Source organism: Dermacentor andersoni, chromosome 1 (assembly GCF_023375885.2).
Source record: "Dermacentor andersoni chromosome 1, qqDerAnde1_hic_scaffold, whole genome shotgun sequence".
NCBI classification, from domain to species: domain Eukaryota; kingdom Metazoa; phylum Arthropoda; class Arachnida; order Ixodida; family Ixodidae; genus Dermacentor; species Dermacentor andersoni.
In genome coordinates, this window is record NC_092814.1 from 305,406,811 (window position 1) to 305,550,989 (window position 144,179).

A 144,179-nucleotide genomic window follows, 5' to 3' on the forward strand; every position below is an offset into this window, starting at 1 on the left:
CCAAAACCTATACATGGGGGAAAAACACGAACTAAGCTCACAACAAAAGAAACCAGACACCCAACATGTGTTACATGTTACTCAAGTATGCACATTCAGCCTGAGATAGACGGTTGACTCCCGCACTCATGTGCATGCATCTGGGTACGTTAAGGCTCAGCTACTCTTTATGTATAATAACTATCCCCGTGTTTGTGAAATATGGTGCGCAACCGCAAGAATGACGATGGCTTGACAGGTGGTTTCCCTTTGCAGGAGTTATGTTTTATAAGGAAGACGCATCAATTCTTCCGGCCAATGTACACATTACCATGTGAAAGTAGCAGCTTATAAACAAGACCACACAACACAAATTATATATTTGCACGTGTTATTAAAGCTACATCATTGAAGTACATCAGAATTGGTGCTAAGGCTGGTGCACAATATATTCATTTACTTTAAACAATCATAAATATTGCAGGAGCTTGGAGTATGATTGAATATTCTTTGACCTGCTTTGATAATACAAAAGTCAAGGCTTTCTTTTTGGCATCACCGTCTCCAATTCGTTTTCTTTTTTTCCAAGTGATGCATCGGCAGGGTCCGTGCCATGCGCTTCGACCGTGATTCCTCCTTGTTCGCGCCTTTTATAAGCGCACGGCCATGACCATAAAACAAGAAAATTGCCACAGTAACGCAGTAGCTCCTATCCACTTTTTATATACTTCACCGCAATACATTATGTGTGCTTCACTGCTTAACAGCACTGTATTGCGGCAAAGCTGAATGTATGAAACTGACATTATGTAACGGATCTTTTGTCATTCTGCTGCTCGCACGAGCATAAGCTCGCACAACCACAAAACGCAGGCTTGACTTGCTGCTGGTTAATTTCCTAGCTAACATTTCGAGACCTCCAGGTTGTTTACACAAAAACGGATGAAATTTCTCGCACTCGTACGCGCTTCTAAAGGCGGCGTGACCACTTATAATTAAGGCACTTTCGTAAGCGGCGGCGAGATCCATACAAGGTACATCAACTTCCACAAATCTACTGGGCAACGCTATCAATCACTGGCACAGTCGCCACCCAGGAACTGGCAAATGCTGCAACGACATCCACACAAACCACGCTACTTGCACAAAGCTATTGGGCAACACGATCAGCCACGAGCACAGATGAAGTCCGCTAAACAATATACATGGGCAGAACTACTACGGCAACACTCGATCACTTAGCCACAAGCTCTCACATTTAACCATATCAAACAGCCACAATTACTTCACCACAGTCACGGGCGTAAGCGAAGTCCGCACGGGCAGAACGGAAGCACAGATTCAGACCTCTCATCGCGTTCATCACTTTAGCGCCACCTATTTAAAAATGGCTGAATAAACGTACACTCGCCAACTGAAAAAATTCAAAACACGGATTGACGTTTCGGCGCCCAATACGGGTGCCTTGTTCACAATGAGCGAATGCATGGTGGTCTTTATTATATATGCGTCGGAAGACGTAATGCGCTTGCGTATAACTCAGGGAGGGGTCCCCGTGTCCGGTTTATCGTGTTAGTAGTAGATTGTATGCAGAATGATTCAAGGAGCAATCGGGATGATAATTTTTTCTCTCTTTCGATGATAGAAGCCGAATTCCAGTTAATACTGTGTCCAGTTTTTTCGTGGTGCTCTGCCAGGGCGCTGGAGACCGTGTGTCCTTTGGCTACATCATTGCGATGCTGCTGTAGCCTTCTTTTAAAGTTCCCCGTCTCGCCTACGTAGCACGCATGGCAGTCCTGGCAAGGAATTTTGTAGATGACGCCCGGAAATTTTTCTTTTTCGAGGCGGTCTTTCACTCGGACGAGTTGTTGTTTTAGCTTGCTTGAAGGGACGTGGCAGATTTGTACATCATAATCTCTGAAAATTCTTGATAATGACTCGCTCACGCCTCGTGCATAGGGGAGAGACGCCCGTTTTCCTGTTCTCATCGGCCTTACAGGGGGTTCAGCTGCACGCTTTTTTTCAGTCTTTATAATCTGGCCGGGGTAGCCATTGCTGACCAAATCCTGCGTCACTCTCTTCAACTCAGCTCTGCGTGCGTCAGTAGTCGAGCATAATCGGAATGCACGGGTGAACAATGTGGAGGCAACAGATCGTTTTTGTCCAAGGGGGTGGGCCGAATCAAAGTGGAGATATTTCCCTGTGTGTGTAGGCTTTCGGTAAACACTCGTGGAAAGGCCGGATGCAGTGCGCATGACTTCAACGTCAAGGAAGGCCAAGCGACCATTAACTTCTTCTTCAACGGTGAATTCTATTGTGCTTTGGAAAGAGTTCAGGTGCTGCAGAAAAGGTACGACGTCTTGGCGGCGGATAATAGAAAAACAGTCGTCGACATACCGCAGGAACAATTTTGGGGTGGGCTGAAACGTCGTGAGGGCTTTATCTTCGAGGGCTTCCAAAGCAATGTTGGCACATGACACTGACACCGATGCTCCCATTGCCGTTCCAAAGACCTGCCTGTAGAATGATCCATTAAATGAAAAATATGTGTTGCGCAAGCAAAAATCCAAGAGGCTGCACACGTCGTCGACTTCGAATGGAGTGCGCAAAGGCAGAGATGTGTCGTTTTGTAATGCTGTTCGGCAGCAGTCAACAGCATAATCCACAGGTATGCGTGTGAACATAGACTTGACGTCAAAGGAAACCATGACGTCTTCGCTCCCTAAAGTCACGTTCCTGACCTTGTCGACAAAATCAGCGGAGTCCTTTACGTATGTCGGCGTTCGTCCAACGAGGGGTCGGAGCACACCATGAAGATAGGTAGAGAGACGGTGCAACGGAGAGCGAGTGTAGTCTACTATAGGCCGCAGCGGGACATTAGGTTTGTGAACCTTAGGCAGGCCGTATATTGCAGGAGCTGAGCCGTTGTGGCACAGCAGCTGGTTATACAGATGCTTCTTTTCGGGAGGCACAAACTTGAAAACGTCAGTCAGTAGCTGCTGAAGTTCTGACTCGGTCTTTTTTGTGGGGTCCCGGTTGACCTTTGAATACGTGGTCAGGTCCTGGAGATGTTCCGTCATCTTTGAAACGTAGTCATCCCGATTCATGACAACCGCGGCATTCCCCTTGTCCGCAGGCAAGATGACAATGACTTTGTTATTTTGCAGTCGTTTCATGGCTACTTTATCGAGGTGGCTGATACTTGAGGTCCTAGCATTACGAAGCTTCGTAAGAGCGCCAACAGCGCGGGTACGTGCTTCGTTTTGCAGAGACGGCTCGACATGGCGTACTGCCTCCTCAACTGCACAAGCCATTTTTCGCATACTTGGCGTGGTACCAATGTTGAAATTCAGGCCGCGGTTTAGTAGATGAAGCTCTGCGGTATCAAGGTCGTGCGACGACAAGTTGCAAACACCAGCTTGGTTGTCAGGGGCCGGACGTTTGTCCAGCAGAGACGAAAACTTCTTTTCCTGGCACCTTTCTCTTTTCTGTCGAGTCGCCATAGCTGCCCCGTTAGAGTAGAGTAAAATCTCGTGGAATTCCGTGGGAACGGTGCGCTCAAGCGTGCGTTGGCTAAAGAAAACATCGTTCTCCAAGCGCTTTATGGTAGCCTTCGTTTCAAGGATACGTGCTTGTAAAAGGAGCTTCTCGCACCGTGAGATAGCATGCTTTCCAAACGGCGTACGAACCAAGACGGGTAGGTGAAGCGACTTCGGGATGATGCTGTGGGCTTTACAGCGCAGGTTGAATTGCAGGTGGCATTGAAAAGATGCCAACTTCGACTTGAGGGACGCAAACTGTCGAATCTTCGTTACGGCGGACCGTCCATGCTTTTCGCGAAGGGCAATGAAGTCTAGGGTTTGACGAAAACTCGTCTGGCGAGGAAATAACATGGCTGAATAAACGTACACTCGCCAACTGAAAAAATTCAAAACACGGATTGACGTTTCGGCGCCCAATACGGGTGCCTTGTTCACAATGAGCGAATGCATGGTGGTCTTTATTATATATGCGTCGGAAGACGTAATGCGCTTGCGTATAACTCAGGGAGGGGTCCCCGTGTCCGGTTTATCGTGTTAGTAGTAGATTGTATGCAGAATGATTCAAGGAGCAATCGGGATGATAATTTTTTCTCTCTTTCGATGATAGAAGCCGAATTCCAGTTAATACTGTGTCCAGTTTTTTCGTGGTGCTCTGCCAGGGCGCTGGAGACCGTGTGTCCTTTGGCTACATCATTGCGATGCTGCTGTAGCCTTCTTTTAAAGTTCCCCGTCTCGCCTACGTAGCACGCATGGCAGTCCTGGCAAGGAATTTTGTAGATGACGCCCGGAAATTTTTCTTTTTCGAGGCGGTCTTTCACTCGGACGAGTTGTTGTTTTAGCTTGCTTGAAGGGACGTGGCAGATTTGTACATCATAATCTCTGAAAATTCTTGATAATGACTCGCTCACGCCTCGTGCATAGGGGAGAGACGCCCGTTTTCCTGTTCTCATCGGCCTTACAGGGGGTTCAGCTGCACGCTTTTTTTCAGTCTTTATAATCTGGCCGGGGTAGCCATTGCTGACCAAATCCTGCGTCACTCTCTTCAACTCAGCTCTGCGTGCGTCAGTAGTCGAGCATAATCGGAATGCACGGGTGAACAATGTGGAGGCAACAGATCGTTTTTGTCCAAGGGGGTGGGCCGAATCAAAGTGGAGATATTTCCCTGTGTGTGTAGGCTTTCGGTAAACACTCGTGGAAAGGCCGGATGCAGTGCGCATGACTTCAACGTCAAGGAAGGCCAAGCGACCATTAACTTCTTCTTCAACGGTGAATTCTATTGTGCTTTGGAAAGAGTTCAGGTGCTGCAGAAAAGGTACGACGTCTTGGCGGCGGATAATAGAAAAACAGTCGTCGACATACCGCAGGAACAATTTTGGGGTGGGCTGAAACGTCGTGAGGGCTTTATCTTCGAGGGCTTCCAAAGCAATGTTGGCACATGACACTGACACCGATGCTCCCATTGCCGTTCCAAAGACCTGCCTGTAGAATGATCCATTAAATGAAAAATATGTGTTGCGCAAGCAAAAATCCAAGAGGCTGCACACGTCGTCGACTTCGAATGGAGTGCGCAAAGGCAGAGATGTGTCGTTTTGTAATGCTGTTCGGCAGCAGTCAACAGCATAATCCACAGGTATGCGTGTGAACATAGACTTGACGTCAAAGGAAACCATGACGTCTTCGCTCCCTAAAGTCACGTTCCTGACCTTGTCGACAAAATCAGCGGAGTCCTTTACGTATGTCGGCGTTCGTCCAACGAGGGGTCGGAGCACACCATGAAGATAGGTAGAGAGACGGTGCAACGGAGAGCGAGTGTAGTCTACTATAGGCCGCAGCGGGACATTAGGTTTGTGAACCTTAGGCAGGCCGTATATTGCAGGAGCTGAGCCGTTGTGGCACAGCAGCTGGTTATACAGATGCTTCTTTTCGGGAGGCACAAACTTGAAAACGTCAGTCAGTAGCTGCTGAAGTTCTGACTCGGTCTTTTTTGTGGGGTCCCGGTTGACCTTTGAATACGTGGTCAGGTCCTGGAGATGTTCCGTCATCTTTGAAACGTAGTCATCCCGATTCATGACAACCGCGGCATTCCCCTTGTCCGCAGGCAAGATGACAATGACTTTGTTATTTTGCAGTCGTTTCATGGCTACTTTATCGAGGTGGCTGATACTTGAGGTCCTAGCATCATGTCAATCCGTGTTTTGAATTTTTTCAGTTGGCGAGTGTACGTTTATTCAGCCATGTTATTTCCTCGCCAGACGAGTTTTCGTCAAACCCTAGACTTCTATTTAAAAATAATATACGAAGGCAAATCAAATCATTATTTAGCGTCTATTTGGGTGAACGTAGCGCTTTCGGGCCCTAAGCGCTAGAACGACCCGAGCAAAATAACGCTTACCCCCCCTCCCTTTCCACTCCGTCGACCGGGTCGCAGCATTGGCGGCCATTGACAGTGCTTCGAAATGCTTCGATATCTATAAAAGTAGTTGTTATAGTTCTGGAGCTCTTAGATCAGCACAAAAAGGAAAGATTAAGCACTTTCTTGCATGATGTAAATCTGCTTCGCTAAGAGTTGAATGTACCGCCACAGAACACCTACCGCGCCATAGTTGCGTAGCCCGGCGCGCCGACGCGGGTCAGCCCAAGCGCGCGATGACAGCTGGTATCGAGCGGAACGCGCAGGTAAAACGTCTTCGGTCATCGCGCTTTTACCGCACTTATCGTGCCGTAAGTATGTATAGGTGTTCTGTGGGAACACCTGACAAACGCGGCGCAGCCGTCACGCCCGCCGTGCTCATGCGGGTGCTGACGAGGGGCGTTCTCCGGGCGTCGCGTTTTCGCGAGCGGAAAACGCACCGTGAGGTTTCAGCTCTTGCACGTTCCCGCGTTGAGTGTCTCGGCGTCCCTCGTCCTATCGGGCTCCCACCCTTTCTCTCGCCGCCCACTTCCCCTGTGGCGCCTGTGGGTGTGCATAGGGCAGTCTCCACGCGCACGCGCTCACGCGCAGAGACCACAAACACACATGAATAATCGCAAGGATGGCTTGGTGGGCTTGGTAAAACATGTTAAAGGATTAACAGCCCGCACAGACGGAGACAGAGTCAGGAACAACAGGACAGGTGTAGAATTATCTTCTCTGGTCCCAACAAACATTCAAAAATTTCTTCGATGGTCAGCCCTGATGCCAGAAAGAAGGTAGGGTGCCCAATAAATCACAGGAAGCAGTTTGTTCATTGCGAGGAAGGTGTAATTTACTCTGTCTCTTTGGACTGTCGTAAAAGGTATATCGGCCAGTCGGGTAGGTAGGTATGTGAAGGACAGGCTTAGGGAGCACAAGAATATGGTTGGAAAGGCTGTCGTATCGGGCCACCTGTCACTACACAGCAGAAGTTGTACTTGTAAACCGGTCTATGGGGATTGTACAGTGATTAAGAAAGAGAAGGATAAGCTGACACGTGAAGTGATCGAAGCTTATGAAATCCATCATGATAAACATAATTGCGTAAGCAGGCCTTCAGTGACGCTGTCAAAAACGAAACTGAATATTCGGATGGCGCTTTGTAAAGGGCACAGAGCGATATGATGAGTCCGAATTCTTTTTCATTTGGTTCTTGGCTTTGCTAGCTTTCCCAGTGGCTGTTTCAGCCTACATATATGTTGCTTCTTCCAATAAAGTAACAGTCGATAGTTCAGCGCTGTGTCCTGTTGTTCCTCACTCTGTCCCCGCCTGTGTGCGCTCTTAACCCTTTAAGATGAATAATCGACTTACTGCCATTACAAATGTGCTGCTTAAAGGCTATGTCACTGGAAAAACGCTACCTATCCTCGCTGCATCAAATATATGCCATTATAAACGCATAACATTCCTTTAATAAATGAACAGCTTTCTTGAAGCGTTCAGCTGTGCACTTACATTTGCAATCATAATCGATGGTTTGCGCAATATTTTTTCTTTTACTTAGGTCTGTTCTAATTCTTGTAGCAAAGTAGTCTTCGTAATCACCGACCACGCACATGGGCAACTTTCCATACTGTATACCTCTTGCTACAAGTCCCACTGGATTTTTTTAGTGGGTTCCCAGCGAAAATACTTCGTCCGTAGGACACCCGTATCATGTCCTAATTTCCATGCTTTCGAGACCAATAGAACATTGTAACGTATCCGTTACTATGGACGTCTTAAATATATTGCACATACATATACGTTTTTTTTTTTTTGGTTTAGACGTAGATGAATAGTCTTGACTTTCATCGTAATAGAATTATGTTTGCTTATATGTTCGAATTATAATCCTAAGTTATCATGTATGCGGCTCGTATGTTCATCGCACTTGGCGCATTTTTCTGACGCAATTCACTTTGAAAACTTTAGTTCAATATACTACTTGTGCCTGGTGGAATGCCTAGAAGAATGGGAAGCATACTATATAGACTTCAGCACGCGTGCATGCGAGCATAACGTGTACACATGGACACAACAAAGGCAAATATTTGAGGTGAAGTGTCATTGAAATGTGCAAACGCAGAATGAATGTTTCAGCTATAGGACGCAGCAAACTTTAAGAAAGGTTTGCATCTGGATTAAACAAAATCCAAGTGTTCTTTTGCGTGCGTTTGCGTGCCGTTGCCTGCTGCGTGCCGCAGTCTCAAAGCTGGATGTAGCGAAAATTTGCGTGTGATTATTTTACGCAATTGTTTACTCGATTATAAGTATACGTAGTTACCGGCCAAGCAGACATTACTATAATTATAAACAGTAATGATTAGAATATTAATTACACCGAACACAAAAATACTAGTCGCTTTTTCGCGTGTCTGTTCAGGACATACTTATATATATATATATATATATATATATATATATATATATATATATATATATATATATATATATATATATATATATATATATATAAAGCATTATTCAACAAGGCACGAGAAAAAAAAAATCCACGTAACAAATGCGTTATTTGCGCAACGCAACAGCACACAATATCGATACGGCCAATACAAGAAGTACAATTGAAATGAAAACTAAAAGCAGGAAAAATACGCATGGGAAGGTATTAGTAAATAGTCGCAGTTTCTCCCGAAAGGCGAAGCATCGATTGCGATAGCAATTTAGGAGACAGCTGTTAATTAAATTATGGGTTTTCTCGTGCCGAAACGATGATTTGATTATGAGGCAGGCCGTAGTGGGGGGCTCCGGAATAATTTATGTCACCTAGGGTTCTTTACCGTGCATCTAAATACACAGATGTTTTCGCATTTCACCCCCATGGAAGTGCGGCCGCCGTGGCCGCGATTCGATCCTGCGACCTCGTGTATAGTAGCCCAACACCATAGCCACTAAGCAACCACGGTGGGTAGGAGACAGCTATACGAAGGATAGTAGTTTTTTCGGCCGTATAAACTTGTAAATATTCGCTTACTAACTAAATTAACAAGCATGGTGTCACGCGTGCACAAGCAACAATGAACACCTCTCACTCGATGACCGCGTACGATCGCTGTCAAAACGCTGTAGTGAGCAAGCGCGGCTGCATCAGCGAGCCAATTGACCTTCGTGCTGCCTCTCGCTTCAACTAGCTTCAACGCGAACTAAGCCGCAAAAACAGCGCTCACGAAGCTATCAGCATCGACGCAATGTGTCCCCATCGAAGATCGCTTTCAAGATAGGACCCGCGTGGCCGCGCCATACGCAGTTGCCGCCGGAGTAGAACGCCCCACTCCTCCCCTCCCATCGGTACCTTGCGCGCCACGGAAGACGGCGCGCTTCCTACCCACTTCCTTGCGCGCGCGAGATTGAGCAGCCATTGTCGGCTCACCCCCGCAAGTTTTCATCACACATACGGCGAACGGCGCACGGCGACGATTTTATCGCCCTTGGACTTTATGTGGAACATCACGGCGACGGCGACGACAGAAGTGCTCTTGGAGTGTCGATATGATTGCCACTGCAATAGCAAATATAGTCATCAATTCAACTGAATCAACATCTTGCAACTTCAGTCAATAAGTCGCCCTCGAGGAAAATAAAAGAAGCCATTTTGATTTCTTCCTACTGTAGAGGTTTCCATACTTCCAAATGCAATCGATGCGCAGGTTCCCCGGGCGCGGGTGCACGAAGTAGGCGACACCAGCGCGAGACCCGTTTCATTTGTGACGGCCACCACCAGATGGCAACTCAAACGCTACCGCCAGAACCTTAATAAACAGGAATCAGAGTAAAGCTTTTTTTCTGTTTTTATATCCTTCACTATAAAATAGCAATGTTTTTCTTTTTCTTAGCAGCCTTATCAGTAATTACCGTGGTCGTAGTATATCAGTACTTTTTATAATGAACCGAAACTGCTGCTACTGGGCTCTTTAGTGGACGGAATGACGCCCTCCGGAGACGCCTGATGGGTGGATGGACGGATGCTATGAGCGTCCCCTTCGAAACGGGGCGATCGGTTGCCCCACCAAGCTCTTATTATTATATTACCTAATGTCCTACCTATGCTACAAAGAAAACAAAACAAAAGAAAAGAAACCCACGACGAATTCCCATACCGAACTTTCTGAAAACACGGGGAATGCGGGAGATGGAAATTCGAGAGGATGAGCGAAACGAGAACAAGGTAAAAGCGGGAGCTAATGTTTCGACAAGTGGACTTGTCTGGACATTGCTTTGAAAACGGCATGTCCACTTGTCGAAACGTTGGCTCTCGCTTTTACCTTGTTCTCGTTTCGCTCGTCGTCTTAATCAATTCTTGCAGTTCGGCGGAAGCTACTGCCAGAGTCAGACAAACAGCTGCTTCCCTACGCGAATGGAGACGCTGCAGGGCTTGCCCATTGTGGGCTACGAGTGCTTACGTACGTCACCCCTGCGTTTCATCCCGCGTTTCACTCGACGGGAGAGCGGACACAGTGACGCCGCTCTTCTTGCTTGTCCTTCCTGATTATTGGGACGTGAGCCGTGCAGACTTCGCACCACTGCACTGGCTTAGGCTCCGTGGCACACGGACGTACGTACGCGGGGGCTAGGAAATGTACGGGATCATCCTCACACCTTACGGAATTCTTAAAGATCACCTATTAAAAAAAGATGCTGGTCCTTGAGCATGATTATTCGCGGAGGTGGACATTATCTGCCCGAGAAAGCGAAACCCATATTCAACGAATTAACAAAAATTCATCGATTAACTTCTTAATTAATTGCATTATGGCACATACGGCAAATTAAGAATTGTAGCCGGTGAGTTTGCAAGGCGAATCCACTTGGAACGAATTTCCGGAATGACAGCAGTTTGGAAATGTGCGCCATCAAACTCGCCGTACAAATGCACTGTTGTTCCACTTACCTTTTTTTTTTAATTAAACGCTGTTTTATGCATTGAAGCACAAGATTAACTGGAACGCTCACGTATCTCGTCTCACACTTTGGGAAATAATATCTCGAAACTGGTGCCATCCTGCAAATTCAATTCAAGTGGATACGTCTTGAGAACTCACCGGCTATACAAATCGTAAATTGCAATATATTCGCCGTAAAGTAACTTATTAATAAGTTAAGTGCATTTTTGTTGCTTTTGTGAATATGTGTTCCGTTTTCTCGCGCAAATAATGTCCGCCTCTTCGAATAATCCAACTCCATTAAGGACAAGAATTATGCTATGTGTCATGGGCGATGTTTAAAAATTCGGTAAAGCTTAAAAATGATCACCCCGTACCCTGCATGCCGCGGGATGCAGACTGCGACACATCTCGTTTTCATCTTGGTGTAATCAGCAATTGTAGCTGTAAATAGGCTGGAACAGAGTTGTGTAATTCCCTTTTGTCAAGCATTACTCGTTCATTTTCCTTGTCTATTAATTTATTTAAGCTTGTTTATTTATTATTTTTTTTACGTTTCGATCGTTAATGTGACATCGAGGAACACTTTCATCAAACTCGTCGCGCGGTCGAAGTCACATGAAAACTGCGTATACAGTACGCTTGTCTTGACCGCTTACTTTGTTTTCATCGAGCTATATGATGCAAAATCTTGTTGCGAATTTGCGAGTCTCCATAGACGCGCACGTTTCTTTCCGCTTCGCTGTTTCCGTTGCTGTTGATAAAGCCGTGCCTATAAATAAATGGCCTAGATAAGCAACTGTAAGTAGGCCCTTGCCTCGAGTGCTCCGGCTGGCACTGAGTAACGAGGAGAGCGGCGCTAGAAGACGAGGGCTGACAACACGGAGACAGATCGGGGTACGGCCTCTCACAGAGCGCAACTCAATGCGTCGCAGTTACGGGAAAACCACACGCGACAAACACAGGTGCACGCTGGATTCTGCAACACATTGATTTTAAAGCGTGACGATATTTGTACGACAAATTACCATTAGAAGAATAGCGTCATTATCGAATATATACCGCATGTTTCAGCGACGAAAAGCTGTCGCCGATAATGAAACATACGTGCTTTGCATTCAAAGGTTTCTTTCTTCTTTTTTTTCTGACCAAGCTTTATATTGGTGGCAGACAGAAATTTGCGTGCCACTCGACAATACGATTAACCGCCAACGAACTTTCAGTAATGGACTTTTAAATTATGTGACTTTAAGGGGCATGGCGTAATCGTACAATGAAGTCAGCCAGTACTCAAAGCATTTTTTTTTTGCTAGGAGCGTTCTGTCTATATATATATATATATATATATATCATCATCAGCCTAGTTACGCCCACTGCAGGGCAAAGGCCTCTCCCATACTTCTCCAACTACCCCGGTCATGTACTAATTGTGGCCATGTTGTCCCTGCAAACGTCTTAATGTCATCCGCCCACCTAACTTTCTGCCGCCCCCTACTACGCTTTCCTTCCCTTAGAATCCAGTCCGTAACCCTTAATGACCATCGGTTATCTTCCCTCCTCATTACATGTCCGGCCCATGCCCATTTCTTTTTCTTGATTTCAACTAAGATGTCATTTACCCGCGTTTGTTCCCTCACCCAATCTGCTCTTTTCTTATCCCTTAACGTTACACCTATCATTCTTCTTTCCATGGCTCGTTGCGTCGTCCTCAATTTCAGCAGAACCCTTTTCGTAAGCCTCCAGGTTTCTGCCCCGTAGGTGAGTACTGGTAAGACACAGCTGTTATACACTTTCCTCTTGAGGGATAGTGGCAACCTGCTGTTCATGATTTGAGAATGCCTGCCAAACGCACCCCAGCCCATTCTTATTCTTCTGGTTATTTCAGTCTCATGATCCGGATCCGTGGTCACTACCTGCCCTAAGGAGATGTATTCCCTTACCACTTCCAGTGCCTCGCTACCTATCGTAAACTGCTGTTCTCTTCCGAGACTGTTAAACATTACTTTAGTTTTCTGTAGATTAATTTTCAGACCCACCCTTCTGCTTTGCCTCTCCAGGTCAGTGAGCATGCATTGCAATTGGTCTCCTGAGTTACTAAGCAAGGCAATATCATCAGCGAATCGCAAGTTGCTAAGGTATTCTCCATCAACCTTTATCCCCAATTCTTCCCACTCCAGGTCTCTGAATACCTCCTGTAAACACGCTGTGAATAGCATTGGGGATATCGTATCTCCCCGTCTGACGCCTTTCTTTATTGCGATTTTGTTGCTTTCTTTGTGGAGGATTACGGTGGCTGTGGAACCGCTATAGATAGCTTCCAGTATCTTTACATATGGCTCATCTACACCCTGATTCCGTAGTGCCTCCATGACTGCTGAGGTTTCGACTGAATCAAATGCTTTTTCGTAATCAATGAAGGCTATATATAAGGGCTGCTTATATTCCGCACATTTCTCTATCACCTGATTGATAGTGTGAATATGGTCTATTGTTGAGTAGCCTTTACGGAATCCTGCCTGGTCCTTTGGTTGACAGAAGTCTAAGGTATTCCTGATTCTATTTGCGATTACCTTAGTAAATACTTTGTAGGCAACGGACAGTAAGCTGATCGGTCTATAATTTTTCAAGTCTTTGGCGTCCCCTTTCTTATGGATTAGGATTATGTTAGCGTTCTTCCAAGATTCCGGTACGTTCGAGGTCATGAGGCATTGTGTATATAGAGCGGCCAACCTTTCTAGGACAGTGTTCCCACCATCCTTCAACAAATCTGCTGTTACCTGATCCTCCTCAGCTGCCTTCCCCCTTTGCATAGCTCCCAAGGCGTTCTTTACCTCTTCCGGTGTTACTTGTGGGATTTCAAGTTCCTCAAGACTATTCTCTCTCACCTTATCGTCGTGGGTGTTACTGGTACTGTATAAATCTCTATAAAACTCTTCAGCCACTTGAACTATCTCATCCATATTAGTAACGATATTGCCGGCTTTGTCTCTTAACGCACACATCTGATTCTTGCCTATTCCTAGTTTCTTCTTTACTGCTTTTAGGCTTCCTCCGTTCCTGAGAGCCTGTTCAATTCTATCCATATTATAGTTCCTTATGTCCGCTGTCTTACGCTTGTTGATTAACTTGTAAAGTTCTGCCAGTTCTATTCTAGCTGTAGGGTTAGAGGCTTTCATACATTGGCGTTTCTTGATCAGATCTTTCGTCTCCTGCGATAGCTTACTGGTTTCCTGTTTAACGGCGTTACCACCGACTTCTATTGCGCACTCCTTAATGATGCCCATAAGATTGTCGTTCATTGCTTCAACACTATGGTCCTCTTCATGGGTTAAAGCCGAATACCTGTTGTGTAGCTTTATCCGGAATTCCTCTAGTTTCCCTCTTACCGCTAACTCATTGATTGGTTTCTTATGTACCAGTTTCTTCCGTTCCCTCCTCAAGTCAAGGCTAATTCGAGTTCTTACCATCCTATGGTCACTGCAGCGCACCTTGCCGAGCACGTCTACATCTTGTATGATGCCAGGGTTCGCGCAGAGTATAAAGTCGATTTCATTTCTAGTCTCACCATTCGGGCTCCTCCACGTCCACTTTCGGCTAACCCGCTTGCGGAAAAAGGTATTCATTATCCGCATATTATTCTGTTCTGCAAACTCTACTAATAACTCTCCTCTGCTATTCCTAGAGCCTATGCCATATTCCCCCACTGACTTGTCTCCGGCCTGCTTCTTGGCTACCCTGGCATTGAAATCGCCCATCAGTATACTGTATTTTGTTTTGACTTTACCCATCGCCGATTCCGCGTCTTCATAGAAGCTTTCGACTTCCTGGTCATCATGACTAGATGTAGGGGCGTAGACCTGTACAACCTTCATTTTGTACCTCTTATTAAGTTTCACAACAAGACATGCCACCCTCTCGTTAATGTTATAGAATTCGTGTATGTTACCAGTTATGTTCTTATTAATCAGGAATCCGACGCCTAGTTCTCGTCTCTCTGCTAAGCCCCGGTAGCACAAGACGTGCCCGCTTTTTAGCACTGTATATGCTTCTTTTGGCCTCCTAACTTCACTGAGCCCTATTATATCCCATTTACTGCCCTCTAATTCCTCCAATAGCACTGCTAGACTCGCCTCACTAGATAACGTTCTAGCGTTAAACGTTGCCAGGTTCATATTCCAATGGCGGCCTGTCCGGAGCCAGGCATTCTTAGCACCCACTGCAGCGTCGCAGGTCTGACCGCCGCCGTGGTCAGTTGCTTCGCAGCTGCTGGGGACTGAGGGCCGGGGTTTGATTGTTGTGTTCATATTGGAGGTTGTGGCCAAGTACTGCACCAGGGTGGCCAATCCTGCTCTGGTGAGAGAGTGCGTTACCGGTTCTGGTCACCGGGATCAGGCCGCACTCCAGGCCTGTTTGCGCAATTTTCTCAACACACGGTTGTTGTTTTTTTTCTGGTATTTTCCGGTGGAGAATTGTGCGGCCCGGGATTTGAATCATGGTCCTCTTGCACGGGAGGCGGATACTGTACCGTCCCCGCAGGAGTTAAATTTAAAAATAAATTGTGGGATTTTACGTGACAAAACCACTTTCTGATTATGAGGCACGCCGTAGTGGAGGACTCCGGAAATTTCGACCACCTGGGGTTCTTTAACGTGCACCTAAATCTAAGTACACGGGTGTTTTCGCATTTCGCCCCCATCGAAATGCGGCTGCTGTGGCCGGGATCCGATCCCGCGACCTCGTGCTCAGCAGTCTAACACCATAGCCACTGAGTAACCACGGCGGGTCCCGCAGGAGTTGTACGCCTCATTTAATATACCGTGGTGCCCTATTTGATCAGTCAAGGTGGACCAATCTGAGCTCGGTTATACCGCACGGATGGCACTCGGCTAGAGAACCTGGTATTTATGACCTGCACATGTGAGGCCATACATATTTGAAGATATATATCTTTCTTTTTTTTAATTTAGGAGGGTTCCCGTACAGTGATAAAATAAAGGAAAAGACATTAAAAGAAAGAAAAAAAAAAGAAAGAAAAAGGGGCGAAAAAAAGGAACATAACAGGTGATTTGAACTCGTGACCCTTCGATGTTGCCCGGAAAGATAGTTCAGTCGGTTGGTTCGTCAGGCCCCAGGCTACTTTCAAGCGCCACAGCTCCTGCTCCGAGTGGTTGGAAGGCATACTTTCTTAGAAAAATGGCTGCCCGAGGAGAAGAGCGAACTCGAGCGGCTTTAGAGACAAGGAAAGCTGCCTTAAAATATTTAGAGTTGAGGGAAAGCTTCGTTAACAAACTATAACACGGCAATCAGAACGCGAATACGACGAGAGAAATTATTGAGACGTGGAAATTTTCCTTGAAATAAATATGGTTTGCGAGACAAATGCTTGTAAGTATTGAACCTCTTAAAAGATGAGGGGAAATTTGCGCTCACCGAGAGGGCATCGTCCGTACGAGACCACCACCAGGCACCTTACTGAGACGTGGAGAGCTTTGCGGCCGCAACAAAGCCTCCCGTCCCCGCCGGCCAAGAGGGGGAAACGCGCTTTGCGATCGCTCAAGGTTGCGCGGACATAGTACTAACTCTAGCGTCTAGGAGAAGCTTAACCAGGTGCGATGGCGGCACGCATAGCGTGGGAAGCTAGCCGCCAGAATAACAATCTCAAGGACTGCAGCTGACGAGGGCGAAATACCTTCGTGTAATTATAATAACCCTAATAGGACTATATATATATATATATATATATATATATATATATATATATATATAGCATTAGTTTCGAGACTTGCGGACTGAAAAATGTGCCTGTGAAATGACATCTGCTGTCCCACTTAAAATTCTTTTTTTTCCGTACTGGAGTTTTCTTATAGCGCGGAAACTTGAGAAAGCACAGACGCCGAAGTGGAAAGGGAGCGCTCCGAACTATTAACGCGCACGCGAAACCACGCCCCTCCCGCGCTTTTTCTTTTTTTGCATTCGGCCCTCATCGGAATACGTACGAAGATCAAACCTCGATCTCTTGCTCGAAGCAGGAAGCTGTAGCCGTGGACTGAACTATACGTCTGCCGCTGCGAGAGGTCATTCAATAAAGAGAAAAAAAAAAACAATAGCGTCTCAACTGCAACAGCTGTATGATATAGTATGTCTAGTCGGCTAATGCCACGCGCAAGCACTCGTAAGGGCACCCATGGGGCACCTGCCACGCAAAGGAGTGGCGCGACAGACGCCCATGCAGTCGATAAGATACAATGTATGATCTAACACGTGACAAACACAAGCCGCAAGTGCACACTGCTGCCTATTTGGAAGTATAAGAACAGGTTGGTGAGCTATAACGGTAGTGAATTGGATGAACAGTCCACATCCGAGCAGGACTGGTCGCGTTTGAAAGAGCTCAGTGTGCCATAATATTGGTATAATTTATCAAGCTAATACTGCGCTCGGCAGGTATAGGGCCCAGGAATGGCGTGAAGAGAATCGGGCAACAAGACAGAGAGATATCCGACCCCCCTTTGGCGTCGGCGGATTTGGTCCGTCGCAGGAGATTGAGACTGAGCCCCAACCGTCGTAGAGTGCGGCGAGCTCGGAGCAGTCTCGGGCGCCCACCAGCAGGGGGGGGGGGGGGAGGGTCACTTCTGTGCCTAACACCATCTGCAAAACAAACGGGCACCCTTTTCAACAGTGAGCGAGTACGATTGCGAAAGTACACCTAACGCCTACTTGCTGTAATATATGCAAGTTAGGCTTGTATGCTTTTTAATGCGCTAATAAATGTGACTTGTATATTCGGTTACGTCATTTCTGTACCTTAGTGCGCATACACGGTCTGCAGCACGCACAAAACGTATCACGTACACCATGTACTGCGGCTGCGTTCCAGATACAGCCTACCCGGGCTTTTTTTTTTGTCATAAGGCGGAGAAAGCCAGCGAGATAATACTCGATCACACACACACACACATACTATATATATATATATATATATATAAACGTCAGAAACAAAAATAACAGAAGAAATGAGGAGACAAGATATGTCGCTATAATTGGCATTATTTTCATTTCTTTGTTGCTGTTGCTCCGCACACAAGAGAGAGAGAGAGAGCGCGAATGATAAATGAAAGGGTAGGGAGGTTAACCAGGACTGAGCCCGGTTGGCTACCCTACACTGGGGAATGGGAAAGGGGGGACAACAGAAAGATTAAAAGAAGAAGAGAAATTCCACTGGGGATATCATTCGATCACTCAGTCCGGATCACAGACGCTGACTCAATCCGGTAACTTTCCAATATAGCAGCAGCGCTTTTGTGGCCTTTTGTAGCTGCGATATGCGAGGCCATGGTCCCAAGATCTTGTCCAAGGTGAACGGCTTTCTATCTATAGCTGATTGAGAGCTGTGCAGCGGTCATGTTTTTCATTTCCAAAAGATGGTCCGCACACAAGAAATTACAGTAGAAGAGCCACCTGCCATCTCCAGATAAGTACGTATATATATGCTGAACTGTCACCCGCAAAGCCAGGTCATTTCAAGGGCACTGTCATATGGACCATGTAAAGATCATTCTTTAGCTACATGTGCTGAAGGCACGCCGAGTTAAAGAAGACGACGTTCGGTAAGTTACAGATTCCAATACAAAAGCGTGCAATGCAATACCGTAACGACACTCGAAAAGGGAATAGCTCTACAGTCGAACGCCGCTACAACGAAGCAACGACGTGACCTGTAGAACGAAGGGTTCCCGCGCATGTCCCGCCGAAATTCCTATTATTCATAATTATTTTGAAATCGCCTAACAGCGAAGACCGCTTCAACGAATTGGTCTGTACAACGAAGGAATTCACGCATTCCCCAACGGCTGATCTGGTGTTTCAAAGCGAACACACAGCTGCCGCTGTCCCGCAGCCGCTACCTGAGCGGCGGCGCTCACAAGGAGAAACGGTCGACGCAACAAAGACGCGGGAGCATGCCGTGAGCCTCGGTGCCATATAAGGTAGGCTGCGGTCGCACATTTCGTCGAGCGAAGTGTGAAGAAGAGAATTATCCACCTCTTTCACTAAGTATCTCTTGAATTCGTGTTAACTATAGATGCATTCTTTTGCTTACCATAATGCGCTTCTCCTGCACTATTGCGAGGGGTACGGTATATACGCGATCTTTACCACGAAGAGGCCTGTATTAACGAAGGAGCTTCCAAGCGCTTCACCATAAAGGTGTCTGACTATGTTGTGAATATTAGCGTTTGACTGCAATGACGCGAGCAAACCTGAGACGAAAGAATGACGATAATGTTTGCATGCGCGCCAGCGCAAGGGCCGCAGGTGAAACGCTCAAATGATAGCGCTTTATTTAGTTGCAAATTATACACCAACGTGTGCTGCCCACTTCGCGGGGCAAAGCGTACAGACGCGAGTCAGTTGGCTGTGGTTAGAGCCGCATTGTCGCTTTCTTTGCTAGTGTATATACTAAAAGACATTGGCAATTTATAGGCACACCCGCTCAGTGATAGAATGAAGAGAATCCGCTGAATGATATCGAGCAGTATTTACAGCATGAGGGTGGCGGCACGTGCGTTTGTTATAGAATGCGGCATCCATTATGACTGGTCGCATGCAGCCATACGATAGCTCACGACGTCAGCCTGAGAACGCACAAGTGCGAAAGGTCAGCTGACCGGGAAAAGGGATCGACACGGCTGCGAACTTTAGGCACTCAGAGTAGCAAAACCAATACAACAGGTGTTTTTGTTAACTCTAAAAAAAATATTGCCGCTGGTAGTTACGCGGCATAATTTTGCTTTTTGAGCTGGATTACTCTTTCAATAAGCTAGTTCACTAAAAGCTTTAGGGCGTATATATTGCAGTTTGCTCATTGAAGCTGATGGATTTTCTAGACGCGTCCATTTGAAACGAATATCTAAACTGTGTCAGCTTCACAATTCCTTCTAAGTATTGCGAAGTCCAATTCGTTAATTGCAACATGTGCCCTAAAGTGATTAGTGAAATGTTAATTAAGAAACAGTACATTTAGATTTCTCAAGCGAGTAATATGTCGCCTATTTAGAGCAATCCAGTCAAAGATAGTAATAATAACGCTGCATGGCACAGTGAAAGCAGTATCCAACAGTATCCTTTTGTTTTTGCTGCCAAGTCTCGACAATCGCTGCGTCCCAGTCGTACCATAAAGGCCAAACTACACGTTGTTACGTTTCGCCTCCGACGTGCGGTATAGCCGGCGCGGATGCAACGGACGCCGGGGCTTCGTTCACAGCGGCGGACATTTTGGCCAGTTCAGCGCTGCCGCAACGCCTCCTGCCAAGCGCGTCCAGGCATGTTTCAATGCCTCGTGTCTTCGTGTGTGCGTGTGTGTGTGTGTGCATGTTGGTGCCCACGCTTGTCAAAGCGCGGCAGCCGGGGAGAGGAGCTCCCCAATGGTGAAGCGAGTAGGTCTGACCGGCGCCGGCCCGGCGGATACGTCACTTCTTGTCACAACGTGTCCGTGCGCCGCCGTCACGTGCGCCTCATCCGAGCCGTTCCTTCTTGCCCTCGACTCCGAGAGTATAAAAGTAGCTGCCCCCAGACGCCAAAAAAAGAAGCTTCGATTTATTCAGTCGAGTAACGTGGTCTCCCGTTTCTCCACTTCGGTCGACCTGACCGGCCGCTCTTTTGCGATGCTAGAATAAACAAGTTGTTCGGTTAGCAGTCGACTCATCCTTTGCCAGGACCTACGGATGCTTCCAGCTGTGCCCCAGGCCGCCAGGCCAACGCTACCCTTGGGGCTTGCGACCCATTTGCAACAACTGGTTGCCAGCGGTGAGATCGCGACAACGGAGGCCAGCAGCGAAGATATGCGGTCGACTGTATGCTGAGCAGCACAACGACCATCCGGGAGCAGTGCAACGAGCCCTGTGTGATGACTGGTTGCCTGCAGCGGAACGACTACGCTGAATTCTTGGCTGCGAGGTTTGGTGAGTGCGGGACTTTCTTCTTCTGAGTTTTGCCAGGCTTTTGTTAGTGTCAGAAACAGAGCTGGTAATTGTGGTTGTCGTTGCTGCCGGGTTAGTTTGTGGCAAGACAATAGTAGGCAGTAGAGAAAGCAGCATTCAGAGCAGCCATGGATTGGAAGTCGTTGCGCAAACCGAAATTGCTGGAGCTTGCAAGCGAGTTGGGTCTGGATGCCTCAGACAAACTCAGAAAACCAGAACTGCTAAGGGCTATTCTTGAGTTAGAAGCTGAGGATGACGAGCTGTCGGAATGCCTTGAGACAGTTGAGGAGAGGGACACGGCAAAAAGACAGGAGCGCGAACGTAAAGAGCAAAAAGAGAAAGACGAGCGCGAACGTAAAGAGCAAAAAGAGAAAGACGAGCGTGAACGTAAAGAGCAAAAAGAGAAAGAGAGAGAGCAACAAGAGAAAGAGGAGCGCGACCGTCAACACGCTTTGGAAATGAAGCGTCTCGAGGTAGAGATGGAACGCGCTCGTAATGGAAGTCAGGCACACGGTGCAGGAGAACGAGTATCGTTCAAAATGACTGACCTGATGCGGCCGTTTAAGCTTGGAGAGGACATTGGTTTGTTCCTGGTTAACTTTGAGCGAACGTGCGAGAAGCAGGGGTTCTCTCGGGAAACGTGGCCACAGCGCTTGCTCACTTTGTTACCCGGCGAGGCGGCCGACGTAGTCGCTCGCTTGAAGAGAGAGGAGGCAGAGGATTTCGACCAAGTGAAATCGAGTCTGCTAAAAAAGTACAGGCTGTCAGCGGAGGCGTTCCGTCGGAAGTTTCGGGAAATGAGAAAGGCAGAAGTGAGTCATATACAGAGTTTGCCTACAGGCTAATTTCAAACATGCAGGAGTGGCTCAAAGAAGAGAAAGCGTTTGGTGACCACGAGAAAGTTCTGCAGTGTTTCGGGCTGGAACAGTTTTATAGTCGGTTACCTGAGAAGGTGCGGTACTGGGTCTTGGATAGGCCAGACGTTAGTACGGTGGCTAGAGCCGCTGAGCTAGCCGAGGAGTGTGTGACGCGTCGGGCTCGCGGAGCTAAGGACGGTCAAAAGGGTGAATTTGGCTCCAAGTTTGAGAGGCCGAAGTTCACGCCCATGAGAGCAAGGGGGGACACACATAGTGCGGATGCGAGTGAAAGCAGTCCGACCGAACGTAAGGACACGGCGGCAGCCGAAGCCGAACGCAGAAAGCGGTTCGAGACGAGGTAAGCGCGGGTGTGTTATACGTGCCAGAAGCCGGGTCACTTTTCGGCGCAGTGTCCAGAAACAAAAACAAAAGTCGTGTTTTTGTCATTATGCAGCACTGACGAGAACATGAAGCTTCTCGAGCCTTACATGCGAGGCCTCCTCGTGAACGCGAAAGAGTGCCGAGTGCTTCGTGATTCCGCAGCTACAATGGATGTAGTTCACCCCTCTTACGTAAAACCCGATATGTTCACGGGCGAGTGGGCATGGATCAAGCAAGCCGTGGAAGCTTATAGCCTGTGTCTGCCCGTAGCAAAAGTGCTTATTGAAGGACCTTTCGGAGCACTTGAGACGGAGGCCGCAGTGTTATCTATGCTGCCCCCCCCTCCCCAGTACCCGTACCTATTTTCGTACAGGTCCGATCACCTCCTGCGCGAGAAGGGGCTTTTGTTTGGTGAGGCTAGCGTTCAGGCCTTAACCAGACCGAGAGTTCGGGAGCTCGCTGCAAAGGTGGTAGTTGCGGGACCGACGCTGTCGAACAATGAGAAAGGGTCGGAGGCGCAGCAAGCTGATATTCAGAGCACGTCCGAACTGAATAAAATTGAGCCTGTAGCGTTGAAGGAACCAGGTACTGGAGAGGAAATGCCCGACACGGGAAAGTTAGAAGAGCTATCTGCAGATTTGCTCATCGCGCCTACGTCAGATGGACTTAATAGGTTGCTAAAAGTCAGCCGGTCGGCTTTGATAGCCGAGCAAAAAAAGGATGGCAGCCTAGAAAACATGCGCTGGAATGTCAAGGAAGGTATCGCCAAGAAAAATGCTCGTTTTGTGGAAAGAAGTGGGGTCCTGTACAGGAAGTATCTAGACCGCAGGGGAGTGGAGTCCGATCAGCAGATCGTGCCTGAGTGCTACTGTCAGGATCTGTTGCGCTTGTCGCATGGAGGTTCGTGGTCCGGACACCTAGGAGTTAAGAAGACTAAGGACCGTCTCTTGCAAGAGTACTATTGGCCAGGGTGTTTTCGTGACGCAGAACACTTTGTGAGGACATGTGACACCTGTCAGCGGGTGGGCAAACCAGGGGACAAATCGAGGGCGCCGTTGAAGTTGGTACCTATCATTATGGAGCCTTTTAGACGGCTCGTTATTGATACAGTGGGACCTCTGCCGGTAACAACCACGGGGTACAGACACATTTTGACTGTGATCTGCCCAGCGACAAAGTTCCCTGAAGCAGTGCCGCTTAAAGAACTCAGCTCAGTTGAGATAGTCAATGCACTACTGTCCATATTTGCGCAAGTTGGTTTTCCTGCGGAAATCCAGTCAGATCAGGGCATAGTGTTTACTAGCGCTTTGACGACAGCCTTTCTCGAAAGGTGCGGGGTAAAGCGGTTACACAGCTCAGTGTACCACCCACAGTCGAATTCCGTTGAGAAGCTCCACTCCGTCATGAAGCGCGTGTTGAGAGCATTGTGTTTTGAACAACCAACCGACTGGGAGCTGTGTCTGCCTGGGGTGATGTTTGCATTAAGGACCGCGCCGCATGCGGCTACAGGGTTTTCGCCAGCTGAGCTGGTGTACGGTCGCTCACTGCGGTCTCCGCTGCGGTCTCCGAGGTGGGCTCGGTGGCTGTGCCATGACACAGCCTTCTCATCCACTGACTTTCGCAATGCAGGTACTCGTGCCTACCTTCGCCTACGTCTTGCCAGCACTCTTCAACGTTTCCTCGGTCGTCCTACCACAGCTGGAAATGCCGTTCTACAACGGGAACTACGGAGCCCTTGTTTTGAGCGCCTCGGAAGCGTCGACGAAAGCCGCGCTCCCTCACTGGATCGTCGACATCGGATAGAAAGCGCAATCGGCAGCGACAACATCGTTCCTGCCAGCGTATAAAGAGCACCGCCTCCCGCCTGCGCTTTGTGGGCTCGGTGGCTGTGCCATGACACCCCCTTCTCATCCACTGACTTTCGCAATGCAGGTCAGTAAACCATGCTGCCTTTTCGCTAAAAAAACTAATAACTATTGTCTGGTACAGCTGCCGAGCCTGCAGTGTTGCATTTGTGTCGCTGGTGAATGTTTTGGTGTTATGAAATCCCTCCTGCTCTTGTCGGGCGATATAGAGATGAACCCTGGTCCTGACAGATTGGACCGTGTTCTTGCTAAGCTGGAGACGTTGTCAACCGGTCAGGACCAAATAATCACCGATGTGCAGGACCTAAAACATCAGATGCGTTCTATTGACACAACCATTTCTGACTTGAGCAAGCGCGTAGCACATGTAGAAAGTGTTTTCCAGGGTGTCTCAACTCTCAATACCGATCTGCAGTCTGCCCAATCTGTATCCGCTAAGACTGCTGCTCTTGTTACTAACCTTGAAGCTCGGTTAGATGACGCCGAAAATAGGTCACGCCGCAACAATTTGATATTTTATGGCCTTTCGGATTCTAATTCACGCGAAACGTTCGTTGAATCGGAAGAATTGCTAATCCGCCATTGTCGTGACAAATTACGGATAACCTTGGACCCATGTCAAATTGAGCGTGCACATCGTTTGGGCCGCTACGAAGATGGCCGTCAGCGGCCGATTATAGTTAAATTTTTGTCCTCTAAAACAAAAGAAACTGCCCTCTGAAACGGGCCCAAGTTAAAGGGCACCAATTTTAGCATTGGAGAAGACTTTTCCCTTCCTGTTCGTACAGCACGCAAACACCTTGTCGCATTTGCAAAAGCAAAAACCGGACCGTTCTCCCTGCGGTACAAGACTGTTTCTCGGAAAGAAACGCTACACCTTCGATGCTGCCACAGAAACGGTTACGGAAATAGCATAGCGCTTACCTCGCCATCGTCGCAAACCTAATCTTTGCGATACCGCCCCTCGAGAGAATATTTGCCTCTCGGTTATCTACACCAACATACGCAGCCTGCTTCCAAAGAGCGATCTTGTGTCCAGCCTCGTGTCTTCAACGGGCAGCAACCTGCTCATCTTGACAGAGACCTGGCTGACTGATAATATAAGCGACGCTGAAGTTCTTTGTAACCTACCTAACTTTAATATTTTCCGCACTGATCGCACAAACTCTCGAGGGGGTGGCGTCCTTATTGCTACAAGCAATAAGCTACAGTGTTCCCACATCAATATCTCATCAGACCTTGAAATATTATGGCTCCTTTGTCGCGCCACACCAGTATCTATATTAATTGGCGTTTGTTATAGACCCCCTCACAATAGCCCCGAATTACCCCGTAAACTGCACAACATTTTAAACGAACTTAAAACTAGACACCCTAAGGCACACATTCTTCTTTTGGGGGATTTTAACTATCCTGGCATAGATTGGTGTGCCCTTAATTATCGTATTTTTAGACAGGATGAATCCCGTGAATTTATGGATGTCTGCTTAACTTTTAACCTAGCCCAACTAGTAACCCAGCCTACACGCATCGCCGGAGATACTGCTGACATTCTTGACCTCATACTATCTAGCCACCCCGACAGCCTGAACGCTATTACTTATCTCCGTGAAATCAGCGATCATAAAGTCATCCATGCATGCTTTAACTTCACTCCAATAACAAAAGCAACTTGCCAAAAAACAATTTCTCTCTACAACAAAGGAAACTATGAGGCCTTCAACGCGGAAATGGAGGCCTTTTTTCCATCATATCAGGGGCCATTTGACGAACAAGACATCCACACAAACTGGTCAATGTTTAAACATAAATTGAATGAATTGACTAATAAATATATTCCCAAATGCAACTTCCGCGCTAACCACCACAAGCCATGGTTCACCAAGACTCTGGGAAGATTAGAAAATAAAAAGAAACGCCTTTTCCGAAGTGCTAAACTGAGCAGAACAGACTGCGCATGGGAAAAGTATTACGCTGCTGAAGAGGCGTATTTGATCGCAGTAAAAAACTCTAAACGTTCCTTTTACCACATCGATTTGCCAAACACACTTACAGATAACCCGACTAAATTCTGGCAGCTTTTAAACCCCCAATCTTCGCGCGTTGTTACCCTGACTGACGATTCTGGACGTGTTACTTCAGACGTTGAGTGCGCTAACATATTTAATTCTGCCTTCGCATCTGTATTCACTAAAGAACAAAAACCACCACCCCTCATGACAGCCAGTGACCCCACAATTGCAATGCCAGCCGTTACGTTCTCAGAAACCGGCATATCCCTTCTTATAGATAAGTTAAAACTTTCTTCATCTACCGGCATTGATGAAATCAACACAAAGGTCTTGAAAAACACTCGCCACACGTCTCCCAAGTTTTTATGCTTACTATTCTCGCAGTCCATTTCTACAAGTATCATACCCCACGACTGGAAAGTGGGGAAGGTCGTCCCAGTCCACAAGTCGGGTAAAAAAGATTCACCACTTAACTACCGCCCCATATCACTTACCAGCATACCCTGCAAGCTCATGGAACGTCATTTACTCTTTAACAATGCAGTTTCTGGACTCAAATAATTTCTTTCATTCAGCACAGCATGGATTTCGTAAAGGTTACTCCTGTGAGACTCAACTAGCCATTTTCGTTCACGACCTGCATGCCAACTTTGACGCCAGGCACGTACCCAAGGAGGGGCCCGGGGGTGCCCCCCGGCCCTTCCCCGCCCACGCCGCCACTTCTCACACACATTCCTAAAGCGCCGCCAAATCAATGTTGAAACTTAACAGCTAGTCGGCGGTCAACATTTTGCTTCCTTTTTCACTTCTTTCGGATGGCGGTAGTTATCGGCATCTTTTTGGGTGTGAAGGCCAGTTTCCTCATCGATTCGGTGCCCACGCGATTAACTCAAGATGCATTCAGTTGTCCCCATCTTTCCGACGGTCACGCGCTTCGCTGTTGCTTCGTTAGCGCAACCTTCTTCATTTAGACTGATCCAGGGACCAAAAAAGGGATTCAGTTCGTGGTCAGCTGGTCTGCATGCACGTGGAATGAGTTGCGGCGAGAGAAAACGCCAATTGCGTCTAACTTTTCCTTTTGCTTCATTATTTCCTCGAGTAACGGCTCGCCGCGACGCTGACAGATTCTCGGAACCATATACCCGCGATATGGGTTAGATAAGGTGAAAAACAAAATAATGCGAAACAGCGTCCATCATGAAACCCTGCAATAACCGTTAAAAACAAGCTACATGAATGTCATCCGTTAGCTCGTCTGGCTTTTGCCTAATCTTAGAGCACTTTTCGTGCAAAATTGCCTACTGGAAACAAGAGTCGCAAGGCGTTGAGAAATTAAGCGATCTACTAAGAAATCCATTGTCGGAAACCGAGGCCACAGCCAAGCAGGAAGAAAAAGCGAGAGTTAACAAATTTAACCGCTGTTTATGAAAATATTTATGGATCAACATCTTCATATTTAAAGAGGAAGTAGAAAAAACTCCGCCGGAAGTGGAGTACAATTCCGTGTGTTTTGAATGACGCTTCTACAGTTATCAGTCGAGCCGCCTGATGTAGCCACTGCTCTGCTGTACTTATGCAAGTGTATTTCTAAGCTTCAGCAGTGGGCGTAATACGTCTAGAATCACAGCGTCCTGCGCCTTACGATGTTGTACTGGACTGGCAGCCACGCATCGTTACGTAATTTCCCAAATAATAATACGAGTCGTTTGCGGCACTTCACTTGGTAGAGCATAAACGAGGGATCCAAAACAACTGTGACGGTTCCGCAAATATATATTTATCTACCATTTTTCCAGAACTAATTGAAAAAACGCTACTATAGTCGGATACAAATTAAGTCTGCAGTGAATCCCCGCCCACGCCCTCATAACCGCCAGCCACTGTTCCTCCGGGAGGCTGCAAATAATTCGTACTTCAACCTTTTCTGTTACCCAAATAAGGCGGCAACCACACAAATAAAATTATGAGGGCGTAATTTTATACCTTTTGCCTCGCCTATTATAGTGGAATGGCCAAACCCTAATTCTTTATTGAACTGAAATAACATGCTTGCTTTGCTGCAACTATTTATTGTCAAGTTTCACTTTAGTTGGCAGTGAAGTTTCTTGAGTAAAACGGGTTCAGCAGTGAAATGAAAGGCACCGCAGACTTTTGAAGAGTGAAATATACTCAGGCTCCATACCCTTTGTCCATGTCTGTTGCACACATCATTGCTTCCGCCGATGAAAAGACTCTTCAAGAACAGCAGACGCTTCGGAGGTATCAAGTACGACGCCATGTTGAAAAGGCCGCATGACGACGATTTTGTTTGCTTCTGTGATTGGCTGGAGGAGTAACACAACCCCGCGCGGTTTGTGTGCCTTGGTCGCCAACTGCTGCTTTTTTTAAATTGTATTCTATAAAGTAATCTTTATTTTACACTTTGGCTTCTTTACTTGTCCTTGCCAGTGTTCTTCATGCGCTTCTTTCCTGCGCAAGTCCATTTGACGCAATTCCTTGTTTGCCAAGTAAAGGAGAGGTGTATCGCACAGGGCGTACCTGTAATATACACCTTGGGCGCTATAACGTAAAACCATTCCAAACTTTTCTATTCCAATTCTGAAATCAGCCCACCGCGATTGGTCAAAAAAAATTTTGGACCACCCCCACTTCACCTGTCTGTCGCACGACGTCACGAAAACCGCGATAGCTCCCCATCTGATATGACTTGTGCACACTGATTATACATAATTTGACCGAACAATACACAACAGGGTATTTCTGATTCGACGCCTTTTCTCCATTAGCCCTGGGCTATTGGTCAAAAGTTTTCGGGCTGCACCCACTTCACCTGCCTCTCACGCGACGTCACAAAAACGCAAAAACTTACCGCGTCAAAGTGACGTGTACGTGTTAAAGATGTATTAATATGTCGAACAAAAGTAAATTTTCTTCTGAATAGCCGCAGGCTGCCCCGTTCCGAAAGGAATAAAATATCGCTGCCGTCGATCGCTCCGGCACTGGCTATAGTTCACCCGTGCCGGCGAGCAAGGGTTTATTTGCGTGTAATAAACTTTTTGCGTGGCCGTGTAACGTATTCGAGAACTTTCAGCCGGTTTACGACCTCTTTCTGCCAACTCTTTACTGAGGATCCGTTTTAGCCTCATTCTTAAGCTTCCGTTGCATGCCACCCCGATTGTCGACGAGCCACCACAAGCGAAGTAAGAGAAAGCGGACCAATCGCAGACGCCGGCACCACCCTCTTCATCCGGTTATCGATATTTATTTTTATTTATTTATTTCGGATACTTTCCTGGCCCGAAGGCATTACAGAAAGGAGTGGTAAGTGAGAAAAAAAAAGTACATAATTATACAATAATAGGTATTACAAAACGGCAGAAAATACAGCAGTCTTGAAATTGCCAATGTCAGAAATGGCAGCGATGGAGGGAGGAAGGTCGTTCCAGTCGGCGCTGGTTTTAGGAATAAAAGAACTATGACACATCTTTGTTCTAAAATATGGAACACCAACTTTAAACATGTGATCGAAACGGGATGAAATGTATGAAGGGCGAGTAATAAGATGATCCTTTAATACTGGGTTGTGGTGATACAGCCTGTGGAAAAGACACAGTCTAAAACATTTACGGCGCAATGAAAGCTCCGGTAATGTAAGTGTGTTTTTCATGGAAGTAATGCTGGCGTAACGGGAATAGTTAGATAAGATGAAACGTGCTGCGCGATTCTGGATGGATTCTAGAGTGTTTATCAGTGTGATTTGATGGGGATCCCATACGGTGGATGCATATTCTAGCTTTGGTCGCACTAATGTTTTGTAGAGGGTAAGCTTTATCGGCATAGACGCAGCAGAGAAATATCGACGCAAGTATGCAAGAACCCGGTTAGCGTTATTAGTGACGTGTTTGATGTGCGTATGCCATGATAAGTTACGTGAAATATGGACACCTAGGTACTTGTACGAGTTGACGGATTCAAGAGAAGTATCGTGAAGTAAGTAAACACGCGTAATGTCAGTGTTAGTGCGGCTCGATACATGCATTGTTTTACATTTATTAACGTTTAGTCGCATGAGCCATTTATGGCACCAGTTGGATATGCTTCTAAGATCGTCTTGAAGTTTATCAGAATCAGTGGGGTTAGTTATTTTGCGATAAATGACGCAGTCATTTGCGAAAAGCCTGATAGATGAATGGGAAATGCATTTAGGAAGGTCGTTTATGTAAATCAGGAAAAGCAGGGGTCCCAGTACCGATCCCTGTGGTACACCCGATGTTACGGAAGTGCGAGAGGATGAACATTCATTAGCTGAAACGTACTGAGTTCGATTAGACAGAAAGCTTTTAATCCAGTTTAGTACATTAGGGTCAATGTTAAGCATGCTAAGTTTAAGAATGAGAAGATCATGTGAAACAGTGTCGAAAGCCTTTGCAAAGTCCAAAAACACGCAGTCTACATCGAAGCCCATATCACTATGGGTAAATAGGTCATTATTAAAACATATGAGTTGCGTTTCACATGAAAATGTTTTCCTGAAACCGTGTTGTTCAGTCGAAAAGAAGAAATTAGACTCAAGGAAATCAATAAGATGAGAATGTATAATATGCTCCAATATTTTGCATGGTATACTTGTCAGTGATATAGGACGATAGTTATCGCGGGAATGAGTGTTACCTGATTTAGGGACCGGAACAACCTTGCCAACCTTCCAATCGCTTGGAAGAACTGAGGAACCTAGAGACTGGGAAAAGAGCATCGAAAGCATAATGGAAGAATATGGTTCAGTAATTTTACGCATTTTACAGTTAATTGAGTCTTCACCTGATGAAGAAGATATTTTCAGGTTTTCAATCAACTTTTGTATGCCGACCCAATCTATATAAATGGAGTTCATTGGTAAATAGGAGCATTTAGTTACCGACGGTAGAATGGCAGGAGCACATTTGTGAAAGACGGAAGCAAATACATCATTCAAAACGGAACAGCACTGGTTCGGAGGGATCGCGACATTGTCAGAACGGGCTAGTTTGATTGTTTTGCTTTCTTTGCCACCAACAATATTCCAGAATTTACGTGGATTAGACTGTAAAAGTGATGGGAGGGTGTTATCGAAAAAAATCTTTTTTGCATTTGTAATAGTGATAATATATTCTGCGTGAATGCAATGATATGCTGCCCAGCGTTCGGGAAGGTTAGTTGCTTTGGCGCGACGAAAAATACGTTTCGTTTTGTTGCGCAGACGGCGCAGAATTCCAGTAAACCATGGCGAGGAAGGACTCTTAATCTTTCTTTTAGGTACATAGCGATCCATTAGTGTTAGCAGTTTGTTCTTGTACAATGACCAGTTCTCTTCAACGGTACGTTCAAAAAATTTGTCTGTGTAGTCAGTAATGAATGATTCTAGTTCATTTAAAATTGATGTGGTATCGGCGGCATTGTAATCACATATAGTTTTAACGGTGTTCTTCAAGCGAACTTTCTTCTTAAGTGTTAAGTGGAGAAGCGAGTGGTCACTTATTCCTTTAAGGTATGTTGGAGGAGAAACCGAATCTGGAGCTGTTGTAAAAAAAGAGGTCTAAAGTATTAGACGAAGTGCTGGTAGTGCGTGTGGGTTCATGAATCAGCTGAGTTAGATTAAAATCAGCGCAGATGTCTAAAAAACGGGTGCACTCGGAAGATGACTGCTTAAGGGAGGGAACACCGTTTTGCCACACTATGTTTGGAAAATTGAAATCACCTAGTAAGAACAAATGTGATTTTGGGTATCGAACAACTAATTTGTTAAGGACATCATGAAGGTCAGTGCAGAAATTGGTAGTGGAGGATGGAGACCTATAACACGCGCAAAAGATGAGGTCGCCAGTGGGAAAAGCAACACGAGTGCAAACTATTTCTAATGGTGAGTCAATGGAGATAGTGAAGGAATGGATAGCAGAGCTCACGGCAATCAGTACACCTCCGCCCGTACGGAAATCGCGATCGTACCTGTAAAAGTTATATGTTTTTTGACAGTCTAGTATTTCACTATCTTTAATTTTTGCTGAAAGCCATGTTTCGGTGAGCACAACTATATCAGCTGAGCATGCGTCGATATGCGATGACAGTGATGTGCGTTTGTTGGCGATACTTCGGACATTTGTAAAAAGAAGTGATAAGGAGTTTGCTTGCTTTGGAACACGAGATAGCTATGCTGCACCCAAATGTGAAGATTGTGGACCCGATGGTTTGTTGTTTGTTAGGGTAATCGCGCTCCTAGCTGGTCCGATCTCGCATACTTCATCTGTAGCTGCGCAATAAACGTAACATTTTTTACCTATGATTAGTTTGTTATGTCGCAAAGAAAAAGACTGGCCGCTGGCCTTGCCAAAGTCATTTAGTGCTTTCCGCGATTGACGAGTGGCTTTGCAAAAGTCTTCGCCGACTGAAATACCATCGGCTTTAAACTTCGCTTTTTGCGAGAGTATATGGTTTGTCATCTTGGAAGACACAAACTTAGCTATAACAGGCAGTGTCTTGCCGACAACGTATGTGCCTAGCCTATGAGCCCTATGGATTGCGGCTTCCGAGGGAGTCATGTTGAGACAATTTCTAAGAAAGTGATGGATCTGGACTTCTGATTGGGCCCACGTTTCTGATACGTTGTCCGAGATACCATAGAAGATCAAGTTGTCGCGTCTTGAATGGTCCTCCAGAACGTATAGTCATGACGCGAGCGCAGCGCTTTCATTTGAAACTGCTTCATGGACTGCGGTAGTAATATCACTTCCTGAAGGCATATTTTCAAAAGACTCAACCGCAGCTTCCATGGCAGTCACTCTATTGGAAAGGTCTGAAACGGTCTATGTAAGGTTTTCTTGGTTAGCCTTTAGTTCAGCTATGACATTCATCATCTCGGCATGTCGCGTGTCAAATTTTAACGACAAAGCAGCTATGGCGGCCATAACTTCATTGTGCTTATGTTGAGCTTCAGTATGGGGACCAGGGTTTAATTCAACATCCCCGGAAAGTAAGAGCAACATAGCAACAGAGACACAATCACTCAGAGTGGCAGCCAGCACTTGTGGGCAAGGGAAGAGCAGCAAACCGACATTGTTTGTACGTTTACAAAAAAGCGATTCGGACTGACTAACCTGCACAAGAAAGCAGAAAGGAGAGCTTAGCAGCGACCGCATGGTAGCTGCTCTCCCGTGCCCACTGGAAGCGCCTTGCTGATGCCAGTTGCTTAAATCTGAGCGGTGCAGTGCTGCCGCTGGCGGCAGTGTTCGTGTCCCACTTGATACCGGCGTGAAGATGATGACGTCTTCCATGCTCAGATAATCAAGGCTGTTGTCAGCTGCTTGTGGCGGTGGATCCAGCAGGAAATTTGATAGAGATGTAGACGTAGCACACGTGCTAGACGGTGACAACGATGAGCCGAAAACAGCAATCTGCACAAGAAAGCAGAAAGGAGAGCTTAGCAGCGACCGCATGGTAGCTGCTCTCCCGTGCCCATATGCCTGATATGCCTGCTTTACCTCATCGAATCCCTCTCCACTTGAGCGTGATCGTCGCCTCTTGTGAGCCAATTAGAAAAGAGAAGCCGCACAGTGCAGGCAATGTTATTCGTTTTTCAAGCAAACAAAATTGACCTCCTATGAACGAGGGGAGCATTTGATTGGTTTGTTCAGACAACTCTGCGGGTGACCCTTCGATGCTTGCGTCGGCGGTTAAGCAAATTTGACGTCAGGAGATTGTAATAAAAACATATTGGAATAGTTTTACGTTATACGGCCCCTTATTTAATTTCTCTTTTGTGGGTTTACACGTTTTTATGTCGAATGGTGGACGTTATTCACATTTGTACTAGTAAAGTACACCCCCCCTCATTTGCATAGAACTTACCTTGGGTTGCCCTCCCCCCCCCCCCCCCCCCCCGAAAAGAAATCCTGCGTACGTGCCTGCTTTACGCTAACCTCCAAACCGACGCAATCTTCCTCGACTTTGTTAAGGCATTTGACAAGGTACCCCATAACCGCCTATTTCTGAAACTTTCCAGCCTAAACTTGCATTGTGACATACTAGCATGGATAAAAGAATTCTTGACTCACCGCTCCCAATCAGTCGTCATTAATAAACAAATGTCTAACTTACTACCAGTTTTCTCAGGGGTACCCCAAGGATCCGTCCTAGGGCCTCTTTTGTTTTTAATTTATATTAACGACCTACCTCAGAAATTAGATTGCCATATTCGGATGTTTGCCGACGATTGCGTTATTTACAAAACAGTTACTGACACCTTTAACCAACAATCCCTACAAAATAACCTAAATCTGGTACAAAACTGGTGCAACGACTGGCTAATGACACTTAATATAAACAAATGCAAATATATATCTTTCCACCGTCACAGTAATCCTTTCCTGTTTCCCTACACTATCTCTAACGTTCCTATCGACCCTGTCCAATCATATAAATATCTCGGTGTTCATCTTAGTCATGATCTTACGTGGAATAGCCATATCGCGAATATTATTTCATCTGCTAACAAAACGCTTGGCTTCTTAAAGCGTCATCTCCACTCTGCCCCCCTGCATGTTTAGCTACTCGCATACAAATCACTAGTTCGACCAAAATTAGAATACGCATCGCCCATCTGGTCCCCGAAACAAGTATACCTTGCTAATTCACTTGAATCAGTTCAAAACAGGGCAACTCGATTCATTCATTCCTCGTACTCTTTTGATATCAGCATATCATGTTTGAAATCGCAGTCCAACTTACCTACTCTTGCACTTCGTCGCCACATTTCTAGTTTGGACTTATTTCATAAATTCTTTTATTCCGAGCTATCACAGGAACCCTACATCTGCCCTCCCCCACCACGTTTCTCTCTTCGCACCGGACATCAGCAGCAGGTGTCTCGACCACGAGCACACACAAAAACTTTTGCTTCGTCATTCTTCCCCCGGACTGCTTGCGACTGGAACGGCCTTCACCAAGAACTTGCTGCCATCACATGCCCATCTATGTTCCTTAACCAAATTACGCGTGCGCTTGCATCACAATAATCATTTTTGTTTGTATAACTCGTTCAAAATTCTTCTGTATACTGTTGTTAACCTATATGTGTCCCACCCCTTATGTAATACCCTCACATGAGGGTCTTTAAGGAAATAAAGTGAAGCATGCTTCGAGACTCGTGGGAAGGCAGGGGCGACGACCCAGTCGTGGTGGAGTACGTGCTTAGGTTCCTCGAACGCTTAAGAAGGGCACAGGAGTTGTCAGGTGAAGCAATGGCAAAGGCCCAGCAGAGGGCCAAGGTTTATTATGATCGGACAGCCAGGGCCCGTCGTTTTGAGGTGGGCAATGAGGTAATGATATTGCGCACATCGCTAAAAAACAAACTTGACGAGCAGTGAGAGGGCCCAGCACGGTTTGTTCAAAAACTGTCGGACGTTAACTACGTGGTGAGTCTGCGAGGAAAACGGAAAGCACAGCAAGTTTACCACTGTAATCTGCTCAAACCCTATAGACAACGGGAAGCAGTGGTGTGTATGATGGTAAACGTTCCCGAAGAGCTTCCGGTCGAGCTTCCGGGACTAGGCTCAGTGACGAACAGGGAAGACACCGATCAAGTCATTAGTGACTTAATCAGTAAAGCACCGCTGTCGCCTGAGCAGAAAACCGAACTACACCAGCTCTTACAAGAGTTTCAAGGTCAGTTCTCTGAGAGGCCTGGTAGGACTTCTATCCTTACTCATGAAATAGAACTTACCTCCCCAGAGCCAGTGCGATCCAAGGCGTACCGGGTGTTACCCCGCCAGCGCGATATTATGGAGGCTGAGGTAAAGAAAATGCTACAGCTCGGTGTTATTGAGGCGGGTGAGAGTGATTATACCTCCCCTTTGATTTTAGTTGAGGTACCGGGCAAAGAACCTCGTCCTTGCGTCGACTACCGCAGGCTTAATTCCATCACTAAGGATCAAATTTATCCGATCCCTAACATCGAGGAGCGCCTTGAGAAAGTTAGTAGCGCTCAGTTTATTTCCACCCTAGATCTTGTCAGGGGTTATTGGCAGGTTCCACTTACAGAAGAGGCTAGTAGGTATGCGGCGTTCATTTCACCAATGGGAACATTCTGTCTTAAAGTTTTGAGTTTTGGTTTGAAGAACGCGCCATACTGCTTTTCAAGCCTCATGGACAAAGTGTTGCGGGGACAGGGAGAATTCGCTTTACCGTATTTAGACGACGTGGCGATATTCTCCGCATCCTGGTCTGAGCATATGGCACACTTGCGGGCAGTGCTAACCCGCCTGCGCGAAGCGGGCTTGACAGTCAAGGCTCCCAAGTGCCAGTTAGCACAGGCCGAGGTTGTCTACCTCGGTCACGTGATTGGACGGGGTCGTCGCCGCCCCTCTGAAATAAAGGTGGCCGCTGTGCGAGACTTCCCGCAACCGCGCACGAAGACCAATATTCGGTCGTTCTTAGGTGTCGCCGGCTACTATCAGAGGTACATCCCCAGGTACTCTGATATCGCGGCTCCCCTGACGGATGCTCTAAGAAAAACAGAGCCCCAAACAGTCGTCTGGGACGAGACAAGGGAAAGAGCTTTTAGCGCCCTAAAGAGCGCCCTAACAAGCCAGCCTGTGCTACGATCGCCAGACTACACAAAAGGGTTCGTTGTTCAGTGCGATGCTAGTGAGCGAGGCATGGGCGTTGTACTGTGCCGACGGGAAAATGGAGAAGTGGAACACCCCGTCCTGTATGCTAGTCGTAAGCTGACCAGTCGTGAGCAGGCGTACAGCGCCACCGAGAAAGAGTGTGCGTGTCTCGTGTGGGCCGTTCAGAAATTGTCTTGCTACCTAGCCGGCTCGAGGTTTATCATTGAGATGGATCACTGCCCTCTCCAACGGCTGCAGACCATCTCTTCCAAAAATGGCCGCCTCCTGCGCTGGAGCCTCGCTTTGCAACAATATTCCTTTGAGGTGCGTTACAAAAAGGGGAGTCTCAACGGTAACGCCGATGGCTTAAGTCGAGGCCCCTAACGTAGGAATCAGCCTCAAAGTTGTTTGTTACTGATGTTTTTCTTCCTGAGGCAGGATTTTAACATATTGCTTTTGTTTAGTGTTTCAAAGTCATGACGTGCTTTCTAGTGCAATTTTCCAATTTGTGGACGCGTTCTGAGTGCTGCTAAACTACTGTAAGGAACTAGGCAGTAGTATAACAGGGGAAAGAGCCTGGCATGACTTAGTGAGGGTTGTGTCGTGCTTGCCTGACTGAGCGGTTGAGTTTCGGCGTAGTTCTAACGCTTGCTGGGAACGAGAACAAAAAAAAAAGGCAACTCTCCCGAAGTCACTTTGCAGTGTCCTGTGTGAACCTGAACGTGAGAACGAGGCCTTCTCGGTGCGCTGCGCTCAAGAAACGCCGAGGGACGACCGACTACGGTTATGAGCATCATCGAGCGACATCCCTCCGGACAGCGGATGCAGTCCCCTGACCATCGGGATGTCCTTCTCCCGGCGGGGCGGTCTGTTACGTTTCGCCTCCGACGTGCGGTATAGCCGGCGCGGATGCAACGGACGCCGGGGCTTCGTTCAAAGCGGCGGACATTTTGGCCAGTTCAGCGCTGCCGCAACGCCTCCTGCCAAGCGCGTCGAGGCATGTTTCAATGTCACGTGTCTTCGTGTGTGCGTGTGTGTGTGTGTGCATGTTGGTGCCCACGCTTGTCAAAGCGCTGCAGCCGGGGAGAGGAGCTCCCCAACGGTGAAGCGAGGAGGTCTGACCGGCGCCGGCCCGGCGGATACGTCACTTCTTGTCACAACGTGTCTGTGCGCCGCCGTCACGTGCGCCTCATCCGAGCCGTTCCTTCTTGCCCTCGACTCCGAGAGTATAAAAGCAGCTGCCCCCGGACGCCAAAAAAAAGAAGCTTCGATTTATTCAGTCGAGTAACGTGGTCTCTCATTTCTCCACTTCGGTCGACCTGACCGGCCGCTCTTTTGCGATGCTAGAATAAACAAGTTGTTTTGTTAGCAGTCGACTCATCCTTTGCCAGGACCTTCGGATGCTTCCAGCTGTGCCCCAGGCCGCCAGGCCAACGCTACCCTTGAGGCTTGCGACCCATTTGCAACAACGTACACGTGCCGGCGCGCGACAGCTCGCGCCCACGCGCCTTGCGTTGGCCCCTCGTCGCGAGTAATGGCGGTTTGAACCGACAAGGTGCGCGCCAGCGCGCGCCCAGCACTTGGTTCACTATTTTCGCCTTAGTAGACATCGTTTCGTTTTACAGCGACGCTGTTTATACGGACCCTGTGCCGTCGTTGTTGGACTTCGCTAAAAAGGGGCCACGTGACCTTGAGGGAGAGGAAAAGAAGGGCTCAACAGGGGGAAAGGGGTTGGAGTGATGCCTTTCCCTCTGTGAGAATGCTATCTTATACGCGAATCTTATGCGGTTATCACACGGTACATTTTCAGCGATCGAGCCAGATCGGCATCGAATTTATCGGCGATTGATTCCACCCTGCTGCGAAAGAAACAAATGTTATGCTGGCGGTTTGCGGCCAACGAATAGTGTCCAGTGCCGGCAGCCACGTCTATAGACCTCTCCTGGGCTACGTCACACCGCGCTGGCGACGTGACGTCTCCGGAGCACGTGCAGTGAGCCTGGTTGGCAAAACATCGCCTCCGCCAGCGCTTGGTGCGGTTTGAGCCTCGTGGACGCTTTTTCTTTATTATTATTATTTTCGTGAAACCCCACTCTTGTCAGTCAGATTAGCCGTATTGTGTGCCGGATAGCCTCGATGTGTGGTAAACGGCGTGATGTAAAACTGTCGACGCTGGCTTTTTTACTTGCAGCAGTTAACAACATGATGGTTTATGGTGGTAAGCAACATCGGCTTTTCTTCGGAAATGCACCACGTTTGTTTTGTAGTGATAAAGTGTGCGGCAAAAAAAAAAAAAAGCGACAGTATGGGCTCATCTTTGCATAGGGAAACGGAGCACATTGCTGTGTGGATGCGTGTGTCGTGTAATGCGCGATTAGCAAGCGTCATGTTTGCGAAAATGTGGACGTGATGACTTGTAATAGGGGGAATCTTAGTGACCAGGCATCGGCAGAACTTCAGGACCCATCATTTTTGTACAGGTGGGAGTGAACGAGACGCGATGACCAGTAAGCGCGTTTACCTCAGTGTCGTCTGCGCTGTATGGAGAAAAAAAATGTTTCAGCATAATCTATCGGCCCCTAAACGTATGACTGTAAATGAGCTTCTCCTATTCTCGGGACGTGCATGCGCTGTAAGCATGTTTTTACCATTGCCGAAGATGCTGTGTGCGCTTCGCCACGGGTTGTGCACAAAAGGCGACCCACTAACTTAATCACGCTTTACAGCGGATATCATTGGTTTTAGCTAGAACAGTCAACTTTCTTGTTTCATTTTTTGTTTCTATACTTCTCTTTGTGACAGAAAAGTTATGCTGTGATGATGCGCATAAACACGTAATACTGGATCTTTTAAAATTAAAACCAGCAAAGAGAGGCCGCAGGCACAGCGAAGTTAATGCGCAAGGAATTCAGCATGATTTAATTATATACGCTTCGTGCATTCGCATTCTTTGACGAATAGCTAACTTAATTAAAGTATGGTGTTTGACATTCCTATTCAGCAGAGTACGTGGCTTATGAAGAACGCTGTAAGCGAGAGCTCCTGACTAATTTGGAACACCTGGGGTTTTTCATCGTCCACCTAAAGCACGGCAATGACTATTTTTGCCTTCCGCCCCCATCGGAATTCAGGCGCCACTACCGGGTATGGCTGATGGCTGTATACCAAATTAATCTTGTATATCGTTTAAGATTACGTTGTAAATGGACGCGAGTAAGTAGACTCATGTCAACGCAATGCATTTTTTTTTTCCGACGACCACGCATGTAAGCGAAGTGTCGTTTCGGCACGAGGAAAATGTTCAGCTTCGTGGTAATATATTCGCTTTCGAAGAGTAATGTAATTTTTGTGGCTGTTTGATCTACGGAAGAGGCATTCTTACGAAATCACCATATGCTGACTTAAAAGCGCCATGCACTTGGCCACAATGCTACGTTGCTGTACCAGTAAAATGAAGATGGGTGCTTTCTGAGCACAGTTCGTAGATGCTGCCACTTCAGAAAATAGCAATATGCAAAATTTCTGATCGTAGCCGCTTAGATACAGGCAGCGCTCCTATGCAGAGAACCGGTCGGCTGAACGTTTTTTGCCAACCAGCGCCCTCTTCGGAGGTGGGTCAGATGAGAGGACAACTCCCAGTGATGTCATGCTGATTGCAAACAGGCAGAGGTCTATCGTCAAACCAATACAACCAATTGTCCAAACGATTGCAGTGCCCGCCTCTCCAGTGGCAAAACACAGACAAAAACCTCACGCGCAAAAAAAAAAAAGAAATCCACTGGGAGAAACGCAAAAAAAAAAAAGCCCTCCTAAGGCATGCTCACCACGCAAAGCACGCAAAAGCGAAAATGAGGTGAAAGAATGGTGGCACAAAAGATCTACAATATAGACTGCTTGCGAAATTTGACTTGCATGGTGTAACACTCGGTGTAACTAACACACTTCGCTGTTCGACCATCTTCACGGATTGGAAAGGGCAGTGATTATTTCTGTGAGGCAGCCAGAGTATCGATATTTGTCTGGAGAAGATATACTCGCGGCGCGCTTCTACGCGTACGATCTCTCCTGCACCATCTGCGCATGCGTGATGCGTGTGGGCCCGAGTTTTCATGCGCCGGCAAGCGTACGTGTAGTTTAGCCTTAAGAACATGAACTAATAGCGTACCCTCCGGTTTGGTTCTGAAAAATAGCTATGTTTTCAAAGTGATGACCGTGGCCACCTTGATCGCGCAAGGCGGCTGAGTAGGCCGCAGCACCACTGTGATTAAAGGTGCCCTCGGAAATGGCATACGTAACGCATCTTTTTCATTGTTCCCGCAATGCCAAGTTGTGACCGTCAAGGTAACTATATATATTCCAATTCTCTATTGCATACTTTGTTTCCGCGAAGCTAGGAAAAAAGGGAAACACATCGTCACGTGTCAGTGCTAATTTGCTGAAAGTGCAGTTTTTAAGACGAAGACAACAGGGAGAGTACAAGTACATATATTTTGCTTCTGTCACGTGTTCCTTTCTTCTCTGTGCCGTTAGCCTTCTAAAAGCTTGAACGGTTGTGACAGCAAGTTATCACTTAACGATATTGCCTAAGCTGACGTATATGTAATTACTGTATGCTCTGTTTAATACCATTTGTGTTCTATGGACCTTTTACAGCATCATGCTGCAGTGGACTGTAACCATATCTATAGGCGCCGTCATATTTGTTCACGTGATCGCGCCCGCCATTGAGCGCCTTCTGACCGCGGCGTCTGTACGCTTGTTTACAATGGCCATGGCGGCCGCAGGCACTGCTGAGACAGTCACTATCTCGGCCACTACGATCAGTAGTGAGTGGATAGGCGGCACAAAGCTTTGGCCAAAGCTGTATGAACCCGCCGTGTGGGCTTAGCGGCTATGGTGTTGCGCTGCTACGAACGAGGTCGCGGGATGAAATCCCGGCCGCGGCGGCCGCATTTCGATGGGGACGAAATGCAAAAATACCCATGTCCCGTGAATGGGCACGTTAAAGATCTTCAGGTGGTCAAAATTAATCTGGAGTCCTCCACTAGGCGTTTCTCATAATCAGTTAGCGTAAACCTCAGAATTTTAAAGGGCCCCTCGCCAGGTCTGGCCATTTTGAGCTGCAAGCTTTCGTGATCTCTCGGATAATGTACGGGATGGTATTCCTTAACCTCTCCAGGTCGGAAATTCAAAAGTTGGAGACACTGATCAGGAAAGCCAACAAGACGGCACTGGGGCTACCAAAATCCACGCCAACGGCAAAGCTCATGGCTCTAGGAGTACATAATACCCTCAAAGAGATGTGGGAAGCACAATGCCTCTCACAACTCAATAGGCTCGCACTCACAAAACCAGGTAGAGATCTGCTCGAAAGGATCCATATTAATCTGCCCTATACGATAGACCAAAGGGAAGAGGTACCACGTGATGTTAGGAGACGCATGAACGTGCACCCCCTTCCGCGGAACATGCATCCCGCATATAACATCGAAAGGAGAAAAGCAAGAGGGGAAGCCCTGCAGAAGAAATGGGACGAGCAACCTAACATCCTTTACGTGGACGCCGCGGGACCAAAGAATGGAGTGATGACTATTGTGATCTCAACGCCTTCAAGATCGATGGTGAACTGCGCCTCGATGAAAATATCCAACCCCACTCACGCAGAGGAAGCAGCTATTGTATTAGCTATAGCATCTAACCCCAACGCCGATGTGCTCACTGATTCCCAGAACGCCTGTCGCAACTTCAATAATGGATTAATTCACAGGTCAGGGTTGTCATTACTGATTAAGCATCCACTCAGAGCCAAGCCTCAGTCATCTGGTTTCCCAGCCACCTGGAACTACCAGGAGGAAACGAAGTCGCTCACAGGCATGCCCGAGCTCTTCTATACCGGGCGTCTCCCCCTGATGACCTTGAAGGGTGCTGCGACCTAACTGCTTAAGCAGTGTATGCTGACAACCTCGCACCATACAGAACAGCCAGGAAGGAGTACCCAACACCACATAAATCCGTCAATAAGTTAGAATACCCTTAGGAGACTACAAACCGATACATACCCAACGCCAGCTAAGTTACACCAGTGGTACCCTACATTATACTCCCCGCAATGCCCACACTGTGGAGAGATAGCTAACCTCTACCACATGGTCTGGGCATGCCAATTTAATCCCATAGTTCAGTCCATTCCAAATCCCTCAAAAGAGCAGTGGGAGGCTATTCTGTTCAGCGATGATCCTGACCGTCAGCACTGGCTGGTGGGGAGGGCCAGCGCAGCAGCAATAACCAGTATACTACCGGACTAGGCGGCCCATCCACGAGCTCTACGAATATTCTGCAAATAAAGATGTTTTCAATTAATCAATGAGCTGACAAGCGTAGAGCATAGAATGCGCGATAACGATCGTGTCTGCAAAGTATTACGTCGCTACGCGTCGCGGAAAGATCTGCAATTTCAAACCGAACTCCGTTTTCCATTCTCGCGGGCCGCGCGCTCCAAGCCGAAGGATGACGTACACGTGTCCGTGCTGTGACGTCGCTCGTGGTGACACGTGACTTCGAGAATTATCCAAGGCAGCATCTCTTATTTGTGTAATATATTACTTGAATAGACAGAATAGACGGGAATAGCAAGAGAGGTGTACTTCCGTTTCGTCTGTTTGTTCCCACGTCGTGCAGTCGCGCACGCAGAGAGCGAAACTATGTCATTTTCTACCGTGTTCCAGCGCGGGAGCATGCTCTGTGGCCCTCTTGTGTCTGCCTCAGTATTCGTGTAGCACTGATTTATACCGCTAGTCAGGTGTCCTCGTGCACAGCGCGCAAAATCGTGCGCTGCGAGAAACGAGACAACCGTTCTCACGCGACGCCGTCAGCGCAAGTGCGCCGAGCCGCAAAAAAGCGAAGAGAAAAAAAATGAAGGCGGTGCCCGTGACGTATGCGTCACGCGATCCTCGAGGTCTGGTATGGGAAAACGCAGGGAAGGAATTTCGCTTGTGGATTCTAGACGGGACAAGTGGAGAGAGTCTCTCGTTGGGCAGTGGAGCCCGCCTCCTGAAATCCTGGGTTCGCGGCAATGAAATATTTCTATCTCGGCTATTAATGAGCCGATTTGCAAATTTTTTTTTTGCGGCAGAACGCTCCCTAGAGGACACGTAACAACTTCCAGCGTATAGCCGAAGTTTGCTGTGTGGCTTGGTGAGGGGCCCTTTCAAGCTGCAGACGCAGTGTAAGTATATTTCTCGTTCATCCGTTTCGTCTGCACTGCAACCTTAATATGCAAGCTTGCCGGTTGAAGGCGACGGATCTAGCAGCCTGTTTGCTTTTATCCTTTATATTCTATACTTTACAGCTGTATATCTATAAGGCTGTTACGGTACGCCTTGCGCCTGTTGTCGTTAACTGTATACAGAAGACCAGCGCTCGGGAATAAGCGTGTGCGTGCACGCTCAGAAAATATCAGTTTACAACCTGCTCCGATGGCGCTGGTTGGTTCCGACCGCGTAATTCTTGTCGCCGGAGCTGATCAGGTAAATTGGGAATGGTTTTCTGATTATCTACAGTGCAGATTAAAATGTACGCGTGAACAAAAAAGCGTCGCAAGTGACCGAGCGATTGCTCGCCAGTCTGTTTGATTTAAAGCGCAGAAAGAAAACTCGCAATGCGCCCGCCTATTATTCCACGTTTGACTTCTCTGTGATATAAAGTAGAAGTTGTTCGAGTATATCAGTCGTGCTTGCGGTGGGGTGGACATAGCGCTGACTTGCATGCTTATCGAAGTTCAACATTGCGTGATTTTTTTTTCATGCCAGCGGTGACGATGACATTGTATGTTGATGCAAGTGGCGACCCTGGCAGTCACTGCCGGCACTTTGCAATCCAGCGCTGGCGGCAGGGCTTGTTGTGCTCGCCTTGTGCAAAGGTGTGCATGACGAAAGGCCGTAAATACGGCCACTTCGATCGTTGTGCATCTGAGGCGGATGAAGCTCGCACGCAGTATCATCTCCCACATGCAAGTCTGTGTCGCAGTTCTTGCAACTCACGCGCAAGAGACACGTCCATGGCCAGGGCATATATATCCTATGGGGATGTGTGGAATATGTCTCGCGGACGTCCCTCACATCTCCATTTGGCCGCACTTACCGTGCCCTGCGGGCATCTTTTGCATGTCCACGAAGGACATTACGGGGACTCGCTGCGTACATATGCGGGGGCCTTTTGCACAGTACTTGACATGATCAGTGTCAATTACGATCGAAGCACATGCTGCGTAGCAGGTGCAACGTGCAGCCCGCCCACACATCAAGAATAGGTGCATACGCGCACACGTTTTGCGCACTCGCACAAGTGCGGAAGTGCAGTGTATATACTCCTCATTCTTCTAGGCCTTCCAGCAAGCGCTAGTGACCTATTGAAATAACTGAAGTTTGCAAAGTAAACTGCGTCAGAAACTTCGTAAAGTACGACGCACACCAGCTGCAGACACAATATCTGCGGATTGTAATTCGTACACGCACAAAACATAATTCTGTTTACGAGGAAACTTCAAGAAAAAGCCTCAATTTAAGGACAAATATTCACGTGTATGCCGAAAAATTACCATGTGCGACAACTTTGGGACATCCGTGGTAGAATATCTGAAGCAGGTTCATGTGCGATATGCTTAATTGGGACATGCGTAATAGGATACCCAAAATGGAACGTCCCGTGGATGTCCCATTTGTATCCGAAATGGTGCATGAACATTGGGACATGGTTCGGATGTCCTGTGGACGAAGCGTTTTCATTGGGCGACAGAGCACGCCTTCCCTCTGCTCTTCCACATAAGAAAAAAGTACTGAGCGATTTCCGGCCTCTCGGTAAAACGTTTCTGGAGCGACGGACGGTGACTGGTGCCTGCTGGCTCTCGATTCCTAAGGCGTTCAATTGAGACGGGCTTGAGGCTGCCCCTGGTGCGCACACTGCTTGCTGTAAAAGGTTGCAAAAAAAAAAAAACTCTGGGATTTTACGTGCCAAAACAACGATATGATAATGAGGCACGCCGTAATGAGGGCCTCCGGATAAATCTCGACCACCTGGGGTTCCTTAACGTGCGCCAAATGCACGGTACACGGGCATTCTTGTATTTCACCCCCGAAGTCAACACGTTCTGCGCTAAACAACGCGCAGTTTTTTTAGCTTGAATTAAAGCGGAATATGCAGCCATACTTCTTTTCATTCCTTTTCTCGCAGAGAGGAGCTAGACGATGCGTTGTAATTGTTGGGGCGCATTGTGCAATGGTGACACGCAACCTTTCGTTCCTGACAAGCTGTGGATCGTACGTGACCTTTCGGACATGATCACGCGCGATACTACTTCGTCATGTAGTTCTTATACAGAGCGATAACAAGCAGACGAGCCCCGGTTCGTGCTGTGGTCTCTATCTCGCGCGGTGCTCCACCGGGAGTCACCCGTAGCACCTGCTTGGGTCCGAGGATCCGCGCCCTCAGGGGGACAACACGCTCAGCCGCGTGTGTTTTGTGTGCCCGAGGCGAACGCTCGTTCGGTCTTCACGGGGATCGAGACAGAGCGCCGCAAGAAGGCCCAGAGTACAAGGAAGGTGTTTATTGGACGATTACATTGGCGTTGTCTAACTGTTACACAGGCGCGGTGCGGTGCGGTGCAACTGAGCCGGAGCTGCCGCAATTCAAGGGTGGCACAACAGTATCAGAAAACGCTGTAACACGCCGCTATACGCGAGGATGACTTCCAACGACCGCGTTACCAGGGTAGGGTTCCTTCAGCTCAGTATATCTCCTCCGAGGGTGACCCGGCGCATTAAGACCATGCGCGTGAAGTGAGCCCTGTCTCTTTGACGTAGCCCCCACAACAGGAGCAGCGAATTTATGTGTACCCGCCTCGGCTTGAGCACTCGGTAGTGCCGGCCAACAAATAGGGTTGGCCGGGAGAATGATGTAGCCGTTCGAGAGCTTCTCGCCGCTCCCCCGGTCGACTCGAGCAGCCAGGAAAGAGGGGACGTGAGTTCCCGCCCAAACAGACCAATCGGATGAGCCCGTGGTCCGTTTGGGGACGGGCAGCAGCAAGTGCTTTACGGTCCCGCTGCTGTACGGTGCCCTTGGAGACAAGAGCTAGGAAAAACGCTGGCCCGCGCGCGCGAACTTCGAAAGCTACTTCGCCGAGATGCGGCCCCTATGGCTAAATCGTGCTGGGCTATGGCGCAGCAACGAAATGGGAGAACGCAATCCCCACAATGCGTAAAATGAAATTGGCCATATACCTTTATCCAGCAATTTCTGTATTTCCCAAATGGTTGGTCACGGTGTCGCAAGCTTAAAACTTGAAAAAAAAAAGAAAGAAAAAAGAGAAGTAGAAAGGAGGCCGCAAGTAATTTCCTCACATAACGCTCCGCATACTCTAGAGCAGAAAATGATAACAGGCCCCAGCTTTGGAAGCGCTGGGGACAGTGGCGTAGCAACAGGGGGGGCCGTGGGCCCCGGGTGCGAGAGGCCAGTGGGGGGGGGGGGGGTGTCATATACGTCTGAAGACACCCCTCTTTCCACCGGCTTGACTGGGCGCAAATGGCAAAGAATGCTCCGGTATCCAGTAGCCCGAGCTCATGTACCCGATGCGTTGCGCCGCAGAATTGCCGGTTGCGGCTCTATCAACACCCCACGAAATAATTGCACGAATGTGCGGGCTAAAAAATTTACTTCGAAAAATGGTCGCTGAACTACTCGCCTTAGCGGAACGTTTCATGTGGGGTGCGCTCGTGCCGTCCGTTCATGCTGGGAGCAGGCGTCGCTAAACGTAGAGTCAGGCGTTATAAGGCGTTGAAGCTCTTGGGTCCCTCTTCCGTTCCGAACGCGCAGCGAAAACGAACAAAGACAGCAGCTAGAGGGCGTTCAACGAGCGCGCCCGGCGCTCGCGTTTACGGCGAAGCGTTCGTTGAGAGCGACATTGCATAAGTGCGGCCGTGAAAAGTCGCGAATGGGATTCTCTGGGTCGTCTTCAGACTCGGTGCCTGGAGTTCCTGGAATTTATCCCCAAATGGAACTTCTTACTTACTTACTGTTATCTTTCGCTTGTTCCTCACGATCTGCGTGTCAGTTGCATCATGCGAAAGGAACTTTTCCAAGTTAAAGCTGATCAAGACATCTCTGCACTCCACCATGAGTGATTAAATGCTATCAAACTTGGTGATACTGACCATAGAAAAAGAACACGTAAAAATATGTAATCTTTAGTACTGTAATTAATGAGTTTGCAGAATCGAAGTGTCGGAAACAGAACTTCTAAAGGAAATGTGTCCTTACCGGTCATTACTTCAGTGCAAAAGGCTCGATGTCCCACCATGGTTTGTGCATCGGCAATATCTATACAATGTTCTATTTATCAATTTTGAATCGTTCTATTTGTTCCTTATCAGTTTCGCGGTGTTCAATAAAAGATATTTCTCCTAGTCGTAGTTAACCGTTTCTTTATCATTTTGTTGTTGTATGACTTCATGTCACAAGTACAGTGTCTGTGTCAGCTACACGGAATTTTATAAAAAAAAGATTAATTTTGTAATAATATTTCCCGATATTCTATGACGTTATGTGTCTTTGTGATTACTAGGAACTCGGTAGCGTGAAAAATATGGCAGATAAGTTATAACCATATCCTGAATAATCCTTTAATTAGTACTTATAGAGGAAGCATTTCAATTCGAGAATCGAGGACTCAAAGTCATATTATTAACTCAAGAAAAACTTCGTAAACAAAATCATTTTGGGTGCTACAGCCTACAGTACTTTGGCACTGCGGGTGGCGCCCAGTATGGCAGCAGCGACAGAAATATCAAATAGTGGACCAGTGACGTTGATCCCTCAATCATCTCCATTGCGAGTGCAGACCAACAGTAGTGCAAGCTTTCGCTGGCACGGGCTTCATCACGGCCTTTTTTTTTTATGGTGACGCCAAGAATCGACGCGAAGCGTGCTCTATTCTGTTCCAATCTTGTGGTGGTACCGCAGCTCGGATAATCACGTTTGTCCGTATAGCAGCAAATAAAAACAAGTCTTTATTGATCAGAATAAAGAGTACTCACAATTGTCATAGCATTGGTGCCCGCGCCGCAGGGAGGCAGGTGGCATTTTCTAATAGGGTGGGGAGATCGGCGTCACTGACACACAATTTATTTTCGTTTTCGTTCAGGGCTGCCCACAGCCGAAATACTGCTCGCCATAGTACCTACGACGATTTTTGTGAAGTTGTTGTAGGGCAAGATATGAATGTCGGGCTTCAATTTTGCAAATGCAATATTGCCGCTAAAATTGGTAATTAAAACTTTATAAAGATATCTTTTGTTACCTGTGACGTGAGCCATATTTTCCACGATGCCGCATTTGTATTGGCTGCCAAGTCTTACAGTCTGACAGAAATGTACACATGCGCTTATCACAAGTTATCAGTGCAGCACCCTGCGTGATTTGGCGCAGAAAAAACAGCGAGTATACCTGCTGCATTCGCGATCTCTGGGAAAGAAAGCGAAGGAGAGGAGGACCGGGGGACGTGCGCGGTATCCAAGGTGGCTGTAGTGGTGCTGAAACCCGGAAATTGTCGACATCCTCGCCTTCCTCGACTACACACGAGGGGGGGGGGGAGGGGGGTGACAGAAGACCTATGGGCCCCGGGTGCAAGACCACCTAGCTACGCCACTGGCTGGGGAACATATTTCTGAAGGACGGCACAGTCGTGACACACAGATGCACACACACTTGCGCCGTAGCGGCAACAGCTCGCATCCCCATAAGCGCGGGCAAATTGACATTTTTTTCTCTTAAAAACCAGGAAATAACTGTTCCAAGTGTTATACTAAACGAAGTCGGCGCAAAAATGCGATCGTTTTGCCAAATTTGAGCAAGGACTGTGCAGCGCTGAAGGCGAAATCTTTTTTTTCGACCACGCGCAGCGAAATATTCAGGACCATATATTTATATCATCACTGTAAAATAATTTACACCCTAAAAAGTGAAAAAGGGTGTAAATGTGTCTATAACTCACACCCTTAGGGTGTCCGTTTATAGATAACACCCTAAATGTGTGAGTTATAGACACATCTACACCTTTTTTCACTTTTAGGGTGTAAATTATTTATATAACACCCTAAAGGTGTGAGTTATAGACACATCTACACCTTTTTTCAATTTTTAGGGTGTAAATTATTTTACAGTGCACCATATGTAGCCGCAGTACACCATGTACTGCGGCTGCGTCCCTGATACAGCCTACGCGGGCTTTTGTTTTTTTGTCATAAGGCGGAGAAAGCCAGCGAGATAATACTCCTCACACGCACACACATACTATATATATATATATATATACACGTACGCGAGGGGAAGCCAAAAGTAAAGGGACTTTTGAAAAAAGGTACATTTATTCTAATGATAGAAAACTGAAACATACGTTATTTTTCTACATAACCTCCCTGCACTTCAACGCACTTTGCCCAACGTTTGCAAAGCTTTTTTGTTTCCGTCGCAAAAAAAGTTATTTGGTTGCACCTCTAACCAATTGACGATTTGCAGAAGTCGGAGCGCCACCTAGCGCGGATAACAGGAAGCTTGCGCCTCGCCGCTTGGTTGGAAAACATCCCGGCTCCAGCCTTGTTTGGTACGGCGGCATCGAGTGGCGACGTTGTGTTTGCAGAGCTTCTTTCACGTTTCGTGAAAGCGTCGACGTTCTTTGATAGTTGCATATGACCTGCCTTAAATTTGATTGAAGAGGACTTCATTCCCTTGCCGTTTTTTCAAATCAGACGGACAACTGACTTCTCAGAGTGCCGGATAACGAGCGACAAATGCGTGGGGTTGTCCTCCCCCCCATGCCAACACTTCGTCCGTTTATCAGGCACACCGCCGATGGGCTTTAAAAAAGAAGGTTAAGAACATAAAACTTAACGTAAACACCGTCGACCCTCCACTTGGCTTCATACGAGCTACGTACACGCCATCCATGAAGTCGGGCATCTACGTGGTTACAGTACGGTTCACAAAAGCCATTGGCGACATTGCCGGAGAGCACTGTGAATGCGTGGCCGGATGAGTACTTTATGCCTGTCGCATTCCCCGAACTCTTATTTGTTGCATGGAACAGCAGATGTACACGTTCTAGCTTGCAAATTTGGTATTCGTCTCGTGCTGTTTCGCCAAACTACTGTGTTACATGCTTATGGTGTACGAAGCCGTATCCGAAATTTCGCATGCGCTATATGTACGCGGTAGGTTATTCAGTGTGTTTTTGCGAGCGCTAAGACCGCAAAGCTTACGCCAACCTATTTTATTATACGTTAGATTAGCTTAAATATGGGCAGCGCATGCGTCCGCAGGCCAGTACGCTCCCGCTCACTCGCGAATACTCATCAAGGCAGATAGTTTGGCGAATTGGTTCGAAGTTATGGTGGAAGAGAGCGCAACTTAACTGACATGTACGGAAGAAAAGAAGACGAGCGCAGACTCACAAATGACACGAAGTACATAGACTGGCCGCATCTGTTTGCGCCGCTTTTCACAAATCACTTAATCGTACTCGCACATACTTAGAGTCACTCAGTGACGAGCGCGAAGGAAAACTACATTCTTGATATTTTACAGCCTCGGCGAGACCTGCCAGCACGTCTCTGGCCTTCTTCTCAGCGTTGCAGAACTGGCAGGAGATGACAAGGGAATGGAAGTCGCCTGCACAGGCCACAGATCCTAGAATGCACTGTAAGCTGCCACGGCGTGCCGTCCGGGTTAAACCGCTTCACCGCTGCCGTCCACAAACTTCTCCTCTCCACATTAACCTTCGCGCGCGGAAATGTGAAGAAATTACTATTTCCGTTTCCATAATAATAGCTCGTGCAGCCGAAAGCGACGCAGTTGGCCGGCATGTCACGCCGGAGCTGCGCAGTTTGCTTTCCAACCACGGAGACGGCGCTCACGAAGCGCCGCCCCGCGGCCGGTTTTGGCGCATGCGCAGTCGTACTTCTGCAAGTGGTCAATTTTGCACCGCATCAATGACTTCTGCATCGGTTGCAAGTCTTCTTCCCCTGAGCGCTTCCTTCAATGGTCCAAACATATGAAAATCGCTTGGAGCCAGGTCTGGACTGTATGGCGGGTGTTCCAGCAATTTGAATCCCGACTCCTTTATTGTTTCGGACGTCCGTTTGGCAGAATGTGGCCGAGCGTTATCTTGCTGCAGGATTACACCTTTAGCAGTTTTCCACGACGCTTGGATCTGATTGCAGGTTTCAGTTTAGTTCCCAACACATCACAATAGTTTTCACTGTTCACAATTTCGCCTCATGGGGTGAAATGAACGGCTACCACACCTTCCATCTCCCAGTATAGAGTTAGCATAATGTTACCAGCTTATGATTGACGTTTCAATTTCTTCTGGTTATGATCAGTGTTTCCAAAGCATGCTCACAGCCTTACTTTCCGGTTTGTAATGATTTACCCAAGTTTCATCTACAATAACAAGTTGCTGTAAAAATTCATCTCCCTCGCGACGATAATGGGCCAAACGCTTACGACAGATGTCCAAGCCTTCTGCCTTATGCTGCTCTGACAATTCTTTCGGGACCCACTTAGCACACACTTTCCGAAAATTTAACCTGTCGTGTAAGATGGAATACGCTGAACCATGGATGATATGTAAAGTATTGGCGATTTAGTCCACTGTGATTCGTCTGTTTTCCATCACCATGATCTCAACGACTTTCAAATCGTTCTCAGTCATTGACGTCGATGGCCTGCCCGATCTTTCCTCGTCATATAAAGTTCTTCCCTGTTTGAAACACTCTATCCATTCGCAGATCTTGCTTCGCGATAAACAACTGTCACCGTACTGCCCTTGCATTCGACGAATAATTTCCGCAGGTTTAACACCTCCGCAAACAAGAAGCGAATCGCTGCTCTAATTTCTTCCTTGGTGCAGATCGACAATGGAGCTGTCATGTTTAACGGTCTGCGACACTCTAACGACTAATGCGGGAATAAGAGTGACACGTTCTATAGAAGTGTTGCAGGCGACACTAATTCAGCGCTGGATACTAGCAGTGTGACGAAATCCTAGTGCGAGAAATTGCAAAATTCCGTTTACTTTATGACTTCCCCTCATATATATATATATATATATATATATATATATATATATATATATATATATATATATATATATATATATATATATATATATATATATATACTTTATTTCCTTGGACACGCAGTTTTTTTCTTTCAGATTGATGCCAAATGACGTATTCAAATACGAGCGAAAGCATCGCATTGACTTCGATGCTTTCTCTGGTAGTTGCTACCAGAAGCGCGCGCCCGCTCTCCAACAGAGAGAGCTCTTCCGTATGCTCGATCCGGCTTGACGTGGAAATAACACGGGGAGAGGCTATATCTCTCTAATGTTGCGTTTATATCACTTGAACGCGGCAGCGAGGTGTTTCTGTTACGCTGCAAAATAGGAACGTATAGTTCGAAGAGCTCGTAGATGCTTCTGATACGTTTGTTGCACGCACCTAGCTCGCGCCAAATTCGCAAAGTTCGCCTGATAAGTGATGCATTGCTGCAAGATTTACTTAGCCAGAATTTTTCGCAAGAAGTACAGTGGCCAGAAATAGTTACAGGCGATTTGATTTGAACAGTTTTCTTTTTGTTGTTGTTGAGGGTATTAAATTTTCCCAGCTGCCTGAATAAGGGGATGCTTGGCTCCTTGCGACCACTTAGTTGCTGGAATCTTCGTAAGCGAACTCCTTAGAGGAGTCGACTACATGAATGGGGTGAGCGGCAGCTTATCAAAGAAATAAAGAAACTGATGTTTCCAAGAAATAACTGAAGTATGCGGAAGAACGCATGCAGCAAATTTCATTGATATCCGCTGACCTTGAAAAATCGCCGGGGTTGCGATGCCGTCAATTAGGTGCGGGAATTACTCAAATATTCGAAACTTGCCGCAAGTCAAAAGTTCAAAGATGATAGCATGCTTTGCGCCCAGAGCAAGTCCTATTTCTCTAACTTCAAAGCAAAGAAAAAATATCCTGTTTGGTTGGTGATTTTGTTACAGCTCTGATATAACGGGAAGGCCAGTTAGAAAACGAAAGCGGAACTGATAAGTAGAGCATTTGACAGAAGCGCCACTGTACCGCGGGGCTGCGGCAGCAGCGGCGACAGGGGCGGGATCTGTTGGGTGCTAACTGACTTATCGTTTACGCGCGCTTTCGTATTGTCATTCTGCTGCGAAACTCGAAGCGCCGGAACGTTTGAAGTGACAGGTTATTTAGAGCATGAGCCGAGACGTGCACTCCAGAAGATCCCATGCTTATCACAGAGGTCTCACTCCTGTTGTAAGGTCTTCGAGCTATCGTCCACTCGCTCTGAGCTGCACCCTGGCGCGCGAAGGAACGACAGCGTTTTTTATCCCTGTATCTCAAGGACAACTTGTTTACGCGAGTGGTGTTGAAGGATTGCGGTGAGTTCAGATTCCTCCTTGTGTCACTCCTGCGCCTTTACTTGCCGTAACGTGCTACATGTGGCCAAGTGTACGCGATTGTGTCAGCTTGCTTCCTTCGCCTCTTAGCATACTACGTAACCGTCGCCAACTCTTTCCCTGTCCAGTACCTTGTAATTTATTACGACTTTCCTCACTTCAGGTTTCCATTAGTTGTAACTGGTCGCAGGTAGCTGTAGGGGAGCGGTAATGAGGTCAGTTGCGCGGTTTAAAGTGGCCCTGACCAAGGAGGCACGCAGCTAGCTTGTAGACGTCTACCTTCCAGCTTAATTTAGTTTAGGTCACAGCGAGTAGCCGTCATTAGTAACCTGTGCTCTAGATCTAGACCTCTACAAGCCAGCTGGTAGCTCAGCTAATGCTCCCTCCCTTTGCGGCTTGTAGCCACCTTGGGAAGCACTGCTGTAGCTGCGGTGTAGACATTCAATGTCTAGGCTTGTTTTAGCTTCGCAGGCGCTACAGTTAGCTCTACTTACCATGTTTACGATCCTGTAAGGTTGAATTCATATTTTACATGTCACTACAAACGCACAAGAAAGGCAACTGCAGTAAAATTTTCACTTTGATTGTGGTCAGTGTCTTTTTTGTGCCAAGTTAATTTCCAACAAGATGAGCTGTTGTCAAGCCCTTGATTTCATGCCACTAATATTGCACAAATACCAAACTGATAATCATTTAATAAAGTAATAAATACAGTGCAACAAAATGCTGAAATAGTTATTCCAACATTCACAAAGAAGCGTATTTGTGCTCTATGTATTGTTCTCCCTCACCTTGTAAACTGCTCCTTGTGAGCTGCAATACTACAGTTTTTGCCTAAGCTCGACCAAGTATAAGCACTTCTAGTCGTCAAATGGTGCCGGCACTAACCAACTTTAATGTGTACCAAAGTTGGTAATGAAACATTATTGGAGGTTTTCATACAATGTATGACATCTGCCACCATGAATGTGCTGTAGAGAAAGGGGGATTTCATTATGCCCCTTTATTTTTAAGAACTTGAGATACAGCTTAAATAAATTTAGCAGTTCAGTCTAAGCACACGCTGAGTGTACATAGTACATTGCAGTCCACTCATTTTGTTCAGCCATTCTCAACATTTGAGCACCATGCTTGTAAACAGTTCTACATTTTGAGAGTGTGAAAGGACCATCGTTTTCTGATAGTAGGGGGTCAGTATTACCCGAGATTACACCATACCATGCCTGTCGACTATAGAAATGCACTTAATAAGCATGTCTGTCTGAAATAGTGCAACAAATGTGGGATTCTGTTTCCCTTGTTCCACAGGCCATGAGTAGATTCCACTGTGTGTGCATCTTGTGTACCAGTGGACTTTCACTGGTACGAAAATACGTGGATCCATATGCAGAAGCCGCATATGACATTTCTACGACCGAATACAGCCAATAAATACCACTATCATTTCAGGTAAACTGTACTCTAAACAAATGGTGGCATGCAGTATTAATGGCAGATGAACATATTGAATGAACATTTTTTAGAGAGGGTATAATAGGGAGGCATTAAAACAGCCTGCATAAAGGCTGTTTCCTGTCTCTACATAAGACACAGCCTTGCACAATGGCTTACATATGCTTAAGGGAGCAGTAAACACTGCAGTTTATTTCATAAATACAAATGTGATTCAGTATGGCTACTATGCATGTGACTAAATAGAGTGAGTCCTTAGTAAGTGCAGCTTCTTTACAGAGAACTTAGAAATCTTAATTATCATTGCAACAAAAAAGGAAATTGTTTTAGTTAAAATGGTAATTGAAATGTTTATAATACAGGTAAAGGACCAATTACGTTTTTTGCGAGCATCACTAAATGTAGTAGACCTTATTTTATTTTCAAATAAAGGGGGGGGGGGGGCAAACAGTGCAGAGAAAGAACAGGCTAAGACTTGGACGGAATTGTAAGCTTAAAAGGCAGTAAAGGCACATTCACAATTCTCTCTTGAATATATCTATCCAGTAACCAATGTTATAAAAGACTTGGCTTAAATCATGGCTACGAAAACTATGCTATTGTCTCACACACACACACACACGCATGCACACACACGTACGTATACAAACACAAAAATAAACAAACAAATAAAACGGATTTGTGGTGCTTTAAAAAATTACCAATTAGAGTGGCATCTGAACTGTGTCTGGCCTAAGCTCATTGTGGGCCCTGGAACCATATTTTGATTAGGAGGCCCACCATTTACGCTAACCAGAAAGACTTGATTTGCACGCTGGAATACTTTGTTGCACTCTTCTGTGGACAACTGGGACTGCCACGGAGAAAGTTGATTGATGAGATCACAGCTACAAACTTCCTTCTTTGTGCCACCTCAGGGAAAGATGCAGCTGCTTACACAGGGATTGGCAGGCTCAGTGGTTTCTAGTATTCTGCACGACTTAGAACAAGACATCAACAGTGCAAAACAAATTGTGCATTGAAATTATTACTCTTTTAAAATCAGTTAATGCACCTAGAGAAATTCATTAAGAGTGTACCGACACAAGAACTTTGTGCCCCGGCTCTACATTTATGACATGCAGCCTCAATTCCTTGAGCAACACAAATAATTATTACTTCGCATTTTCTACAGCTAGTTTAAAATGTGCTCCAAGTGCAGCACTATTTTATCAGGAGACTATTCACAACACCGAAACCATAGTTGCAATTCATGTGGTGTCACAGATAACTCAAGCATGTAACAGTCGACTCAGTGCAATAGTTGACAGTGATATACACTAAATTCTTCGTTGTACTAACATCAGTTCAACGAATATTTCAGAATAACAAACCTTTCGAAAACCCCCGGTGGTTTTCTCATGCAATCTATGCAAAGATCTTTCAATTAAATGAATACTGAATAACGCAAATTGCAGTTAAACAAACTTGAGGCTCCTGGGGGACAGTAACACCAAGTGCAAACAGAAACTGCTGGCATAAATCCAGCCTTTCGTTCTCGTGCAAGTGCAAGCGGAACAGCACGATGAGGTGATCGACCCCGGGATGTGGACAGAGGTCTGTCACCAGTTATATGGTGACAGCAACACTTCGTTTGAAGAATATGGACAGTGACAGTGAGCTCATTACCTGTGCTGAACTGTGCTGTTTCCAATCTTCGTGCACTTTCTGTGCCAGCACATCTGCGTCAGCATCAGCCACTTCAATATTTTTCAGAATTCTTTAGCTTGTATCACCGGACAATATTGCTCTGTGACTAATGCGGGCTACCGTGTCTTCAAGAAGATCCCATGACTGTGGTATTGGCCTTCGCAGGCTTATATTCTGCTTTCTGTCATGCGCAGCAAAAATGACTGGAGGGGTCTGTTCCATCATCTCGCTTTCTGAAAAAGAAGTTCAAGCTAATTCTTCCTCATTGTTTATTGTTGCACAAAAGCTTGCACAGGCTGGCTTACATACTACATGCTGGGGGTAAATAGTGCATGCGCATTTGCCAACTGCCATTCCATGCATCTGCTCTAAAACATTTAGTTTTGCTGCATAGTAGCTTTAAGATGTGCGCAGGTTTATGACCATAGCTTGAAACGATTTAAAGCGCAAAGAATACTTCGCTTGATGCATTTATATTGCGAGGCTCAAATACGACTTATAAAAAAACATCCCCAGTCACATTTCTCTCACTATGATCATTATTCCCACCATGTGTATGGTTGTTATGCCTCTCAAATGCATGGTTGCCACATGCAGATTCATTGTTATGGGTAGCGCAAGAGATGGAGACGAAGAAAGGGAGAACAACAAACACTGCATTGCCACCTCGATGCTTCGAGTCAGTTGCAGTCCTAGTGGTTCTATAGATAGCTTGCATGTCACATCATGGACACAGCTTCTCACCATGCTGGTACTCCAACGTGGCAGCTAGGATGATGTCAGCCATCAGTGTATTGTATTCACTGCCAGAAATAGCCTGCTTCAATGTCATAGAGACCTGCTTAGAATGCTGACGGCATCTGTGCCAGAACCATGGCAAAACTGGCAGAACCATGACATGAGATGCCAACAGATGCAGCTTCTCACAGTTGTGGTGCTCCATCGTGGTGGCTAGGATGACATCAGTACAAGCTCATATAGATGCAAGCTTATTTATCTTCTCAAGCAAAGTGAAAGTGAAGCGTCTTCCTACCACTGCTGCACTTAGTGATACTGTATTGATTGTGCTTTTAGACAGTGGTGCAAATGGAAATTGCTAGAAGGGTCTGAAGGAGATAAAAGCATGCGGTAGCAGCAAGGTCACTCCCTACAGAAAGCTTCAAGACTTCACTCTCCTGAGTGGAGCCTTGAGCTCTTGCACTGATTTGACTGTTGGATTTCAAATCCCTTCTTACCTACTGCTTTTGAAGCCAACTATTTTTGATGGGTAAGAGTGTTTCATAGTGCAGCACCAAAGCTGCCCTGATACCATAGTGTGCTTTATGTTGAGAGCCATGGTTGCAGTATTTTGCATGTAGTATTTTGCATGAACCTGGCAACGTTTGACGTTAGAACGTTATCTAGTGAGGCGAGTCTAGCAGTGTTATTGGAGGAATTAGAGGGTAGTAAATGGGATATAATAGGGCTCAGTGAGGTTAGGAGGACAAAAGAAGCATATACAGTGCTAAAAAGCGGGCACGTCTTGTGCTACCGGGCCTTAGTGGAGAGACGAGAACTAGGGGTTGGATTCCTGATTAATAAGGATATAGCTGGTAACATACAGGGATTCTATAGCATTAACGAGAGGGTTGCCGGCCTTGTTGTGAAACTTAATAAGACGTACAAATTGACGGTCGTACAGGTCTACGCCCCTACATCCAGTCATGATGACCAGGAAGTCGAAAGCTTTGATGAAGACGGGGAATCAGCTATGGGTAAAGTCAAAACAAAATACACTATACTGATGGGCGACTTCAATGCCAGGGTAGGCAAGAAGCAGGCTGGAGACAAGTCAGTGGGGGAATATAGCATAGGGTCTAGGAATAGCAGGGGAGAGTTATTAGTAGAGTTTGCAGAACGGAATAATATGCGGATAAAGAATACCTTCTTCCGCAAGCGGGATAGCCGAAAGTGGACGTGGAGGAGCCCGAATGGCGAGACTAGGAATGAAATAGACTTCATACTCTGCGCAAACCCTGGCATCATACAAGATGTGGACGTGCTCGGCAAGGTGCGCTGCAGTGACCATAGGATTAAGAACTCGAATTAGCCTAGACTTGAGGAGGGAATGGAAGAAACTGGTACTTAAGAATCCGATCAATGAGTTAGCGGTAAGAGGGAAACTAGAGGAATTCCGGATCAAGCTACAGAACAGGTATTCGGCTTTAACTCAGGAAGAGGACCTTAGTGTTGAAGCAATGAACGACAATCTTATGGGCATTATTAAGGAGTGCGCAATAGAAGTCGGTGGTAACTCCGTTAGACAGGATACCAGTAAGCTATCGCAGGAGACGAAAGATCTGATCAAGAAACGCCAATGTATGAAAGCCTCTAACCCTACAGCTAGAATAGAACTGGCAGAACTTTCGAAGTTAATCAACAAGCGTAAGGCAGCTGACATAACGAAGTATAATATGGGTAGAATTGAACATGCTCGCAGGAACGGAGGCAGCCTAAAAGCAGTGAAGAAGAAGCTTCCTAGGAATAGACAAGAATCAGATGTATGCGTTAAGAGACAAAGCCGGCTATATCATTACTAATATGTATGAGGTAGTTCAAGTGGCTGAGGAGTTCTATAGAGATTGCTACAGTACCAGTAGCACCCACGATGATAATATTAGAGAGAATAGTCTAGAGGAATTTGAAATCCCACAAGTAATGCCGGAAGAAGTAAAGAACGCCTTGGGAGCTATGCAAAGGGGGAAGGCAGTGGGGGAGGATCAGGTAACAGCAGATGTGTTGAAGGATGGTGGGCACATTGTTCCAGAAAGACCGGCCACCCTATATACACAATGCCTTATAACCTCGAGCGTGCCGGAATCTTGGAAGAATGCCAACATAATCTTAATACATAAGAAAGGGGACGTCAAAGTTTTGAAAAATTATAGACCAATCAGCTTACTGTCCGTTGTCTACAAAGTATTTACTAAGGTAATCGCAAATAGAATCAGGAACACCTTAGACTTCTGTCAACCAAAGGACCAGGCAGGATTCCGTAAAGGCTACTCAACAATAGACCATAGTCACACTATCAATCAGGTGATAGAAAAATATGCAGAATATAACCAACCCTTATATATAGCTTTCATTGATTACGAAAAAGTGTTTGATTCAGTCGAAACCTCAGCAGTCATGGAGGCATTACGGAATCAGGGTGTAGACGAGCCATATGTCCACAGCCACTGTAGTCCTCCATAAAGAAAGCAACAAAATCCCAATAAAGAAAGGCATCAGGCAGGGAGATACGATCTCTCCAATGCTATTCACAACCTGTTTACAGGAGGTATTCAGAGACCTGGAGTGGGAAGAATTGGGGATAAAAGTTAATGGAGAATACCTTAGTAACTTGCGATTCGCTGATGATATTGCTTTACTTAGTAACTCGGGAGACCAATTGCAATGCATGCTCACTGACCTGGAGAGGCAAAGCAGAAGGGTGGGTCTGAAAATTAATCTGCAGAAAACTAAAGTAATGTTTAACAGTCTCGGAAGAGAACAGCAGTTTACGATAGGTAGCGAGGCACTGGAAGTGGTAAGGGAATACATCTATTTAGGACAGGTAGTGACCACAGATCCGGATCATGAGACTGAAATAATCAGAAGAATAAGAACGGGCTGGGGTGCGTTTGGCAGGCATTCTCAAATCATGAACAGCAGGTTGCCACTATCCCTCAAGAGAAAAGTATTTAACAGCTGTGTCTTACCAGTACTCGCGTATGGGGAAGAAACCTGAAGGCTTACGAAAAGGGTTCTGCTTAAATTGAGGACGACGCAACGAGCTATGGAAAGAAGAATGATGGGTGTAACATTAAGGGATAAGAAAAGAGCAGAATGGGTGAGGGAACAAACGCGGGTTAATGATATCTTAGTTGAAATCAAGAAAAAGAAATGGGCATGGGCAGGACATGTAATGAGGAGGGAAGATTACCGATGGTCATTAAGGGTTACGGACTGGATTCCAAGGGAAGGGAAGCGTAGCAGGGGGCGGCGGAAAGTTAGGTGGGCGGATGACATTAAGAAGCTTGCAGGGACAACGTGGCCACAATTAGTACATGACTGGGGTAGTTGAAGAAGTATGGGAGAGGCCTTTGCCCTGCAGTGGGCGTAACCACGCTGATGATGATGATGATGAAAGTATGAAGACATGCCCCAGTGAGATTTCACACAGCCATTTGTGCTGACATGAAGGTGTATGCAGGTTCTGCTTTTGAAGAAACTTGGTCATGGCATCTTCAATCCTGAGAGCACCCCATCTTGGCACCATTGCCTTCACAGCCACAGTTGTGGGCGGGGCGGTCGCAGCGGCATCTTACATTTGGCTCAAGCGCAAGGCTGCCGCCAGCAACTTTGTGCCCGTGGCTCGTTTGGTCAACATCACCATCTACCCTATCAAGTCCCTTGCTGGCATAGAGGTGCCATATGCTGACTGCACTGTGGCTGGGCCAGTCTACAAGGGGCTCAAGGACAGGTGATTATTCCATGCATTGAAGCTCTGTTGCTGAGCTGTTGCCGATCTGTTTTCGGTTGGCGGCTGTACTCGGCAAAAGCAACTTCAAGTGACACATGACACACTTCAGTGACATACAACCGGCAAACAAACATGCTGATCTTGGGTGATAACACCAGTCACCTTATTGTATATTAGTGATGACTCCAAGCCAGTGCATATAAATTTTTTTTTTTTTTGTGCTGGTGCCACATATTGACATGGCAAGTCGCTGATGAGCCATCAAAATCTGCAGGAGACCGTTGCTTGCCTATCGGAGCCATAATACACTTGCGTTTACTTTGGAAAGACCTGATAGTAAATTTTATTAAAGCCGATCTAAGTGCATGAGCTTATAGGGAATATTGGATACAACAAAAATATTTTTGTGTCGAATGTGACTTTGTTTTAACGAGGTTCGACAGTAACCTGCTTCATTTTGTTTATAAGTATTGTGAGGTCTCATAAATAGCATGTGGGCATGATTTTCAATGTGCACTGACAACAGTATCTTAATGTGTCGGTGTGTACATGGTAAAGTATGAACATCCATCTATTGTGGAGAAGTTTGAATGGTGGCGAGGTATGTAGATTAAAGTGCATGACATAGTGTTGCTTGGAAGTTGCCTGGCCTTGGAAGTACCCAGCTGCAAACTGAATCCTGTATCTTTCTCAGGGTCTTAGTCATTTGTTTAGTTGTGTGTGTGTAAACCTGTGTGTGTAGTTTGGGTATAGCTTTTCAATTTATTGCAAAAGCAGTTTCTTTTAGAGTGGTATTGCTCGATGCAGAAATTTTACAAGTGTAATCCAGCGGCTAAAAACATTTCAGTTGATGGTTGAACGGTGACATTATTTTGTGTATTCGTAGGTTCCTAAAAAATATTTTAATGGAACTACTCATTCATGGAGGAAGAAAGGGAAAGAGCCATTATAATAAATTATTTAGGGTACTCTGAGGTTTTCTGGTGCTTCTTCTAGCGTATTGAGGTCTAGGGTCCTTATTTCAAGGAAAGAAAAATGGAGAGTCGAAAATGTCATGTCAGTACTCCTTTGATGTCTTAATGTTTTCATACAAAGTTTGTTAAAAAAATATGAAGTGCAGCCTAGGTTTTCACTGTCTTGTATTTTTTGTCTTTGTGAATGTACTGCTTATGTGTTGCCTATTGCTTGCAGTGTTTAATTCTGTGCAATTTTTGTGCAAGCGCTGAAACAGCCAGGAGGCACAGCTTTTGTGTTTTGTGGAATGTGTATATTAGCACATGATGACCGCGTGAACTGTCCAGTGTGTGTTGCTCCATTGTCTACAGTGGACATTCACTGCCTGTTCAGATTCTGCCCGAGACTGAGAGCTTCTCGAGAGGGGATTTTTATGGCTGCTGAGCTGTCAGCTCATCCTGCACACATTTATAGGCCTTTGTTCATGGACGATAAGTTTGTTAAGCTGCTATTGCAATTTATACATGAAAAGGGTCTCCATGCTTTTATTTAAATACAGATCTATGCTGCAGGGTAGGCTGCTAGAGAAAGCATTAAAAGCATAATAAATAGGACAGAGTGGAATAATGTGCAGTGCAATAAATTTTGGTCATATTGGCATTATATTTTATATAGTCATATTGCCAATTCATTTTACATTACTTTGGTCTATTTATTTTTCTTTACTATACTATACATTTTTTATGGGTGCTTATTCTTAACTTATGTGCCTGAATACTGCTCTTTTCATTTACTGCTTGTGTACATCTTTCAGAAAAAATAATTACTCGTTTGTTATGATAATTTGGTTGTTAAGCAATTTGGCTAGAGTGTACCTTGAAAAGAAAGTGCAGCATTTTATTTGCACATATTCCTGTTTTCTGCTATTAGAGGTTTTCTTTACAAGTGTCTTACCAGAAACTGTGTTGGGGTGGGCATAATTAAACGGTTATTGTCTGAACTCATTTAAGTTGTAAACATGGTTGTATGCAAGTTACCGTGACTAAATTTTTTTGTGTTGCTCATCAGTAGTAGTTTAAGGCCAAGGTAACATACTCTTTTTTTGTTTTGACAATCTGTTTGACATCTGCTGCAAGCTGCGGCATTTGTCGAGGAAACAACACCATGCAGTGGTAAGCTGAATGTAGGAAGAGTTAACCACACCCACACTACTGTAAATGCCACTGTTTCTGTTCATTAAACAAGTCCTTCGTGACAGTGACTGAAAGATAAGTGCAGAGCGGTTGGGAAAAGTGGAGTAAGCGTTCCTTTTTATTTTAATAGGAGGTTTGATATTTGGGTGTATCAATGTTGCACATACATACCTGTTGTGGTGGGCAGCTTCTGTTGAATAGCGTTCTTGTAATAGAGAGACAGGGCCACATGTTTGAGCATTGTATGTCAGTAAAAGGATTATGGCCACTTTCCTCGTTAGTGTGGATATGACCTTAAAAAAAGAAAATTATGCAGTTTCATATGGGCCTCGAGTAAAACAACTCTGATGAGGCCAACAAGGCCAACAAGTTTGAAGGCAGATCCACTTGGAACAAATTCTCGGGATGACACCAGTTTTGAGATATTAATACCTGAACTTTGTGGAGAAATGCATTGGCATTGCAGTTAATTTTGTGCTTCAGTGCATAAAACATTTTGTTAAAGGGCCCTTGAAACTGTTTGGACAAATTTTGTAGATGTGTAGGGTACAGCTAATGTTAATCATTTGCACCACAATTTGTGTGAAGTGTCTCATATTAAGAGAGCTACAGACGATTACAAGTTATCCTCCTCCATAGCCACGCATTTTCTCAACTCTTTCTCCGAATGATCGGGGCTAAGCTCCGCCTTCACTGGGTCTGCATCATGATGGCATGTCATGTCGTCTACTTCCGTTTCTCTAGGAGCGCGCACGTGAAGCCTCTCCAAACTCTCCGCCAGCTGCTTCGCAGTCGACCCCAAGCGAGAGCTATCAAAGCAGCGTGTGTTGCGAGCATTCTGTCGCAGCGTCGAATGTGCCTGGTATTTCGGTAACCACAGGCGAGCTGGGTGTTTTGACAGAAGGGTAGAGGCATAAACTCAAGCTGATGAAGGAAATTTAGCGTAGACATACGTGAGCGGCCTGATCGGTCTGTACGGTCCAGCCAGATTTTGGCGCAGAGCTTAACCAGCCAAACAAAGAGCCAATATTGCTCGAACCAAGTGTAAAACATTTTAAACATTTACAAAAACAATGTGTTAATGATTACACTCCAGTGAAAAGTTTACACCAGCAGCAATGAAGAATACATTTTGTTACTGCTACAATGTTGTTTGGTTGAGCTCTGTGCCACCAGGTGGCTGCACTGTGCAGACCATTCACATTTACGCTTCTGCTCACCTCGTGAAACGGCACGGTCAAACGGCCAGGCCCTGTCCCCTTTCGCTTGCGTTTGCCCGAATACCATACTTGTGAAACTCTATTGTGGTAGTAATTCTCCGGTGTAAAGTGACGGACGCAAACGCGCAAATCCTGGCGCCGATCGGATAGCGACAGTCCGATGTGCTGCAGCCACTCCGCTCGTCTATGGCCTTGCAGAGGGACACGATGTCGCAGCTTGACATATTGCCAGTCGCTATGTTTGCAGCCCACAACGCAACAAAGGCGAATCGTGGTGCTTGCAAAAAGACTGGCCGGCACTGACCGCGGAGCTCTCGTCAAAACGGAGCACGTTGTAACACAAGGAGACAAAGCTTGCTGCGTGCTGGAAGTGCTCAAGTGTAGGGAGAAATTGTTCTTGTGCATTCCCTTTCTGTTACTTTATTTTTATAGAAACAAATTAACTAACATTTCAACTATTGCGAACAATATTTGCTCACCATAAAGTTGGAAAAATTATCCACGATGCGCTCTGGACAGCCATTCAGATAGCTCGCCCTACTAATGTCATTAGGGCAATTTACGTCAAATGATTAGGGGCAGCTTAAAATTTTGCTGAGCGATGTGCTGCGATCGGGAGCGATGTACATTTTTAAAACCTTATAATAAATTACACGCTTTACGTGGAGTACTTACATGCATCAATTGATGATCAGAAGGACCTACTCTAACGACTCAGTATGTTGGTACGAAATCGTCAAAGTCGTTTTGAGGGTCCCTTTAAGCAAGTGGAACAGTGCATTTTTACTGCAAGTTTGATGGTCCATATCTTGTAAATGGTGTCAGCCACACAATTCTTTTTCAAGTGCATATGCCACGCAGTCTCACCCACTAGAATTTGCAAGTTGTAAGATGAGCCATAAGGTAATTAGTTAACTTCATCAGTGATGTTCATTAATTAATCGATTATGCATTTCAATTTTTTTGCTAGTTGTGTCCGTGTCTTTGAGTAGGCCACCTCATGAACTAGAACTGTGCTATCTGCCACAGGCAACCTTTAAATATTTTTGAAAGTGTTTGCTGAAACACCCGGTATATATACGTGTGTGTGTATACACACACACTTGCACACCTTTCCTGGCCTATGCATGATCTGTGAGATGCCTTTCAAGGATAATGCTCCTGTATTATTTGAAGACTGTAATTGTAGTCTGTTGGTCACCTTGTTGGGGTCATCATATGAATCTGCATATATTTTCGTTTTCTCTAGAAAAGGACTTGAGGAGCAAATTAATAATATTCTGGCAGGTCGTTCGAATTATAGGGTGGGTGAGGCATTTGAGGACACTGCTTCGTGTGCTATGGACATTTAAGTTCTAAATCTGTCCATCTAGGCAATTCTTATTCATTGACCCCTCTGTTACATACCTAAATTTTTTCTAGCATAGCAGCCTCTAGTTTGACACAAGATATGAAGCCGCATGCAATCTTAGTTACTTTACATGCTGGCCGCAGCAATTTGAGTAATGCCACATTCTCAGCTGTGGAGAAATCTCCTGCTTTTTGGAGTGAGACAAGAGGTCATGCTCAATTGTCATCTGCTACAAGAGAAACAAGCACTGCATGTGATACAATGTCATTCAGGCTGTTTAGTTTCTCCAGCAGGTGGAGGCCATCATAAGTGAGAGCCCTGAAAAGCCATTGATGTTCTTGGCAGACCAGCTTCATGTGGCGAAGTCATCAGTCCGGTCTTGTGTGCATGCAGTCATTAGGGGTCGCTCCTAAGTAGTGGATTTTATTCCTCCCACATCGCCTGCACAGCCCAAGAGTGGCTGGCTATGAACTGCTATGGCCGTATCACCCTCACTGTGGCATCTTAGTTCCTAATAATTTAGACCTACTATGCTGCTTTATGTGGGGGAGGGCATCACTGAGAGGGCATCCAATAAACAGCCATGCAGTTTTAAAAGCTGGCTAAAGGCTGCTATTGTGGAAGCGCTGGCCAACATGAAAACGCAGCACTTGATCCAAGCATGCAGTCCTTATTAGAGCCAAAGTCAGTCACTTATTGAGGCTGAAGACGATTTTATTGAGCAGTCTTAGGAAACAGCAGTGAAAGAACCAATGTAAACAATGTAACAAATACATCTTTTTACAGTTTTATATAGTATATACACTAATACAGTTTTAACCGGGAGGATACACGGTCTGAAGTCACAAAAAAATTCAACGCTCAACTGTAGTTGATATCTACGTAACGTGAAGTGTTGCGAGAATCGTTGCAGCATGAGATGCCAACGCACGCCAAGCTCGTGGGACCTAAGTTGCGTGTTGTCGTTTTCGTGCTTCAGCCGGCTTATGTTTGCACTCCTCAAATTCAGTCTGGGTCACCAGCTTCTTTGAGCGGGGCATTTTGGCGGGAAGTTTTAACATGCCCACCCAGTGCAAATCTTTGGGGTAGGTGATGTTGGCTTGCGTGGAGCTTGTGGGCCCAACCAACCCGAGACGCAAGCTGTCGTTTTCCTGTAGTGCTTTAAAACGGCGACGGAAAGATTGAAATGAGATTGAGCTGGGGGGCTCCTACGATGCTGGTGCCTACGATGCGAATATGGTGCCTACGCTGTTGCTAGAGCAAAACATGATGCTCACTTTGTGCTGCCTGCAGCTTAGAATGGTGGCGAGTTTTGGTTATCGCCTATTAAGTGTGTGCAGTGCACTTTCCAATGGCACTACGCCCCACATGCTGTGAACAGATAGGTGACGATGCTTATTGCTATACGGTTAGCAGTGATAGCTGTGACTGTGGTGTGGAACCATCCGCCGGTTTTGCTGGTACCGGAAGAGGAAACTGAGTGCGTGCCAGCATTTTTATGCTTGACTGGTGGGTGAGTATAATGGGAAAGCTGTTGCGGCAGGCGGCTACTGTTGCTGATCGGGCGTGCCTTGCGCCTTTTCTTGTTTACAGGGGATTTAGCTGCCTGAAAACATATCGTACGATTTCAGTGTGTGGGTGTACTGAAAGTTGGTACCGGAGGATCACGTTTTCCGGGAATGTATGAACTGGTAAAAATGAGCATAGCTGTATTGGGTCGCTTTTGTGTTATCAGTCGCGAACGTTGGCACCAAGAAATTGTATCAGTGAGGTTCTAGATGAACAAATCTTTTCCGAAATATTGTTGTCATTCCTAAATTCTTCAGCATGCACTCAAATACCTCTTGCATCCTGTAAATGCCCATAAAAAAAATTACCAAACATATTATGCATTGACCACAGTAAGCTTGGAACTCTGTAGGAGGCTGAAGTGCTTTCTTTTATTTATGTTTTAAAGCATGGACACTTAAGGAAGGTGGCTTGGAGGACTTCTTTGAGTTCTTCATGGGTTAAGCACCACTGGTTTCTGTGCCAATGGATATGAGTGCTGTTAACGTTGTGTTGGACATGTTTCCACTACTTTTGATGTGTCTTGAATTCTATAATTTGATATAGCCTCAACACCACTGATTGTTCTGTCAACAAGAAAGGTGCCTTGGTACTCCGTCTTTGCTTGCAAGATGATGTGCAATGCCGCATAAGGTTATTCCTGTAGCTTCCTTTTGAAACGGTGACTTTTACTTTCAGGCAAATGCTCCTTGTAAAAGATGACTACTTTGTTTCAATGCGCGAAGAGCCCCGTCTTGGCATGATCAGCGTCGTCTTTGATGAAAACAAATTGATGTTGACACTGACGGTGAATGGGTATCCACCACTGGTAGTTCATCTCCATGACTCGGACGAACAGAGTGTGCCTTCATTCACTGTCAGGCAAGTGTCTTTCCTGTTGTACATTAGTGCTGAATAGTGGGCAAGTGTTTATCCACATGTCACGTGTGCTCCTTTCAGCTGCCAGTGACCACATTTAGTTCTGTCAACTGTCTCATTTTTATACGGGACAGCAGTTCTTATCAACTGCATTTCAGTAATGCTGGGGAAAAAGATAAGTCAATTCTGTGTTGCAAGATGTGGCATATCACTTATCCTAATTGATCTAAATGTAAATAATTATATTAGGCGTCTTTTTTTTTATTTAGGCTTTGCCTTAAAACATATGTCACCTTGATCATGTGTGTCACTGTTCACATTGAGCTCCTGCTGCACTAATCTCGCACAATGGGCAAAACAGCTGTAGCAGTACAGAATACGTGGAAAGTTCTAAGCGCTTTGCTTAGCCAACTGTGCAAGGCCACCTAAGATCAGGCCCCAGCTAAGATTATTTTATCTAGCACAACGCTCGTACAAGGTGGCTCTTTTTTGGCTATTGGTGATGACAGGTAATTGGAGGTGGCACTTTCATTGACGATTGGTTCGATGGGGCTGAAACAGCGTTTTAAAGCATTTGAAGCCTACAGAAGAGTTCAAATTCCAGCAAGTTAGTAAGGGTTCTTTAGAAAAGCGTGAAGAATGAGGGGGGAAGGCGACACAAGACAGCACTGTCTTGCTACTTTTTTGTCTACGCTTTTGTTCTGGGTTTTTCTAAAGATGCATGTTAAGTCTGGTTGTGATTTTTGACTACAGCCCAGGTAGCACCAATGGGGTACATGGCGTTTTTTTCACCGTTTATCCAAGACAATGAAAACGTCCGAAAGAAAACGTGGAATAGAAGCTCATACTGTAGAAAACGTTGCATATCTAGTCTAACATCCGGCTTGAATCCATTTTATAGCAGGTTGAAATCTGGTTTTAGAAACGTTGCAAAAAAACTGTGTGTAGAAAAGAGATTTAGAAATTTCTAAGGCATCACATGGAACTCATTGTGGAAATCAGTTTTAAGACTTTTACAAGCCGTCGTGGAGAATTCGGTTCGTTATTGTGCGCTTGCTTTTGCAGCTTAGCTTTAGTTTTTGTACAGTCGCAACAGAGAAAGATCAGCGTGACTAACCAGTGATTTGAGCGGCAAAATTACGACACCTGGCACTGCAGCTAACGAGTGAGTACTGGGCTGTTCCCACTCTTCACACTCGAGGGTAGTTCGACGTACAATTTGTGATTTGGAAGTAACAATTTGGTTTTGACTACTGGTCAGTGTACAAATGAAACCTAAACTGGTCGTAATAAGGATCCATAATTGCGCTGTCGCCATGGTCGATAAATGCTGACTTTGCCATGTAAAAAATATGAGAAAGAGCCCAGCACTCTCGCTATCTGCATATGCTTGGCACAACAGCATTGCGTATCACAATCTCGCTAGCCCGGTTGGCAGTGATTTCCCTAGCTGTTAGTACAGCACATGCAAAAGAAAGTTCTTGGACTGTAATAAGTAGACTCCCAGACAGATATTGATGAAGTATGATTATATTTTGAAATCGACAACACTTCCAGTACACCAGTTTGTAAGTACTATACCACCGACAATGTAAAAGGGAACAGCCATTCACGAACACAGCAGAATGGTAATGTAGAACAGGGTAACAAAGCTCCGACGGTAATCATATTAGCAGAAACTTAATGTAATATGGTGTGGTAAACTACAACCAAGTAAAAAAAATGCCTCCAAGTTTTCACGGAACACGTCAAAGGTTTATCAATAACAAAGACCTTTGATAGCTTTTCAATAGGGTTTTTTAGTACTAGTACATAACAGGTAGCAACCTGTCATCAGTGGCAAAAACACAGGTTTTTTTATTTATTCATACTCTAAGCCTTCTCCGGCTCATACAGGAAGTGGGTACAGATACAGATAAAGAAAGCTGGTGCAAGTGCAGTGTCGGCACATTGCAAAAAATCAAGAAATTTAGCTTCTCCAAAAATGAATAACATCAAGACACGAACAGACATTTTGAAAAGTAGATGACTAGACGAAACCAATTGCGGGCTGTAAAAACTGACTCCACACTTATAATAAAAAATTGTCTTCGCAAACAGCACTACTAGCACAGAACTTGTAATGCATTCTTTCAAGTGACCAGAACCTGAAGGTGTGTGCCAAACGTTTTTTTAATTAGGGAAAATTGAAGAGAGAGGCAAACATGGCCCATGTACTGTTTTCTTAAGTGACAATAAAAATAATTATTCTTTATTGTCCCGCCGTGGTGGCTTACCAGCTTTGGTGTTGTGCTGCTAAGCATGAGGTTTCAGATTTCAGAGCAAAATGTAAAAGCGCCCGTCACCCGTGCATTGGGAGTTTGTTAAAGATCCCCAGGTGATCAAAATTAATCGGGAGTCCCACACTACGGTGTGCCTCGTAATCAAATCATGGTTTTGGCATGTAAAACCCCAAAATTCATTCTTTGTTGCTGTACAAGTAAATTTCTAACAATATGAAACCAACAGAAGCCAAGAAAGGCATCTGAGAATTTAATTGTACCTTTTAATTTGCGATGAATAAACTTTAGTTCAGAATCAGTGCTGTGTCTGTGTCTTTCTTCGTCCTGCCTCTCGTCGTTTTGCATTGTGTTAAAATCTCGGGATACGATTAGCTAACAGGAAATAAAAATGGACAAGACAACAACCTAGTGCAGGTGGAATCTGAACCCACAACTTTTGCACTACGTGTGGGCTTCATTACCAATTTTACAGCAGTGGTGGCTGTTCCCCCCACATTCTCATTCCTGACAAGGACAACTTTCCTTGTCAAAATTGTCCATCGCTTCAAGTCTCAGTCTTCCTGTGAAAACTTTGTCCTGCTTGAGTCTCGTTAGAGGTTGACAAGTATATCTATGAAGCCAGTGTTTTTCTAGGGTGGCCATCTGCCTTCAGATGCCCTTTGCCAGAGCAACTCAGAGATATGGATGGCAGCAAAATTGCTCAAAAAGACTATGCCTTCTTGATTCTCGCTTTGTTGCATAAGAAAGAAGTGCCATTTTTGTTCTTAGCATTGCATCAGCTCAAATTGAAGTGGAGGGCTTTCCTGTGGTAAGACTCGTTCTTCTTGCTTCTGTCGGGTCAGTGCTCACACAGCATCGTGAATGCGGCATAATCCATGGCCAGGAGAATGTAACGATTCTTTTCCAATGCCATTCCTTGTCGTGCTTTGTCAGTGGTCAAAGCAGCACTCTGCCTGCATTATCACTGGTGTCAGCGAGCCAGGAATGTTGGATGATAAAAGGGGCATAGAATTCAACAGAACGAATCCCTACCTTATATCCGCCCATGTTGTGGATCCACACATACAGGAGGAATCTACTATGCGGGACTGGTGAGGCCTGTCGATTCACGTTTCCGTAGATGTAAGAACGTTTCTAATCGAGGTGTGGTAGCTGTAGGGGCATCATTTGTCCATTCATGCATTGCACTGATGAGACTCGCAACCACAAGTTTCACCCGTATGGTGAACTTTCGTGGGGTAACAACAAACAGGCATGAGCCCTGGCTGATCTGGCACCAGCTCATTCTGCACTTTTCATTAGTGCTCAGGAGAAGGCTTCCTGCATATGGGAGGCGGGCAAGTGATAAGATGTTGTTTGGCTGTATTCAGGACAAACCCCGAAATGCAGCCAAGTCTCTCAACAGGGGCGGTATTCTCGGGCGATAACTTTCAGAGATGGTTTCACTTTTGCGGGATATCGCGAGACTCGGCACTGGATTTGTCAAAGTATACAGCCGACAGTGCTCTTGGTGAATTGTGAAGATAGCGTGCTTGGAATGGACCAAATACGTTGACGTTATATGCATACACGTCTGGTACCGAGTCATGATAAATCTTGCAATAGTGAAGCTGTCTCCAAAAGTACCTAAAGGCCAGAGAATATTTTATTTTCATTTATTCACTTAACCATACTGCAGGCCAATCAATTGGCCTGCAGTATCCATTGGCCTCCAATCGAAATGCAGCCGCATTTCAATGCCAAACCTCATGCTTAGCAGCGCAACACTAAAGCCGCTAAGCCACCACGGCGGGACAATAACAAAGAATAATTATTTTTATTGTCGCAAAGGTCTACCTCTAATCCAACCCTAGTCAAGTTAGCAAAAGAAAGGGCGAAAACCAGAACACAAAAGTTAGAAGTGCAAAAGTACAAATAGGCTTACAAATAAGTAAAACACGTTGTGGGGCTAGTTGGTGCATAGCTTTCAAAAAATGAAGCGCCAACGGTAACAGCACACAAAGAAGGAACAAAAGACAGGAAGCGCCTTGTCCTGTCTTTTGTTCCTTCTTTGTGTGCCATTACCGTTGGCGCTTCATTTTTTGAAAATTACAAATAAGTTACCAGGAAAAAAAAAAAAAGTCATGAATACAGAGACTACCATTTCAACTCTGATCTTTTATCGCAAAGGAAGTTCACAAATCGAGAACGCATTGCGACTCAAGGCACATTTGCTTGCAAAAAAATACATTCCAGTTTAGTGGGGAAGTCGTTTGATTTGAAAGTGGTTAGTAGTAATTTGTTCCATTCTTTCACTGTTTTAGGGAAAAAACTGTTCTTAGTGGAGCTTGTTTTTGCAAAAATTGGAGCCAATGTGTGTTGTGCTGTATGCCTTGTTTGCCTGGTAGTAGCCTGCTGTGTGCAATTTGGAAGCCTTACCGGTATTTTTCCTGAAGCAAGTTTATGAAGGAAGAGAAGTCGACTTATTTTCCAGCGTATTTGTAACGTTGGAATCTGGTGTTCTTGCATGAGCAAGGAAGGAGAATCTAGTCTTCTATATTTACCGTATATAAATTTTACTGCTTTTCTTTGAATGTGTTCCAATTTTTCAGTGTCCTTCTTTATGTAGGGATCCCACAGTACCAATGCATATTCCAACTTGGACCTTACACATACATTATATTGTAACGAACAGTTAAGGGAGTTTAGACACAACTATTTATTGTGGGCTAACTTGTGCCCTGGGGGTAAATGAAAAAAAGACTCCCGCATTCTAAACAGGAGATCAGGAATGCCTTCTTCTTTCTCTATCTCGAGCGTCGCTTCACTTCTTCTTGTACACGCTGAAAACAGCCGCCTACAATGCGAGTGCGGGCGGCGAAAACATGTGCCATTATTTCGTCGTCTTTTTCTCCAATGCGCCATTGTCCTCTTGGGGGGTACACGAACCTGCGAGCGTTGTTTAAAGATGTTTCTGTCATGTATCATTATCCCCCCTCCAAAACGCATCGTCCTGATGCGTAAAGTGACGAAATTGTTCACAAGCTGTTATCCATACTAAAGTGGTATATGGCACAGAATAGATGTTTGGTAGAATATTCACTGCCTGTCATAATATGGCTTCAGTCTGACCACATGTACAGTTTCTGTGTGACGCCGGCATCGTGTTGAGCTCACTTGTCCTTCTGGCGTAACTTCGTAGTTCAAGGAACTGATGCGGCGAAGCACTCGGTAAGGGCCGAAATAATGGCGCAAAAGCTTTTCGGACAGGCCGCGCGTCTGCACGGGAGTCCACACCCATACTCTGTCGCCTGGTGCATACTCAACTTCTCTTCGCCGCAAGTTGTATCAGTCTCCGTCGATGCACTGCCTTTGTTGAATGCGATTTCGCGCCAGCTGACGTGCTTCTTCGGCCCTCTGTGTAAAGTCGCTGATGTTGGGGTTCTGTTCTACACTCTCGCTGACAGGCAGCATTGCATCCAAGGGTGTGGTAACTGTTTGACCAAAAACAAGCTGGAATGGCTTTACTTGAGTGATCTCTTGCAATGCGGTATTGTAGGCGAATGTTGCATAGGGTAGTATCTTGTCCCATGTACGGTGCTCTAAGTCTACGTAAATTGACAACATATTGGTCCACGTCTTGTTCAGTCGCTCGGTTAGCCCATTTGTTTGAGGGTGATAGGCAGTTGTTTTCCTGTGGCTGGTATGAGGCAGTTTCATAATGGATTGCATCAAACCGGCTGTGAACGAAGTGCCTTGGTCCCTGATAATAATTGCAGGGGCACCGTGTCGTAATACTATCTTGGTGACAAAGAATTCAGCCACTTCAATGGCCGTTGCACTGATTAGAGAGGATGTCTCGGCATATCGGATTAGGTAACCTGTCGCTACTACAATCCATCGTTTCCCTGATGACGATGTTGGAAAGGGACCGAGCAAGTCCATTCCTACTTATTTGAACGGGGCTCCTGGGGGTTCTATTGGTTGAAGGAGGCCTGCGGGTTTTAATGGAGGCGTTTTGAGTCTTTGGCAATCTCGACGTGTTCGTACATAATGCTGTACTGAATTCAATAGCTTTGACCAGTAGTACTTAGCATGAATTCGGGTGAACGTTCTCACTCCGAGGTGTCCTGCTGATGGGTTATCGTGACAGGCTTCCAAGATTTCGGATCGCAAAGCTGAAGGAATGACGGGTAGAAATTTCTCTGTGCTGTGCTCAAAATTTCTTTTGTACAGGACGCCATTTCTCATCACATACGATGACAATCCCCGGCAGAAAACTCACGGAACATGGAAGGGGTGTCCCGCGAGGTGCCTGATGAGCAGGAGCAACTCGGCATCAGACTATTGGTGTTTGGCCATCTCAGATGTGGTCACGGCTCCAAGAAACGGAAAGTCGTGTCCATCTTTCACAGGAGCAGATTCGACCGGCGCACGTGATAAACAATCAGCGTCACTGTGCTTGCGACCTGACTTGTACACGACCGTTATGTCTTATTCCTGCAGCCTCAGACTCCATCTAGCAAGTTGTCCAGAAGGATCTTTCAGGTTTGCAAGCCAGCACAATGAGTGATGGCCGCTGATTGCTCAGAACAGTCTACCGTATAAGTATGGTCGGAATTTTGCTATGGCCCATATTACTGCGAGGCATTTTTTTCTGTGGCTGAATAGTTGGTTTCAGCCCTCGAAAGAGTGCTACTAGCGTATGCAATCACTCTTTCCTCTCCGTTTTGCCATTGAACGAGGACGGCACCGAGTCCTAAATTGCTGGCGTCTGTGTGGATGTCTGATTCTGCTTCCTCATCAAAGTGTGCAAGGACCAGGTGGTTTTGAAGTCGCTGTCGTAGCTCATTGAATGCATCTTCATGTTCACTTAGCCAGATGAAAGGCATATCTTTTTTCGTTAATCGCGTTAACGGCTCGGCAATCTACGAAAAAGTTTTTACGAAATGCCTGTAGTAGGCACAAAGTCCTAGGAATCACCTAACGGCCTTTTTATCAGTTGGTCTACGAAACTTTTCTACTGCTACGGTCTTCTCAGAGTCAGGACAGATGCCTTCGGAGCTAATCACATGGCTGAGGAAAAGCAGCTCATGGAAGCCGAGGTGACATTTTCGTGGCTTTATCGTCAGCCCTTCTGAACTAATATCTTTGAGCACAGTCCTTAGTCTTTCTACATGCTGAACAAAGGTGGTAGAAAAAATTGCGACATCATCAAGAAAAACCAGACAGGACTGCCACTTTAACCCGGAGAGCACACCGTCCATTATCCGCTGAAAGGTTGCAGGTGCGGATCAGAGGCCGAACGGAAGTACCTTGAATTCGTATAGTCCGTCTGGTGTGACGAATGCTGTCTTCTCATGATCTCGTTCGTCCACTTTATTTGCCAGTATCCGCTTTTGAGGTCGAGAGAGGAAAAGAATTTCGCATCCCGTAATCTATCGAAGGTGTCATCGATCCTCGGAAGTGGATAGACATCCCGCTTTGTGATGACGTTTAGCTTTCAATAATCAAAAGCAGAAGCGCAAGGTCTGATCCTTTTTCTTTACCAGCACCACAGGCGAAGCCCACGGGCTGATTGATGGTTGAATTATGTCTTCTCTAAGCATTTCTTCTACTTGTTTTCTGATGATCTCTCTCTGCTTCGGTGACACTCGGTAGGGTTGCTGGCAAATAGGCCTCGCAGCTTCATCGGCAATGATGCGGTGCTTGATAGATGTTCTCTGGACTTTCGATGTCGTTGAGAAACACGAGGCGAATTCTCGTACAAGGTTCTCTATTTGCTGCTTCTCGCTCGGTGATAGTGCTGCTTCGATGGTGATGGATGCGAGTATGGAATCTACGTTGTCAGAATGCAATAGTGCAGCATTGGAAGGGTTCAAATCCATAATCTATTCGTAATCGTTAAGGCTGGCAATGACGGTTCCCTTTGCAACATGCTGGACTTCATTTCCAAAATTAGTCGGGAAGACATTCGAACACGTGTCACGCAGCTGAACAGGACCCCTTGCCATGCAGATCCCTTTTTCGAGTAAGAGCCCAGTGTTACTGTCTGCTATTCCTTTATAGTCACTGAATACGGTGCTTCTTACGGCGACAGCTATGCTGGATCTTAGGGGTATCGAGACGTCATCGTCTATAATCTGAAGCGCATCAAATTGTTCTTCACACTCGAACGTCGCGATGGCGTGTTTCGTTGAAAACGACACACAGGATTCCTGCAAGTTGATTACTGCACCGTTCGCCTGCAAAAAGTCAATTCCAGTAATTAAATCCCTTGAGCATTCTGACAGGACAATTAAACTGGTGATGTATGTAAAGCTGCATATTCTGATTCTAGAAGTGCACCTGCCCACCGGATCCATAATTGTCGCCTCGGAGCGAATTCGGCGACGGTACGTGGAGGGCTGCAAACCAAACCGGCAAAAAGCTCCTGCCTCACACTGCGCATCAGGTGCCGAAGCTTCTTGTCCTCGCTCGTGCTCGGATCGGCCCGGCGGAATAAGCGGGACATATCTTCGAGATAGATTGCCACGCTTTTGTTGTTTCGTTGGCTTCTTGCTTGCAAAGCGGCTTCAGCTCTTTCCCGGTGGTCTGTGCTCCGATACGTGGCCAACGGCTCCCGTCGGAAGTCATCGCACAACCGCAGGACAGCTTCATGGTTTTCAAACCACGTTCGCACACAGTCTTGCAACGCAAAGTAAACGTTGCGGAGCTTCCGGTTTTTGTCCCATCCATTGTAGTCCGCGACGCGCTCGAAGCCTTCCAACCAGTCCTCGGCATCTTCGAAGGTGTCACCGTGAAAAGGCTCGGGCGTCTGCGGCTAATCAACGACGATGCGGGTTGAGGCTGTCTGGGATATCATTTCAGTATTTGCTGCTGCTACTATAGTTTGCGCTGGCAAAAGGGGAAACTTGGGCGGCTCACCACGTAGGCGACGGCTCGTGCACTGGTGGACAGGCGTGAGCTCGTTGGGTCTGAAATGGCGTGGCTCCGGGCTGCTTTTTCCAACTTGAATTGGGCTGGAAATCATTACTCAGCACCTCCACCAGAATTGTATTGAACAGTTAAGAAAGTTCAGACACAACTATTTATTGTGGGCAAACTTGTGCCCTGGGGCCAAATAAAAAAAGACTGCCGCGTTCTAAACAGGTGCTCAGGAATGCCCTCTTCATCTCTCTCGAGCGTCGTTTCGCTTCTTCTTCTTGTACACGCCGACAATGGCCACCTACGATGCGAGTATGTGCGGCGAAAACACGTGCCATTATTTTGTCGTCTTTTTCTCCAATACGCCGTTGTCCTCTTGGGGTGCGCACGAACCTGTGCGCGTTTTTTAAAGATGTTTCTGCCTTGTAACAATATGCTAAAAGCTTTGTATTCACAGGGGCATCTTTAAGCTTTCTTTTAAGAAAACAACTTCTGAAAAGCAGAACTACAAATGTCTTTGATATGTATGGACCATGATAGATTTTTCATAAGGGTGATTTCTAAGTACTTATACTTGTCAAGTTCTCAAATTGCACTCCTGCCAAGATGATACATGAATATGCTGGGATTTTTCTTTCTTGTGACGCGTAGAACAGTTTTTTGCCTGTTTAGCTCCATGCTCCACTCCACTCTACACACCTATGAATTGCCTGGAGAGCTGCCTGTAGGCAATTATGGTCGTCTGTGCACAAGATCTTTTTAAAAACGCAGTCATCTGCAAATAATCTGATTGAAACATCATCTGTAAGACATCTATTAAATCATTTATATAAATTAAGAACAACAATGGTCCCAGTACACTTCCCTGGGGAACTCTGGAGGTAACTGATGGCATGCTGGATGAATAATTTTGCTCTTGAACAAATTGTTGTTTGTCTTTAAAATATGCAGCAATCCATCCTACAGTGTTGGACGGTAGACCAATGTACTGCAACTTCAACGATAATTTACTATGAGGCACATTGTCAAAGGCCTTACAAAAATCCAAGAAAAAAACATCCACTTGGCCAGACATGTCAAGAACACAAAAAAAAATTTATGAACTGTTGCGACTAACTGCATGACTGTAGACAGACCTTACCTAAAACCATGCTGGTAAACGGAGAGTATCTTATGTTCAACAAGGGATTTCTGCTGGTAACTTATAATAACATGCTCAAACAGCTTACAACATTGACTAGTGATAGAAACTGGGTGATAGTAATAACCAGCAGGCAACTCCCTTTTTCATGTATTGAAACAATGTGTGCCTTTCGCCAATCGCATGGTATTTCGTATGATCTCAGTGATAAGCTAAAAATATCCGCAAGAAATTAGAAAATCTGTGCAGCATAGTGCCTTAAAAATAAATTAGAGATGCCATCTGGGCCGCTATTTTGTAGCGATGCCTTATGCCTTATTCTATGCTATTCTTATCATCCACCACACACGGCCGCCTGATCCCGTTGATAATGTGGGCAGACCGTCGCTCTGACCACTGGCCAAGCGCGAAAAGCCTGAAAAAGCATGGAATCGGAAAAGGCATCGCTACAAAATACCGGCCCTGGTCCGCTAGCCTTCCTTACATTGATATTCAAAACCATCACCAGAACACCTTCACGTGTGATTACAATTTCATGTGCACAATCACATGCGGGTGCGCTATGCTCAGTTTCATCAAGCTCCGGAAATACACTTTGAAAGTAGTGATTAAAATTTTTCACTGTGCTACAAGGGTCTATCAGTGTACAGTCACCAACCTTTATTTTCGGTAATTCTGTTCTAGTTTGGCGAAGAAATGGCCAGAATTTTGAAGGGTCACTTTTAATTAACTTTTCCACACAGTTGCTAAAAAAGTTATGTCTAGCTTGCTTAATCTTAGTCAATAAATTATCTTTAAGATGAGTAAAATGCTCTGTTCCTGTTAGCTTTCTTTTTGAGTTGTTTTATTTTGCGCTTACAAGGAATCACCTCTCTGGTAATCCATGGATTTGAATGACGTTTGCAAATGCATTTCGATGGTATAAAATTTTCAACATAGTATGTGGCAGTATTATGAAACATCTGCCGTGGCGCTTTCAACAGTATACCTTGGACCACAAGTAGTCTGTTATTGCCACGTCATCTGCTTGATCGAAATCCTTAACTACATTTTTTACAGAAGTTTCTTGCTATCAAGATTCCGGTCTCAACTGTCACATGTGCACTATCGAAGATTTCACCATAAGGTCAAGAATTGAATTCCCTCTTGTGTTCACTTTCATTAGTTGTTCGAGGTTAAGAGACAGAATAATGTCAAGAATTGAGTCTTCAGAAGCGGAACATCCTTAACTGAGATTGTTCCCATTAATATTTGGCAGATTAAAGTCACCTGTGAGTATTAAGTTTCTGCCTTGTAACTTTACAATATTATCATATAGTAATTGAATTGTGTAATCATCATTAGTGTCAGGGCATCGATTGACTATGACAATACAAAATGTTATTCCCGACAATGGCACTATCGGGAATAAGCTCTCGTGATTGTGGATTTCAATGAAAACTTGTACTTCTATTCCATTTTTTGCAATGACTGCAACACTGCCGTGAGCGCCTCTGTGCCTTCTACACAATTGATAAGCTGGAGGAACTATTTCGTCATCATGAATCGACTTGTTCAGCCAGGTTTTGGTGATTACGCAAAGATGAGGTGCATATGGCAGCAGAAGATCTTCAAGCTTATCTTTTTTATGTACGATGCTGTGAGCGTTCAGACACAGCAAACATAACTGGCGAGGCTTTGATTGTTAGCAAGAAGATAAACTGTTTGAATTCGGTACTTCTTTCCGAGTGGTCAACATGCCATCCCACAGGAAAATTTTGTCACCTATTGGGAATTTATTGTATGCAAGCAATACCTTTTTCTTGGCATCTCTTTTGCTTTTAGCACTAGCCCAAAGCAACCTGAGTTTCCTTAACGCGTCTGCACAGTAATTCTGCTGAATGTGCGTATCCGTTCCTTTTAATTTTCTTGCACTTGACAAGACAGCTTGCTTTTCGCTGAAATCCTGAAAAGAAAGAATAATTGGTCGATTTGATTTCGGCCTTCCTAGTCTATGAATTTGCGCAACCGATGAACAGGTAGCCTAGTCTATCGTGAAAAATTGCCTTTATAACTTTGTTTCTTAGGGTTGTTTCTGTTTCGTCACGTGTGTCTGGGATTCCAAAAACGATTAAGTTCGATTTGCGGCTTCTGTCCTCCAAATCCACTAATTTTTCATGCTGCGAGTGGAGATTCTTCTGGCGTAACAGCTGGGCTTACAACTTAAATCGAGGTAATCTTTCCCTGCATCTCATTTACTTTGCCTTCGAGGTCTGTTAAACGTGCACCAAAACTCTGTATGAGTCTCTCTGTGTTATCAAGGCGTGTTCTTAAGTCTGATATATCTGACCTAATTGACTGTTGACCTTCTACAAGAGTGTGCAGTATTATCTCTTCAGTAGGTCAGACGTCTTCTTCCACATCCCCGTAAACCAGCAATTTACAAACACAATAAAAACCAGGAATTTACTAATACAATAACAATCATCTGCAATATGCAAGCACTTACGTGGGCATGGCACAACAACGAGAAATCAGTTATCACTACGTAGACAGGAGCCATAACTAACCCGAAGGGTGAAAGCAAAATGCATGGTAAGCAACTTTTGCTCAGCCGTTTCGCTGTGCCCATTGAAGATGGTCCAGAACGGTACAGCCTTTATAGCAGGGCCTTCTGTGACGTCACAGAGCAACGGATTGAAGCAAAGAATGGAGCAGCCTCGATGATGTTGTAGGTGTGTCCTTGGTCCGCATCAATTCTTGTAGCCGTAGACGCTGGTAGCAACGAAGCTGAGGCAGAAGCAGGGAACAGTGCACCGTCAATTGACAGCAGCAACGCCTGAAGGGTGAAAGCAAAACGCATGGTAAGCAACCTGCGCACAGCCGTCTGGCCCTGCCCACCACCCCAGCAAGATTTGGTTGCCATTCTCCAAGATTTGCTTCATATACTATTGTGGAGCTGGCTACTTCCATAGCCATACTGTGATTCACCCGCCATGGTCTTCCAGTGGCTATGGCGTTGCGGGTTTGATCCTGGGCCCAGCGGCCATATTTTGATGGGGGCGAAATGCAAAAGTGCTTGTGTACTTAGATTTAGGTGCATGTTAAAGAAACCCAGATGGTAAAATGGTAAAAATTAATCTGCAGTCCCTCACCATGGTGTGCCTTACAATCAGATTGTGGTTTTGGCATTTAAAACCACTGATTCCTAGGCGTTATTATCGACAGAGACCTTTCATGGAGTCCCCACATCTCATACTTGAAGAAGAGGCTTACCTATATCGCCCATATACTAAGGTTTCTTGCTGGTAAAATGTGGGGCACATCTGTGGCATCTATGCTTCAACTATACAGGACACTCTTCCTAGGATACTTGCGAAATAGCACACCAGTGCTGTCCTAGTGCTAACAAAACTAACATCTGTGTCCTACAGAGCACTCAAGGCCAAGCCCTTCAAACATGTCTGGGGCTGCCGCGATGTGCTTCAACTGTAGCAACAATTGCCACTGCGGGAGACCACCCACTAACGACTTGCATAGCTGTCGACGCACTCCGGGCGGATGTTTGCCATATATCCAGAGTCCCTGAGCACCATCTCGCTCGCTTGCCTGAGAAAAGACCCAAGGCAGCGTTTTCCAGATTAGTTGCAGCTAACCAGCACTCTTTCTCATTGAGATACTCGCCTGCAACAAGAACGCCATCCCTTTTGTGGTGCTTAAAAAAGCCTCCTTGTGTACCTTGCTGTTCCAGGAATTGTGAAGAAGACTAGCCTGACTACCGCAGCTCTCAAGCAGATCACATTGGAACTTTTGCATTGTTCGTATACTAACCGAATCCATGTTTACACGGACGGTTCAATCTTGGAAAGTTTGACGGGCGCCATTTTTATACCATCTGAATCGGTCGTCATCAAGTTTGACTTCACATGTAACGACATCTACAGGTTCCAAACTGGCCGTTCTTCGTGCTGCTGTCGAATACATTGAAAAAGAACCACCTAGCAAATGGGCAATACTTTGTGATTCGAAAGCAGCCCTCCAAAGCTTGTGAGGTTTACGATGTGGTAATTACAAACAGCTGGTGTCCCAAATCAACGAAATTTGCCATAGCGCTCCTGAACGAGGACATGATATAATCTTTCAGTGGCTACCAGGACATTGTGGCATCATCGCCGATGATGCTGCCCAACGTGCCCAGGTTGGAGCACCGACACTCCTTAAACCTTTATCGAGAGTCGACGCTGCAAGAGAGCTTCGCAGTCTCGCTCGTACCATCACGTTCAATTACTGGCATACACCACAGACCTCTGTCGTTTGTACAGCCTCAACCCATCACTGAAACTGAAATTACCAGCAAACCTTTCACGGCGTGACGCAACACTGCTGTGTTGGCTGTGGGTAGGAGTAGCATTCACTAACTCCTACAACAATCGTATTGGAATGGCAGACTCGCCAATGTGCGCTAAGTGCAAATGTGAAGAGACCATCAGTTAGCTTCTGTGCTGCTGTTCTCGCTTTGATAACCAATGTCAGACTCTCCAGTGTGCCTTGAATAGACTAAACGATGGGCCATTCACAGAAGCAAAGGTCTTGGGAGCCTGACCTCGCAGTTCATTAGCCCAGACAGCCATTCGAGCGCTTCTTCACTCCCTGAAGGCAACAGACTTGAGTGCCCGACTGTAGACATCCTGTACCTAACTTAGTGCATGTGAAAGTGCGATATAGACATGTCTTTCTCTCTCTCTCTTTTTCACTCCCCCTCCCACATGTAGGGTAGCAAACTGGACTCAGTCTCGTTGACCTCTCTGCCTTTTCTTCCTCCTCCTCTCTCTCTCTGGCATTTAAAACCGAAGAATTTAATAACATTTTTTTAGCCATACTGTGGTTCAACAAAAGCCACGAGCTGTAGAACTTCCTCAAAGGAAGTTCTACAGTAGCTGGACTTCCTTTCAACTACGGAGTTTATCGCTCTGAGCAGCCAGAAACACCAGAGAAGAATCAAAAGAATCTGACACACAGACAGCTGACGCTAAATCTTGTCATTGCAGTGTAGCAAAAGAATCCTGCCTGAAGGAAAAAGCTCGCAAGTGTTCTGAGGGCACCACCTACACAAGAGAATTTTGAAGTTTTACACTTCTGGAAAGACTGGTCTGCATTCTTGCCAAATTTCTTTCAAATTATCTACAATGGTAACATGCATGTTTACAAAATTTCAACTTATTTTTCTCTTCTTTTAATTTGGTGATGCTTCACTACTTGTGCCGAAAAATTCTTGTACATAATTCGATTTAACCACGGCCAAATTTTGCATGCACGTGCACATAGATGTGTAGAATGCAAGTGTCTACTGTAATATCCTAATAGATTCCCCGCCCATGTTTTTCGCATGATTTGGTGTTTTTACCAAAGCGCCAAAAGGTAGCTCAGTTCTCATAATCCCACTGCCCTGGAGTGGCATCACTGCTGCCGCCACCAATGGTGATTGTGGCAAAAACGGGGTCAGTTAGCTACTGCCGGAAATAAGGAACAACGCTTACTGGGAAGGACAGCGATCTTCAGCTCATCCCCCTTTGATGCAATGGTGACCATGGCAGAAGCTGGGTACTACATGGAAGATAAGCGAACAATGCTGAAACAATCCCCGAGCTTGTAAAGCTTGGTCACTTCGTCTTTTGTCACGGAGCAGCAAGGAGGTCATGCCGCAATAGTACTTCACGATTGAAAAGAAAGCCGAGGCGGTTCAATGGCACCGGAACACCGGCAACAATGTAAGACTGCCCATCAATTTGGGGTGGACTGCAAGGAAGTGATGCAATGGAACAGGGATAGTTACTGTTCTTTTGAAGGCTTTGAGGAAGACTGAAGAAGGGCATATGAACAAACCTTCACAACCTTTGGCTAAGATTGATTTCTTTTCCCAACTTTTCTTGATTGTTCATTGGAAGTTAGCCCACTCACTCTTTTCACTTGATTTGTGGTAAATTCTAGGTAGGCTATTTTTCGGAATATTACAGTAGGCTTTATTGTAATTTGCAGCATTTTTGGTCACATGCATTTTAGGCAACCAGTCATCAGTGTTCTGGATCACTGGAGCCTAGATTAAATATTGTATGTTTAAATAATAAAATTAATAGAAAATAGTTTTTCAGCTTATTTACAATTATATTTGTTTATAAGGGGGCAATACAGGCTATTTTACAACTCTTCTACGCCTGGTATGAAGCCCAAACATTGCACAAGGGATCCTACTTTTCTTACTTCCAGGGGACACAGAAAGATAACCAAATATGATATTTTGTAACTAAAATTGTATTCAGAACTTGAATAAGCTCTATACTGTAAATAAATTATATCCAATTAACTTTATTAATAATGAAAACTGATCACATAGGTGCACCTTCCCTTAAAACACCTGTGGTACTTCTCACCTCTAATAGTCAGTATTGCAGTTTCGCTAAGCAATGCTCAGCGCTATATGAATGTTTTAAGTTAACATTCAGCATTTGTCAATTTTAACAAAATATGTAAGCGCAGTAAATTGTAGGTTCAACTGTAGCAAACATTCGACAGCCTGCGGTTTCTCATGGCTTTCCTTGCGCTATTTAGCATCTTATTATATATCGGCAGCCTCTATCAGTACAGGAAAGTTGTCTTATAAAGAAATCACCTTGGTTGAATTAATGCTTCATTCAGTTTTTCTTGGCTCCTATGGGAGTGCATGCATTCTAGATTGCATTATTCATGCGGGAGTGCTGCCAGGCTGCACTTGGTTTGAAGCCAGAAATTTTTGTGGAACCATTTGGTGCAGCATAGAACAGGCATTTGTACAGCATTTTCTTTTCATAACGTCAATGTGGAAAGTCAAGAAAGCTGCAAAGGCCACTACGCAACATGACAGCAGCTTCTGAAGCTGTGTGTCATGCACTGATAATCCACAAATGAGGGGCAGCAGCAAAATTCAGCAAACGCTAACTGCTTTTCACATATATATTGGGATCTGTCTATTAAGTGTCTCCCGTCGGTGACTGAAACCTGCAGCTGTAATGAGCCTTGCAAGCTGCACAAACCAGATCGTTGGCAAATACCGGAAGGATCAATTTCGATTTGTACTCTCTGACCAACATGTTTTTTTTTGCTCCTGCCTCAGATGCAGGAATTGTTGCATTGTGTTGTGCTCTCCAAAGATCTTTCTTTGTTACCAAATGCTATGAACTAGGGCAGACAAGGGGCTTGAGCTTTGTTCAACACAACTACACGAAGCCAACAAGCAAAGTAAGCTAAGGAAAGCAATGGGGGAAGAGCTTACCTGGGGTTTTAATTGACATGTAGAAATAAGGTAAAGGGAAATGAATTTGGGCGAAAAAAGAACCTGACGAATCGTCTTCAGCATTACGTGTGTGAAGCTCTACCACTTGAGCAACAGCGACTGTTGTTCTCCAATGTAATGTCATAGATATTTGCTCATACACAAGATCTGACCCTGGGAGTGTTAGCTAATGCCCCTCATTGCTGTCCTCCTGGTAGACGTAGAAAATTAATTTCGCATCCCAATGACTTTGTTGTAAGGAGGGTTTATTAAAGTTAAGCTTTCTTAGTGAACCCTCCCAGGCTTTTCCTGTCGTGGCTACTGGCTGGCTGGGTGGGTGCTGCTCCTGTTCTGCTGAATAATGCAAACCCCCACCCCCCCCCCAAAAAAGTTTAATTGTTAAAATAATGCATAAGAAATGCAAACCAATATAAGAAGTCTCATTACATAGCATGGGTGCATGAGTGCACATGCACATGCTCCAGTTTCCTTTACACCAGAGACTCGGGAATGAAATGGGCAAATTTGTGGCATTTCATAAGCCACTTCACGCAAGCTTTGCTTCACATATATTCCAAAATGTACATTGGGTCTACATCATTTTTGTACTTAGCGGAGAGTACTGCTCTTAAGCGCATTTCAGAGCACGACTCTGGCAGTCTGAAGCTGCGCTTGCAAACTTCCTCGTGAATTTTCACTCTGGTACCTTTCTTTCTATTCAAGCGTATTCTAGGCCGTCTGTTTTATTTTACCCGGTAGCTAATCCATGTGAATGGTTTCCTTTTAGGGTCAGAAAAAACAGTTACAAGGCTGTGGAAGTGTCGGAAGAAGCTTCCCGATGGTTCAGGAACTTCCTCAATTGTGACAGCATTCGACTCGTCAGAATTGTTTTGGACAAGGAGACCATTGATCGAGGAAGGGATGGTAGTGCTTCGGTAATGTATTTATTTATGCTGGTGTGACAAGAAAAAAAGTGGAATCGTGGAAAAATCCTGCATTTTGTTGCACCTTACTATGTTAGGTAGAGTGACTGTCAACTGACCACACTTATTTAAAAATATTTGCTAATACCTTTTTTATGTAGCATTTAATGTCCCGTAACTGGGGGGCACAATGGGTCACAATAGATGCTATAGTGGAGGGCTCCATGTTAATTTAGACCACCCGGAGTTCCTTAAGATGCACTTAATTCAAATTACAGAAGTGTTTTTGCATTTTTCCCTTGTCAAAATGCGGCCGCTGTGATCGGGAATCCAACCCATGACCTTGTGCTCAGCAGCAAAATGCACTGTGCCACCTTTGTGGGTACCACGCTTTCAGATGTGTTTGCTGTTCATCCTCCTTGTCTTTGAGGGACCCCTTCATAATTGGACATCTTTCCAGGTTTTCCTACAATGCATTAAAGGGACACTAATGTGCACCACCAAATCTGTTTATGGGGATGAAATGTCTGTTCAAGGCTCTGTTTGCAATTATTTGACAGAAAGAGGTTGCTTACTAGTGGAGGAAATGACGGCCAAATGTTCCCTTTCTGAATTTCGTGCTTGAACAGCACCATAGATATGTTGTTGTGACATCATGGATTTCAATTTATTTTTGCCTGTTAGAGTAATTTGGATAGAATGAGCCATGCTTCTAGCTCAAAGCTCTGCTGCTTCGGCACAATTCTTTAAGTAGTCGCTATAAAATATGATGTACTTAATTACTTGTGCTCTCATTGAATTGAGGCATCACACCGTGCGTCGACAGGGATCCATTAAAGAAAAAAAAATAACTTTGTGTCAGTACTGCTCTATTAAGCTGTTATAATGACTCACATATATTACACTTTTCCTTCACTTGATGTTAAGCTTTTGCTGCACTTTTTCTTCAGTTGATGTTAAGCTGTTGCCATAGCAGTTACCATTGCTCCTTGCATGTACTTGGAGCTCTTTGCGATACTTTCCATCATGTTAGGCTGTTGTTTATCCCTCTTCACTGGTAATTGTTGCATCAGTTTCAAGTTTGCGTCATTTGATTCTCCTTCTTCCTGAGCAGTAATTTTTTGAGCAGAAATTTTTATTGCCTTGATTTCAGGTGGCCTTCCAAGATAAGTCATCATTTCAGGTCCTCTCAAAGGCATCACTGGATGAGCTAGTGTCGAGGCTGCCTCCAGGTAGCAACATCAGGCAGCGCAATTTTCGGCCCTCACTTTTTGTTGAAGGCTGTAAAGCCCATTCAGAGGTAATTGTGGAGACAAGGGCTAGGGTGTTTGCCGCCACATGACAAATGGCCCTCTCGTTTTGCCCCTTTGTAGGACCACTGGTTGCGCTACAGGATTGGAGAGGCAGAGATGGCTTTCTTGGAGCGCACAAGAAGGTAATGCACTGTTTCTGGATAAAAGACATATTGGAAACTTCAACTGCACCACCAAAATGACGTATCAGCTCAGATGTGAAGTAGACTGTTTTTATGTGAGGCGTTTCACATAATTGAGAGCATACTTTAAGAAAAAGTGTTGTATTGTAGACAGACGAAGCTGACTGTATTGTTTGCAACTGTCTTGAGCTATTTTAAATAAGCTTTTAGTACAGAAGGGTTAGCAGTTAGTGCTCTCTTCTCTCTTCTGTCTCCTCTGCTGTCCTTCCGCTGTTATACAAACTGTAAAGAAAGTTTTAGTGCACTTATTTAGCCAGATAATTATGAATTGTGAAGAATTTTAAATATTCATATTATGGCGTAAGTTGGACTTGATACAATTGCGGAGCATGTTCAGGAACACTCGGTGCACCTGTTTCCATTAATGAGCTATCTCTCACGAAAATATTTGCCGAGTGGGAGAAGCTCTGCAGAAAACCTGCATAACAAAACAAAACAGTAGACTGCATTGTGGATTTGCGCATCTGGAATGTAGAGACCTCAAGCATTTTCCAAAGTATGAAGCCTGCCTTCAGGTTACGAGGAAGCTTGTGGCACTGTCATTCAGCGTATAGGCCAGGCAGCCATGTCAGCTTCATCGTTTTCAACATGGTGCACCGCTCTTGCAACTGATCATAAACGTGACGCTGAAATGTGCTTTAAATTCTTTTGTCACTTCCTTCTTGGCCGGCATATGGGTGTCGTTCATGAAAAGTACATTTTAGATGCACAGGGCACTACAGATGTGCAAACGCATTGCGGCCTCCTTTTTACGTACTTCATAGACTCGCCGCCAAGTCTGGAAAAAGAGAAGTGCGCAATGAACAACTCCATGTAAACAACTGCATTGAGCGTTTCTGGAAATTTTCTGCAACCTTCATGAATATAACTTGTGCCTTAAAATGAGCATTCGACGTATTGCTTGGTTGACTCTAACTAGCTAAATTTACTACAAAAATTACTGTTTCCCTGTACAAGAAAGTGGATGGGGAAACGGCGCCGCTCAATTGGTTAGAGCATCGCACGTGTAATGCGAAGACGTGGGATCATTCCCTACCTGCGGCAAGTTGTTTTTTCATCCACTTTCATTGCCATTAATTTATAATTTCTTTAATTCAATTAGTAAGTGCAAGTAATCTTCCCTATATTGTCCTTGGTGTCTTTGCTCATTGGCTTCTCATGATACAATTAATAAAAATGACTGAGTAGCTTGAAAAATCTGGGAGCAATATGCAGTTTGGCTGACCGGTCAACAGTGTGCCATGTCTATGTTAAAGCTTGGTTTTAGTTGCATAGAACATCCTACATGTGGCTAAAGGAGATTAAAAGTGCTACAGGCCTAGAAACTGTTACGCCTTTCAGTCTTGGATTCTTTCAGAAGTGATGCACCCTCAGGCGTAAATTTTTTTTCTTGGATATTATAAGACAAACACAACAGTTTATTTCTGTTATGCAGTAGTGAAAAAAATGACATGGATAATGGCAAATAGTCTCTTGAGATAGTCCTCACATTCCTATATGACAAAAGGAATAAAAACCCACAGCATAAAATAAAAACCGCAGAAGACTGAAAAGCACTATTGATTCGGTATGAGATTGCTGTACGTAAGTCGGCTGTTATTAAGTACAGAATACTTATTGCTTAAAATTGCAGTTTGTATATTATTAGGCTTTTGCACTTTATTCTATGCATATTACGAAGTAAAAAAAAGTCCACACTAATGAGTGACGCTACCTTCATGTTAACAAGTGGAGCGGCAGAGCTGTTCAGTGCATCACGGCGTGTGTGAGGGCTGTTGTAATGCGCGTGAGTTTGTGACTTAGTACCCAGAGTACTGTGGTCTCTGAGATGCAAAATGCCATCGACGAATTGTGTCATGAAGGGGTGCCATCACTGCAGTAATAGCACTACTGGCATATCCTTCCACTTAGCTTGGCTTAGCTAAAAAAAAGCCTGGCGCATGCAGCCAGCAAAAGCACAGCCTTTGAGATCAGTTCGTTACTTGGAGGGGTTGCTCACTGGGGTGTAGCTTCAAACGCCACCTATTATTGTAAAAGTAATTAAACGCTCTAGGAAATATTAACCGCAGGAACATTGGCTTGATACAGAAAACATTACTTTCTTACAGCCGGTGTATAATCTTGATTGCACTCACCTATTACTGCTTCCAGCATGTTTCTTGAGCATGACTACATCCTCAGTGCAGACCAGAGAATTCTGATAAAAAATGTTCCACAGCGTTTCATGCATTAGCACTGTATGATTGGACACTCGCCAGTAAGCTTTCTGTAGCACTAAAAAAACGGGTACCATAAAAATGAGCTGTCAGTCCCTTTAAATAAATGGATGCAGTCCTTCATCAAGAAGCTGCACAAGTGGCCTGTTGAACTTATTGTTCATAATTAACTGTGCATACCCTGTAGTCTGTCAGTATCCCGGCACCTCCAAGCACATTCTTTTTTGTGGCCTTTGTCCCTGGACACAGCTACGTCTCTTTGTAATTGCTTAAAGTACCAAAAATGTAGGTTTTTCTCAAGAACTCAACCTCGATTTCAAGCACTTGAGTGCATTAGAGTGGAGCCATAAGCTTCTGCTGTGTACTGCGCAAAAGCCCACAAGTGTTTTGCTAAGCAGCTTGTTGGGTGTTGGCTAGAGGGAACCGTGTGCTTAACACAGGGGATTGTCTCGATGTAGCTGGCAGAAAATATTCTGGAGAGAAATGGAACACTTCCAGAGGTGTTTTGTACGATGATCATATGAGAGCAGACACAATAGACCTTGGAAAGCTTTAAAATGGTGTTGCTCTAGAGTACTTGACACATGTCAGGGGAAAGCATGGCAGAAATAGTGTTAACGGTAACCAGAAAAAAGGAAGTCATGCAGTCGAACCCACTTATAACGATACCAACAAAGTGCAGTATTGTGAAGGACTACAAAGACAGTAAAAAAGTGTGCAACTTGGTGAAGAAGTACGGACTGTCGCAACCAACAGTGTTGACAATCATCCACTCGGCAGACAAGTTGGGCAAAGAAAACTGGTCGATAGACAACGGGCGCAAACGCGCTCGACAAGGTGCTTATAAGGAGGTGGAAGCGGCCCTCTATGAGTGGTTTCTTGGTGCCCGTGCCGTGAACTTGCCCATCACCAGGCCAATTCTGGCCACAAAGGCGAAGCAGTTTGCCCTGCTCATCAAAAATGTGGACTTCCAGCCAGGTGGCAGCTGGGTACAATGCTTCAAAGAGAGGCACGGCACTGTTTACAAAGCCGTCGTCAGTGAGGGGGCTTCGCTTGACATGGAGGAGAAGCAGAAGTGGGTGGCGGAAATGCTGCCCCGCACCCTTGACAACTGTTTTGACACAGACATATATAATGGTGACGAAGCAGGACTGTTTTGTGAGGTGTTGCTGCCCAAGTCACATTCATTCAAAGCAGACACGTGTAAGGGCGGTAAAAACAGCAAGTTGTCTCTCGCTGTATTTTTTTTGTGCCAACATGGGCAGGAGAGACAGATGCCCCACACTTGTCATTAGGAATTGAAAAAAATCCCCGCTGCTTTTGTGGTGCTGCTAGGATACCGGTACACTACTGTCACGACCGCAAGGCATGAATGAGGCAAGAACTTTTTCGTGAATGGCTTTTGGAGTTTGATCACCATATCGAGCATTCTAAGAGGAAGGTAGTGCTCACCCTAGATAATTGTGGTGCCCACCACTCCATGCCGACACTCTTAAAGAAATGTACACCCTTTGGGTCGTATCTTGCCACACAACAATAATAGTCATCTGTCTTGCTTGTGTTTCCTTTCTTGAAAACTCTGCACTCGCTACTTTTCTGTCAAGACTGCTCTGTCATGTTGATAATGCGCACGCCGTTTGTGACTTGGAAGTACCGGGCTCGCAGCCTTCAAGAAATCAAATGCGGACAAGACAGATGAAGACTATTGTTGTGTTGCAAGATACGACTCGTAATTTTGTTTAAGGGTGTAAGCTCTGAAGGGTGGAAATTTTTTTCCTGCTGCCAAATACGACGGATGTCGGCAAGCTTTGCGCAAAGCAAGTAAGGCTGATGGACGTAGGGTTTTCTCATACAAACCAGTGAGAAGTACGTGGCGAGATGCTTGTGGTGATCTCACCCAGTGTGTCTTCTGGATTTCTCAAGCTGAGAGGCTGTTGCGCCAACCTTCTCACACTTCTTAAAAATTTTAGCCCTTTTGGGGCCACCAAAGCGATGCCTTGGCGGAGCTCGCATGTCACTTGCCGCCCGTAACCCCTCTTTGCAGTTGTTATACAGCAGTACCATTCTTGAACGCCGACAGCCACAGCTTGTTACATGCAATTGGAGCGTGCAGGAAACAGGGTTAAACAGTTAACCCTTTGAGGGTCGAATTATTTTGAAAAAAACTTTCCCAGGTGGTCAAATTACTTTATTGCGGATCTTGAATGTACAAAATGTATAAAGTCGGTAATAAATAGTAAAAATAAATTAGGAACAGTATTTTGGTGTCGGCATCACTCAGAACTGCAAAATGTTCAATAGTATTTCAGAGTATGGTTCTCCTTGAAACACGGTTCTACGCACAGTGCCTTAGCGCAGTCTGCACACCTAAAATGGGTGTCTGTTCTCCTCTTGGAGCGACGAGTTGTGTTTGATTTGATTTGATTTATTGATTTCCATTTACACACACACACGTGTACAGAGGAGTGGTAAATGGAGGTGGATGAGGGAAAAAAGCCGCACAGATGCGGCTTGAGGTACACATGGCATCTTCTCTGTGTGAGGCTGCCTTGGGCAGAGGTCTGAGGCATCCTCTCGTGTAAGCGCATTGCCGCAGAGAGCGAGAATACCTCGTGAGCGGTGGTGATAAACAAGCTAAGAGCAGCGCCAATCAAGATAGAAATCAACTTCTGCCACCCCTGCAAGAGAGTACTGACAAAGAGAAAAATGACGTTTCGCGCGCCTCCATTGCGATCACGCAGCGAAACCAAAACCGCAAAAGGGGTGTTGCCGCAATCTGCGCGACGCGCTGAAGCTAGAATTCTGTTTATCTCCCCAAGAAGGTAGCGCAAATTTCAAACGCTTCTTATAAGTCCTAAGAGGTGGCAGCACCTCCCAGTGAGCACGCATTGTCATTATGGCACGAAATTTCAAACGGAGGGTCGAAATCGTACCCGTACGGCAAAGACCTTGCGGGACAGAAAACCGCCGCCGTACATGTACGGCAAAAACCTTCAAAGGGTTAAATGAGTCAACACAATCAGCAGCTGGATGGAGGAAGGTGGTGGGGAGGGGCACTGGCCTCTCCGCCACTAGTTTTCTCACAGCAGGTCTGCCATCCCCCTATTTTGCTTTTTTTTTAGTGCAACCTGGTTATAACAATTATTGGTTATAACAATGACAGTTTCAATGGCACTGGAATATTTTTATAAGTGGGTTCAACTGTGAACCTTGTTTCTTTAACTTACTTGAGCAAAAGGTGTTGGCAGCAAGTGAGAGTGTGCCCTAATTAGGGTTGTAATAAGTGGGCATGACTGTAAAGAAGTACAATTGAGGATATACAAATCTTGATGGCTTGTTTCCCTGCAACGTTCTGTATAAGAGTTTCAATACATTTATTGCCTTGGTAGCCTCAGCAGAACTGAATGACTGAATCATCAGGGTATATGCCAATATCTGATCGGTAAGCATGTCTAGCACTTGTGGTTGCCACATAAATTATGTTTGGTGAATCACAAATGTGATATTTTATTCTAACGTCCTGTTGCACATTCAGGTTTTTTGTGTGAAATGGCATTGCTAATAGTGGTGCACCATTACCAGATGTGTAATGACTACAGTTGACCAAGACACTGGTATCAAGACGGGGAAGGAACCACTTGTGACATTGAGAAAGTAAGTGCAAGAAGTGGTGTGCTTTATCGAAATCTGACCTTCATGTGACCATGGTCTTGCTTTGCAGGTACAGAGTTGACAGGTCCAAGCTAGGGCTTGAAAGGTACGAGTCTCACCCATTGCTTGGCATCGGCTCAATCCACATTAAAGATGGCAGAATTGCACCTGGAGATGAGATCTGCGCTATAATAGCCCCAAATCCACTTCTGTAAGAAGGGTATAATTTTGGGCCAGTTGATGATGCATATTTGACTACGGTGAAGTGCGACAGACTGGACAAAGCAAGGGTGAGACAGACGGGACAAACGCTTGTACCATCTGTCTCGCTTAACTTCAAGAAGAGATGGGTGCATTATGCCTGTGTTAAAGACTTACTGGCAGCCAATGCAATTCCTGGTGCAGGGCATTCACTTGTATTTGAGCTTTTCTTGACACTAACTGAATTGTTTTATATGCCTTGTCTGTGTCAGGATTTTGTTCTCAACTGTGTTGTCATGGCAGTTCATCAGGTTCCCTGTAATTAAAGTAAATAACTCTTCTGCTCTCTAATCTGGTTGCTGTCAGCATTTCAATTTTATCAGCTTCATTACCTATGACTGCATTATTATCAAGCGACACAATAAGGGTTGGCTGTAACTGAAAAACATGAGTGCATTTTGGTACCATGTAAGTGTTCAACTGATTATCAGACAGGATACTTCGATATTGTTAATGTGTTTGTAAGAGAGTTGCCCTGTACATTATATAAGAGATGTTCCTGTCCTGCAACTGGGTATAGTTAGGCTTTGACAAACTTCTCCAAACACAATCTTTGTCAATGATTTTCACATTCTTGTGTAACAAAAGTATAACTAGGCAGTTTACGGATGCTGTTACAAAAAAGATTTGTTGACTGTTATCCCTGTATTCAAAGCAAGACATTCCGCTGATTTATGCTCTGGTTTCTGTCAGTGCCCATTCACACTTTGAGTATGCCGATACAGTGACAGTTTTAAGTAATGGTTCACGCTGTTTGTAATAACTCCTAGAATTAATATGCGAGTGTAAAATCAACACTGGTATTCATTGTGCTCGAGCAACGTATGTTTGCTTATGTGCAGCCCTATGTGCTATAAACGAGATGCGATGTAGCAGCGTGTGATGTTCAGAGGCTGGCAGCACGATGTCAAATAGGCAGCGAGTCAGATTTGGAGGTCCAATTTGTACTCGTGGTACTGGTAGTCGCTGCATGTAGCCACGAAGGGGCTTGCTCCACTTGAAGATATGGTAGCCCACTGTGTTCACCGTGAGCAGTGTGATAGCCATAGAGGTTGCCTTGGTCATCAGGCCAGCTGTCATCTGCGTTATGCAATGAAGATTGTTGAAGCTGTTCCACGCATGCGCAATGAAGGATTTTTCTACACAAGCATCCTCCAGATTAAATTGCCACTGCCATAGATCGTTGTGAAATTGCGACGAATTGTTTTGAAGGGCTGTTGTGAATAACACAAGAGACACAGTCGCTTTATGTTGAGACGTTTCAAGTATGGGCTCTTATATAGTCACGTATATCAGCCATTCAAAGGATGAATGCTTTACTGTGACATATGTGTCCCCGAGGTTCAGCTGACAGTATTCTAAAATTTTTCGTTGCTTTTTTGCGCAAGGGTTTGATATATGAAAGGCATTTCTTTTAAATGTGGTTCAATAAGTTAGAATGATAGCATGTACAAGGTGTGCATGACCTTTACCCTAACTCAAGAACTATGGTGGCTTGTGTAGTCTGGCATATATTGCAGTTTTGGGCTTTTACTAGAGAATGCAAAAAGAAAATACCAATACGTGCCAGCCTACCGTTTCTGGTCCATATGTTCATGATAGCTTTATTGAGCATGTTGAGCCTATTGATACTGGTTTTATATATTGAACCACCTGACATTTACATGTACAAATACTATACCCAAGCTTATTTTGGAAATGCTTACATTAAAGCACTTACATAACGTTGCATTTTACAAGAGCAATTTGTTGCTTACCAGGCTCTTACAGAACAATATATATATATATATTTTTTTTCATTTTTGTATTGAGACCGTAATGTTATTGTTCTGCATTTATGATGTAACCATTGAAGTAGGTGTTGCAGTTTATGCTTGTTATTTTTAGAAATACTTTCGGATGCTTACAAAATGTTTTTTGTGCAATAAGTACCAATCGTTAATACTAGAATTTGTAAACACTCGACAGTGTAATATCAATGAATGATACCAAGATGTATGAAAGCATTTATATTTTTGTCTTGATGTGTAGGGATACTACAGCACTTGTGTTATGCATTGATGTGTGTAACCAATAAAGTTTTCCCACCATTTAAGCAGCATAATTATCTACTCCTTTAGCTGTCTACTAGTATTTTAGATCTCTTCTTCATACTGTATGTACTCCTTTGAACATGCCATTGCAGCATAGAGCATTCAGGAGTGCTCCGGACTTGTTTACGCTATCCACAAACATGTTCTCCTCTTGCATGCTAATTTAGCTTAGTGGATTGGAATTGTTTTACAGATCAGCAAATATGGCTTGTATGTTTCTCTTTGTGGAAGAAATAATTGGGTGTTAAAGGGGCTTTGCATTGCACTTTAACATAAGTGTCAATTTTCTGGTATTAAAAAGGCTCACTTCATGAATATTTTCCTACAGAAGATTTTCCTGTACGAGTGGAGCGATCAGCAATGCAATTTCATTAGGCCATGCAGGCATGCCTCTGGCATGCCTGTGTGGCATTCCCGTTTTTGTCATTCTTGCTGTGCTTGTACATGTGTTGGTTTTCCGACATGGAGTGACTACTGTACTGCTCCGCACTAGGCTTTGAAACTGGCACGACTTTCAAGGTTTCCCCTTCATCCCGTCTAATCTTGGAGGCCATAGTATATGGCGTAGTCGTTTAAGCACTGTCTTCTCGGTCATGCAGCTTTTTAATATTTTGGCCCTGCCATGCCATGGCATCTAAAGAAATTGAACGAGTAGCTGAGGGGCTTAGTGGTTAATTGCAGTAAGCTGCACAAAAAGTGGCTCAGATTTTGAGGGGTTGATGGAAAGGGCAAAATTGTAGGCTTCCTGGTCCATGTTTGGATTGAGATGCCTTCTTGCACCTCATCCCCAGCTCACATCCGTGGACCATCTGCCATGCTTAATCCATGGGAACCGCCACCCTGGCGGGAATGTGGCAGACATGGCTAGCAAGCAGGAGCTCCTTTTCCGCACATACCATGGCTATCATTCCCGGGCTCAAGTTGTGTGCAATTGCACTTCACCAAGATGCACCCCGATTGGCCTCCACGTGACCAACCTCCGGGCACCGTCTCAACCCTGAGCTTGGAGCCACCGAGTGCTTGAGCAGTTTGAGCCTCCTGAGCCCTTCCATGCCACAACAGATTCTCTGCAGGCCTGCTGCGAGTTGGATGTGGGACCCTTGCTCCTGCGACTTCTTCAGCTTCAACTCCTATCTGGTCAGCCTAGTGCAGTGACCGCATGTACTCGATCGGGCTTGACAGAGCCTTTTCTCATACGCTGCAACTGTTGTACTGTGGTGTATCTGAAGTTACTGAATCCCACATTGTTTTCACAATCAGACTCTGCAGCTTCGTTTGTACCTTGTAGCAGAGTTGATGGGCCCAGCAGTAACATACTTTGTGTGCTGTGCAGGAGCATTGTCCTTTTCTGACCACTACACAGCCAGACTATGTCAGTGCCTGTGGCAATGTGGAGATTGGCTTCTACGAGGCTTAACTAGCAAGCAACAATCAGACAAGGGCATGACGCTCCTCTACTCTGCAGTACATAAAGGATGATATGTCTAAGTTCTCTGGCTTTCTGACGCAGTGCAGAGATGACTTCATAACCAGATCACCAACAAACCTATTTATTGACCGCCAAAGACACCACAGTATGTCAGCTGCAGTTCAGACTCTTGCAAGATGCTATGCTATGCTAGTTGGCGACGTTGACGTAGGCGCTCTGGTGGTTCGGGTCTCCCTCCAACGCCAGTCGTAGCAAAGCTTCCACGTCCTCCTTGATGGCTGCCAGTTTCTCGACGGCAGTAGGTGGCCCTGTGCCTCTCGCCCCTTGACACTGGAAGGTTCCGTCAGAGAACTGCCGATTGTGGTCGACCAAAACGTTACGAACGATGAAGCGCTGACACTTGGCACACGTCACTTCGTCGAAGTCGCATTCGGCCAGACGACTCCTCAACTCGCACAGTGTCCCGGTGAAGCCGCACTTTGGACTGCGTGCCACGCATAGAACGCGACGCTGTTCCACGTTGCACTGCGAGACGTTCAAAGTCACAATGTTGGCGTCAGAGAACGTCGAGCCGTCGAAAGGGCACTGTGGGCACATCGCTTCGTTTTCGATCTGGCCTTTGCAGAGCTTGCAGAACACGTGACCACAAGGCAACACCAGAGTACAGGAAGGCACCAGACCACAGATGCAGCACACACGAGTGGCGGGCATAGGCTCGATGAAAGCGAAGCGCCGCCGTTCGAGATAGTCGTCGAAGTCTGTCAGTGTGTACTCGCAGGTCGCCATACTCGGGTAGTGCTAGTTCGCAAACACAAAATCCCAGCGAAAAATACTCAAGCAGCCCGTAAATGGTGACTGAAGCTCAATGGTCATGCAGCAACACAATGTAGGGTGCGTTTGGGCCGTTTTTATTTCACTGCTTGGTTATTGTTACCGGCGGAATCGGAAGATAAAAAAAGGAAGAATGGTTGGCCTCTATCGCTTTATTCTTTTTTGTGTCTATGGGCAGTGAGTTCGCGAGAAAAAAATAACCTAGCCATCAAAGCAGTATATGCACAGTGATATATTATATTACAGAGTAGAGGCACATGCTCCATGGTGAAAAGAACAGAGCAGTGCTCAGTTACAGATGGCCGAATAACAAAGAGAGTGAAAGGAAATTTGTTCACAGTAATGTTAGAACAGAACAAAAAGTTGATGGAAGCAAATTTCGCCAAATATTGCAGAGTGCAACAGAACCAATAAAACACAACTAAATAACTGTAGAATACTACACAACAGGATGAAACCATGACACAACAACCTAATAACAGAAATGTTTGTTCTGTATTTCAACTGAGGAAAGCATTCGTTTTCCTTACTTTTTCCAGCCAGTTATTTTTTGTGATGCTTAGTGTTCTTCGTTCACATAATCGATAGTCGCAATAGACACAAGCGGAAGTGCTTCTCCTTGCTGCCGCTTGCTGGTGCTCTAAGCAGCCTCCACAGAGCCCGCGTCACGCTCTCGCGTGTTCCTTTTCATGAAGCACCACCCTGTAAAAGCGTTATTACATTTTCAAGAGGTGTCCGTGCTATTAACAGAGAATAGTGAAGAGGCAGCGGTAGAGTTACGTTCACTAGAGACAGATAGAGAGAGAGAGATGAGATAGAAAGTGAGATGGCCAAAGACAGGAGCTTAACTGAAAGACAAGCGTCCAGTTTGCTAACCTACACTGGGTGAAGGGTAAGTGGAGACATAAAAATACAAAATAAAGCTCTATGAGAAACACATGCACAGTGAGAGAGAGAGAGAGCGAAACAAAAAAGAAACAAAAATACCCGAAAAAGAAAAAAAATGCGGGAGTGGTACTTAGTCGTTCACATGAACATGGGACACACATAGGTCACTTTAACATAAGAACTTCAGTATCATTTTTACTGAGTTTTGGTGTGCCAAAGAAATAAGCCAGTGTTCCCAACTCTTCCGTTCAAAAAGCGGCTGGTTTTCATGGTGTAGCGCGGTCACGAGTGATCGTGAGTGCTTGCAGTAGCGAGAATATTGGCTAATAGCATATTCGACGGTTTCCTCGCTGCTTCAATACTTACAGGTGTACTAACACTGCCGCCAATTACAACACAGAAAGCTAAGATATTCGTAAAAGCTACACCAAACCAAAGTCTGCAGAGATCAGTTGTCTCAATTCCAGAGAGTTCAGACGGGAAGCAAAGTCGGAGAGATGTTACGCGTCCCGGTGACGCGGGCGGGCTAGCCGTAAACCTGATAAGTTCTTGTTGGACGGTGTGACATTACGCGAGAGCCTGTGAAGCTTTTTTGCTGCGTCTGTTTTTGGCAGTGAACCCGCTGTGGTTGCTTAGAGGCTATGGTGTTGGGCTGTTAAGCACAAGATCACGGGATCGAATCCCGGCCCCGGCGTCAGTATTTTGATGGGGGCAAAATGCGAAAACACCCGTTTACTTAGGTTTAGGTGAACGGTAAAGAATCCCTAGTGGTCGAAATTATCCAGGAGTCCTCCCCTACGGCGTGCCATATAATGAAATCGTGATTTTTGCACGTAAGACCCCATACTTTTTTTTCTTGACAGTGGAATAGGTTCCCAGATGTCATCTTTGTGAGCACTCCCAGTAGCCTCATCGTTGTTTCATTGTCCATTATGCGACAGTTTCGCGGATGCACTGAAGTTTGATGTCGTGTCCTTTTATTGCGCTAGAAATAAAATGCACAATTGAGGTGAACTTTCGCCGTCATCGTGGTGTTTGGTATAAAGTTCAAGTGCCATTTTTTTTTTATTTATTCAAGCGAAGCTTTCTTTGCCTATTGGCTGATGATTTCGCCTTGGTCGGTCGCTGGTCAGTCACTGGTCCGGTTCTCGCCGAGTGAGTTCCTCCTGAATCTTGTACAAAAGAAAAAAAAAAGGAAGCGCGTCCGGCGGCGGGATTATAACCTCGGCCAGACGTGCGCGCGCACCGAGTTACAATTAGGCCATAGACTTACCACTGTATTTCGCGCGCATACCGTAAGATATAAACAAATTCCTATTTCATTTCATTTCATTTATTTACTCTCAAGGCCGCACAGGCATTACAGAGAGGAGTGGCAATAGAAAAAGAAAAAAAATTGCTAATAAGGCAGCACATGATCAGAGATGGCTGACTTGAACACATCAGGATCTCTGATAGTGACGATGGAGGAGGGAAGGCAATTCCAGTCTTGACTTGTTTTCGGGATGAAGGCTTCGAGGTATACATTGCTTTTACACTGAGGCACCCCAACCTTCATTTGATGATCAATACAGAATGACAAATGGCTCGGAGGCGAAAAAAGTTTCATTTTTAGGTCATTATTAGTGTAGTATATTTGATGAAACAGGCATAAGTGGGAAATTCGACGTCTAGTAGAAAGGAGAGGTAGGTCAAGCTTTTGCTTCATGCGAGGAACGCTGGCTAAGCTATAGTAGTTAGTGAGGATAAACCTAGCTGAGCGGTTTTGGACGGATTCTAAGGACTGTGGTAACAAGCTAGTGTACGGGTCCCATATCAGTGAAGCGTGCTCAAGTTTAGAACGCACGAATGTTTTATATAGTAGTAGTTTCAACGGAACGGGAGCTAGGCGGAAATTCCGGCGAAAAAAACCAAGGGAACTGTTCGCTTTGTTAATAACATGGTGGATATGTTTCTGCCATGACAGGTTATTAGTGATATGGACGCCTAGATACTTGTAGTCGTCGACGAACTGAAGGGGCAACCGTTAAGATCGTAGCCCTGAGAATTGGACTGGTTAATCTTTCGAGACACCCTCATTGCTTTACATTTGTTAATGTTTAGTTTTATAAGCCATGTATCACACCAAGATGAAATTTTATTTAGGTCAGACTGAGTGACCATACTGATTTAGGCCCCAGAACGGAGAAGTCAGACTCATTAGAAATTATGTGGTACAAAACGCAGTCGTCTGCGAAGAGCCTTATTTTAGAAGTAACAGAATCAGACAGGTGATTAATATAAATTAGAAGAAGAGGCCCAATGACTGACCCCTGAGGAACACCGGATGTTACATTGCTTGATTTAGTCATGATCATTAACAGAAACGTACTGTGTTCTATTGTGGAACAAACATTCAATTCGCTTAAGCAAGCTACAATCAAGATGGAGTGCACTAAGTTTCAGTAATAGTAGTCGATGTGAGACGGTATCGAAAGCTTTCGCGAAGTCAAGGAAGATGCAGTCAATACCTGAAGCTCGATCTAAAGTGGAAGACAAATCATTAGTAATGGTTAATAATTGAGTCTGACAAGAATAATTTTTGTGAAAAGCATGCTGCTGTGACGCAAGAAATTTATTAGACTCTAGAAAACTAATCAGGTTGCACTAGATTATGTGCTCTAATAACTTTCATGGAATACAAGGTAAGGAGATCGGCCGGTAGTTTAAGGGGTAATGTATATCACTAGACTTGTGGACTGGAATCACCTTCGCCGTCTTCCAGTCGTCCGGAAGTGTTGAACTCTGCAAAGTCTGTGTAAAAATATATGACAAGAAAGCAGATGAATACGCTACAGTACTCTTAAGGAATTTGTAATTTGCGGTCGATTAAATTTGTAATTTACGGTTTACCTGCCGATGAGGAAAGTTTAGCTTTCTTAATCAAATTGTATGTGCCATCAAAGTCGATCGAAATCGGCTCCATCTCAGGGTACGTAAAGAAACGTGCGCCCGGTGAAGTATCGATTAAAGCGACAGAAAAAGATAGCGAAAATGTCGCTATCGTCGAAAAATGCATTTTTTCTTATTAAGAAGCCGTTTAAAACACAAGTTAAACCAAGGAGCCCGATTGCATGGATATAACAGGGGAGTCGGAATATATTTTTCAATTATTGTTTGAAACTTGTTTTTGAAAAGGAGCCAGTTTCCTGCGATAGACCTTTCCCAGAACTGTGGAAAAAAAGAAATCGGCAAAATTTTGTAACTCGTTATTGATCGAGGAAAAACCTGCTCTACTGTAGTCACAAATTTTCTTATAGTAGTTGGGACGCTGGGGCGAGCGTAAGGGGATTGCAAAGTGAATCACGGAATGATAGCTTAAACCAGGTATAATTGATAACGAAGAAATTGAATAAGATGTGGTGAAAACGAGGTCAAGGATGTTGGCAGAAATTGCAGTGACACGGGTAGGCTCTTTAACAAACTGGGTGAGGCCAAATGTGGAACATATATCAAGAAAGGTTGAAAAATGGGATGAGGATAGAGTCACTGATGGGAAGTCAACAGCCGAGTCAATGCCAGGGAAATTGAAATCGCTGAGCAAGAATATTGGTCCTGCGGGATATTTAACAACGATTTGGTTAAGACAGTCAACTAGTTCATTGCAAAATGTGGATGTACTATCGGGTGGCCGATAACAAGCGACAAATATCGCCACTTTGTTATTTAGGTGAATACAACAGCACAAGAACTCAATTAGCGAAGGCACGTGTACATGAAAGAGGTGATATCAGATGAAACGGCGATCAAGGCTCCACCACCACATCGTCCTAGTCGGTCATTTCTATAAATATTAAATATAAAATTAAACGTGAGATCGTACAGACCGGACCGGCGAGTGCTCGCGCGCAAGCAAGAGATGCGTGCCACACACGCAGCGACAGACGTTGCGGTTACGTTCTACGCATGCGCGGTGTCCAGCTAACGGAGCGGGATGCAACGTAACGTTTCTTCTCTGAACCACTATACAGGGTGTTTTTTTTAGCTGCACTAAATAGTTAAGAAATGCCTGTGGCACATAGCACAATTCTAATCTTTGATCTCAATTACTCGATGAAGCGGTCATAACGTTTACGAGAAATCAAAATACCTAATTGAATAACTAACATAATTACGCTGATTATGTTTTAATTAATCATCTTACGGCACATATTTTCAACCAAGAATTGCAGCTAGTGAGTTTCCAAGGCGTATCCACTTGCGAGGAATTCTCAGGACTGCCCCAGTTTCGAGATATTAGAGTGAAGCTGCTTAGCTTACGCACCTGCATGAATGAGCCGTATCCGTGGTCTCGTAGGCAGGCTATCTGGGCTGGCCAACGTCCGTAAAGTGAACAGAAAAGATAACGAACGATAGTACGGCTCAGAAGAAAGGACACGTGATTTCAGCGCGCGGCTCACGTGCGCAGTGAGTGAGTGAGTGAAGAAACTTTATTGCAGGTCCGGCGAGGACGCGAACTCGTCGCGCACCCGGCTATTCCCACGTCGGGACCGGCAGGTCTAGCCCACCGGCCCGGTCGCGGGCACGCCGGACAGCCAGGATTTGCTTTTCTAGAGCGGGGCTACGCAGAAGCGAGTCCCACTCCTCCTTGATGAACTTGGGGTATGTCGACCCGCACTCCCAGAGCATGTGCGCTAGAGTGGAGGTCTGCCCGCAGGAGGGGCAGGCGTCGTCGCGATTGACGTCCGGGTAAGCCTCGTGGAGAACGGACAGACACGGATACGTGCTGGTCTGCAGAAGCCAAAGCGAAACGGCTTGCGCCCTATTCAACTTGGGGTGAGGGAGTGGAAATACCCTTCTAGACATGTAGAAGAATTTAATAACCTCGTTGTGAGTAGCGGGAGCGTCCCTGTGGCCGTAGGGAGGAGGGGAGTCGGTGCTTCTTGCAGAGGAAGCGCGGTCGGTGAGGTCACGCGCAGCCTCGTGAGCAGACTCATTGAGGTTCGGGGGAGCACCCTCGACCGACCCTACGTGAGCGGGAAACCAGTGGATTGAATGATGCTTGAGAGGATATCGACTCCAGCTGCTAACAAGACGAGCAGCTTGCTTGGCGATGCAACCCTTCTGAAAAGCCCTAACTGCCGTTTTGGAATCGCTATATATCTCGGACCCACGACCGTCTAGCAGGGCGAGAGCGATGGCGGCTTGCTCGGCGACTCCGGGGTCTGAAGTGCGAATGGAGGCGCTATTGGAAATCTTGCCGCTGGTTCGACCACAACGATGGCAAAGGTCTTCCCATCGCTGTACTCCGCGGCGTTGACGAAGCTTGCTCTAATGTCTCGTTGCTTGATCTGTTTGAGGATGACTGCTGCTTTGGCCTTGCGTCTGCCCTCGTTATGGACAAGATGGACGTTTCGGGGCACAGGGGCCACTTCGAACTTGTCTCGAATGCACCTAGGGATCGTGGTACTGACCATCGGGAATCCCGCAGTTTAGTAACCCAGCTCTTCGTGGATGTGTTTAAACCCAGCTCTTCGAGGATGTGTTTACCTGCCGCTGTGGTGCTCAGGCGAGTGAGTTGCTCGCGTTCTTGGGCTTCGGCAATCTCCTCGGCAGTGTTATGCACCCCCAGCTTGAGGAGATCCTCGGTATGGGTCCTGATGGGTAGCCCTAGAGCCCTCTTGACCACTTTGCGGATGAGAGCGTTGAGCTTGTCTCGCTTCGCTCTGAGCCAGTTGTGCATAGAAATTGTGTACGTAAAGTGACATAGTACGAAGGCATTGATAAGCCTGAGGAGATTGTTTTCCTTCATTCCTCGGTGCCGGTTTGCTATTCTGCGAACGAGGCGGAAAGCGTTGTCCGTCTTTGCGATGATCTTGCGGAAAGCCGTTCCGTTCCCGCCGTTGAATTCGACAAACATGCCCTGGGTATCACCCCCCCCGTCACAAGTGCGAAGACTGATGCTGCTTTCGGAGACTGGCTTCCAATCTTTGGGTCTGCCTCCCTTCTCTTTTCTGTAAAGCAGAAGCTCCGACTTGGCGGGGGAGCATCGAAGTCCGGTGGGGCGGAGATACTCCTCGATCACGTCGATCGCCTCCTGCTTGGATTCTTCGACTCTGTCCTCGCAGCCGCCGGAGCACCATAAGGTGATGTCGTCGGCGTATATGCTGTGCTTGACGCCTTCTACGCGTGCCAACCTCTCGGAAAGACCAATCTTACAGATGTTAAACAGTGTGGGTGAGATGACGGCGCCCTGAGGAGTGCCCCACCCTCCGAGGGGCACATCGTTGGAGCGGAAGTCCCCAACGCGAAGCTTGGCCTTCCTGTCCGTTAGGAAAGAGCTGACGTAGCTATGGAATCTGGAACCGAGACCCAGGTCTGAAATGGTCTTTACGATGAAGCTGTGGAGCACGTTGTCGAAAGCTTTCTCGAGGTCCAGACCGAGCAAAGCCTTGACGTCTCTGGAACGGCCATCCACAATCTGATGCTTTATTAGCTTCAACGCATCCTGCGTCGAGAGTCCGGCGCGGAAGCCGCTCATGTTGTACGTGTAAACCTCGTTGTCTTTGAGGTACCCGTTGACCCTGTTGAGGACGACGCACTCCATGATCTTGCCGACGCAGGAGGTTAGAGAAATCGGCCTGAGGTTCTCGATGTTCGGGGCCTTGCCGGGCTTGGGAATGAGCACCGTGCAGGCCATCTTCCATCCTGCAGGAACAACGCCGCTATTCCAGGACGCGTTGATTTTGTCGGTCAGAAAGACGATCGACGTGTCCTCGAGGTTTCTCAACATTCTGTTGGTGACTCCGTCTGGACCCGGCGCAGACTTGCGGTTGAGCGCGAAGATGGCCTCTCTGACCTCGGCAACGGAGAAGTCTTCGTCGAGCTCGGGGCGTGGAGGGCCTCGGTAGTCCGGGAGTCGGGTCACTGGATCTCCGTCGCGACGGACGGGCAAGTACTTCTCACGTGCGCAGTGGCTGAGTGAACCGCCGGCTGCGGCTGCTGTCGTCCGCACTCAATGCAACGGTGCGGCAGTTGTGGCGGGAATACACGGGGATGTGCGCCGCGGTAGCCGCCGCGGTGTGTAAGAACCGTACTGTGCACTGCAGAGGCACACAGCACTGGCAACAGTCGCAACTCCAACAAAACTGGGGAAATGGGGAAGACCACCCATTGCGCGCAAGACCGAAGAACACGCCCTGATCACCATCGTTTCAAAATAATATAAATAAAATTATATATAGATGTATACGTGTGTGTGAGTGTATGATTCATAATGGGAAACCTAATTATCTAACCAGCTTCGCTGGCTAATTCGCCACCATATGAATGGTTCGGGCGGAAATTTTCACTTTTCAAAGTGTCTGACGAAATGCACTGACGTTCCAGTAAATTTTCAACTTCAATGCATAAAACAGCGGTTTCTTGAACAAAGCTAACTGGAAGGCGAATGCATTTCGGCGGACACTTTGAAAATTATCCAGAAGCTGGGGCAGTCCTGAGAATTCGTTCCAAATGGATACGCCTTGCGATCTCACTAGTTACAATTCGTGGATTAAAATGTGCCGTGAAATGATTATTGAATGATTAATTGGCGAAGCTATGTTGATTATTCAATTAAGCATTTTGATTTCTAGCAGAAGTAAAGGCCGCCTCATCGAGTAATTTAGATCAAGGGTTAGAATTGTGCTGTCTGCCCCAGGCATTTCTAAAAAAATATTTGGTGCAGCTAATAAAAAGATCCTGTATACCATGCGTGCTACGTAACTTATGCCAAATTTTAATTAATTAAATTCTTGGGTTTTACTTGCCAAAACCACGATATAATCATGCGGCACGCCATAGTGGAGGACTCCGGATTAATTTTAGCCATCTGGAGTTTTTTAACGTGCAACCATTGCACAGCAGAAAGACATTTTTCCCGTCGCCCCCATCGAAATGGGGCCACCGAGGCAGGGACTTGTGCGCTAAAATTTAAAGATATGCAGGTGTCAGGTAACATGACAGAACCAAGGTAATGTGGTTTGCTTTCGCTTATCTCGTCATACTACTTTTTCTTTGTATTACGACAAGTACACACTCAGTTACTAATTATTAAACAACTTATCAGATGTTATATTCAGAGGAAATGGATCAACCAGAAAATTGTACACCATCCTGAAAAATAGCTGATCCGGCTTTTTGTTACTCGATACGTGCTACATAAGTTTTTTTTCAAGCCTGAAAGAAAGCCCACGAAACACGAGAAAGTGCCGTGCTACAAGTGACGCGGCACATCAAGAAGATGAAGCTAACACAGATGTAAAGAATTAAACCTTAACTAGACTGATTACAGAAGCAGCAGTTGAAGTGGGGGATAAGGCACCAAGGCAAGCAGCAGGTAAGCTCTCCCAAGTAACAAGGGACCTAAAAGAGAGACAACAAAGCGTGAATCTGTCTAACTCGAAAGAGATCATATAGAATTTGCTGAACTGTCAAAGGCGCTAAACAAGAAGAAAGTAAGTGATATTTAACATTAAGTCGGAAAGGTACAGAAGGGACTAAAAAGTGGCTGCAGCATAATATCAGTGAGAAAAAAGCTTGGCATAGACAGGGCAAGATGCATAAAGTGAATGATAAAACCAGTAATGTCATCAGCAATTTCGATTATACTGCAAAGGCAGCACAAGACTTCTATACTGAGCTGTACAGTATCGAGAGCAGCCACGCAACCTTCATTGGCAGTAGTGATGAACAGGATACAGAGGGATAACTAGCGATGAAGTTAAAAGGGTCTTGCAAGACATGATCCGAAAGAAAGCGGCAGGAAAAGATGGATTAATAGTCGGTTTAATCTACAAATGTACCAGATAATAGGCTTGAAAAGCTTGCGTCACTTTATGCGCAGTGCCTCACAACTTCAAGTGTCTAGTGAGCTTGAGGAATGTAAACATTTTGCCTGTCTATAAAATGACATGCAGACGTTAAAGACTTGAAGAATTATAAGCCTATTATGGGGGCTTGCATTCAATATTCTGTGAAATATTCACCGAGGTAATTCCCAATTGAATCAGGGGACACTTGACTTCAATCAAGCTAAATGACACGGTGGCTTCGGGAATGTGTATTCTGTAATGAATCACATCCAAGTCATCAATCAGGTAACAGAGTTCTCTTCACAACTTCTCTATATGGCTTTCATAGATTATAAAGAGGCATTTCACTCAGTATAGATACCAGCAGTCATGGAGGCTTTGCGGAATCAAGGTGTACAGCAACCATACGTAAATATCGTGGGAAATATCTACAAAAAGTGCACTGCTATCTTCGTTCTCCACATGAAAAGTAAAAAGATACCTATAAATAAAGGGGTCAGACAAGGAGACATAATCTCCCCAATCCTATTCACTGCATGATGTTACGATCGGCCTGCAGGGGTACTGCTCTGCAAAGCTATCTCAGCCTGCTGCAGGGGCTTCGATCGACCCTCGGTGGTGGCGCCCTTCAGAGAACCGGCGAAAACGACAGCACTAACCGACCATGAACTTCTTTCGGAGAACTGGAGACCACGACAGCGTTAATCCACCATGAAAATCGGCGACGGCGGCAGGGCTGGCCACGTTTGGCGGACCGTGTATTGTTGGTTGATTTGTCGTGGCCTTCATGGTCTCTTTGCAACAAGAAGAGCTTCTCTAACAAAAGGGTGCTTTGCGGTACGTTTTTCCTCGGGCACCACGATTCGTCACAGTCTGCTGACTCTCGTGGTGACTACCGGAGAAAGTCAGCTCTGGAATTAAGAGGCGCCGGCTGGGGTGAGGCGTGACCACCTGTCCACGAGGACCCGCTCAACTCGGGTTCTGGGAATCCAAAGTGCGTGCGTGTGTGTGTGTGAGCCCTTCCCCTCAAAGGCGGGTCGACTACGCCCCAACGACTGTGGAAGGTCCGATTGGACAGCAGTTTTCCCTCCCCTAGGGATCTAGGGAGGACAGAGGCTTTTTAAGCAGCAGTTTGTCGGCTGCTAGAGTGTGCTGGTGCTCGACAAGCAGTGTGCGTGGAGTTTTTCACCTGCGTGCTTGTGTGCTGTATGCTTCGTCTTGCGTGCTCCATTTGGGAGTCACGCTAGACTGTCGAATATATCTCTTGTTTTAATGTAAATATGTAAATAAATCCTGTACACCTAAGTCCTGACGAAAAGCCAAGTTCCTCGCTACGACCTTCAACTCTTGCAATGCTTAGAAAAAGAATTCAAGTCATTAGAATAGGAACGCTTAGGAGTGAGCATCAATGGCATATATCTCAACCACCTTCGGTTTGCAAATGACATTGTCCTGTTGAGCAACACTGGGCATGAATTGCAAGAAATGTTGAGGATCTCAACCGAGAAAATGTTAAAGTAGGATTGAATATTAATATGCAGAAGACAAATATAATGTTCAATAGCCTGGCAAGGGAGCAAACATTCATGATCGGTAGTACGTAAGCCTCTACAATCTGTGCAGGTGTTCATTTACCTAGGTCAGTTACTCACTGGGGACCCTGGTCAAGAGAAGGAAATTTACAGAATAAAAATGGGTTGGAGCGCATAAGGCAGGCATTACCAAATCATGACCAGGAGCTTAACGCTGTCGTTGAAAAGGGAAGTGTACAATCATTGCATTCTACAGGTACTAAAATATGAGGCGGGAACTTGGAAGTTAATAGAGAAGCTTTATAAGAAGTAAAGCAATCCGCATATATCTATGGAACGAGAAATGTCAGGCGAAACTTTAATAGACAAGAAGTGAACGCTGTTGATCAGAGAGCGAGCGGGGATAGCCGATATTCTAGTTGACATTAAGATAAAAAATAAATAGAGCTAGGTGAGCCACGTAATGCGGACAGGTAACCTGTGGAACATTAGGGTTATGGAAAGGGTCACAAGGGAAGGAAAGCGCAGGCGAGGAAGGTATAAAATTAGGAGGGGTGATGAAATTGGGATATATATATATATATATATATTTCAAGGTAGAGGTATCTATGGTTTCCACAATGTTATAATCAAAAAGCTGATGCACTTCTTGAAAAAGAACTGCTTATTGCCGACGTTTCAGCCGGAGACCGATCTTTCTCAAGACTGTCATGGTCATGACATGAACGTGAATGGCATGTATGACATGCATGCGTGTCATAACAAGAATGCCATGACATTACATCCAGGACCACATATACCTAGTGGCCCAAGCCAGCAATGCATGACATGATATGAATGACGTCACATAAACATCATGATAAAAATGCATGTCATGTCATTCATGTAAGAATAGCATGTCATGACATACATGTCATGGAGCTGGGCAGGCCATGTAATATGTAGGGCATCGGTGAATTCAATAACACCTTTCCGCGCTATAACAGATATTTTTAGGTATTCCGTCTTCCCCAGAACAGTGACGAAAAGAAAAGCAGCGCCCTCAAATACGCTCCACGGTAGTTAGTGGGCGATCTGCCGCGCTGTCGCAGGCGCCAGCTCTGCCACTAACTGCTATAAAGCTTGTTTGACGGTGCTGCTTTTTATGTGGGCGGACGGTTAGTCGGGTGATATCTTTCTTTTTTCGCTGACATTCTTTATAAGCTGGAAAGGAAAAATAAGTGGGCAAACAGTACCGAACTGAAAATATGCCAGCTTTAAGTTTTTCAATTTCCTACAAATTCTTCATCGACAGTAAGGCATTCAGAGCACTAATAAAAAATTGCAAATAATTAATAAGTTGAATGGTATCCACAACACAATTACTGGCCGCTACTCTACTGGACTGTGAACAATATGCGCTTTCTTATCTTCGCGTAGAATGGCCCGGCTTTAAAAAAGACGCGATGCAGGATAGATAGCACACCCTGTAATTAATCTTACGTCAAGTGGTTACATCATCGGGCTGCAGTGCTAATAAAACTGGATACGAAACCAACCGGTGGACCAACTTTGTGTCTCTGTTGTGTCCTTAGCGATTTTAGAGACGTTTCACATGAGTACGCACACCAGCCCTTTGACTTAATGGACAATTTTAGTACTGCGCACGTAGCGTACGCAACGGCGTTGCGTACGTAAGATCGCTACGTTCTGCAAAGTGTGCATGTGCAGAACGCAACACGAACGGTACGTGAGGCGTACGCGGCCGCTGCGTACGCACGCATCCGATTTTTGCGTGCGTGCGTAGGGAGCCTTGCGTGCTGCTCTCGTGGTCCTCGTTTGTTCGGGAGAGTGCGAGACAAAATAGTTTACCAAAATGGCTGCGTCAAAGGCGACCAGCGGAAGGCTGTACTTTTCAATGGCCTACGATTTGGCTTTGCTGCGTGAAGTGAACGCGTAGAAGCCATTCCCGGATCCTGCACGGTGGGAATGCATAGCAAACATAGGAACTTTGTTTTTGAGAAAGTGTTCAGCGTGTGCTGTTTGCGCGAAAGGGTCGACCTGCTTTTGGCGCAGTTCGTCGCAAATGACCGTGCCAGCCTCAGAAAGCAAGTACTCGGTTTTTATTTTTCTCGATATCATTCGTGTATTCCATCTGTATTGTAAGTAAAGTCTCTTAAAGGCCTAAATATACTTCGACGAAGCGGGAACGAGCCCACACGTTACATCACGTTAGCGAGACCAACAGCGTCTAGTTCGACCGACGGTTCGACGAACTGGCGGACGCGGCCAATGCGCTCCGACGCGCGCCCGGCGTCAAACACCTCGCCCGCTTACGTACGTAGGCATTTTGCAGTACTAAAAGCCCTAACACTACACGCGCTCCTACGTTCCGCAAAGCACTTGCGTGCTGCGTACGTATCGTGATGGGGCAGTACTAAAACTGTCTAATAACAGTCCAATCTACTGTGTTGGCACTGGTGAGCCGTTGTATGCAGCCCCCGCCACCGTTGCGAACAGGCGCAAAATCACAGAGCACTCCGTACTCAGTCGCCACACAAATTCGAGTTCCGCAGAAATGGGCCCGTTAGAGCGCGTATCGCGATTCTCGTGTTTGCAGCAAGGCAGCTGGTGCAGCCTATGATGTCACTACGCCAGACGCCAGCCTAATCTTCGCAACACCCAGTGCTTTGTGCGGAGCATTTGCGCAGCACGACACAAAAGGGGGAAGACTATACGCAAGCTTGGAGGGCGGGCGGCGGGCGCCACCACGTCAGGTGCCAGCCTGAAGGATGCGCGTCCGATGCACTTCTATCACATCACATAAAGCAGTCGGCCAAGCATACAGTGTTTAGAAAAAGTTTATTTCAACAAGAGACGATACGAACACTGAGTCACAACCAAGGCACAATTCCACCAGAATGGTAACATATACAAAAAACGAAGCATTGCATACACGGCACGTTTTCAAAGTAGTGTCCGAGTCCTCGGTCACTATAGCATATAACCACAAAGGCACAGTTACACGTAAATTGATTGTCACATGTATAAAATGATGTTCCATACATACAGTGTACATAATGGTTATGTACAATGATGATGTGACAGAGACACTTTATGTAATTTTGAAGGGATGTGCATGAGATGTGTATATACAATAATGATCATGTATACGAGAACACACACACAGAGAAATCACGGGCACCTACATTGTACGTGCATTAAATGAATACTTCTGATGGTTTGGCTACAAGAACCAGGCTAGTCGGAAATTAAGCCATACGCGTCTATCACCGACAGGGAACGGCATGGCCATTGTCGAAGGAACTCTTCTTCTCCAAGGAAGAACAACGCCTCTGGCAGAAACGACAGTAGCTCAAAGTAGAGCCTGCCCAGAAGCGGAAACAGAGCGCGGCGACGATGCCCCGTGGCAACTGCCTAGCACCGGTTACGCCACAAACAAGAGGCCCCGGTAGCAATTAAATGTCGCGCAAAGCGTCCACGTGAGCAGCGACCAGATGTAATAAAGCGGTTAACTCCAAGGCCGTGGAAACCAGTATGCACGGCCTTCCCAAATACCCTGGCAACGACGGATTGCAGCAGTACATATTTATTGGATTCTTGAAGGGGGCAACTGGGACACAGCGAAGATGGGACTATACCCCACTGCTCTAGCCTGTCCCGAGTTGGAAGCACTTGCCACCCTAGACGCCACATGAAGTCGCGTAGGTGGTCAGGCAGAAATCACGCCGTTATCGCATCCCACGACACATTATTGGAACGAGCGCGGCGCGCTGAGGGAACTAGAGGAAGTAGTAAGGCTGATATGGTATCCACAACATGGTTTTCGAGAACGTCTACATCAGGACACACCTGTTGTACGTGGCGATAACATACCACGGCCGTACTGTAAAATGTAGGTGCATTTAACACTTGTCGTCCGCGATTTAAGTGCACGCCCGGTAACATGTAACGAATTTTTGTGCCAAGTAAATAGCAGGCGAGTTCACGCGCAGGTCACTGTAACGCTGTAACAGGCGCTGTATCACGCTGTAACAGGCGGAGCAAGAATCGCAGAGCAAGCAGCCTGCAGCGGACAGACACGGATGGGAACGCGAACCCACCGCGAAAGCGTGGTTGCCCAAGCGCCGCGCGACAGACCAGTTCTGTACTGCCCGACCAGAAGAAGGAACCAAGAAGGGACTGAAAGGACGTAGCAACCCGTAATGGTGGCTGTGCAAAGTGACAAACGTACCACACTCGGCCGCAAAATACAGACTGTGATAAGTACCTTCTTTCTAGTAGGGGTAAATCGTACCCTTGAACATTCCGGACATTTCGCCTTACATCTTCAAGAATTAGAGCAGCACAGAGCCTCATATGCCATCATCACTGTAATCAAGGCCTAAAATACGAAGAGAACGGACCAAGCTTAGAACTTAGTTAATTGCGACAATGGTAGCTTTTGGTCAGCCACATATAGAACAGCTGCAAAGTAGCAGTGGCTGCGGCTAGGCCCCCTTGCGCAACCTCCGCGGTTGCTCCACTTATTTGCGAAGTTTTTGGCAGAATACTTATTTACTTTCATAACTACATTACAGAAGGTAATATTGCCTGTAAGTAAATGTGATCCGACATTTAACCTTTATACTAACACCTCTATGGTAAGTGCTTCAATAGGTAATAAAATGTGAACATGTGCGGGAACAAGTTTCTCACGCTAGTTCTTGTTGCGTGCGTTAGAAGCTGCGGACTGAATAACGATGAGTAGCTGCGTGCCAAATACAAAAACTGAACATTTGGTTAATTGCTCGATCGACTCCGTCAAATAAATGACGATATCATCGTTCCTTTTGCGTATCTCTTGCTTAGATTATGGATGTAGCATCCATAACGCTGTGCCTACGCAATTAGCAGCTCCTTATCACGTAGGTTCATATACCAACGTGGCAGCTAGAGCTAGGGCTGCCCCTCAGGAGCAGTGTTCGCCGGGTAACCCACGTGATGAGAGGTTGATGTCTTTAAAGCTGGCCTTCTGAAGCACCGCTGCTCTGAACGCAATGGACGAACTTGACCGAAGAAAGAATGGTAGAGATAGCGAGCACTAGTTGAGCGCGCACGTGAACGTGCACGCCTATTTTTGTAAGTGGCCCCAGAGGCCAGTGGACATGAGGGGTAACGTAGTGGTGACGTCGTTGATTTCTGGACCAGCGATGCGCATGGCCATGGTCCAAGGACTTTCGCTTCCGAAGACGGTCTTGAGTCCAGCCCAGCAATGCTGCCCGGAGAGGTCCACGCTGGACCTCGTACCAGGAACAAAGGCCCAAAAGATGTTCAGCAGTCTCGTCGCTTCCGCAAGAGGCGCACATACTACGTGTGTCGCCGATTCTAATGAGAAACTAGGTGGTAGGTTTTCGTGTTCCCATCAGCATTAGAGAGCTTTAGAATAGGGGCCCCAAACGTTTTGGGGCCCCAAAGAAATAGCGTCGAAGCCACTGCGCATGCGCGAGACGCAAACTGCCTTTGGGTTTTGCGTTGGGAACGCTATTTCACCGATTTAGCGGGAGCCCAAATAGCGGTCCCAAAAGCTTTGCGTCAACAAACATGGCGGCACCTATCGAAGGGACGGCTCTAACCTAGCACCAAACTGGGTTTGATTCGCGGTAACGCGTGAAGTTCGCAAGCTAGGAGAAGTGACTGCGGTTATCGCTTTCTCTCAACTAGCGTGTGTTATGAATATTGATTCGTTAGATGCCGCTGATTCCGAATTCGAGTGTGGATTTTTCGGCTCGTAGGCCTAACACAGCTAAGCTTGGCTGGTGAAGGCACGTAAAGTTGGGTTTGTTGCTCAAAACTAAGCGCAACTAATTGTTTGCTGCTTGAAGAATAACCTCTAAATTGTAATTAAACGCGAATACATCCAAGTCAAAATTACTATTCCTATCATAAAATGGTATATTTTATTTAATTATTTCTAATAGCTTTTCTTAGACGCCGTAGTGGCGCTGTCAGCGTAAGACGCTATCCGCAAACGCAAAGCCCTATTCTAAAACTCTTCACTCCTGCGTGCCCCAACGCTAACACCCGCAAAGCTGTTTGGGGCCCCAAAATATTGGGGCCCCTATTCTAATACTCTCTATTGGCAATAGAGGACGCGATGTTCCACTACGCGTCTACTCCCGCATTTACGCGTAAGTGATAATTGTTTTCGTGTCTCGCACGTCTTTCCGACTCGCCCACCTGTGTTTTTACCTTGGTTTACACGAATTGCGCGCAAAGTACATTCTGTAAACAATAAACGTCTAAATATTGGCTTGTATGCAGTGAAATTGAACAGCACATTCAATTTGCGTTTCATATTTTGTGCCACTGCTCGTTTAAGGAACTCGAAGTAGTCTTGTTTTTCCGCAGCCTTTGAATATGGCATATATGCTTAATCTATGTTAGTCACTCCAGTTTAATAAAAGAGAAAAAGAAATAGAAGAGGAAAAGAAAAATGCCCAGATGCATTCAGCTGAAAGAAAGGCTTTAACTATAAACATAACTTTGGCATTCGGAATATTACATGCGGCATAACCACGCCACTCAGGCTCGTATGCATTTCAACGCAGAAAACCCACAAAGGGCAATTACTTTTCTGCAGCGCGCTACATAGTTCATGTGGTGCGCATGCCTGATGACTTTTTAGAGAACAGAGGTGCATTAATTGGCTGGCGAGTTCCGAGCTCTTAGCACGCGCTGGCTATATATAATAGGAAGTGTTTCCTGGGATGAGTCTTCAGGCATGGTAAAGTGCAGAGTACGAAATTGAAGTTCCAGGGTTGACGCTGTATACAGGCCGAAGCACTCTCCACCACTTGCACAGATGTTTATTAGTTACTAGCGTTTCGGCCGACCGTCAGAGCGTCTTACTGCGCAAAGTATTTCGGCAGCCTTTGACAATGCATTGGGTTTCTATGAAACAGACAGACAGACAGAGAACTTTAGTTAGGTTCTGAGGTACGCTACCGCTCAAGCCAGCGGGCAACTCCCACGTCGGGACGGATAGGCCAAGCCTCACCGCCGCGTCGCGGGCCCTCTGGACGACACTGAGTGGATGTGTAAGGTCTGAGCTCTAAGGAACAAAAGAAAAAAATCTTCTTGGGTTTTACCTGCTAAAACCATAACCTGAATATGAGGCATTCCGTAGTTAGGGACATCGCTGCAATTTTGTCTACCTGGGGTTATGTAACGTGCACCTAAATATAGATACATGTGCTTTTTTGTCATTTTGCCCCGATTTATGTGCGGCTGCCACGGTCTGAAATTTCACTCGCGACCTTGTGCTTAGTACTTTAATGTCATTGACTCTGGGTACGGCGAAGGGCCGATGGTCACCGCAGGGCACGCAGTCTCAGCGCGAGCGGCGTTCCCCGAGCAAAGCACTGGAGAGGATGATGCACTATAGCGTTCCTCTTCTTCGCTACAATATATATATATATTGCCGCTAGGTGTCACGAGCCAGCGCTGAAAAAAAGAAGTTGGGACTGGAACACGCGCTCAGCAAGAGACGGGCGCTGAAGTAGAAGCGGTAGAAGCTGAGGACGCTGGCTTGAATTATTGCACGCCATCTTGTACAACTGCCTCCCTCGCCGACGCCGGGTACATCGTCCATTGTCTTTTCGTGACAAAACTGGTGGAGGTGCGGGGTACGGTTTATCCGATGCCACAAACCCTTCCTGGTAGCAGGAGTACCAGCCCTATCCTAGTGGACGCCCCTGTTCACCGGGCAAGCAGGAGAATCCGAGGATTGCCTCCGGAGCTTGATCATCTCTCTGCAACAACATCGACGCCCTCACACACCGGTATGGAAGGAACGTCGACGTCCCTACCGACCATTAGGCAAGGTACGGCCACAACGGCAACGTAGTATCTGCTGCAGAATCTCCGAGTGCAGAAAATGTTCCATGGAGATACCTTCGAGGATGTAGAAGACTGGTTCGTCCAGTTTGATTGCGTTGCCGAGATTAATGAATGGAGCGACGCGGCAAAGTTAAGGAACGTCTACTTCAGCTTGGAGGACGGTACCCGCACTTGGTACGAGAACCGCGAAGGGCTCATCAAATCGTGGCTCGAGTTCCGTCGTGCCTTGCTGGAGACCTACACCAATGCTGATCGCCGCGAACGAGCCGAACGGGCGCTCCAATCCCGCATTCATCTGCCGAACGAGAGCGTGACATCGTACGTCGAGGATATGACGCGCCTCTTCCGTCGGGTGGACCCAACCATGTCCGAGGAAAAGAAGCTGCGTCATCTAATGCGGGGAGTTAAGGAACAGCTATTTGCTGGCCTTGTTCGAAGCCCGCCGAAGACCGTGGCTGAATTCTTAACTGAAGCCACCACAATGGAAAAGATGTTACACCAGCGCTCAACTTTCTATGAAAGGCAATTGAACCCAACTTCACATTCGGACCAGCGCTCAGCACCGTATGACAGGCACGCGAACGCTGCTTCACTGACGGAAGCGATTGTCTTTGGAAACGTGGACGTTCTCCGTTCTCCGAGCTTCAACGGCTCACCTGTCCGCCTCAGCCCACGCTAGGTTCCATTTCGGCCCTTGTGAGGAACGAAGTGCAGCAAGCGATCCAATGTCTCGTTCCAAGCAACAATGCGCCGCCTGTGACAGCACAGTTGCAGCGGCCGTCGTATGCGGAAGTTTTGAGGCGAGTCCCTGTCCCCGCTCCGACCCATTTCGACCCCGCCACGTCTTACGCCGCGTCATACGTCCTGCCGCTCCCATCTGTGCAACCAATCCAACGTATGGAGGATCGTCGCCCGCTCCAAAGGAAATCTGACGTCTGGCGTACCCCGGACAGAAGGCCTCTGTGCTATCATTGTGGAGAAGCCGGTCACGTATACCGCGAGTGCCCATACCGCCGTCTCGGACTGCAAGGTTTTGCCGCGGATTCACCAAGGCCCAGATATGGCGAAAGGCCTAGGGCGATTGAAGAATACTTGACCCAGCAGAGTATGCCACTGTTCCCGCGGCGGCAGTCGCGCTCGCCGTCCCCCAGGCGTTCTTCCCCCGCTCCTAGAAGCCCTCCAATGGCAGCGCAGGGACGATCGCCAAGCCCTCGCCGGGAAAACTAAGAACAGCGACCTTCGGGGGTGAGGCCGCTGATAATCGCCCTTCCGAAGACCTTCCATCGACGGGAGCGCACAGTGACTTTTTCGACAGAAAGAGCAGCGAACAACCGCGACAATTGCCGACGTAACGCGCTTCGAGTTTACGCCGACAGTGTAACTGTACCACCACGCGCAAGTGTCCTGGTAATGGTCGTATGCGACGATCTGCGTGACGGCGAAGCTGTTGCAGAGGGCAATTCCTCCCTTATGCTGACTCATGGTGTATGTGCAGCCCGCAGTCTCATTATGCTTTATGCTTCGAGGTGGACTTTCGGCGCTCCTCGTGACAAATTTCAGCCAGGAACATCGGCACCTATTTCGTCGTACTACTATCGCTTTCGCTGAGCCCACAGCAGACATTGCTGAATGCTTTGCGTCTGTGACGAAGGAGAACCCAGCTCAGACACTCAGCAATATCGACATCAATTCAGACCTTTCGGAGGAAAAGCAGAAAGCGCTGCGCGAGTTGCCCCTTCGGTTCAAGGAGTGCTTCGCGTCTTCTTCTAAGGTACGCCAGACGTCCATCACGAGACACCGAATAATCATGTATGACGATGCTCGTCCCATACGACAGCTGCCTTATCGCGTATCGGCGAAAGAGCGCAACGTGATTAATGCACAAGTGAAAGAAATGCTTGACGATGACGTCATACAACCATCCCAAAGCCCTTGGTCATCGCCGGTGGTCCTCGTCAAAAAGAAAGACGGAACGCTTAGGTTCTGGATGCGTTGACTATAGAAAGTTGAACAACATCACAAAAAAAGACGTTTATCCGCTTCCGCGGATCGATGATTCGTTAGATCGACTCCGGCGAACCAGGTATTTTTCATCCATAGATCTGAAGAGCGGATATTGGCAAATCGAAGTTGACGAACGAGATCGCGAAAAAACTGCCTTTGTTACTCCGGATGGACTGTATGAATTTAAAGTACTTCCATTTGGCCTGTGTTCTGCACCGGCCACATTCCAGCGAATGATGGACACTGTTCTGACGGGTCTGAAGTGGCACTGCTGTTTAGTATACTTAGATGACGTCGTCGTGTTTGCGGCGACCTTCGAAGAACATCTGAAGCGTTTAGAGGAGGTACTTGAGGCGCTCCGCTCCGCTAATCTCACACTAAAGCCAGAAAACTGTCACTTCGGTTACGAAGAGCTGAAGTTCCTCGGGCATGTTGTGAACGCCGACGGCGTCCAGCCTGACCCAGACAAAACATCTGCTGTTGCTGCTTTTCCTACTCCTCGTGACAAGAAAGCAGTACGCCGCTTTCTCAGTCTGTGTTCGTACTATTGTCGCTTCATCGCCAATTTCTCGCGCATCGCTGAACCACTCATACGCCTCCCGCGAGAAGACACACCCTTTGTTTGGGCGGATGAGCATGACGCAGCTTTCACCGAGTTACGGCAACGCCTGCAGGGATCACCTGTCCTCGCTCACTTTGACGAGGACGCTGACACCGAGGTGCATACCGACGCAAGCAACATCGGTCTTGGCGCTGTACTCGTTCAACACCAGGAAGGCGTCGAGCGAGTCATCGCTTACGCCAGTCGCACCCTTTCACGCGCCGAAATCAACTACTCCACCTCCGAGAAAGAGTGTCTAGCGGTTGTGTGGGCCATCATGAAATTTCGGCCTTATCTCTACGGTCGCCCTTTCAAGGTGGTGACAGACCACCATTCCCTGTGTTGGTTAGCCAACTTACGAGACCCGTCCGGGCGACTTGCTCGATGGAGTCTCCGTCTGCAGGAGTTCGATGTTACCATCGTCTACAAATCGGGCCGAAAACACGAAGATGCCGACACGTTGTCGCGCGCTCCCGTCAAAACTTGCGATAAGGACATGGACGAAGACGGCGCATTCCTTGGGGCCCTCGCCGCATCTGACTTGATCATACGGCAGCGCGAGGACGCCGAAATACGCCCTCTCATCGATCACCTAGAAGGCAAGGATGTTACAATCCCACGACACATTTCTCGCAGTCTCTCGACCTTCTGCCTGCGAAAGGGTGTCATCTACAAGAAAAACTCGAGTGCCGGCGACGAAGAGTATCTATTGGTAGTACCTGCCGCCCTTCGTGATGACATTCTTCTAGCCTGCCGTGATGAGCCCACGTCTGGACACTTGGGATTTTCACGCACTCTTGCACGAGTACGCCAGATGTACTACTGGCCCAGACTTTCTACCACGGTGAAGCGTTACGTGCAAAGCTGCCATGAGTGTCAACGCAGGAAGTCGCCGTCTTTGAAGCCCGGGGGGTTACTCCAACCCATCGCACCACCTAGCGCGCCGTTTGATCAAATCGGCATGGATCTTCTGGGACCCTTTCCTTTGTCAGCCAGCGGAAACAAGTGGATTATAGTCGCCACGGACTATCTAACACGCTACGCCGAGACGAAAGCTGTACAACGTGCCACGGCCTACGAAGTTGCCCAGTTCTTTATCGAGCACATAGTCCTCAGACATGGTGCCCCCTCACATGTCATCACCGACAGAGGCACTGCCTTTACAGCCCAACTTATAGAGGACATATTCGAGCTGAGCTGCACGCAGCATCGCAAGGCGACTGCCTATCATCCGCAGACTAACGGACTGACGGAACGGCTAAACAAAACCATTGCTGACATGCTGTCTATGTATGTGGACGTCCAGCATAAAACATGGGATCAAGTCGTGCCGTACGTTACATTCGCGTACGACACCGCCATTCAGGAAACCACACGCTTCACACCGTTCCGTCTTGCCTACGGGCGCGAGGTACAGACCACGCTAGACGCTATGCTCCCGCACGACACCGACGCATCACTTACTACCAACGCCGAGCAACTTATTCAACACGCAGAGGAAGCTCGTCAACTCGCGCGCATACACATCGCGAAGCAGCAGAGTACAGACGCACGACGCTACAACCTTCGACATCGGCACATCGAGTACCAGCCAGATGACCAAGTCTGGGTGTGGACTCCAGTCCGTCGCCAGGGGTTGTCTGAGAAGCTCCTTAGTAGATTCTTTGGACCCTACAAAGTGATACGCCGCATTAGTGAAGTGAACTATGAAGTCATTCCCGACGGTGCCGCGTCGCCTCGGCGTCGACAGCACCGCTCAGAGATAGTGCATGCTATTCGCCTCAAGCCGTATTTCGCGCGTTAAGGCGACGCCAATCCGATATCATACGAATTCCACACTTCCTCCTTCTAGTTTAGTAAGCATCGGGTCGATGCCTTTCGTTTGGCGGGGGAGTAATGCCGCTAGGTGTCACGAACCAGCGCTGAAAAAAAGAAGTTGGGACTGGAACACGCGCTCAGCAAGAGACGGGCGCTGAAGTAGAAGAGGTAGAAGCTGAGGACGCCGGCTTGAATTATTGCACGCCATCTTGTACAACTGCCTCCCTCGCCGACGCCGGGTACATCGTCCATTGTCATTTCGTGACAATATATATATATATATATATATATATATATATATATATATATATATATATATATATATATATATATATTGCACTGAAGAGGAATGCCCGGCGCTGCAGCCACATCGCCAGTCGCCCGGGAGGCGCGAGCTCGAGATTGCCTGAGCTGCTCTGGTTGAGATACGCTGCCTACTGCTCTCTTGGGCTGTATTCGTATTAGATTCTGGTGGAGGTGCTACGGTTTTCCCCAACCTGGAATTACGCACCCGAACTCTGCCATCCGTCATGCCTGACGACCCCAGCCCGACATCCCCACCGGTTACTCCAGCCATCGTATGTGCCGGTGCCCAGCGTCAGCGGGATCCTGATATCTTCAGCGGCACCGATGAGAAAGACGCTGAAGATTGGCTGGAATCGTATGAACGCGCCAGCAACACCAACAAATGGGACGATCCCCTAAAGCTCGGCAACGCGATCTTCTATTTATCGGGCGTCGCCAAGCTGTGGTTCAAAAACCACGAAGCCGATCTCCGCACATGGGCTAGCTTCAATACCGGCATCGCAGAAGTTTTCGGCCGCCCTGGCGTGCGCAAACTTCGCGCTGAACAACGCCTACGAAGCCGATCCCAGCAAACCGGTGAAATTATCACCAGCTACATAGAGGACATCGTCGACCTCTGCTGGCGTGTCAACCCGATGATGGCGGAGGCAGACAAGGTACGTCACATAATGAAGGGCATTTCCGACGATGCCTTTCATATGCTCCTCTCCAAAAACCCAGACACTAGCTGTCCCTCAGGTCAGTGATCTTTGCCAGAGTTTCGACGAGCTCTGCGGACAGCGCCTTCTCACGCGGCGCCCCCCTGCGTCCGACGAAACCCTCGCGAGCATGACCGCGGCTCCTGAGATGGACTCCCTGCTTGGCCAGATAAAAGAGCTCGTCCGTGCTGAGGTCACTCGTTAGCTTTCGCTGCTTTCCTCAGCCACGCCACCACCTTCGCCTTTGCCAGCCAACCTTCGCCAGGTCATCCACGAGCAAGTGTGCGCAGCTCTCCCTTCCACCCGCGAGACTCCGCCTGTGCCGAATCCCGTTGCTTTTCCCGAGGTGACTGCACCTCTCAGCTATGCCGAGGCGCTCGCGCGGCCACCACCTCCGACCTTTGCGCCATCCCCATCCGTCGTGCCACTGCGTACAGCTCCTCACTTCGTTCAGCCACGCTACAGCAGTGGACAATGGCGCACTCCTGACAACCGGCCAATATGTTTTGCGTGTGGTGTACCTGGCCACGTTGCACGATTTTGTCGTCGCCGCGCAACGTCCTACCGCCATAGCTTCGACACCGCACTATACGTTTCCCCATACCCGTCATCCTCCGCGTCTCAGAACCCCGGTCAGATGTCTTCCTACTCGGACCACCGCACTCTTGTTGACCGCCGTTCGCCATCGCCTCGACGTCGCTCGCTTTCGCCGATGCACCGTCGTCCTTGTTCGCCGGAACGGGAAAGCTAATCGTCGCAGTTCCAGAGGCAAGAACAGCGTCACCCACGAACAGACCAAGGCCTCTCCCTTCTCCGGCTAATGTTATTGACTTATATGTGGACGGCGTCGCTGCACTCACCCTCGTTGACACTGGTGCCGCAGTTTCAGTTATTAGTGCCAAACTTTGCCGTTCGCTCAGAAAAGTCACGACGCCACTGTCCAACGTGTCACTTCGTACTGCCAGCGCAGACCGCATCATGCCTGCAGCTGCGTGTACTGCTCGCGTTGTGATCAACGGCCACCTCTACATCGTCAAATTTTTGGTGCTGTGTTCTTGTTCCCACGATCCTATTTTGGGCTGGGAATTCCTTTCCGCTAATAAGATCGTCATCGACTGTTCTCGTGCTGAAGTGGAATTTCAAACGCTGTGTTATGCCCCACTCCTTGACGATCGTGAACCTGAAGATAAAGTATTTGTTGCCGAAGACGTTACAATTCCACCGCACTCAACTACCCTTGCCACAGTGTCATGCAACATTGTTGCTGATGCCAGCGCACTTTTTACGCCATCTGCAATTTTCGCTCGTCGCAAATGTTCCCCGCTGCCTTTCGCTCTCTTGGACGTTCATGCCGGCGTCAGCAGATTGCTCGTCGCCAACCGATTATCCTGTCTTCTCACTTTGCTTCGTGGGGAGTGCGTTGGCCATGCCCAGTGTGTCGACCCTGATGCCGTCATTGACATGCCAATTGATCCCATCGCCACTCATGAGGTCGCCGGAGTGACCTGTAACCTCGCACAGGAGCCGACTTCGCCCGATGTTTTACATAGCTCCATCGCCGACACGTTGACTGTTTCTCAACGCGCCCAGCTTCTACGCCTTCTCGACAAATTCCGTTCGTATTTCGACTGCCAGCATGTTCCCTTGGGCCACACGTCAACTGTTTGTCATGGCATCGACACGGGTACCAGTGCGCCACTGCGACAAAGACCATATCGCGTATCCGCGACAGAGCGCCGTATTATCGACGACCAAGTAGCTGACATGCTCAAGCACGACGTCATTCAGCCTTCGGACAGCCCCTGGGCATCTCCTATTGTTCTTGTTAAGAAGAAGGATGGATCGATACGATTCTGTGTCGATTACCGTCGGCTTAACAAAATAACTCCTAAACATGTTTACCTTCTTCCGAGAATTGACGACGCCCTTGACTGTCTCCGAGGCGCGGATTCCTTCTCTTCTATCGGCTTACGCAGCGGCTATTGGCAAGTCCCCATGGCACCCGAAGACCAACCTAAAACGGCCTTTGTAACACCGGATGGCCTATATGAATTTCGTATGATGCCTTTCGGGCATTGCAACGCCCCCGCAACATTTGAGCGTATGATGGACAATCTTTTGCGTGGTCTCAAGTGGAAAACGTGCCTGAACTACCTAGATGATGTGGTTATTTTTTCGCCCGTTTTTCCCACCTATCTCTGTAGGCTGGAAGAAGTGTTGCAGTGCCTAACTGCCGCCGGCCTTCAGCTGAACCTAAAGAAATGCCACTTTGGCGCAAGTCAGCTCACCATCCTTGGCCATGTAGTATCTAAACACGGTATTCTTCCTCACGCCGCCAAGCTCCGTGCAGTTGCTGATTTTCCCAAACCTTACTCCGTAAGAGAACTTCGCAGCTTCCTTGGCCTGTGTTTTTACTTTCGCCGCTTCATTCGGAATTTTGCGTCCATCACCGCTCCCTTGAATCAGCTTTGACGGAGCGACTTCAATGACTACGCCTGGTCGTCCGCTTGTGACGATGCCTTCCAAGAGTTGCATCGTCTACTGACCTCGCCGCATTTACTGCGTCACTTCGACCCGACAGCTCCGACCGAAGTAGACACCGACGCCAGCGGTGTTGGACTCGGCGCTGTGCTCGTGCAGCGCAAATCTGGATTCGTCGAGTACGTTGTTGCATACGCAAGCCGCATCCTCACCAAAGCCGAGAAGAATTATTCCGTTACGGAGAAGGAATGTTTGGCCATAATCTGGGCACTTGGTAAATTTCGACCCTACCTCTATGGCCGCCCCTTCGACGTGATTACAGACCACCATGCACTTTGTTGGCTGTCCACGTTGAAGGAACCCTCAGGTCGATTAGCTCGCTGGGCTTTGCGGTTGCAAGATTTCAACGTGCGCGTTGTCTACAGGTCTGGCCGCCGCCACACCGATGCCGACGCGCTTTCCTGTTCGCCCGTGTCAAACGAAAGCGATGCCTGCCTCTCCGCCATTGACCAAGTACTTTCGTTCCCAGCAGGCTGCGACATGGCTTCGGAGCAACTCAAGGATGCCTGGATTAGTACTCTTATCCGCTTCCTTTCAAACCCGTCGACTGTTCCTTCACCTTCCCGAGCTTTGCGCCGTCTAGCATCTCACTTCGAAATTCGGGATGGACTTCTCTATCGCCGGAATTACGTCTCGACGTCCGCAAGTGGTTGCTGGTCATACCTCGACATCTTCGTGGTGAAATATGTTCTGCCTTCCACACTGACCAGCAGTGTGCACATGCGGGTGTCTTCAAGACGTACACCCGGCTTCGCTCCAGATTTTATTGGCGTGGCATGTACACCTTTGTGTGCAAGTACATTCGGTCGTGCCCTCAGTGCCAACGCCGCAAGGTTCCTGCTCAGCATGTCTCTGGTCCACTGCAACCAATCCCGTGTCCTGCCAGGCCCTTCGATCGCATTGGCATTGACCTGTATGGACCCCTTCCGAGCACGGCTTCCGGGAACCGCTGGATAGTCGTCGCCATCGACCATTTGACGCGATACACAGAAACAGTCGCTCTGCATCCTTCCTCCTGAAAAACATAAACATTATTCTCCGCCACGGTGCACCTCGCGAACTTTTAAGTGATAGAGGACGTGTCTTCCTCTCCGAAGTCGTAAACACGCTCCTTGCTGAATGCCGCATCGTTCATCGCAACACCACCGCCTACCACCCTCAAACTAATGGTCTGACGGAAAGATTTAAGCGCACCCTTGGCGACATGCTCTCCAAATACGTCGCCTCTGATTACACTGATTGGGACCTCATTTCGCCATTCATCACGTTCGCCTACAACACTGCACCACAGACGACCACAAATTTCTCTCCATTCTTCCTCTTGTATGGCCGCGAACCTTCGACTACCCTCGACACCATTCTTCCGTAGAGACCCGACTCATCCGAATGTACGCCCCTCTCTGAAGCTGCCCGCCGCGCAGAAGAATGCCGTCAGCTCGCCCGTTCCTTTACAGCCGTCGACCAATGGAAAAAAAAAAAAAAATCTAGACTTGACGATGATCAACCGCATTGTCACTTTCTTCCGGACTCCCTTGTGTGGCTTTGGGTTTCCGCCGTTCCTGCTGGACTCTCATCTAAGCTTGTGTCCAAATATCAAGGACCCTACCGTGTTGTCGCGCAGACATCGCCTGTGAACTATATTGTCGAGCCTGTCACGCCACCTACGGACCAACGCTGTCGTGAAACCGTCCATGTACAACGCCTGAAGCCGTATTACGACCCTATGATTCTATGTTCACCATGAGTCGCCAGGATGGCTCCTTTTCCTGTGGGGGGCAATTGTAGTGAAGAGGAATGCCCGGCGCCGCAGCCACATCGCCAGTCGCCCGGGAGGCGCGAGCTCGAGATTGCCTGAGCTGCTCTGGTTGAGACACGCTGCCTGCTGCTCTTTTGTGCTGTATTCGCATTAGAAATATATATAGATACACGAATACGTCACGACAGGTTAGGTGACGTATCCACGCCCAACATCTGGTGTCTGGTGCAGCCGAGCAATGACGCTTATTTGCTGAGTGAACGTATCACTCGTGTCGTGATCACAATCAGCCTCCAGAGTAAGGGTTCGCACCTTGGCCGTCGTGATTCATTTAGTTCTATGCGGACGTTAATTGTGCTACATTATAGTTTACCTTTAGGAAGCACTCGAAGTTACCTTCCCATGATAAATACACAGTCACAGAAAGGGTGTCGGCGCTCGTTAAACGCTATTGGCATTGATATCATACCCGTAAAGCTTCTAATAGCGATCGTATGCTACTCTAATGAAACTCTCTCCAGTTTCGTCTTCTTTCACTATAATGCTTGTAGGATTTGTTTCGCTGCAGGACTCCATGTCGTCAAGCACAGAAACTTGATCCTGCTACGTATAATCGATCAGTGCATCCGTGTTGCGAATGTTATACGTACAGCTTTCTGACGGAGCGATTCTGCATGTGACGTAATTGCCAGTCATGTATCGTAAAATTCTGCTTTGCCATAAATCGCAAAGGGACAAGTGAAAGTCGATCGCCATTCATTTTGCGTTAAGCGGTTAGCGGCGAAGTCAGGAGATATCGACCAAAGTATATGTGAGATCATATATCCATTGTCTAAACACCATTTTCAGCGTACCCCTTACCGCGCATTTCTATGTCACGCATAAAACTGAATGTGGATGCATACAGCTAAGTTTTTTTTTTTGTTTAAAGGGCAACTCCGGTGTTTCTTTAGCCATACTAGGATATTGTAATTTTCAAATCCATGGCTTTCAGAGTCCTACCACTGGTAGGGTCGTTAAGTTTGTTTATAAACTCATCAGTAATATTAGATAACCAGTAAACGAGGTACCCAAGCCGAAACGGGTGGCTGCTTCGTGTGACCTCTAGGATGAGTCGACGACGTCAGATCCTATGCTGCCGCAACGTAGACACGCAGAACGAGCGCTAAACACGCTATACACGTTGTGCTAACACCCAGAAAAGCTCAGCTGACGATGTCTTATGACCACACAGGGAGCTCTTCCAGCTCTTTCGAATTAGACAGCGGCGATTTCAGCGACGATATAAGCGCAGAAGGATCGCCATTTGCGGACCAACAGCCGCCGTGCGTGGCGGCTGACTCATGCTCAACGCATTGTGCTGCGGGAAGACGAAGGGAAGCACGGGTCATCACATCTGCCAAAACGATGATTGTCGGCCGTCGTCTCGTAGAAAAGGGAGCGACCTTCGTCGTTTATATGGGCGAAGTGGCGGCGTAGTCTCTGACGTCACAAACACAGGGTGGACAGTAAAAAGGCGTGCATTCGTGGACATGAGTCGGGAACACGCATGCAGCCAATATTAAAGTTATTTTCATAAAAGCTAAATTACTTGCCATCGTATCGTTTGGCACAGATAATCAGAGTGCAAAAGAGGACGTATATTTGAAATTTTATTAAGGTCAGTGTACATCGAAAAATCACTGGAGTTTCCTTTTTAGGTACATCTGAGTGTGTTTACGAGCGCTTTGTCTTTTTTTTCCCCACTGAATTGGATTCACCATTCGGCCATCAGGAAAGCTCGAAAGTAAGTGGGAGAGACAAAAAGAAGTCTTTTGGGCATAAAGCATTGTAACACTATTTTGTTTAAAAAGAAAAATTTCTGAAATAGTACACCTTTAACTCTGCATTCATACTACAGAGACAATTGTACTTTCTATATAAAGAGATTTCAAACACCAAAAGTTGCAGAGATTCGATATTGCACACACTGTAAAATAACTTCCACCCTTAAGTGTGAATAATGGTGTAAGTCGGTCTATAACTCACACCCTTACACCATTTTTGAGTTTAAGGATGTGAGTTATATACCAATTCACAGCCTTATTCACTTTTGAGGGTGTAAATTGTTTTACAGTGCATAGGGTTATTTGCATGACACATGTGTCGGCCGCATTGCAGTGGGGCGAGGGTTCATTCGGCGACTGTACAAATCGTAGCCCTGTATTTTATTGACCGATATTATTGCAGCGGAGCTGTTATACGCTAGGTTCTGGCGGTTTGTGTGCGTAGGCAAAAAAAGATGGCGGCCGCCCTAAAGCTAAAAGGGCTAAAGCGTAAAGCAAAAGCGTATCCCCGGGTATGCCCCAGCTGCGTTTAAAGGGAAGCTGAAGAGTCTGTCGAATTCAATAAGACGCTCATATCCGGATGCGGGAACCTTATAAACCATGTAGGTAAAATTTGGGGTCTTTTTTTCAATTAGGAGCGACGTAATCGTCGGTTGAAATTGCGCTGTAGCTCCGCCCCCCGTCGAATGCCGCGCGCTGCTGCTGACGCTGACGATGCGAGCGGAGACCGGAAACCGCGGTGTTGTGACGTCAACTCTAGTGTTTCGTTCCTTCGCAGCGTCCGCGACCGTGCCTGACCGCGCTTGTTTCTGCGTGCGTGCCATCGTAATCTGCTTCGATCGACCCTGCATTCCTTTGTTGGTGCGTCTGCGTGTATGTAGAGTGGTAGTCAACGTGCGTGGTAGTCAACGTGAGTGGTAATCAACGTGAGTGGTAATCAACGTGGTAGTCAACAGATGAAGGTCACTACACGTACTGCATGAACCGGGAAGCTTCTCACGCGTTTAAACCCTCTTTGTACATTGCCGACAGCTTTGGACAGCGCACAAATACCGACGATCGCATCCCCGCTTACGTTCCACGAGGAGGCATGCAGGAACACAACACTACAGTTGTTTGACCGGAAACGAGCTCACTAGATCGGCGAAAGATCGGCGAGATCACTAGATCGCTTTGCAAAAAACATACTCACCAAAGAGCATTTCCAACACGAGGAGATCTCAAGACTTTGCTTTCGTTCGCGTCGAAAGCACTGCTCGCACCAGCATCGTTTACTTCTTCGAGAGGCCGGCTCTTCGCAATCGGCTCGTACATGTAGGGAGTAACGCCGAACTCCTCAGAAAAACGCAGTCTCTCTAAATTTTCCATTACCGTCTCAGAAAAACAGCACCAAACTACCTGGCACCGCGCTTCATGTGTAGCGGCAGCGGTCGGTTACTAGAGTTGACGTCACGAGGCGCCCGACCAATCACAGGCGGAAACGAGACGCGTGAGCTGGGCGTGTCCGCTGCTGCACTTTTCGTCGAAATAAAATATATTTGCGCTTTCTTTCGCTCAATTTCGATACGATATTCGAATTCGGAGGGTTGAAAACCATTATGTACAGATGTTCACTCATTTTTTCTGGAAAACCTTTCAGCTTCCCTTTAATTGCGAGAAGTGTCAAAACGTATTCGAGGCTCCGATGCAAACTGCGTTCCTGCCTGTTCTTTGACCTGTACTAACCAAGTCGTCGCTCACCAGCCTTTGCCGCTGTTGCACGAGAACTACCGTGAAACGCACCTAAACATTTCTTTTTTTTTTCTGCAAATTTTGGAGCCGATACCCTCTTTTCCTAACAGTAACAACAGTTTGCACCCTGTCGGCCCCAAACAATAATCGTCATCTGTCTTGCGTTCATTTCCTTTCTTCATTGCTGGTCGCCCGGTCACTCCAGGCAGCGAACGACGTACTCCTTCTCTGCGTGATATAGCATCCTTGACAGGGAGGTAGTCAGCGCAGAGTTGGAAAGGAAACGCAAGCCGTGTACAGATGACGATTATTGTTTGGACAGAAGATAAACACCAATAGGTGTGAACGTTTACAGCGGAGCTGTTATACGCTAGGTTCTGGCGTTTTGTGCACGTAGGCAAAAAAAAAAAAAAAAAAAAAAAAAAAAGATGGTGGCCACCCCAGAGCTAAAAGAGCTAAATCATAAAGCAAAAGCGTATCGCCGGGCATCCCCAAGCTGCGTTTAATCGCTGTAGATGTAAAAACGTATTGCGATAAAAAAATATCTTAATAAAAAAGTCAAAGCGGAATAGGCACAGTTTCGTATGGATTGCTGTTTGATGTAACGGTCTTTATAGGCAAACCACGTAACCGTATCTCAGTTACTTTTCACCCGTACAATGGGTAGGCCGCATGCATCGGTGAGGACTGCGGAAGAACAGCGCGTCTACAAAGAACACCGTGGTGAACAGAAGCGGGATTGTGCACAGAAACAGCGGGCGGCACGTAATGTACGGACGAAGATCGTTCCGCGAACGCCAAGCGCACGCACCTTTGTTTGGATCCACCCCTGCCGACTCTACTCCCATCGTAATTGTGGGTGATTTACAACATAAACATGTCTCGGCCAGACAGAAAGTGGTTCGTGGCGCTTCTGTTGGAAGGTTTCGGCATTCAATGTTACACTGATATCAGTGTGCCCACGACGCGTCATCGGTCGTCACCTCACTTTGGCCTAGAACCTTCCCAGTGTCGCCACAGGGCCACTGGCCGTATATCATAGCGATCATAAAGTGGTAGTCACCTTGGTGACCGAATAACAAATCCAGGAAAGTAAGCAAAAGAAGGCTTAAAATAAAGAAAAAGCATTAAGTATGTCATTTAATAAGACAACAGAAAAAATTGTGATAATGCGAAAATCATTGTGGTGTGTCTTTTTTTTTTTCAATTAAGATGTTTACCATCCACATATTTATCACCATATATACAGCTCCGCTAGTCATCCAGCTTCACGGAGTGGAATGGCTCTGAATTTTTTTTTTTCATTCTTTTCGGCCTGCGTCCTTAGCTCGGGCGCCGCGGAGCGGCTGCTGTCGTTGGGATTGGCTACACTACGCGACGTATAATAAGACACCGAAGAATGAAAAGAAAATAATAATAAAAGCAACGCAAGGAAAACCGATCACCGGTGTCAATTTTTCAGTATGTAACGGACTGCATCACTACCCTAAGATATACCCAGAGGTGTGCAGTACACGAAGCCAACATTCCATTTCGTTCGGTTTTCAACTCCAATCCAACTTCTATTGACGTGCAGTGCTGTTAAAAAAATCACCGCCCATACACTCCGTACAGATGATTAACCAGCAAAGCTGAAACGTGCGGCCCCGGTGTTTATCACTGAGTAAATTCCGACGGTTCATTAAACGACGGCTTCGTAGGCTGCCGGATCCTCGCTACGCAGTTGTTGCTTGAGCTCGGCTGCACTAGACTGCACGAGCCTGTTCTTATGCCCGGCCTGCAGCATCGGCATAGCGTAGACGAGCTCGTTCCAGGTTGTGCTCACGGCATTGCTGATCGAAAGCTGTCTGCTCCTCGGGAGTACGTATAAGGCGTGGCCTGCCCATTTCGGAGCCACAGAGAACCTGCTGTGCGTGTGCTCGGCTGCGACGGAAAGCAACGACGTCACTACTGGCGCAGCCAATCGCGCGCCTCTCTCTCTCTCTTTTTTGGAACATGCGCATGGGCCAAATACTCCTCCGCCCGCCGGAGGAGTATTTGGCGTACACGCGACAGACGGACGGACGAACCTGCTAGCCACATACAGCTTCGCTGTAAAACTCGGCATGGTATGTAGGCGCCAGTCATGCGCGTCTTCTACGGCGCACACCGGTGGCTGCGATATTCCACAGCAATGTTCGTGACGCAGTGACACGTGGCCTCAAAATTTGCTTCTGCACACGGCAACCTTGCCCTATCAGCGCAGCGCCGGGAATAGTCGTCGCCTGAGTGATTTAAACAAAAATTGCTTTTCAAGATATATCGCTTAAAGTTCCTAATTTGGCATCTCGTCGTAAACATTCCTTGCGTGTGGCGTAAACGTGCGGCCCAGGTGCGACCACAGCAGACATAAGCCACTTGCGCACGCGGCTTTTCGGACAGTTCAATGTAGACGCAGTTCGGCGATATATAAAATTCGGATTTGTTCGCAAACCTTTCAGGCCAGAGACGGCGCATTCAACCCGAAGTTTTTTCACCAACTATACGAGGTATGCATGGAGTATTGCGCGCTTCACATCACGGCACAAATACTTCACGATCGCTTTTACTGAGTGCTCGAGTCTCAGAAAGGACTGAAAGGACGCGGCATTAGTCCCTTTCCGTGAGCACGCTCGTACGTCCCAGCGTGTTGAAGTTCGTACAAAAGCGCCGCCTATATGCACCAAATGCACGGATCGACGCGGCTTGCAAGTTGCGGGCGCCAATATACGCATCAAGCTGCAGTTATAGACATCAGGCTTGCAGCTGTGCCAAAGTCGATTAAGAGGCACAAGCTTTCAGCAGGAATAGTTGCGGCAGTTTCCCGGAGTATGGCACAGATATTGCAGCTTCCCGTCCACGCTTAGACAATGGAGGACTATGGCACTACGGCAACGGTAATTCGGGTAGCGGTGATGTGGGGACTCGTCGCACTGGACCAAGTCACGGCATCGGTCGCCGTAATGAAAGTTGCTGTAAGCGAAGGTAAAAACTTTGTCACTGTCTTCTCAGTGCATGCTCGCGTTTCACTGAATCACTTGTGCGGCGTACGCTGTATTGCTGTGGTGCGGCGAATCGAGAAATGCTGTCCACACACAGCTTCTTTCAGAGGTCAGCGTGTCGCTAGACGAGCAAACGCTGCTCAGAAACAAGTGGCGAAAATTTTTCAACTAGGCGAAATGACTCGCAGGTGACCGCTGTATGCCGGTTGTCCCACGTAACTTGAGCCAAACTTCAAAAATAGGCAAGTGCCGCGTAGCTGGACCGAACCAACGTAATGTTGTTGGCAGTAGCTTGCAGATACTCAGACCTTTCTTGCATTCGGCCTAATTACACAATTAGCCTTCGTTAGTTATTCAGCTTCTGAAATATTAGAATTAGATAAAGATTATCAATGGGAAGATTGTAGAGCAACTTGAAAAACTTGCAATCCAACTTTGCATTGCGCAATACGTGGTACGTAAGAGTGATTTTCCAAGCGTGAGGGACGCGAGCGGCCACACGCGCGGCAATTTTTAGTGTATTTGCAGGCTTCTACTTTCGATGTCTTCTTTGCGGACTATTGCCTCAGTCAATTCCTAACTTTGTCGAATGCCGGAGTACACGCATCAAAGCGCGTGGACATTACGCTAGTAATTAACAGTAAGCTACTGGTCTATATGACTGATTTAACCTTAGCAGAGTTCTCTAAAGAAGAAGCAGTCAGCGTTTAAATAAGATACGGAGGGAGCAAGCTGGGATACCAATTCTACAACCATAGAAAATCGGATAGAATACGCTGTGCAATCTATGTTCACTGTGCGTCGGTCGCCAAAGAACACTTCGAAGTTAAATTACAGCGGCTTCCTACTACACCCTATTGAACGAAGCTATGATATAGATAACCTAAGTGGATGCAGATGTTTGGAGGTATGAGGCCTAGCGAAAAGAGAACTGAGCTCCATGCATGGTAAAATTTTGTGATCCCGTAGCAATATCATCATCAGCCTGGCTACGCCCACCGCGGGGCAAAGGCCTCTTCCATGCATCTCCAACTACCCCGGCCATGTGCTAATTGTGGCCATGTTGTCCCTGCAAACTTCTTAATCTCATCCGCCCACCTAACTTTCTGTCGCCCCCTGCTACGCTTCCCTTCTCTTGGAATCCAGTCCGTAACCCTTGATAACCATCGGTTATCTTCCCCCCTCATTACATGTCCTGCCCATGCCCATTTCTTTTTCTTGATTTCAACTAAGATGTCATTACCTCGCGTTTGTTCCCTCACCCAATCTGCTCTTTTCTTATCCCTTAACGTTACACCCATCATTCTTCATTCCATAGCTCGTTGCGTCGTCCTCAATTTAAGTAGAACCCTTTTCCTAAGCCTCCAGGCTTCTGCCCCGTAGGTGAGTATTGGTAAGACACAGCTGTTAGACACTTTTCCTTTGAGGGATAATGGCAACCTGCTGTTCATGATCTGAGAATGCCTGCCAAACGCACCCCAGCCCATTCTTATTCTTCTGATTATTTCAATCTCATGATCGGATCCGCGGTCACTACCTGCCCTAAGTAGATGTATTCCCTTACCACTTCCAGCACCTAGCTAACTATCGTAAACTGCTGTTCTCTTCCGAGACTGTTAAACATTACTTTAGCTTTCTGCATATTAATATCTAGACCCAACCTTCTGCTTTGGCTCTCCAGTCAGTAAGCATTCATTGCAATTGGTCCCCTGAGTTACTAAGCAAGGGAATATCATCGGCGAATCGCAAGTTACTAAGGTACTCTTCACTAACTCGTATCCCCAATTCTTCCCAATCCAGGTCTCTGAACACCTCCTGTAAACCCGCTGTGAATAGCATTGGAGAGATCGTATCTCCCTGCCTGACGCCCTTCTTTATTGGGATTTTGTTGCTTTCCTTATGGAGGACTACGGTGGCTGTGGAGCCGCTATAGATATCTTTCAGTATTTTTACACACGGCTCTTCTACACCCTGATCCCGTAATGCCTGCATGGTTGCTGAGGTTTCGACTAAATCAAACTCTTTCTTGTAATCAATGAAAGCTATATATAAGGGTTAGTTATATTCCGCACATTTCTCCTCTATCACCTGATTGATAGTGTGAATATGGTCTATTGTTGAGTAGCATTTACGAAATCCTGCCTGGTCCTTTGGTTGATAGAAGTCTAAGGTGTTCCTGATAGTATTTGCGGTTACCTTAGTAAATACTTTGTAGGTAACGGACAGTAAGCTGATCGGTCTATAATTTTTCAAGTCTTTGGCGTCGCCTTTCTTATGGATTAAGATTATGTTGGCGTTTTTTCAAGATTCCTGTACGCTCGAGGTCATGAGGCATTGCGTATACAGGGTGGCCAGTTTTTCTAGAACCGTCTGGCACCTTCCTTCAACAAATCTGCTGCCAACTGATCCTCCCCAGCTGCCTTACCCCTTTGCATAGCTCCCAAGGCTTTCTTTACTTCTTCCGGCTTTATTTGTGAGATGTCAAATTCTTCTAGAATATCCCCTCTTCCATTATCGTCGTGGGGGCCACTGGTACTGAATAAATCTCTATAGAACTCCTCAGCCACTTGAACTATCTCATCCATATTAGTAATGATATTGCCGGGTTTGTCTTTTAGCGCATACATGATTCCTGCCTATTCCTAGTTTCTGCATTACTTGTAGGCTTCCTCCGTACCTGAGAGCATATTCAATTCTATCCATATTATACTTCCTTATGTCAGCTGTCTTACGCCTGTTGATTATCTTTGAAAGTTCTGCCAGTTATATTCTAGCTGTAGGGTTGGAGGCTTTCATACATTGGCGTTTCTTAATCAGATCTTTCGTCTCCTGCGATAGCTTACTGGTATCCTGTCTAACGTAGTTACCACCGACTTCTATTGCACACTCCTTAATGGTGCCCATAAGATTGTCGTTCATTGCTTCAACACTAAGGTCCTCTTCCTGAGTTAAAGCCGAGTACCTGTTCTGTAGCTTCATCCGGAATTCCTCTGCTTTCCCTCTTACCGCTAACTCATTGATCGGCTTCTTATGTAACAGTTTCTTCAGTTCCCTCCTCAAGTGTAGGCTAATTTGAGTTCTTACCATCCGATGGTCACCGCAGCGCACCTTGCCGAGCACTTCCACATCTTGTATGATACCAGGGTTAGCGCAGAGTATGAAGTCTATTTCATTTCTAGTCTCGCTATTCGGGCTCCTCCACGTCCACTTTCGACTATCCCGCTTGCGGAAGAGGGTATTCATTATCCGCATAATATTCTGTTCTGCAAACTCTACTAATTACTCTCCCCTGCTATTCCTAGACCCTATGCTATATTCCCCCACTGACTTGCCTCCAGCCTGCTTCTTGCCCACCCTGGCATTGAAGTCGCCCATCAGTATAGTGTATTTTGTTTTGACTTTACCCATCGCCGATTCCACGTCTTCGTAGAAGCTTTCGACTTCCTGGTCATCATGACTGGATGTAGGGGCGCAGACCTGTAAGACATTTAATTTGTACCTCTTATTAAGTTTCACAATAAGACCTGCCACCCTCTCGTTAATGCTATAGAATTCCTGTATGTTACCAGCTATATCCTTATTAATCAGGAACCCCACTCCTAGTTCTCGTCTTTCCGCTAAGACCCTGTAGCACAGGACGTGCCCGCTTTTTAGCACTGTATATGCTTCTTCTGTCCTAACCTCACTGAACCCTATATCATATTCCATTTAATGGCCGCTAATTTCTCCAATAGCACTGCTAGACTCGCGTCACTAGATAACGTTCTAGCGTTAAACGTTGCCAGGTTCAGATTCCAATAGCGGCCTGTTCGGACTCAGAGATTCTTAGCACACTCTGCTGCGTCACAGGCCTGACCGCCGTCGTGGTCAGTTTCTTCGCAGCTGCTGGGGACTAAGGACTGAAGACGGTTTCTTCTATGATCTCCTTAACAGCGTCACCGCTTCCAGTCCATTGCTGTCCTCCGCATCCGCCGACTGGCCGGCACAGAAAACTGTTTTTGACCAATTTCGCGCAATAATACCAGGCCTGATGTCCCAATCTCCTAATTTTGTTTGCATTGTCATTCCTGTTTCAAGGAAGGACAGCTTGAAGCCCGCATTTTCTGTGGAAGCGCTAGAAGTTGCCGTGTCAGCGTGGAAGCGCTCGCCATCACCTGAACCGGACGGAGAAGCACTGCCTGGACGCGTGTACTTTAGTCAAGAGGCAGGACGTGCACTTCTCGACATGTGCAGCAAAACTACGGCATAAGCTAAATCTTTTTTTTCCCTCGTGGATGAAAATACAATTGTCTGATGCCGTTTCTGATGCTCTGCATGTTCCCGTTGGACCTGTCACGATCGTCCAATGGAACTGGCGAGCTTATTTTCTGACGTCTTCGCCAGGAATTCCAAACGACATTACGCTCGGGAATCATTATTACTGTTAAGCTGCCCAGAGTGAAACGCTCTATAAAAGAAGAAAAAAAGAGAACTCTGATGCGCCTCACAACCAGTTCAGAATCGGTCCAGTCCGAGGAGTCCGAAAAAAAAAATGACCATCGTGCGTGAACAAATTATACGGCAATCTTCTTTTTTCCAATGGTACCTGGGGCAATCAGGAGTCGTGAAAAATTACCGCACTGACAAAGCCGTCAAAACTAGTAGCTTGTTCATTTACATTGCAGTTTTGAGAATGAAGGCAGTAGCTAGGCTGAATTCACTCGAAGGCACACGTCATCCTACTAGGTTATTTATTTATTTATTTATCTATTTATTTATTCATTCTGCTATCCCAATTTATAGGACATTGCAGGAGCGCGTAAAGTGTACAAATACTAAAACGGAACAAGAAAATAATAGTTATCCTCGTTAGGCTTCTGCATCGAGTACAATAGAATCCGAGTAATTTATTATACCGTGTGTGCGAGAATTCATAAGCACAGTTAAGTTGACGTTGAACTTTACCGAACATGAGAACCAAAACCACGAAAGATGGTTAGCTGTCCAGCCTTTGGTTAATTATACGTCGCTTCGCTCTCACCCAACAAGCAGCAAGCAGCACCTTCAGCTTTATTTGCATTTTCCATGAAAACGTATCTTCATCTAGATTATTCGACGAAAGGCCACACGTATCCCTGGGAATTTATACACGAAATGCATCGCATACACAAAGCAAAGCATGCGATCTGGCTGCTAATAAACTTCACAAATGCGTGCTTTCACTCGCGGTGCGCTGAAAGACGCGGTCGAGTGGAATTAATTTTCCCTCGGAAAAAGGTTGTCGCAGCCTAACACCCGAATTTGAAACGTGTGCTGACCATAATTCCTGATATTTCACTCTTTCACGCTTAAATATTTCATTTGTAATGTCACTGCTCACTCATTGAGTCCATTACCACTACTATTTTTTTTCGCCTGTTTGAATTCAACGTTAGTATTACATTCAATAGAGGTAATTGAACGACCACCGGGTGAGCCCTGTATTCATTCCGGGTTCATTAGATACAGTTAGGTTGTACACTCTCTTAATTATCCTTTGTCGAACGAATTATGCGCCACTACTGCCACTAGCAGGTGCAACAAAAACCGATGTCCTTTTTTCCCCACCAAAGGGCAGTGTCTCTCCCCCTATGGAAAGCTTGCAGCGGACCAGAGCCTCACTCCTCCGGGTGACTGTGCTCGTGTCACCTGCGACGCTGAGAACGAAATGCTGCACATAGAAAGGTGAGTCCTGAGTAGTGAATCTCCATTTGCTCCGAATGTCGCCTGGAGTAACGTCACAGGGCTGCATAGAGAAAGGATGTCTTCTTGATATCTATGCGTTGGGAAGCTTTTCAAGCATGAGATTGTGCTGGTTGGAAAACTTTCATGACGTTGAAAGTTTTGGGTAGTGCTTCTTCGCCTGTCCGAATGAGAAAACTTCGTTTTACAATTGGCACCACGTACATTTCATACCGAGCTTCTTGTCCCATTAATACTATTTCTTTTTTTTTTTCGCAACCTTCCTCTTAGAGGTTTCGGAATAGCGAAATCTCCCAGTGGAATCGAATATCATTAATCGAGAAGATCAACCTCGAAATATTCAACCGAATACGGTGTATTGCTCATTTCTAAACAAAGCCAAATATAAAGATTATATGGAGTGCCTCTAGTAAAAAGAAAAAGAAAGGGAGACGAAGAAGGCTAATTTACATCGTTTCGCGTAATTTTGTTTAAAACTGGACGCCTGGTCAAGTAAGAAGCTTGTAAGTGAGAGACAATCTAAAGGCGTATATGGCGCACTATCACAGTGGCAGTCATAAAAACCCAGCGATAGCACACCACTAGATGCACGTGTATATTCCTGTATGCTGTTGAAGGAACAAAGTGCAATACTACATGACCGCAAACTATTTGAAAGGGATGCAAATATGGCAACATTGTACACACAGCAAGTTGCTTTTCCTACATCGAGAAAACAAGTTTAAGAGCTACCTAAGCAGGAAGCATCCTAATTGAATGGCAAAATTACTGACTAGAAGTTGGCCTATTCCATACGTTTGCTCAGCAACTGGGGCCTCTGCGCTGCAGCCACAGTAGCCCTGCAGCAGAATCATCGATAAGCAACGCATATTCGATGACTTCGAATAGTTAAATGTCGAATAGAGTAGCAATGACCATTCAGTTTGCATTCGATATTTCGAACGCTCGGATACCCCTACATCTTCCCGTAGAGCATTTACGCCCGGCATTTCACTTCCCACGCGAAGTACCACGCAGGCGCGCCAAGCAGAGGCTCGCAGTTTAGTAAAAAATTCCGGCAGAACCCATCTTACAGTCGACGGTTATGCAATCATTCAAGCAATGCAGCGACACACCACGTTGCAACCACCGAAACGCGTCACGCATGAGCCGTGCACTGAAGCCGCGCTCCTCTCTCAAGCTTCCATCTGGACCCGTTGCGGCGTCTAGCGGTGGATGGGCAAAGTCGCCGTCCTTTTACGTGACCTCCGAGATTTCAGCGATGGCGCGCCGGGGAGCGCGAACGCTGAGAATTAAAATTAATATTTATCTCTTTTTTAAAGCAGACCTTACTTTGCCTATCAATTTATGGTTTCGCCTGGGTCGGTCGGTCGGTCACTGGGCGAGTTCTCGCCGAGTAGATTTGCGTTGAGTAAGAAAATCATGAGGCGCGTCCGGTGGCGGGATTCCAGCCTCGGCCCCCTAGCAAAGCAACCCGAAGGTCTAACCACTGGGGCACCTCCTCACTTTCATTTCCTCTATTACAGGGAAGAATTAACGTAGCACTTACCCTAAAGGCCCACGATGTGGCCGTGAGGCTCGGCCTTCCGGTTCCCACGTGGGAGCGGCCCGCTTCGTGAAGACTCCCGATCTGCAGGACTTCAAAAAAGTTTTACCATACCATACCACAACCTAAAGACACCACAAGTCAATAACGAGGCAAACCTAAACACAAATAAGATAGATGAAACAGGTCAAGAGATTCAGTAGAACGCTCGTATATGCCGCGTATTGGAAATATTTCTTCCTGAAAGATGTTCTTCGTTGATCAGGATTTTTCGGCATGCCTATCTACTCGTATCAGTCCTGCTCTCCAGAGACTATGCAATCAGATAAGAAAAATGATATTGTATGGCAAGGTTCCGGGCTATCAAGTTATATTATAGGCCTGGATGGGTCAGAACCACAAGTACGCTACTCTCGGCCCAACAGCAACTACCTCTTCGCGATGATCGCCGCTTGTTGATGATTGTGATTCCCATACTTTGGCACATACCCACTATGAGGGTTCGGCCAAGAACACTGTCTTATAGTACAGACCAGTGGCCAAGAAGCGTGCCCGCGTGCTGACTATGACGATGATGATTTTCATGCTATGACACATAACCACAACGGTGTTTGGCCAAGAAGCGGGTGGTACATATCGTGCAAACACCAACTATAAACCTCTTTGAGTTAATCGCCGTGTGTCGATGATGATTATGATTTCTCTACTATGGCCCACATCTACAATGGAGGATCGGCGAAGAAGCGTGTCCGCGTATTGGTTATGATGATGAGGATTTGCACACAATGGCAACATACTCACAACGAGGGAGGGGGGGGGTGGCTAAGAAGCGGGCGGTACCTATCGTGCCAACGTCAACTACCTTTGAAATGATCGCCGCGTGTTCATGATGATTATGACTGCCATGCTCACAATGAGGGATCGGCCAAGAAGTGTGTCTGCGTGTTGTTCACAATGATCATTGATAATTTCCATACAATCGCACACACCCACAACGAGGGGTTGGGTGCGTGTGTGCATGCACGTCTACTTGGAGAAGCGAACATTACTTGCCCGAAAATAGAAATGCTAATCTACTGATACACAAAAATTCACTAATTAAGTTATTAGCCAATTACCTTATGGCACTTATTGCTATTTGCGAATTTTAGCCGTGGAGTTCAAAGGACGGATGCACTTCGAACGAATTCTCAGGATGGCACCAGTTTCCAGATATTAATTCACGAACTTTGCGGAGAAATGCAATGGCGTTCCAGTTACTTTTGTGCTTCAATGTGTAAAATGACGTTTTCTTAAGAAAGTAAGTGAAACGACAGTGCATTTTTACCGCTAGTTTGACGGGAGACAATTCTTTTCAACGGGATATTGCAGTCTCACCCGTTAGAATTTGTAAATTGCAATATGCGCCATAAGGTAATTAGTTAAGTAACTTAATTAGTGAATTTGTTCTTTTTTTGCAAGTAATGTCCGCATCTTTGAGCAGACCACCTCATGGACTAGAATTGTGCGATCTGCCACAGGCAATTTTTAAAGACTTTTGAAAGTGTTCGCTCAAACAACTTATACATATATTTTCCTCAGCAGCCGTTCAGTTGCCATTCATTCCTAATGTGCGATGAAGCCGTGATGCCGGAAGTTTCTGAGAATTCCTTTGGCAGTTTGGGAGTTTCTGCCCGTTCCTATGGCGAGCGTCGACGTCGGAGTAACCGAGCGAACGAGTACCGCTCGTCCTGTCCGCTCCTTCGTCACGTCCCATCTGAAGTCGCGGTTCTTTTCCTCTTTAAAGTACAACGAAAAATGAAAGCGAACGCGGAGCGCAGCGGGGGTATGAAAGACGCGAAGAAGAAAGCGGAGAGGAGGGTGCAGCGCAACCAGGAGGCGGAAAGTGGAAGGATGACGAAAAGGGTGAGGAGGAAAGCGGATTGCTGGCACGACCAGGCATAAGGCCAGTAGGGAAACAAACCGCTGGCATGGGCCTCGGACCAACTGCGCATGCGCTACTTCGCCTGCGGCGCGGAGGAATGAGCGACGCAATCGGTGGAAGTGCTTGGTCTGCGGCTGCTGCTAAAC

General features: G+C 46.4%; 2 protein-coding genes across 3 annotated transcripts in view; both read left to right on the forward strand.

Annotated features, from left to right (window-relative positions):
• Positions 1 to 23,916: 23,916 nt before the first annotated feature.
• LOC126547717 (mitochondrial amidoxime reducing component 2-like) lies at positions 23,917 to 97,148 on the forward strand. 2 transcript variants are annotated; one of them, XM_072285188.1, is made up of 8 exons: positions 23,917 to 24,000; positions 61,479 to 61,748; positions 68,714 to 68,896; positions 87,295 to 87,442; positions 88,584 to 88,730; positions 88,804 to 88,865; positions 94,724 to 94,795; positions 94,863 to 97,148. In XM_072285188.1, the coding sequence occupies exons 2-8, from the start codon at positions 61,504 to 61,506 to the stop codon at positions 95,005 to 95,007; spliced, it is 1,002 nt and encodes a 333-aa protein (XP_072141289.1). In that variant the 5' UTR covers positions 23,917 to 24,000; positions 61,479 to 61,503; the 3' UTR covers positions 95,008 to 97,148. The 2 variants fall into 2 exon arrangements, with proteins under 2 accessions (XP_072141289.1, XP_050051633.2); XM_050195676.3 differs by lacking the exon at positions 23,917 to 24,000 and adding an exon at positions 53,775 to 54,082.
• Positions 97,149 to 134,555: 37,407 nt separating this feature from the next.
• Positions 134,556 to 144,179, forward strand: part of LOC126547724 (uncharacterized) — a 15,326-nt gene continuing 5,702 nt past the window's right edge. Inside the window, exons 1-2 of the mRNA XM_050195686.3 lie at positions 134,556 to 134,825; positions 140,434 to 140,545. Of these exons, the coding sequence (XP_050051643.2) occupies positions 134,711 to 134,825; positions 140,434 to 140,545 (227 nt within the window). The 5' untranslated portion in view covers positions 134,556 to 134,710. The remainder of the gene's footprint in view (positions 134,826 to 140,433; positions 140,546 to 144,179) is intronic.

What these genes read in the sequence shown, in the direction of transcription:
- LOC126547717 (XM_072285188.1), top strand. Translation starts at nt 61,504, where the DNA reads ATGGCATCTTCAATCCTGAGAGCACCCCATCTTGGCACCATTGCCTTC. An exon ending in GAAGGGATGGTAGTGCTTCG is followed by an intron (nt 87,443 to 88,583) that starts GTAATGTATTTA and finishes CCTTGATTTCAG; the next exon opens with GTGGCCTTCCAAGATAAGTC. An exon ending in TTCTTGGAGCGCACAAGAAG is followed by an intron (nt 88,866 to 94,723) that starts GTAATGCACTGT and finishes CACCATTACCAG; the next exon opens with ATGTGTAATGACTACAGTTG.